This window comes from Stegodyphus dumicola, chromosome 3 (assembly GCF_044657685.1).
Source record: "Stegodyphus dumicola isolate Sdum_Otavi_A_Nest chromosome 3, ASM4465768v1".
Lineage (NCBI taxonomy): Eukaryota > Metazoa > Arthropoda > Arachnida > Araneae > Eresidae > Stegodyphus > Stegodyphus dumicola.
In genome coordinates this window covers 35,192,743-35,336,921 of record NC_140770.1, presented here as the reverse complement: position 1 = coordinate 35,336,921, position 144,179 = coordinate 35,192,743, and the positions used below count along the sequence as shown (strand labels likewise).

Genomic DNA, 144,179 nt, shown 5'->3' with positions numbered 1-144,179 from the left:
TAATACATGTTGTAGTGTTTATGTCTGATACTGCCGAATTGTATGAGCACATTCTTATAGCTAAAGAAGGTAGAAATGCTTCGCAGAACAGAAGCATGGGATCGATTAATCATGGTAACTTATTTCATGCCTCCTTTTCATTTTTGCCAATGATACTTTAAAACAATTGCAGTGAGTGGGGGAAAAAGATTCAGAAGTATGGGATCGATTAATCATGGTAACTTATTTCATGCCTCCTTTTCATTTCTGCCAATGATACTTTGAAACAATTCCAGTGGATGGTGAAAAAGATTCGCCACGCATCAGAGATAATAAGAAATTATTTCTATGCGATGATCTTTTCTTTAGATTGAAAAGCACTGAAAAGGCTTTTGATACTTGTAGGCAGTTTATATATTGGAAGCTACGAAACAGGTGACTAAAGAAATTAAGGAACCAAAGAAGTGGTTTAAACTAAGGAAATGGTGAACCAATTAGCTTTTCCTAAAGCCAATATTTGTTGAACCAGGAAACTGGTTCTCTCAATGTGCAAATTATGCCTAATAAATTGTCTAAATTGTTGAAATTATAATCTGATTCAACATTATTATATAATGGGATTAAGACAGTCTTGGCTGTTGAAGAAAATTACAATTACAATCATCGGAGATTTTTTAACCTTTCAATAGCTGTAAAAGCGATGGAGATTACGTATCGACATCTTTGGATTTCCAATAGTGATTGGTATGATCTGGTTCCTAATAGTATTAATGAAAAATGGATAAAGTTTCAGTATATTAAAATTCCTAGATGCATTCACTTCCAGACAATGCAGTTGAGATACATTTCGTAATGCATCAGATTTTGCATACCAAAAAGTGATTAATTATAACAGCAAGAACTTAATATTACAATAGCTGTCATAACTACAGTTATTCTTCTTTTCCTAGATTAGAACTGAATGCTTTCAAAGTTTGTTGGTTCCATTCAAAATATTCTGAGTTACTATAAGTTTCAAATCTTTGCATGGTATGTTGTTGCACTAATAAGGTTATCATCACCTTGTCGCAGATGGAAAACATTTACTGTTAACTGAAGTACGGAAATCTCGGAGTTTTACTGAGGTCTCGATCAGAATTACATTCCATCAAAATTATACCCAACAGACCTTGCTTCCTGGGGAGTCTGTTAGAAAAGCTCAAAATAAACTGACTGTGGTGGTAAAAGAGGCCCCTTGAATTTGACTGAGTTTTGAATTCTGTAACATCACTGAGGATCAGATGCATTGATTGAAAAGAGAACTAATACCATACTTTCATGACACAGTTTAAAAATTGAAACTTTAAGTACTTTCTTAAATAGCACAGCTCCCTTATCGAAAAGATACAAAACTGTTTGCCAAATTTCAAGGGTGAACATTTCCCTATAACTCTTTGGAATGTAGAAAAGCATCAAGGCATTATTTAGTATTGTGGGTATAGTAAGTGCATTTTAAAGATGGCATACAATTATTAAGTTGCAAGAAACCTTTGAAAATTATAGTGTTCGCAGCATCAAATAATTTTTTTGAAGATAGCCTCCTACAAGTGGCAGGTTGTATTCAGCATACTAGAATAAATTATAATGCTAACCATTCATTTATTATTCAGTCTCCTAATAGACTGGATGAACTCTTGATTGAGCTGAATGAAATTCCATATGCAAGTTGTATAGTGGTAAATTCCATTTTAAAACACAACTGTTGTATCAATGGAGCAAAGAAAATTATTAAAAGTTTCAAAGCAAAATGCATAGTTTGCAAATTATAAGGGCCATTTGCTAACTGTAGTATTAATTATACGGTCCCAATGACTTAAAATTTAACTAAGGACATGGTAAATGGACTGATAACAGCTATGCTGTATTACAGTCAAAAGTCGTTAATTCGGACACCCATAATCCGGAATGATCTATAATCCGGACCTCAAAGCTAAAAACTTTCTGCGCATGCGCATAAGCGTTTAAGCGTGCGCGTAAGACCTTTACGACTGCGCATTTGCGTGTGCACAAGCGCAGAATACGTTTTCACTGCGCGTTTAATGTATAACGGACGGTATAAGCTCAAATTATCTAATTGTCTATTTCAGTTAATGTTGATGATTGCGTTGTTCCTTAATCTTCGAATTGGATCCGGCTTATTATTTTTTACAGACTGTAAGAGCAATTTTATAAAAGTAAGCTTGAACTTTCGATTATGTCAAATAGAATTTCCGATGCTGGAGCTCCCAAAGGATCTACGAAAACGAATGTATGTTTCGATGTCCATCAAACAAAAAGTGGAATTGCTCCAAAAAATGGATAAAGGCATATCCTTTGTTTATTTAACCGTTCGGAAATCTGTTTATCAATTTCACGCTGCTCTGCGCGGGGGGGGGGGGAAGGGGGAACGTGGCGGCACGCAATGAACTGGAAGTTGATATGTCAACATTATCGTTATCTTCAGGGCAGATGTTTTTATTTTATTCGGCTTATAATTCCTTATTAAATGTAGTATTTCATCTCAATGTACTTCATCTTTGATATGATTTAAATCAAATTCCTGGTCATTACAAATATCACGAATACAAATTAAATAGTTTTCTGGTTGCAATTTTCTAATTTCGGCTATGCATAATGTATGCTTTACGCATGCGCGCGTTGAAAGAAATGTTTAATAAAGTAAACAAATAAATATTAAGCTTTTTTTTTTTTGTAAATTTTGATACCCTTTAGATCATAATTGCTCATTATTTTATAAATTACTGTTTTATATTTTTAATTTTATAATTTCTGCATGCCATCTTACCAGATTTAAACTGATGATCTATAATCCGGAATCACCGAAGTCCCGACGAGTCCGGATTAAAGACTTTTGACTGTATTCGTTTGCATGGCAACAACAGCTAGCTAACAACAGCTCACCAAGAAGCTGTCTGAGATTTAACAATTGACTGTTGCATTCAAGAGGTTTGCTGCAAGCCAAGGCATACCTGACACATTTAATGTGATAAGGAAGTAACTTTATTGCAGCAAAGAGAAAACTGAATGAACTTTGAAAGAATTACGAGAAACTACTACAAGTGTTTCTGAATGTGATTTTATCAGGCCTCACACCTTCATTCCAAGAAGTTTCTGTTGCAGAAAATAAAGCTCTGGAAGAGATGCTTGCAAATGCTGCAATCCAGATGAGTATGGTCAATCTTGGAAATTGGGGATATCATTCTGCTAAAAGGTGACACTTTCCCAGCTACACAGCCATTACAAAGAATAGTAGAGGTTTATCCAGCACAACATGGACTTGTTTGTGTTTGTAACAATTACTGCTCATGTTTTATTTCAAGCAAGTTAATTCTCCTGCCTACATTCACATTTCCTGTGATAAGGAAGTAACTTTATTGCAGCAAAGAGAAAACTGAGTGAACTTTGAAAGAATTATGAGAAACTACTACAAGTGTTCCTGAATGTGATTGTATCAGGCCTCCCCTTCATTCCATGAGGTTTCTGTAGCAGAAAATAAAGAAGATGAAGAAGAGAGATGGCACAGTGAATGCTTGCATATGCTGAAATCCAGATGAGAATGGTCATTCCTGGAAATTGGTGGTATTATTCTGCTAAAAGGTGACATTTTCCCAGCTACATGGCCATTAAAAAGAATAGTAGAGATATATCCAGCACAACATGGACTTGCTCTTGTAAGCTCAAGTTTTATTTCAAGCAAGTTAATTAAGAATCCACTTCTTCAGGACAGGTGTGATGGCTGTGTGCCACATGGGATCTGTGTTTTTACCCACATTTGCAGCATATTACAAGTGATGAAGATGGCTCATTACTGCCACGTCAAATAGCCACGTCATCATAGCAGTGCTGCTGTATTCTCCGGACTGATTTACACTTTCGGTCATGCAGTGCTGCTGACTGTCCATTTATTCCTCTTTACATTGTGTTAATAAATGTTCTTTTTTATTTTATAGCATTTCGTAACCTGGTTTATATTTCAAAAATTCTACATCCATCATAATTATTACATTCAGATACCAAAACATTGCAATAAACTCTCAAGATAATTGGTAAACTGGTGATTGGTAAACAAGATATGTAGATAATTGGACATCATTAGCTATCATGAATATTTATATATTCAGTGAAGAGATGTTGTTGAAAAGGTGAAACAAATTATGAATTCCTGTATTTCTTTTATGACAGCAGCAAAATAAATTTTTACATTTTTATTTAATTTAATTTTATAATTACATATTTCAAAATATCAACTATTTAATAGACAAATCTTTTCCTTTAATGCATATTAAGCAGTTTAAAATGATTGTCGTCTCGGAATTTCATATTTATGCTTAATCTCATATTATTTTAATTGAAAAAAGAATTAAAAATTTGTTAAAAGACTATTCATTATTAAAGTCTCTCAACAATAAAATTCCAAAACTTGTCTCAAGACAGAACTAACAATATTTTATTCTACTAGATATGCAGTCCTCTGTCCATGAGGTTGCCTTTGATGTATTAAATTTTATTGTCATTTTGATTATTTAAAATTGTCATTAGTATTTCATGTACAAAATAACATACGCATTGAAGCATAGTTCATTCCAATAAGTATCAATTTTTAAATGTTCAATTATATTCTGCCTATTTTCTATTCTTATTACTGAATTAATAATATTTATCCCTCCTTATTTAAGCCTTCTGCTCAAAATGTATAAATTTATGCAAATATGATACATTTTGGTATAATTAACATATGAAACCCAAAATATGTTCTATTTTTAGCAGCTATATTATTAATTCTGACATTAAATGGCAAGTAATGTATTTCTACACAGTACATAACATATATTTCAGCGTATAACATGCACTTTTGCCAAAAATATGATTGAAATTTACGAGTGCATGTTATACGAGTGCACGACGGATATAAAAATAATAAATTAAAAATATGGAAAAAAATCGGCATACATAAGTTACATTTTTGTGTTTACTTATACTGTTTTAAAAGAAATGACATACCTCTTAAATTTAAAATCTTTTCATTATCGGATAGCATAAAATGTTCAACATGCTGGTATTCCGTTATATCCTCAGGCACATCATCGATTTCTGTTTTATCTTCACCGTCACTGCAAATCTGGTACATAAACAAACATCATTGTTGGTGAATCATTATCATTCACCAACACCAAACACCCTTGCTGCAGCACAATTTCCATTTTCTTTCACAAACTGAATGACTTTGCATTTAAAACTAGCAGTGTGTTTTTTGCAGGAACCATATTTACTACTAAAATTAACACAAGATCAACTGTATTTCAACTAAAACCTTCGATGTTCACTTGAAAATCACAGCTTCACAGAAAGAGAAAACATCTGAAATCTAATTCCATGACTTCTTTCGTGTTGGAAGTGCATTCTTTCTCCAGATTATATCCACCTTCTCTCGAAACCCTACCATAGCATTCTTTTGGACATTTGCATTGAATCCATCCTCTTTGCAGGAATATTTACTCCCTCAAGCATTTAACCCACACACATATTGTTCCTCTTAAGACTTGTCAATGCAGTACATTATTGTTCGAATGGCGCGTTATACAGATATACAAACAAAAATTTAAAAATCTAGCGTAAAATTATAGATGCACATTATACACTGGTGGGCGTCCCACGCCGAAAAATACGGTAATTAATATGCAGTAATCTTTGACTTAAATCAGCAACCATAGAGAGCAAATATTTTTTATTTATAATTTAGAAAAAGTCATTTTAAAAGTTTATTCATTTTGTTTACTTATTTATATTTTAACTATATAATTTTTCAGCGGACATTTAAATATTTTCAACAATATAAATTTCAAACATAGCTTTTTATTAGAAAAGGTGTTATTCCTGTGAAAGCCAGAAACAAAAACACATAATAACTAAAGTTATTAAATATATAACTGTTGATTTGCCTTGAGGGGTTGTAGGATGAAATATTCATATCAGAACATTTATTCATATATATTAGAACAGAGCTGCATATCAGGTCTATGCATAGAAAAATAAGTTGTTCAAAAATGTCTGCTAAAATCATAGACTTATTTTCATTTTGCAAAATAAACAGTATCACTCACATTAAATATGGGGTGGGGGGAATACATTAAAAATCAAAATAAGAAGAAAAGACTAAAAATAAAAATCATTTAAGGCTATCTGTACAATTTCCTGAGATTTTATACACAGAATATAAAAGCTTTCACTTACGAATCTGTGATTTTAGAACCTCTCCCTATCATAGAAATACTGATATAACTGCATGCTCTGTTATCTTCAACTATTATGAACTTCATATTCACATGTACTGTAAATAATTTTTAAGATTACTGAACAGTAAGGACAAAGCTAATCATAATAAAGTAACTTGCTATAGTACACAGACAGTAGCTCAGCAAAATGAAAATGATGAATGCAGAAAAAAAGTGTAGAAATTTAAAGTGGGGTAATTCTCATAAGCATAAATATAAAACACAATTTAAAAGCAGAAATTCTCAGAGTACTTTTCTTTCAAATAGTTCAAATATAGATCTAAAGTGAAAAAGTCGGATTTTTCATTCACTTCATTGCAACAGAGATATTAAGCTATCAATTTTTTAAAAAAATTACGTAAGAAGGGTTCGGAATGAATGCAACTATTATTTAATAATTAAAATCATTTAAGATTTAATTCTTAAATATCTCATGATTATTCATGCCTCACATGCTATGTGTAAGCCTGGGTAAATGATAACACATGTGAAAACTCAAGCCTAGTTTTAAGTATTTGGTGGAGAAATTAGAAAACTGCTTTAAATTAAATTTATTCTAAAACAAAAATCAACATTTTCTATTAGCAAGTGAATGGATGCAATCCTTCCATAAAATTATTTGTAAAGAAATTTTACAACTTACCAAAATAAATGTTTTAGAAATTTTATAAATTATTCTCCCTATATAAATTAAAAACTGTTGTTTTGAGTTTTATTTCAATAACACCTGCACAATGTTCAATTAAATTATTCCTTCTCCTTGCAAATTCAATTCACAGAATGCCTTTTCATTAGTTAAGCAAAAACGCACATTTTTAAATCTTTATTAAGGCTTATCATTTGTGCCCCAAAATGTTAAATAAAAACAATATGCACATGGAGAGGTAGAAATGATTTGTTTAAGACTAAACTAATAAATTATTCCCTTGAAATGATTTATCTGGTATCTCAGTAATATAGTTACACAATTAAAATATATATGAACTAAAAATTAATTCTCTACATCTTAATTCTCGTAATTAATAAACTTAATTCTCTTAATTCTCTAAGCTAAAGGGTATTTTTATGTTTCAGACATTCAAGTTTTAAAACTTTCAATCTAGTTCCTCATGAATATTAGACAAAATATTCGATAACAACATGCAAATAAATTATTTAAAAAGGACAGGATACAGTCCTTCTATAATTAATTTGTTTTTTCATCTAAATTTGTTTGACTTGTCCTTTTCTTGATACATGACACTGACATGATACATGATATTGACTGATGAAAAGGACTGCCTTCATGAAGAAATTTCCAATGCAAAATTGATCAAATTCACAGTACATATCTATGAAGGGAAAAAAGTGATTCCCCTCCTTTCTCACAATTATTTTTTTTTAATAAAATATCATTTTATGACTAGTTTTTCACAAAAACGTATTTTACAACAATTCTTTTACCTTAACTAACCATTTTAAAAAACTTGGATAAAATTATTTTGAAGCATTATTTTCCCCCCTCTCCTGTAGTGAAAATTGCATTTCATCAATTTTATTGTATGAATCGTGCTGATTAAAAAAAAAAAAAAAAAAAAAAAAAAAAAACATGAAAGATGTTTAGGAACAAAGGAATTGAAGGAAGAAAATTACTTCATGTCTCCCTTTCACCAGGTGCATTATCCTCTGAAGAGAGTTTGATGCACATGCATACTACTCCTCAAAGATTAGCTTTGCCTCCTTACAAAATACTTATTTATAATTAAAATAATATATTTTTATTATTTAATATATATTTATTATTTAATATATTATTAATATTAAAATAATATACTGTTTTACAATTAAAAAGTATATGCAGAATGTTTCAAAGCATAATTTGTTTAAAGCTAAACGTTAAGGCACGTAAGAATAAAAAATTATATTTTTCCTTAACACTTAGCTGTGAACTCTACAGATTTCACAGCTAAATGAAGTATTTCAGAATGAAAGACAACAGAAAAGTTTTAAAAAATTCCACATGGTCTTATATTTAAAGGAAAAAATTAACAAAAAAAGTGGATTTCTTTTATCCTGTGCTTTGATTTATCCTGCATAAAAATTCATGGGTTTTAACAAAAAACAATTAATTATAGGTTGAAACACTAATATTAAAATCCTCTTAGACTTCATTTTTTAGCCTAAGATCTTATTTAAAAAAAAATTAAATACAAGACCTGAAATACTTCTTGAATGCTAAAAATTAGCCCAGCTTTAAAATGCAAAACTGTCATTTCCCATTTGAAATTTTCAGAGAAATGTAGTATTTAATACTATGTAAATTTAAATTTCACAAATATATAATTACAACAAAAAATATCAAATATATTTCTTATGAAATATGAAATAGATGCAAAGTTTTTCTACGTAATTCTTAGGTAATACATGCATTTCCATAGTAACACAAGGTACCAGGGTTTGGTTTACATAATAACAGACAATTTTGCCAGCCTCCTTAATTTTTTTTCCACAACATATAAAATTTATTTCTGAAGCAATATTTTGTTGTAATAATTTTCAGATATATAAAATAAAATGTTGAGGTAATAAATTTAATTCATATTAACAATTACTGAATATTAGTTATTAATGAGAAATTTTCAAGACAGAAGCAATTCTATGATTAGAAAAAAAAATAATAAATTGAGAAAAATGTTCCCACACTTCCTGCTTTTTTTTAATAAAACTCTTGGAAATATGAAAAAAACCTTTATTTTGTTAAATAATGTTTACAGATTTAGAAAATAAAAATATATTAATAACTTCTGAATTAATATTAGGAATTAACGTTTCTCAGTAACAGAGAAAATTATAATTAGAAATAATTTTTTTCCACAAGAAATGCTTCTTCTTTCTTTCTTTTTTTTTAAATAGCTGTCATTGTCATACCTACTGTTTAGTGCAAGATATCTTGCATTAAATATATTGAACAACATAAAGCAATTAATAAAATTCAGAATAAATCTAATAATAGCTCTTCGAAAACAGACTGTAATTGTCAAAAAGAATAAATTTTAAAATCTTAAAAATATGTCTTGTGACATACTTTTTTGCATCCATTTTTTTTTTCACAGAAAACAAAAAATTCAGATATCAAATTCAAAAATATCTTCTTTTAACAACTAATTAACATTAGATATTAATTGGAAAATTTCAAGGAGGAGGCAAAAAATATAAATGTAAGAAATATAAAGTATTGAAAAGATTTTTCTCCTTTTTCAAAATATTTGTAAAATAATGCTTCCAAATTAAGAAAATTAAACATTTCATGGCACAATTCTGAAATATTGAATTTTAGGAATTATTCATTCTGAATAATAATTCATTTCTCAATATTGAAATTACAAAGCATTATGTTGTTATTTAGTGCTTCTAATTTACACAGAAATGCCAAATGAAGTTGCACTTTTGCAAGCAGAAAAACATGATCAGATATAACAACAAATATCAATAACAAAGACAACATATATCTTGGAGATTTTTTTTTTTTTTTTTGTGACAAATTTCATCTTTATCTCCCGATTTCTTAGTTTTCTAAATCAAAATAATTCTAAAAATAAAAGAATTATATATAATTTCATATAATATAAATTTTTAAAATGTTAAAAATAGAAAGTTATTTTAAATATGAATGTTCAGAGCATTAAATGTTTATCAACAGCAGAAAAAGTTAATAAAAATTAATTTCAATATTTAAATTGAAAATTAATCAAGATAAATAAACTTTAAAAAATTGGTTATTTATTAAATACACAAAATTATTTGCCTTCTAAAACATGTTCATCTATTCACATTTCTTTTTTTTAATTCATTTACATAAATTTTCTGTACATGTTTAAACAATACAGATCACTGGGGAGTGATGAATTTGTCACAAACATCAGTTATTTAACACAATACAAAAAGATAATAGATGCAAAAACTCATTGCCATCATGTACCTGTATCAATAAGTATTAAACAAATACTATGGGAGCTCGAAATACATACAGTTTCTCCCACTTAAATACTACGGAATCTCGAAACACAGTTTCTCCTGCTTAAGTAATGTTAGAAATACATTGTGAGTATTTCTGTCAGCAGGAGCAAGGAAACATACATTTGAACAATGCAGACTGCAAGTCCTGAGTTAAATAACAAATAAGTGTTCTCTTTCATAATAAGTGTCCTTGCCTTTCAGGTAGTTAACCTAGAAAGGAACTGCTATGAAAACACACAGTGAACTTACAAACTTAGGCAAATCACAGCTGCAGTGATACTTTGCAGACATTCAGAGTGTTTCTTACGGAGTCTGGCAGTAAAATGTACCTGATTTGATTCCTCTGTTGGGGGGGGTATGAAAAATCAATACAGATAGGCACTTCTTGCCTGTTTGCTCAGGAACTGTCCAGGCGAATCATTATTATGGAAATTGTCAACACCTTTACAGTTTTTTCTCGAAACAATTCGCCAAACATAAGTGAACACAATTTTACAGTCTCTAAAATTTTGCACAGAAAGTCCTAAATCGTGGAGGACCTTAAAACCGAAATTTTGGTCAAATTCCTTATTTTCAAATTGTTCGACAAAGTTTGCCTCGATTTTCGGGAGTCGTTTCGATAAAGTCCAAAACTCTAGGCTTTCAGTTGAAGCTGGAATTTTCCCAGCTATGGCTGTGATGGAAAGGACATTTTGTAAAAGTCACCAAATTTGTATGAGTTACATTTTATGCAGGTATTTTGCATCTCCTGGGAACTTGCAGGTACATGATAAGCAGTAAAGACATCCAGAATGGTTAGGACATCCAGTTTGCATATGCCCAAAGTGCTGACACCTGAAACAGCTGCTGGTTGTTTGCTTCCCTGATCTGTATTTTGCTTCTGGTGGAGTCAGAGTTTTCATCCACTGATTAAGCCACATACGACAACCTTAAGTGGAAGTTGTTCTTTTGCACCGAAAGGCACTGACAGCCCGTTCTCTGCTGTGCCAGTCATGGAACATTCAGGAACATTCTCCTAAACATTTACGATTTTGTAGAGTCTCACCTTCTTTGGGAACATATAAAGGTGACACTGCAGAGGAATGGGGGCATCGATATTATTTTTGCCGAAAACAGATTTCTTTCCACATGACTTGAGGTCGCAGGCACATTACGGGAAGCAGACAACATTTCTTTTCCACGGGAGGTGGGACGCTGTATCCAATAAATCCATCTGCCCTAGGCAACAAAAAGAGTTCATAGAAATGTTGAAAGCTCTCATGTCGGAATTGATGCAGTCAAGAAAGAATGCATGATGAAGGCAACAGATTTTACTGTGGTTAAGAAGTTCATTTTTGATTTACAAAAGATCTCTTTTGAAAAGAGAAGCTTTAAAATCATATCACACAGTGTTGGCGCTCAATAACTCTCATCCAGTTTTCCAGACGATGTTGAAGTAGCAAATTCAGTCATAATTAGTAAACTGCTGGAGCTGGCAGTCCTGTGAGGTTGATGATTTCTAACATCAGAAAAAAAAAGTCAAAGAGAGACAAGAATTGGTGACTTAATTTTAATGCACCAGTAATATCTCTCATTTCTGGCTGAGCATAAAAGTTTTTTTTTTTTCTCCTTGCGGTCCAAACTTGTGTATTACAGCTCAGCTGATGAGTGTCTAATGCATATATGTGAGGGAATGAGCAGTGTGCCCTATTCAGTGCCCTCCCCCCACCTACTGGAGATGCATAAGCGAAAAAATGTTTTTCACAAATGGTAGCAAATTTATTCAAAAATATGAATAACATTTCAAGTGCATAGAGGATCATTTAAAAGCAAAATGCTTAGATTTTATCATCAAAATATAACATAAGATGAAACTGCAGAATTAAGCAGAATATACTGAGTTAATGTGTAAAACAAATACACAGAAATATAACCTAACATGATGAAAGTTATAACAGATTATGCCAGAATGGGTCAACATAGCCAAGAACTGTGTATAATTTATTCTAAATTACAAATGTTCAATAAAATGAGAAAAATGTATTAAAATACATAAAACAAAATATTTTTGCATGCAAATGTAGTTTGGCTCATCAATATATAAAGAAAAAACAATTAAAAAAAATACTCAGTTCTAATAAAATAGAACTTTTATGGAAAGTTAGCATTTCTGATAAAATATTTTTAGTTGTAAGAGATACACAAAAAATAAAGATGGACATAATTATCTCAATAAAAAGTAAATTTGTTTTTTTATATAAATATAATACAAATGCATGTTAAAATTTCATTCAAAAATTGTATTTATGCATCTTCATAATACAATAATTTCACTAATTATTTCAAACAATAAAATCTGTTAAATTCACAAATTTTTATAAAACAACCGATTTCCTTAAACAGTCATGTTTCAACTAAGTGCAGTCATGTTTTTATATTTTACAGAATTAGTACATACTGCACATAAAAATAAGAAAATGCACAAATTAAAGCATACAATTTTATTATTTCCACTCCTCATAATAAAATGACATTTTTTTTTTTTCAACAAACATTGATATTATTAAATTGATTAAAATTTCCCCAGAAAAGATTTACACATTTCTATATATTGTGCCACGCAAATTTTCTTCCTCTAATAACCTAATAACTGACTTTTCATAAACTACTTTGCATCTATTTAATAATTTTTTAAACATGACGATTTTTTAAAACAAAAATATTTACTTAGAAATTATATGCATAAAGGAAAAGATTTTTACTAAAAAATTATTGTATAGATTTTCAATAGCCTTAACACAATAAACTTTTTCTTTAAAAATTTTTCTATGATGAATTGTATTTAAATATAGTGTCAAGAATTATAACAGTGTGCTTTGACAACTGTTTTAATGCACACACAAATTTAAAATGCCTAAAATGTTGAAATTATATAATTACAGTTTAAGCTTTACACAAAAGACATGCCAACATTTAAAATTTAAATTAATTAAGGATAAAAGGAGTAATTTATAAGTGACTGAATAGTATAAGAGGCTTTCGAATTAAAGTATTAGCTCAATACTCTGAGGTCAGCAAAACCATAGAGAAGGTAGTTTAATAATGTCATGAATAATATGAAATTTTTGTTCCACTTCATGTTTAAAAAAGTGAAATAAAATATTTGAAATAAAAATATATCATCAACCTTCATAAAATTTGTAATAAATTCTCAGATGAATACTTTACTGGAGTAAAACTCAGACAGTCTTGCATATTACAGTCAAAAGTCGTTAATCCGGACTCGTCGGGACTTCAGCGATTCCGGATTATAGATCATCAGTTTAAATCTGGTAAAATGGCATGCAGAAATTATAAAATTAAAAATATGAAACCGTAATTTACGAAATAAAGAACAATTATGATCTAAAGGGTATCAAAATTTACAAAAAAAAAAAAAAAAAAGCTTAATATTTATTTGTTTACTTTATTAAATATTTCTTTCAGTGTAAGTTGTTTAAGTTGCTTCGTTTTTTATGTGATAATACATTCTCTTTAATTCCATAAACAGACATAATTTCTTGTTCAGTTACAAAGTTCCGCTGTTCAAGTCCTATAATTGCTGTGTCGAGAATACCGACTAATTTGTCAATCGAAATTTTTTCGTTTTCAATAACCTCTGTCACTTTCTTCGCTATTGGAAGCGAATTATAATGACGAGGCATTTGATTTAAATCATATCAAAGCCGGAGTACATCGAGAGGAAATACCACATTTAGTAAGCAATTATGAGCCAAATAAAATAAAAACATCTGCCCTTAAGATAAGGATAGTGTTGACAGATCAACTTCCAATTCATTGCGCTCCGCGGCGTTAAAGATAAACAAAGTTTAGGTAAACAAACGTTAAAGTTTAGATAAAAGAAGGATATGCCTTTATCCAAAGGATATGCCACGTTCCCCCCCCCACACACGCAGAGCAGCGTGAAATTGATAAACAGATTTCTGAATGGTTAGATAAACAAATCCTTTATCCATTTTTTGCAGCAATTCCACTTTTTGTTTAATGGACTCCGAAAGATACTTTCCCTTTGTATATCCTTTACATATTAGTAAATATATATCAGAAATTATGTTTGACATAATCAAAAGTTCAAGCTTACTTTTATAAAATTGCTCCAATTCGAAGATTAAGGAACAACGCAATCTGCAACATTAACTAAAATAGATAATTAGATAATTTTAGCTTAGCTTATCCCGTCCGTTATACATTAAACGCGCATTCGTAAACGTATTTTGGGCACGCGCACACGCAAATTCGCAGCCGTAAAGGTCTTACGCGCATGCGCAGAAAGTTTGTAGCTTTGAGGTCCGGATTATAGATCATTCCGGATTACGGGTGTCCGAATTAACGACTTTTGACTGTACTATATTATATTAGCTTTTATAATATTAAAAATTATATAAGAATGCAATTCATGCATAATAAATTACTTAACCCTTTGCGGCATGGTGGGTCAATATATGTCCCACCTAATTAATATTTATTTTCTCAGTTAGCAATTTCCGTTAGAAATTTTCTAATCTTTTAAAAATAATCTATTTTAGTTATTATTTTTCTCAGTAGATGTTACTACTATACCAGGGCTTAAGTTTATAAGCAAAAAATATTCAAAATAGGATCACAAGAGTGATATCCCTGTATCTCGCATTTTTCAATATTTTAAAAATTTTGGTATACAGTTTATGATATGTATGATACTTTTTAATATTCAAAAGTACTTTATTTTCAAAAATCTTAATTGTATTCAATATTTTATAACATTAATTTTGCAGTTGAAATAAGTGGGTTAAAATTTGTCCCACCACACACTTGAATTTCCGCTCAATAGATGGCAGCACTCACGATTATTTTTTCTTTTCTTTTTGGCATCTACTTTTTTCGTGATTGCGCGCGCTTTTACATCCGTTGTATGCTCTGATGTGCTAAAATGTCTAGGAAAAAATTAACAACTCAGGAAGCTTTGGATCTTTTTGCTGAATTGCCATCTGATTGTGACTCAAATGCTTCAGATGTCAGTTTCTGATTCAGATGAAATTGAAATCCAGGAGAGAATAACTGAGGTTGAAGTTATTGCTGAAGAAGAAAGGGAAGTAGTCATAATTTGTTTCGCTTTTTAAAGACACAGATGCATCTATGCATGTGGCACTGTAAATATGAATCGGAAGTATCTACCCACAAATTTATGTCAAGAGGATATATAGACTTTTCAGTTAGCGATGATTCAATTTATTGCATAAAATGGAAGGATAAAAGATCCGTTTCTATCCTGTCTTGCCTGGAAAAGGCAACTGAAATGAAAGAAATTAATAGAAAGGAACGAGATGGAAAGACAAAAAAAAAAAAAGTACTGTGCCCAAACAGCATTATTTCATACAATAAGAATATGGGATATGTCGACTGATTGATCAACTGAAAGGACTATATGAAATAGACCGCAAAAGCAAGAAATGGTGGCACATGATTTTTTTTTTTTTTTTTTTTTTTTTTTTTTTTTTTTACTTTTTAGATGCGAGTATAGTAAACACATTTATTCAAGTTTGTTCGCGAACCTGATCATGATGTAAAAACAATGAAAGGTTTTCTTCTCTCAGTTACAGAAGGTCTAATGGCACTTGCAGGCAAGAAAGAGCTGAAAAGAAAACTGAAATCCCCAGTTCAAATAAAACTAAAAACCCGTTCGTACAACCAGAAAAGACACTAAAAAATGTAAGTAAAACGCCAAAGAGAACGAGCAGGAGAAGATGTGCATATTGCAGCATATCGAAAGAATAACGACGAACATTTTGCATGTGTGAAACATGTGAAGTGCCTCTATGCTTACAAAAGAATGAAATAACATGTTTTTCAAAGTTTCATGAAAGTGACTTTTTTTTCAATTTTAGTCATATATAAATGTTTTTGAATCAAGTGCCAATTTTAATATTTTATTTAGTATCATATGTACGAGTATCAAATTTTAATCTTAAAATAATATTCAAGAAAATATTTTCTTTTGTTCCTAAAATTTAAAAATATTAAATATATACTACATGCAAAATGTGCATATGCAAAATTTTACAAGTCATGCATATATGCAATAAGTACAAAATGCATTTTAGTGTGTTTATTATGAATATTTTAGAATGCACGCTTTATTTTGTTTATTCATTCCACATATAATTTTTTTTCCCTGCTATACACTATTATGCTATAAGACATGTGCTAGTTGCATGGTGGGACAAATGGTATCCCACCTTCCACCGTAAAAAATAAAAGCGCAGACTTTTTTTCAAGCCTTAAAGGCACTTAAGTAAGTCCATCTGACTTATTCTAAGGCATTTTTTTAAAGATTAAAATATATTTTAAATATGCGTGTCGCAAAGGGTTAAACCAGACTTAAAAAATTTGACAGAAAGGTATTTTTTTATAAATTTTGTCAGTGTTTTAAAAGAAAGGCAAAGATTTCCTACACAGAATTAAAAGCGTTCTGTTGCAAAGAAATCAGAACTTAGTATTAGTTCTGGTGAATTGGGGGAGGGGGGGGAGAGAGTTTAAACATAATTTTGTCTGTATTTTGAATGACAATAATTTTGTCTCGGTCTTTTAGATGGTTTAGTGAAGCATGTGAATCTGAAATTTATGAAAAACTGGTTACACAATTATAATATTTTATTACAAAAAAATAATAGTAGGACTGGAAGGGAATTAACTTTTTTCCTTTCCTAGGTATGTAGTGTGAATATGATCTGATTTGCATAATATATTTAGCCACTGAGTGAATAAATTCCTACTAGTGCCAGACCTGGTCAAAAGACATGTTGCCATTCATACATTACTGCATTCATTGCACTGTTTTTTAAATGATTTGTTTATTTTCTTTACAACAACTATGTAATTCTGCAAAACTCAGGAATCATGCAAACATGTGCCACAGAAAGTGGCCTAAAATGCTTGGTATAAGGATGAAGTAACTTCTTTTAGATATGTTGTGGTTTATCTTATTTGGAAAAGTCTAAAAAAATATCATACCAATTTAATCCCAGAACAGCCGAGAGATGGCAGCACATGATTACAGACCACAAAATTCTATCCCAAGATTCTCAAGGAGAGAGTCAGTCGTCGAACGCGCGCGATGGTGCACGTGTGTAGTTTGGAGGTGAAGATGAAATAAAAATTGTTAAGTTTGAAATGTTGAATCTAATTTGATCTTCCTAAATAATTATCATAGATTCTTAACAATGGTGACCCGGCCTTGCAGCAACCAAGCGTTATTGTTTTAAACTAATATTTGCACGGAAAAAAAAAAAAAAAAAAATTCTCTTTTTTTTACATATTACTTGGGACTTAGCCACGTGACTGGAAATGACTGAAGGAACAGCAATAATCGGAGCAGTAAAGATACCTGTGTACAACTTCGCCGATCCTTCACTATGGTTCACTATGTGCGAAGCAACATTTGAATTGGGAACACCGAAAGCGATATCGGAGTCTCGCACGAAGTATAATTACATTGTTTCGCACCTGCCCGCCGAAGCCGCATCAATTGTGAGAGATGTAATCAAAGCCCCCAACTCCACGGATCCTTACAATCACATTAAAACTGAGCTAATCAAGCGGTGCGGAGAATCGACGCATCAAGAAATGAAAAAACTCCTCGGCGGCGAACAGTTGGGAGATCGCCGGCCAAGTGAACTCTTACGCATAATGCGACGACGCGCTGAGTCATACAGCATTTCCGATGAACTAATGCTAACTGTTTTTACAGCATATCCCGAGTTTCGTACAGGTCGATACTCGCAGCGAACACGCCTTTAACCTTGGATAAAGCTGCGGAAGTTGCGGATCGTGTCATCGATGTATCACCATCTCCTGTAGCGGTAAGTGCCACAAATATTTGTTCTGCTAATATTTCAGATTCCATTGAAGAACGTTTACTCGCAGAGATAAAAAAATTGCACGTAAGAATCGATAATATCTCGCGTGATCGTCGCCGCACTCGTAGTCAGAATAAATATCGCGGCTAAAGAGAACGCAGCCCCTCTCAAAATAAAAACAAGTTTGATACCTGTTGGTACCACCTTAAATTTGGTGAGAGAGCTATAAAGTGTACCCCGCCCTGTAAATTTTCAAAAAACGGCCCAGGCGAGGCATAGCGGCGACTACAGCCTTGCCCTCCAATTCTCGTCGCCTTTTTGTTAGAGATGCGCGCACAAATGTCAACTTCCTCATCGACACGGGTTCTGACGTATCTATAATTCCAGCAACAGCATTGCAAAGGCGAAATCGCATCCAAATGACCCTTTCAGCAGCAAACACTACACCAATTTCCGTCTACACTAGCCAAAATCTCTCCTTAGACTTAGGTTTAAGACGCATATTTAGATGGACCTTTCTTGTCGGCAGTGTTTCAACCCCTATTATTGGTGCAGATTTTTTGTATAATTTCAACTTGATGCCTAACCTCCACACAAAAAGATTAATCGACGGTAACACTAATATTGGCTCTAAATGCAGTTTACGAGTTAGTGCAATACATTCAATAAAGACAGTATCTGGCGACAGTATATACCATAAATTATTATTAGAATTTCCAGAAATCACAAAACCACCCCGTGCTGACCAAGAAATTAAGCACACAGTAGTGCATCACATCCAAACCACAGGACCTCCCGTCACTGCTAAAGCACGACGTCTTGCCCCAGACCGCCTACGAATCGCCAAAGAAGAATTCCAAAATATGATAGAATTAGGCCACATTCGTCCTTCAAAAAGTAACTACGCATCACCTTTGCATATGGTCCCTAAAAAGGACAGCACGGAATGGCGTCCTGTAGGAGATTACAGAGCCCTCAATGCACAAACAATAAAAGATAATTATAACATTCCTAATATCTTAGATTTTACTTCTGAACTACATGGCTGCAAAATTTTCTCGCACCTTGATTTAATTAAAGCCTATCATCAAATCCCTATACATCCTGATGATATCCACAAAAGTGCTATAATCACCCCCTTCGGCTTATTTGAAAGCTGTCGCATGCAATTTGGCCTATGTAACGCTGCAGCCACATTCCAAAGATTCATCGATGAAGTTACTCGAGATTTAAAATTTGTTTATGCATTCGTAGACGATATATTAGTAGCATCTAAATCTGAGGAAGAGCATATCTCGCATCTAAGAATACTTTTTGAAAGATTGCAAAATTATGGCCTTAGCCTTAAACCTTCTAAGTGTGTTTTTGGTGTTTCCTCAATAAATTTCTTAGGTGTCAAAGTATCTGAAGAAGGAACAGAACCCCTGAAAGATAGAGTAGACTGTATTTTGAATTTTCCTAAACCTACTACCATAATTCAATTAAGACGCTTCTTAGGTCTATTCAATTCCTATAGACGTTTCGTTCCTAGAGCAGCACACATATTAGCACCCTTAAATAAATTTTCAGAAGGTATCAAAAATAATAAAAAGAGCAGAAAACCTAAACAAAACGATCCCAAAGAAACACTTCAATGGTCTGAGGCTAGCGAACAGGCATTTACAGATGCCAAAAATTCACTAGCTACCGCAACTCTTCTTCGTCACCCAATTCCAGGAGCCAAACTTAGTGTTTGGGTTGATGCCAGTGACCTGGCAGTTGATGGTTCCTTGATGCAACTCAACACAACCAACTGGGAACCGATTGCATTCTTCTCTGTTAAGCTCACCAACAGTCAACAAAAATTCTCCACCTATGATCGAGAACTATTGGCCATTTACACTGCGGTGAAGAGATTCCGGCACATGCTCGAAGGTCGGAACTTTATCATTTTCACTGATCAAAAGCCTCTTATCTACGCCTTTAAGCAAAATTCAGAGAAGTGCAGTCTGCGCCAATGGCGTCGACTTGATTTCATTTCTCAGTTTAGCACTGACATTCGTCATACCAGTGGTGTTAATAATAGCGTTGCAGATGCATTATCCAGAATTGAGATAAACAACATCTCAAATTCCTCATTTCTTGATTTTGAAGCCTTTAGTCACGCTCAGAAAGCTGATGATTTACAAAATCTGCAAAACAGCAATCATTCACTAGAAATAAAGTCCATGCCCAGCCCAGTGTCAGCAACAGAACTCATCTGTGATGTATCAACCGGAATTCCAAGACCTATTGTGCCAGCATCTTTTCGTAAAATAGTGTTTGACCATTTTCAGAACCTCTCGCATCCAGGAACAACAGGATCTTGCAAATTAATTTCTGCTCGCTATGTTTGGCCCAATATGAAAAAGAATATTAAAGACTGGGTAAAAAGTTGTGATGCATGCCAGCGATCCAAAGTTCACAAACACACAAAAACACCTCTGGGTACATTTGCTACACCAGACGCATGATTTTCTCATCTGCATGTGGATTTAATCAGACCCTTGCCTCCTTCAGAGGGCAAAATGTACTGCCTCACCATCATCGACAGGTTCACCAGATGGCCTGAAGTGATACCCATCGCTGATATGACAGCAGCAACAGCATGCAGAGCCTTGTTCGAAGGATGGATATCCCGCTTTTGATGCCCATCTACCATCACCACAGATCAGGGTCGCCAGTTTGAGTCACCTCTGTTCAGTGAGCTCACACAAATTATGGGAACAACAAGAATTCGTACTACAGCCTTTCATCCCCAAGCAAATGGCTTAGTAGAACGTTTTCACAGAGTCTTGAAAAATTCTTTAAAAGCCCATGAAAACCCAAGATGGACGGAATCATTACCAACAGTTCTCCTTGGCATTCGAGCTGCTGTTAAAACAGACATACAAGCATCAAGTGCTGATCTTGTGTATGGAACTTCACTAAGACTTCCAGCAGATTTATTTTCCCAAAGTGCCCAAAATACAACTCCATCTTATGAGTATGTGCAGAAACTCCAGGCACAAATGCAGCAGTTAAAGCCATTTCCCAACCAAAATCACCAAACAAGAATCTTTGTGCACCCAGAATTGCAAAAGTGTACACATGTTTTCCTTCGTGTGGACAAAATAACACCACCGCTCACTCAACCATATACAGGTCCCCACAAAGTCATAAGTCGAAGCGACAAAGTTATAAAAATATCCATAAATGTCAGGCAAAGCAATGTTTCCCTAGACAGAGTGAAACCTGCATTCATATATAATGATGAAATACAACAAATTCCTCACGAGCATGAACCTAAAGTCCCAGGAAATACTACTGGAAACTCTGTCAACAATTCCAAAACCACAAAATCTGGATGAATTGTGAAATTTAGCAAGAGACTCATCACAGAAATTGGTTAACTTGATCATAATTACTCTTGAGTTACTCGATTTTCAATGTTCATCATATCACAATTATTCTCTACAAATTTCAGAACTGAAAAACCTTTATTTTCATTTATTCATGTCAATTAGATTTAACCTGTATTACTTTATTTTGTTTTCTACTTTTATTTAATTTCATGTATGTAAGTGATTTCAGCAACTGACACAACCCAGCATCCCAATTCCCTTTTGTTTATGCTATGTATGTGTAAATACTGTCGTTCTCTCACTTCGCTTGTTCACTGGGGGGATACTCTTGTTGTGGTTTATCTTATTTGAAAAAGTCTAAAAAAATATCATACCAATTTAACCCCAGAACAGCTGAGAGATGGCAGCATATAATTACAGACCACAAAATTCTATCCCAAGATTCTCAAGGAGAGAGTCAGTCGTCGAACGCGCGCGATGGTGCACGTGTGTAGTTTGGAGGTGAAGATGAAATAAAAATTGTTAGGTTTGAAATGTTGAATCTAATTTGATCTTCCTAAATAATTATCATAGATTCTTAACAGATATTTCACTTGTCACACAGAAAAAGAAAACTCAAAATAATTTTCAATTTTTTTCTTAAAATTATCCATTTGCCTTATAAAATAAATATTTAATTAAACTAAATTTTAAAATTTACATTTCCATGTGCATATTATGAAGATTATTATTATTTTATATATACATACTGTATATATAAAATATGTAGACCCAGATTTAGACTAAGCCTCATATACATTTACTTCTCCCCCCCCCATTTCTTCTTTCTTGGTCTTGGTTCAATCCACAGTAAAACTGGCATAAATTTTTTTTTATGCCAGTTTTACTGCATCCTTTCCTTTAAAAGTACATCCTTTCCTCGAGTTTCTAACGACGTTTTGTTCCTAATGACCATTTCCTTGTTGCCCTAAAAATATGCTCATTTTGCTAAATGGTTTATCCAGTTCTAACTGTTTGCATGTATCATATAATAACAGAGCTGTGACAGACACATATACTAGTGTTAAAATATTTTGTTCTTGATGTGAAATGCCATTCATGTTACAATACTGAGGATAATAATAAAATTTACATGTCTTTTTTTTTTATTATATGCTTGCCTACCTACTGAATTTAATTTTATATTATTTTTATTTTTCAAAATTGTATTTTAGAACGCCCCTCTCATTCTTTAACTTCATTTTTCTTTACTTTGAAATTCTTCATTTGAGACATATACAATTTCCTCCAATTTTAGTACAAAATCGAGGGGAAAAAAAAAGTACCTGGAAAATCTCAGTAACGATGGTGAGGTCCAAATTAAGTTAGAAATTAAGCAATTCATTTCACAGCTGCATTTTCAGCAGTGAAATTTCTTTTAAGGGTCAAAAATGTTACAACTATTAGGTGTTTTGTTAGAAAAATTCTGTGTTTTAATAAATAAATGCATTATTTTCTTGACGAAAAGGAATTTCTTATAATGCTTTGTATCCATATTGTTAATTACTGGACATGCATTTGTTTTTTTATTTAATTCAGTTGGGGAAATATTCAACCACATTTTTCTGTATATCTTGCATAGAGATTGCTCATATTTAGGGTTTTCATAGATGCTAACTCTACTGGTTTTCAATCACGTTACAAAAATCTCCAGTTTTTGAGATTTCATTGTTGACAGCTGTGGATTTTCTTCAGATGAAAAATAGACATTTTTATGACTTTATTGTTTATCAATTATTTTTGTATGCTTTTGTAATTTTTTTATTATTAAAATATTTTCCCTTTTACAAAGTTCTAAACTTTTTCTTTTTTCAGATTCACCTCACCGATGATATCGGAACAACATTATTGATGTTTGTTGTATTCAGATCTGCTTTCGACGAAATAAATTCAGGTAATGAAAAATATTCATATGCAGATTTATTTACGCTCTTCATAGAACGGGGATGTGACGTTAATGCCACTAGGTTGGGTAGTACTGTTCTTCACTTGGCAGTTATCAAAAAACAAGAAATTTTAGTGCGAAAATTGCTCATTTCTGGAGCTGAAATCGACAGGCATGATGAGTATGGTTTTACCCCATTGTTCTATGCATGTAGAAGAGGTAGCCAGAGATTTGTGGATTTACTTATAATTGCTGGTGCTAAATTATGCACACAGAATTGGAGAAATAATTTGATAATCTCTGGAAATGAAGAAAGCATTAAGATGCTTATATATATAAATGATAAATCCAAGCAGTGTCATACGCTGGAAAACTTGTGTTACATTAGTATCAGGAAAAGACTTCAGAATGTAGAAAGAGATGCCTTTCAACTGGGTTTACCTCCATTATTAATAAGACGCTTACAACTCAAAGACTGTTCTAATTATGTACGATGATTATTCTAATTATGTATGATGTACTGAGTTGTAAAGTTTAATAAAGGGTAAAATATTGCTAAGTATGCATTTTCCTTTTTTGAGGGGGCTGAAATAACACTTCTTTTATTATTTTACATTCTTACAATATTTGCTGTCATAATTTATAAAAGTTGCGCTATATCTATAGTATAAACAAGCAAGAAGAAAGGTGTGCATATATCATATGTTAACAACAAAACAATGCACAAATGGAAAAGTTTGTAACCCAATAAAAGCACTTTTGTTATAAATAACACCAAGCAAGAAATAACATTTGCATGGAAGGAAAGCTTTTTTAGAATTATATTTAAATTATCTGCGACAATAAAAGCATGATCAAGTTTTCTTGCCAATTAACAGAACCAGTCCAGTCCTCCTGTATACAGATTTGGGAGATATTTTAAAATTTTATTGCCTTTTAGTCCACTTTCACATTACTTTGATTACCATTAAAAATTAACATGAGTCCGGCCTCTGAAAATTTACATCTTATTCAAAAATTACAAATCTTTGGATAAGATTACAATCACAGATACAAATCTTGTTCAAAGAGTTGAAGTTATATATTTAATTATTTATATGACTTATCGTTATTATCGTTGCTAGAATATTTTATTTTGATAATTATATTTTACTTTTATTGGAGCTGGAATAATGATTGCAATTTGTGTTTTCCAGCAGTTAATTAATTAAACTAAAAAAGTATTGCTTCTTATCATCTTTCGTTTTTTAATATAACCGTTACATGAAATTAATTCAGTTTCAGAATCCTTACTTCTTCAGAAATATTTGCAAGAAATTTCTGAAACAAAGTATACAAATGATTTCAAATGCTAAAAACTGAAAAATTCGAATAACTAGATAAATAATTATAAAATAATACAGCAAACAATTTTTAATGCCTAATCTTTTATACCTAATTCATTTTTAAAGCATCAACAGTCCAAGTCTTCTCAATTTTACTCACAAGATAAATATGCATTACTATTATTTTGGCGTGTGTTTTGGGGTTTGGCTGTATTATGAAACGCTAATACCACACAACGTAAATTGTTGGTACATCACATGATATTCTTCCGAGATGTGAAGAACACAAGTCCGGCCCACTCAGTCTCTTTCGTGCAAGGTCTAAAGAAGCCACTATTGAGATTGATGGAAGAAATTTTTTTTTTGTTAAAGTATATTTTGCCAAACAGATCTCTTCTAAATATCTGATATCACGTAATAGAAAATAAGGTAGAAAAGAAATCTCATAGTTTTCTGAATAGAAGCTCAACGTTAAGATAGGATAATCATTCTTTTTATAAATAACAGAGGTCGCTTTCAACACAAGTGCCTCAACAAATCACTTTGCTGTTAGTTTTCTATCGCTGATATCTGTCACCGTTTTTCCTTTATACAGAACAACATGTCTCAGGTATTATAATTATGATACTAAAAAGATTTTTTAGAAAGTTTTAGCATTCATCCAATAATCATGTAAATCACAGCTCAAAATAGCTCTTTAAGCTAAATCATTTAATAACAGGTAGCACATTGAAATTCGGACTGTCTCGTTTAACTAACCAAAACCCTCAAGTAACTCGAAACTCTCCTTCCCTCCGAAAAAGCCAACAGTAGAAACATTTCTAAGAAAACGACTCATGTTCCATATACAGAAATTTTGCCTGGGACCTAATAATAATTTAGAGTTGCTCTCTGAGTGTCATGTTTGTTTATACTCTTTTAAATTTTGTTCCACATAAATGTTTCCTCAGAATTGTTACAACATTAAGCATTTCCCCCCCTAACTCTTATTCAGGTTCACTTGGCTCTAGAACTCAACAGCAGAAACTCAGTATAATCACGTATGTGTCAAAGTACTAATTACATCTCACTTGATATGAGCTGGTAAAGCACGTGGAATGAAACGATATTTAAGATAGTAGGTGCTTGGAAATTTATATCGTTGGTCCTTTGGTATTTAATTAGGAAAATTCTCAAAGATCCATTGTGGAAGTATTTCAGATTACTGAGAATTACCTGCTATGTGCAGTATCCTTATATCTGCATCAAGGTATAAAACAGGCCCTTTAATTTCTCTTTCAAAGTTTCCATGTAAACGTGGATTGCAGATAAAATTCAACTAGTTTCAAAAGAATAAAACTTGCAAATTTATTTTGAGACTAGCGGAAGTACAAGTTGGATTGAGAGCAATGCATCTAACAGCACAGATCTGTAATACCGCTATAATCCTTCTCTAAAAACGATAAAAAAAAGTACAATTCACATTCATACATTTTTCAGTCTGATGCGATATGGAACCCACATAAAAATTTTCGATAGAAAAATAAGCTAATTCTGTTTCATTATATCAGCAACAATGGCACGCAGTTTTGAATGATTTTTGTTTTTCTTATCAAATAGTCCTAAAAGCTTAATTTCCATTCAATATTTCACCTATAATTAATTTTAGTTGATTAAATGTGGCAAAATCTTGACCTTTATTCATCAGAAATTAATAACATGAACAAACAAACATACATTCTTCTTTATATGTATAGATTTTGTAAAACTTACAAATTTTTATTAAAAAACTCCATGATTTGAAAGCGAGCGGTAGCAACACTTCGAAATAAAGCATTTTTATCTCCAAAGCTCGAGACTGTTGGCCACTCGGAAAAATGTGTGCGAAAATCAGCGCTTTCAGAGTTTCTAATTAGTATGTCAGCTGATTAAATTCGAAAGAAGATGGGACCAGTCGAAATGGCTTACCACGGATTTTTGGAATCGGGAATAATGTATTTAATGTTTGGCAATTCTATTTTTATTTCATTGTCAAACTTAGAAATTTTTTATTAATAATCTCTAGGATTTGATTGCGAGAGGGTTGCCACTCGGAAATATTAGGGCGAAAATTATCATTTTCCCAAGTTTTTAATTAATATCTCTGATTTTAGCTACTTCATTTTGGAAAAAAGTGGTGGTCGACCTTTGCAAGACCCAGAAAACAATTGTAGAAAGTTTGGTGAGAAACGCACAAATTTTCTTCTTTATATATATAGATGGTGTGAAAACAGAGTTGTTGTGTTATCCAGCTACATTGACCTATGAGCAGCCGTGCAATAATGATGCTGAACACTGGTACTTCGACCTGAGCTCGATTCTAGACAGACGGGCTGATTGCATCGGCGTTTTCATGATTTGTCTACTGTTTAAGGAATATACTAGCTAGTTTCCCTTAAAACTCCTTCCAAGAAGACATTTCCCCTTAGGCAGACAACCCATGCATGCTTTGTCGTAATCAAATAATATACATATTATGTTACACAAATCATTTTGCCAGTGGGTATATTTTTGTCTTAAAGATATAAATTGAACGAATAGAAAACCTCATTACTTGCAACCGTAATGTATAATCAATACATTGTAAATAAAGGTTTCTCTTTGACAGACTTTCTTCAACTACATATAATTAAGTAAATATTTATTTGCTTGTATAATACACTGCTGACAAAAAATTGACAAGAAATGCAATTTTGAACGTTAAATAAGTACTTGAATTTCATTGCCATTGCAGAAAGGAATACTGAAGTATCATACAATATTATCAACGCAACTGGATATTCTTCACAACTACACATCAACAGCATTCAGGGCAGAGATACTTTCTTGATTTGAAAAGATGTGTCAAATAATGTTGCATCTTGAAATTTTCCAAAACAGATAAATACGTCATCTTGAAAGACCCAAATAGAATAAAAGTATTGTTTTAAAGCTGAGAAATGTAAACTTAAAGTACATGGGCATTCGGCGTTACAAACTATAAACGGCGAATCACTTTTCAAATTGTTCCCACCCAATATTATCGCCCTATATTATATTTAAAGAAATTAAATAGTGAAGAATCTGCATAAATGTATGTATATTCCTCGCACTGTAAAATAGCGTAACCTAAAGCCATTGAAATTTGGAATAACGTAATCTTCCATAGAATATGGGCATGTGGAAGCCCTAGTTTGAATTTGAAATTTGTTTTATTATCAATTTCTTGTTCAGAAACACTTCAACGTGTTATTGACCAAAACACTAAATGATTTGAAGCAAGTAGTGGCAACACTGTGCGAAAGAAAAACATTTTTATCTCCAGGGCACGAGACTCTGTATCGGAATTTCTAAAGATATACTCATTTAAAAATTATTTTGTGATATTGCTGTTGAACTGAGTTTCATGGTTTGAATACAAAGAACATGATATTTAAAAAATAAGGAAAACGTTAAAAAAGTAATTTAACGCAATTAAATTTTTAATTAATTTAAAATCTGAAACCTTTGAATTTTTTTTCTTACTGCTTTTAACCTTTTTTCCACTTTTCACTTCACCATATTTCTTCATTCGCCTCATATACTGGTGATTATTTTATTGTCGGCACACATATGCAGTTTCCAGTGACATAATAATTGTTACTAACGCTGAATACTGTAATTTTTTTATTTCATTTTACGTAATATTGACTTTCATAGACTAATATGGTCTTTCGTTGTGTTTTGCATCGGAACGCATATATATTATACGTATCACAGCCAACTTATAAGGAGATTTTGAAGTATAGAAGATATTCCTTGTTGAAATCGTCTCTGTTAAAGACAAGTCTGAAAATGCGAATGTCGTCCGTTTTCAGACATACAAAGATAAATTTTGAAACATTTTAGAAAATTATCGAACAGTTTTGAATCGAGCATGAATAGTTATTCCTATAAGTTATTGTACAAAACTAAGCGGAGAGATTCCAGATGAACGTTAAAATAACCAAAGAAATAGTAGAGCAGGTATTAGTGCAATCGCGATGCACGTGTGAAGGGTCACAGAAATATGGCTCCACACTTAACCATTGCGGTCGCAGTTCAAAGCTGGCTTTCAGCATAATAAACCTCATACAAATGGCAACCACTTCAATCGAAATGAACATTAATTCATTATTTTCTCAAACTTCGAAAGTAACTCAAATTTTATGGGGTCTAATCATTGCCGCTGAATTTATTATAATATTTTATGTGTAAAATGTCAAACAAGTCAGCAAATTAACTCGATGTTGCTGCCATTACTTTAATGTAGGGTTCTTCAACCCGTAGCCCGCTGAAGGTGTTTTAGTGGCCCCACATTTGAATTTGAAGAAACATTGAAGAATTTTTGATTTCAAGAAAACTTGCCTTGTCAGCTTTTTCTCGTAAAAAAAAATCCCTCCTATTCTTGATATTTAAAACATTTTATTGACATGCCTCATATTATTTGAGGTAAAATTTTCTGAAAATGACGAATTTTAGGCAGTTTGCCTTATTTGCAACGGCAGTGTATCTGTGATGAAGGAATACAACATTAAGAGATATGATACTAAGCACAGTGAGACACATTCTGCACTGGAAGGTCATTTTCGAAGTGATAAGGTGAGTGAATTAAAATCAAAACTAAATTTTCAGCAGTCTTTCTTCACCACAGCGAATAAAGAATATGAAAATAGTGTTCGTGTTAGTTACGTAATAGCAGAAAAATTGCTAAGGGTGGAAAACCATTTTCTTATGGAGAATTTCAAAAGAATGTCTTCAGAGTGCAGTTGATGTACTTTGGCTTTCGAGTCATATCGAATATTAGCTTGTCTGGTGTGACAGTAGCCAAGCGCATATAGGATCTCGCAAGAGATATATTCAGAAAATTAAAATGTAAATGCAAAAAAATTGAGTCTTATTCTGTAGCGATAGATGAATCGACAGATGCAACAATTTAGATATTGCACAAGTAACCATTTTTATTCGTTGCGTTGATAGAGACTTCACAATAGTAGAGGAATAAGCCAGAGTTGTTGCACTTAAAAGTACAATACGAGGAATGGATTTATATTCCAGTCTGACACAAACTTGGGATAAATGTAATGTTGACTTCGGTAATATATCTGCTATAACCACGGATGGTGCTACATCTATGACTGGAGACAAAATGAAATTAAGAACATTACTCATATCTCATATGAAGGCTAGTGGAAATAATACTATGATGATTTTCCACTGCATCATTCTTCAAGAAAATTTGTGCAAGAAGTTATTCTCAAACTTTGAACAATGTGATGAGTGTTGTTGTAAAAGTGGTTAATTTCATTCGGTCTAGAGGACTTAATCACAGGTAATTTGAACAGTTCTTGATTGATTTGGAAGCTGAATATGGTGATGTTGTGTATTATGTGGAAGTACCTTGGTTGAGGCCACTCTTGTTTGATCTTGTCCACTCTTGAAGAAAGATGCTTCAGCGTCTGTTTTGTTTGAAGAGCGAAATTCAACAATTCATGGAATCTAAAGGAAACTCTATTCACGAGTTCAGTGATGAGATATGGTTGAGAGACTTTGCATTTCTTGCAGACATTGCAGGTCATCTCAATGATATGAACTACCGCTTACAGGGAAAAGATCTACCTATATTAATTTAGAAGTCAAACAACGAAAATCAGCGTTATATTTTCAAATATCGCAGGACTAGTTTCGATGGTTTTACCGAACCATCATATTCAGCTGCAAAAGAGCAAATGAACGAGATAAGATATAATGACAACATAAGACAAGAAAAGCCAGGACAAGAAACAAGCTACTGGCGCCATCTGTTGAAGAAACCAGAACTAAAACATAATTTCTTTAAAGGCTGAAGGCAAGTGGATTGGAATCAGGGTCATTAACTAGAACAGAAAGATTTTTTTAATGTGAAATGCCTCTAGAAAATCCAGTTCACCAATGGAAGATGCTTTTTGAATAATTTTGGCAGCAGAAACATTTAAATTGTGATTTTCATACCAACAATGTTGGGCAACAGAAGACTTCTGTGTTTCCTTTTTCCTAACATATGCCTCATGTTCTTTAACGCGAAATTTTAAGGCTCTCTTAGTTTGGGCGATGTAATTTAAACCAAACTGGCAAGGAATCCTATAAATACCCCAGGAATTCATATCCGGAATGGGGTCCTTGAGTATAGAACTCGGAATTTTATTGATCGGAGAATAAATGACCCGAAAGTCAATTTTCTGCAAAATACGTGCAACCTTATAGCCAATTGATGGAAAGAAGGGAATGGCAACGGAATTTTTATAATCTCCTAAAACAAGAGTGGGCTTTTTTGTGTGTTGAGATGAGAAGTTTTTAACTGCTTCATTAATAATGTTGGGTGAAAAGCCCCTGTCAATAGCTATCGCTTTTAAATAATTTAGTTCTTCATCAAAGGATAGTTTGGAGGAGCAAACTTGAAGAGCCCGGAAAACATAGGAATAAAATGAAGCTAACTTTTGTTTAGTCGGATGACATGATTTGAAGTGAGGTGGAAGGCTTCAGTAAACCGTAGTACTGAAGATGGATGTGTTTTGCGTGACTAGAGTGTCGAGAAACGGAAGAGATTTTCAAGTCTCAAGTTCAAAAGTGAATTGAATAGCAGGATCAATGGAATTCATTGTTGAAAGAACTTTATTTAAATCATCTTTATTACCTTCAAACAGGGTAAAAGTATCGTCTACTATATTTGTTCGACGTTTTATTGCGTCTTAATTAAAAGATCTACTTGTTCATAATCTTTGTTATATTGTAAAAAGCTTTTAATACAAAATTAATCCTCTGGGAAAGTCAATAGTTAAATAAGAATCCCACTCACTTTTCTAAAATTGGTGGAGTGTGCAAAGAACTCTACAGCGTGGAATACAAATAATTATGTACAATGCATTTCAAATTTCAATTCAAAAGCAGATTTTGTGATTTTCGTAAAAATGAAATTAGATTGTTCTCCTTACCATTTTCAGTAGACGTTGCAAGTGTTTCACCTGAACTTCAATTAGAATTTATAGATTTAGAGTGTGACTGCAGTAAAACACAAGTTTCTTGAAAATCCTACACTAATTAATTTTTATTCGAAGTACGTGACCGAAGACAAGTATCCAGGGAATTCGTAAACATACACACTTCTTGTCTTCTTTCTTTGGCAGTACCTACATATGTGAACAGCTCTGTAGTAAAATTAAAATCCTAAAATCGAAAACAAGAACACGGCTGACAAACAGACATTTGGAGGAAACTCAGCAAGACAGATTAAACCGGATATTGAAGCTCTAATCAAGCAAAAACAACGTCAAATTTTACTTTAAAACTAAAGTATCTACCATATCCCGCCAGTAATGTAATTTTTCTTTTCTTTTTTTATTGTAAATGCATTTTGTAACATCGTTCCGTACAATCATCTTTACGCTTTTTTTTTCATAGTTAAAAAAAAGTTCCAAAACGTTTTAATTCAATTTCCATTTGATGTTTTGGTTCCAAAAAGTCATATATATATATATATATATATATGCAAATCTGTAACACTATATCTTTGGCTAGAATGAGTTATAGTCTTACAAAACAAAGCTCCCTTTTTTATAAATTTTCAGACTACACTATTTTTTTGTCAGACACGTGGCCCGCGGATCTTTATGAATTTATCCATGTGGCTCTCAGGCGTGAAACGTTGAAAACCCCTACTTTAATGGAAACATGAAATAATACAAAATTTTAATTTCTTAAATAAATGTTTGATTTTTCTTATCAGATATCGTAAGTGACAGGCAGTGGCGGCTTGCCATATGGATCAGGCAAATGACTGATTTGCAAGTTCATCATTAGATGTGGGAATTAAAGCAAATATGTGGAAATATATTAGTAATTAATTTATCTAGCTTAATGAGCTGCATGAGGTCTTCAGGTGGAGAGGTAAAGTGTGATATTCTTTGGGGAGGAAATCCCATCAGTCATGAAGTTCGTAATTTCTTGATCCAGAGGGTTGTTAGCTGGAAAAACGTTTGGCTTGAACTGATTTTTGAGAGAGTTGGCAAAAAGCTCTGCTTTTTCTTAATCAGTGCAAGCAGTATTCTTGTTTCTGGCAAATATTTTAAAATTTAATGGGGACAGCTAAAGGTTTTTCTTTGAAAGGAAATATAAGCAGTATTGATATTTGAAATCACTTTCAAACTTCTATACAGTTAAATGTTTGATATAAACACTCTATTCACTTCTCAACCCGTAGTAAACATGTTTCAGTCAAAGAAAAATAATCTGCAAAATTATTTTAATTGTAGATATTGGAAAAAGTAATTCTTCCATAAAACAAAAAATATTTTAGATTCCCATTTTTAATGACTTTACATGGAAAAGAACATTACCATCTTATAAAAGCATGTCATATATCAGTATAATATAAAAATTCACTTTCCTAGAAGGACATAAAATCTGCAAAAATTTCCAATGCTGTTATTTTATTTATTTTAGATATCATAGACCAAGAAGAAATTGCAGCATCTCAGATGCTCATTTAAATCGTCAAATCGTTTTTCCTAGAGAACTACAGTAGTCCCTGAATACAGTTGCAATACATTTTGCAACTGTATTAAAAAAAAATGGCACTCAAAAGTCAAATTTAGCATCATGTAAAACAAAAAAGTCTGTTTTTAGCATGCAAAAATTCCACAAAAATTCATAAATTCAATTCAACTCAATAGAAAAAGACTTTCATAAAGGATTTAAGAAAAATGTCTTATTTATGCAGTTAGGAAGCATCTTGTGTCAAATCATAGTCCTTTCTCAGCACAAGGGACAAAATTAATTTAATAACAAAGGAATTCTGGAATGCTTGTTGCTAGTTTATGAAAGATTCCCTATTAACGCAATTTGAAATTAACCAGGCCTTTTCTAAAAAGAGTTTGTTATTGAGAAAAGATGGAAAAATTACTATTCCAAACGTTTAGCTTATAAAAGAAAGCTGTTCATGAAAAGTACAAAAAGAAAAAGTTAAAATAAAGTATTAATTTTACCCAGGTCGCTCCTTGGAGGCACATTTTGTGTCTCAGTCCCAACTCGAGGGGACATCGGTGGTGTCTCCTCTGGATCCTCACATCACCTCCTACGCCACCAGGCTTTGAAACGACAGGGAGTCTAACATCCTGCCTGGCCTAAATTACACAGTATTATATTATAATTCGTTTAAACAGAAGAATTTGTAAAGAATACTGTTCAGCAATTGTAAAAACTACAATATGAATTATAATAACATTAATACATACTCTTTTCTTACAGAAATACTCAATGGATCAAGAAAATAGTTAGCATCATAGAAATTAGAGATGAATTTATTAGCCCAAATGGGCCAATAGTCTTGAAATGCAATTTTTATGTTATTTTACTTTAACACATTTACTAACCTATGGCCATTCGAAAAAATACAAGATAATTATGTTTTAAAGTTATTTGGTCTCCTACTGATGAATAAACTAAGACATTAAGAAACAGATTAATAATATTAATAACAAAGCAATAGATTAATTTTTTTAACTTTTGAATATAATTCAGTTAAATAAAAATTCACAATATAGCTAATTTAAAACATTTAATTCATGCAGAATTATTTATAATATATATTTTCTCCCTTTTTAGGTATAACCATTGTTCCCATGTTAGTCTAAACGCATATTCATCTAGCTGCTAGCACAGACTCTTCATCTAGTAATGCTACCGAATGCCAAAGATTCATGTTACAATCTCGAAGCATAGGTCACTTCCATAACGTTCAATGAATGGTTTCTAAACATATTTGTCCCAGATGTCAAAAATTATTTAAGTAAAAAGGGATTGCCTTTTAAGACTCTTCTTTTAATTGAAAATGCGACTATTCATCTTCAAGATTTACAACACAAAAAATAGAAATTGTCTTTTTACCCAAAAAATACAACTTCCTTATTACAGCCATTGAATCAAGTAATAATTCCGACTTTTATGACATTGTATATCAAACAAACCTTTGGGTATATTTGAGAAAAAATGGAGAATGATGAATCTCTTACACTTATGGATGGCTTGGAAGAAATTTACAATCTTACATTGTGTTAAGCATGTTGGACTGCCATATACTGAGATTAAACAATCAATGCTCAACACATGCTAGAAAGCAATATGGCTGGATGCTGCTAAAGATGAGAATGATAGATTTCCATTAGAGTATGAATATTCTCAGATCACTAAATTGGCAGAAACTATAGGAGGAGAAGGTTTTTGAGGATTTAGCTCAAGCACATATTGAAGAAAAAATGGTTGACGAAGAACTAAATGAGGATGAGTTAACATGATTCCCGAAACAAATAAACATGACGAAGACCAATTCGTACCAGCTGCATTCACAGCTAGAGTCATCAGCGTAGGACTTGAATTGGGAAGAAAATTAGGTATCATTTTTTGCAATATGACGCAAATGTTGAACGAGCTCTTCGATTCCAATAGCAGCTTAGTAAGAGTTTAAATCAATATGAGGATGTTTACAAAGATTTAGGGGAAAAAATGATAGTATTTGTTTATAAAGCATAATTTTAAGTTTTAATATTTTGGCAACATTGATAGTAAATTGTAAAATGAATAAGTTAAAAATGTATCTGGAAGACGGAGAGTTTCATTATAACTTTCAGAACATTAATGTTGTTTAGGCTTAACAAAATCGCCAATTTCTCTAAGAGAAAAATTAGACTTGTATTATAATTAGTGAATATAAATCAGAAAATATGGCATATAATATGATAAATTTGAGTCATACAGAAAAATTAAGTGATGATAATTATTTTATTTGGGCCAACAGAATTGAAAGTGAATTAAAAAGTTTAAAAATATGGAGAAGTATGATAGAAGCTGATGAACCACCAAAACCATATAAAAAGGATGATGTTAATTTCGAAAATGAAATAAAAACTTGGGAAATATGGGATGATAATAACGCGATAGCAAGAAATATAATGAATCAAACTATGACAGCTCCACAAGCGTTAAAACATGCGAATGAAAAGAACGCAAAGAAGTTATGGGAGAAAATCAAAAATGAAATGGCGGCAAGAACAGACATTTCATTCATTTGGTGTATTTAATTATGGCAAAGCACACTAGGGCTATCTACCTAAGAGGAGGGATGCCTTCGTGGAGAACTTTCTAAGGGAAACTGGCTCGTATACATGTTACACATGGGGAAAACCACGAAAACGCCCATGCAGCCAGCCCGTTCGCGGGATTCGAACCTCGGACCGAACTACCAGTGTTCAGCGACTTTACTGCTCGGCTGCTGGTGGGCCCACAGCAAGAACAGAAGATATTCAAATCAAATGTAGAATAGAATTAGCTCAACTGAAAATGACTCAAAATGAATCAGTAGATGATTATATGAATAGAGCTGTAATTCTAAAGTAAAAGTATTCAAGTTGGAGATGAAATAAGAGATAAAGAATTAATTTACTTCATACTAGAAGGACTTAGAAAGGAATTTGATGTTAAAATTATTAAAAGCAATAAAGAGAAAGATCTAGCTTCAATTAGACAAGCTTTAAAAGAAACAGAAGGAAAAAATAAACAAAGAGGAAAAGAAATAGAAGTAAGTTCTAAGGCAAAAGAAAACTGGATAAAATCGAAATATGAAAGAAGATGCTTTAATTGTGGAAAATTAGGACAATTAATAAAAGAATGTCGAAATAATAATAATATTATAAAATGCTTTTGCTGTGGAAAATTCGGCCACAAATCAACTGAATGTAAAATGAAAACTAAACAAGAACACCGACAGCAGAGAAATGTAACAAATAAAACTTATAGAATGTCAAGGAAAGAGAATATGAATCAGCTACATGCTTATTTGAAGTACCTAAGAAAATAGAAAGCACATATCTTAATCAAGATAGAAATGATGGAAAGAATAAAATAAATGAACAACAGAATAGAAAAATTAAATGGATTATTGATTCAGGAGCCACATCTCACATGGCAACTAATAAAGAAATATTTACTCATTTTAAAGATGAAGAACGACAAATAATGACGGCTGAAAAAGGGGCCATGATCAAATAGAGTTGTATTGGTAACATTAAAATGCAAACTGATAGAAAATGTTCTGCAAGTACCGAATTTAAGGGAAAATCTGCTGTCAGTATCAAAAATTGTAGATCATGATTTAAAAGTAATTTTTATCAAGAATAAAGCAGAAGTGATCATAAACAGGGAAACATTCTATATATAGCTAACAGAAATGGAAATAAATTTGAAGTTGAAGGAAATATTGTTGAAGAAGCTAAAATTAGTTATGTTAATGATGTACTATGGCATCAGAGACTAGGTCATATAAATTATCAAAGACTGATAGAAATGAAAAAACACTCATCGGTCATTGGGTTAGAAAATGTAAAAATTTCTGAAAACAATTGTCAACCTTATACATTAGGTAAAATAACACAAACATCTTATAAAAGTGTGAAATTTAAGCAATCTGAAGATATTTTAGAATTATGGCACATAGATTTAGTTGGACCAATTAAGAAATCAATAGATGGAAGCTGTTACTTTTTAACAGTGGTAGATGATTACAGTAATTTCATATTTGTGATAACAATTGAGAAGAAGAGTGAAACTTGAGAAGCTCTAATCAAACTTATCATTCAAGTAGAAAGACATACAGGAAACAAACTAAAAAGAATTCGTAGTGATAATGGTAGTGAGTTTTTAGCTAAAAATATAAGTTGTTTTTTTTTTTTTTTTTTTTGAAAAAATGGGAATTAAACATGAACTTACAACGCCTTATACTCTGGAAAGTAACGAAAAAGCTGAAGGTTTTAATCGTACTATAATTGAATCTGCTAGAACTATGTTAATTGATGCAGAATTACCGATAAAATTTTGGTCTGAAAGCGTTAAGGTAGCTGTACATGTGAATAACAGGAGTCACAAAAATGATAAAAGGTTTACACCATATGAACTATATAAAGAACGCAAGCCTAACATTACTTATCTTACAAGATTTGGATGTGAAGCATATGTTCATATAAGACGAGAGAAACATAGAAAGATGGATCTAAAAGCTAAAAAAGGAATTATGATAGGCTATAGCATGAAGAGAAAAGCATACAAAATTTATAGCCCTGAACTAAATAAAATTCAAGAAGTGAGGGATGTAAAATTTGATGAACAGAAACATAGATCACCTTTACTAAAAGAAAATTATTTAAAATTCGATAAAAATCAAATATTAGAAGAACTTATTATTTTTTATAAGGAACAAACTAATGGAAATGTAAATAATTCAGAAATAACTGACAGATACTATAGAGAAGATAATACAACAGATGAAGAAGCTGAGAAAATTTTGCCATCCAACAGTGATGATGAACACGATGATAACAATTCATTGGAAAAGCCAACCGAGTATCCACAAATAAATGAAGAACCTGGAAATGATAGTCATGGAAATTCTGTACAGAAAAGACCAGCACGAACTATGAAGCCCCCAGAAAAATTAAAAGATTCGTGAGAAAAAGTCGGGAGAAATATATTGTAAATCGGATTGGCGGGAGAGCGGTCGAAAATCGGGAGTCTCCCGCCTAAATCGGGAGAGTTGGCAACTCTGCATTTCACAAGTGATTTCAATATACACATTCCAAAATTTTCCAAAAAGTTAATGTGCATTGGATGTACACGTATTATGGTGTGTATTTTATAAACTATTTGTTATTCTTACTTATTCATTGCATTAAACAACAGTCTGTTTCTTATTCTATCTTACTGACACACACAGTTATACTTTATATTAGATAATTTTTATTTTTTGCCATTTACTGTTATGTTTAATGTTTATCAAAAGAAGCTTTAATGATATGCATGGACTGGTTAACAGACAAAAGCCCACAAAAAAAAAGGCCCACTATGATAATTGACCATGCGACAAATACCCACAGCGATGAAAGCGCACATTGATAAAAGTCCACACAGATATAAGCACACGCCGATAAAAGGGGCTTATTTTTTTATTACTAAATCGTGTATTTATAATTTTAATTATAATAAATGGAGTACTCAAATCTGAATTTCAATGTTTCAAATATATGTCTAGTTTGTATTTTATCATTTCTTTATTTGTTTAATTTATTACATTGAAAGCAAACTTTATACTCTCTGATTAAGTGATTAGCTATAACGTTTGGATGATAAATCTGAAATTGCATTTTATTATTTATTTACTTATTTAACTTTGGTATGAGTATGTGAAAATGAAAAATATCATTGCGGAGTTTCTCACATGCCATTTTTAAGGTAATATGACTGAGATTAAATATAATTATGTTTCATTATTAAAACCATTAACTTTTTAATTAAAAACACTTGAATTTTATTTTTAGTCCAAAGGGATTTGAATCCCGAAGGACTATTAGTTTCGTTTTGGCATTTTGCGTCGGACTCATAAACGTCGGTTCACTTTTCAAACTGTTGCCACAAAATGTTAGAGTCCTGCATTATATTTGAAGAAATTAAATAATGAAAAATCTGCATAAATGTATGTATATTTCTCGTATTGTGATAAAACAATGGTACATAGAGTCATCGAATTTTGAATAACGTAATCCTCCAACGAATATGAGCATGTGGAAGACCAAATTTGAAATTTGAAATTTGTTTTATGATCGATTTCCTATTTTTTAAAACTTTGACGAATTTTTGATTAACAAACTCAAGGATTTCAAAGCGAGCAATGGCAACGTTGTGCAGAAAAAACATTTTTATCTCCAGCGCGTGAGTCTCTGTATAGGAAATTCTAAAGATATGCTCGTTTTAAAACTACGAGTATTTTGCGATATTGCTGTTGCACTGGATCTTATGGTTTAAGTGCGAGGAACATGATATTTGATAAAGAAAGGTAACACACAAAATGTTAAAAAACGCCCCTTTGGACGTAATTTAAAATCTGAAACATTTCAGATTTTTTTTTTTTTTTTTAATTTCTTTTTAGTTTTTCCTTTAGTTCATTTTAGTTCCTTTTTAGTTTAGGAATATTAAAACAGTTAAGCACAATGAAAACTTGGCTAAGAGATACTTTATTCTTTACTTTAGACTGAGCTTATTATCAAAGTTTAAACATATTTCTCACTGAAAGCTTTTTTGAATGTAACAATTATAATTTGGTGATTTTCTAGAAATAGTTTCTTTTGGACTTCAGAATAAATTAAAATTGTCAGCTGACACCCTGTCAAAAAAATGAATTCCAAATGTAACCTCTTAATCTTTAAACTACAGCAATTCGGAATAGTGTTTTTAATTTTTATTTTATTTATTTATTTATTTTGGGTGGGGATGGAACAACTCTCAGAAGTCAGCATATCTACAAATTTAAGTAAAATCATCTCAAACTGTAGTAATAAATATGTAACATTTCATTAGAGATTGGGAAGATTATAAAGAACTATGCATATAATAACATCTAATAAAATTTTGTAACTACATAAATATATATTTATAGAGTCATCAAAGTTCATCGCTTTTAGATTCTAAGTATACATATTATATAAATTCATCATTCATTAATAGTATTATATATAGTAATAGAAAAATAGTATTAATGTTTCAAATTGTAATTTTTTAATAATTTCTCTTGCATTTGCTGTATATTTGTTCAAGATTTATGGATATCAGTTACATAACATGAAAAATACACAGAAACCAGCTAATCTTATATTACAGCTGATTGTGAAGGAACAATTACAGTGCTCTTAATTACAGTTATAGTGCTTTTAAATCTCCCTACGGTAAATAGCTGTTTTCTAGACATTAGATTAAATTAATTCCATTATCCATTAGAAAATAATTACAGTGAATTATATCTATTGACGACATTTCTAAGAGGTCACCTTTTGAAAGAAACCTGTATTTTTTGTGAACATAAACAAACATTGCCAGTGAATATCACATTTCTAAGATCACCATATCTACAACCAAAATCCTTTAAAACCATGAACGGTTGCGTTATAGAGGGCTCGCTATATTTTTAATAAAACATGTACATCTTCGTTATACACTTGCTACATTTTGATTTTCTGTCAAAGCAGAGGAACAGGCGTTCTATTTTTATTTAGAAGTATGTGAAATTGAAAAAAAAGACACTATATGACAAAAATGGAATTACATTCAAACACACACCTCTTGAACATGTCTGAAATTCATTATTCTGCTCAGAATAAATTTATCTAAAGAAAATGTTTAATAAATATTAGAACACAAAGGCTAACTTAGGTCAAAGTAGTAAGGGTCAGTTCGTTTGAATAATATCTTTTCTTAATCATAATGTGACTTTTCGAACATCGAATGAAATGGGAAAGACAGAATAAGTGCGAATGGCAGCAGACGAACGACACTATTTCAAACTCGGCATGAAAAGAGAACGGACGAAATGACACTAAGCCAAGGGAAGGCATGCCTTCGTGGAGGACATTTTAAAGGAAACTCGCTCGTATACATGTTACGCAAGGGGAAAACCACGAAAGTGCCCATGCTGTCAGCCTTTCCATCGGAATTTAAACCCCGGACCGAGCTACCAGTGTTCAGCGTTTTTTAGCATGGAGGTAGGAAAGGGAGGAGGGGCCATTCCGCGGTAGAAGTGAAGCACTGCTTTGAAGCTTGGGTCACCAGACGGGGTGTTCTTTGTTTACATTCAGAAGCTCGCTTGACAAGATTCTGATAGTATTTCGACACACGACAGTTCCATAGAAATCGAAAAAGGGACACTTTCGCATGAAAGAAACATTCATAGTGTGATGGATAATAGCAATTTGTATAGTTTACTGACATTTACGCAAAAATCGCATCTTGGTTATTTTTCGATAACTAACAACAGCGATTTTGATTATGAATTTGTTTTATAAAATTCTAAGCTGTTGCACTACAAAAATATAGATTTTAAGAAAATTGCTAAAAGAGATCTGCCAAAATTTATTTTCTAGAAGATTTGAAAAGTTTGAAACTTGATGGCTAAATGTAAATATAAAATTATGTATGTTAAAATATTTGTAATTAGGCACATAGGTCAGATTAAGTTTTTATTAAATAGAGTAACGCATGCAAGGGCTATCTGCCTAAAGAGATAGATGCCATCGTGGAGGAATTTTGAAGAAAAACTGACCTTTGAGTGGGTATTAAAAATAATACTTATAATTTTCATTCAAATTATATTCATATATATTTTTTATGTAAAACTTTCGGGTGTATGCTAAATTAGTGTAAATTACTTAACACGAAAAATATAGTGAATGCACAGAAATTAAAGATTTGCACATGCCGGAAATGATAAATAGGAAATATGTATGGGTATTTATGCACGTGCTTGCAAAAAGCATATATCTGCCTTTGACAAAATACTTAAATATTCATTAAATTATTTATAAATGTATTTGAAATGAAGAATTTATTCACTTATAAACAACTGTGAAAGTACTGTGAAGAAATCTAATGATTAAATGTATCTAATTTATAATGATTATAAATGTTATCTAAATATATAATAACTTTAATATTGAATTGTAAACATAAATTGAAATCCTGTTGACAAATATGTTATAAAACTATTTAAGCAAGAATTGTTCGTATTGGAAAGCAATCTGCTAAAAGGTATTGTAAAGCAAATGCTATGAGATGTGCACTTAAGAATGTAATAAAGAGTTTTTGAATATGTATTGTTGAAATGAAGGGTAAAAAAAAAAAAAAAAAAAATCTGATAAGTATAATTAAAAGAATTATTCCCTTTTCGCTAATTCCTAATAATTCTCTAATTTAAAATGAACCGAATAGAGCATTAATTATAAATTGACTTACATTTTTCGATTTAAAAGAAGCCAAAAAACCATGTCATATTTAAGAAAGAATTTTAGGAAGAAGCTCTATAAATAGAAAAGAAATAATGCATAATTTTAATATTAATAATACAATAAACTTTGATCTTAATTTTTGTACCTTAACCGAATAAAATCGAATTACCTTAATTTTTTTTCCTAATGTAATTAACGAAAACTTGTGAAAATATTTCATTCTAATTAAACCGTCCTGTGAAAAGTATAGCATTTAATTCAGTTCAGAATGAAATGCTGTTTAAAAATATGTTGTTTTCACATACTTAGGACTCTGAAGTGTTGTAGAAAAAGAAAATATATACATTTATATGTATATTTGCGACGTAATTACAAAATATTTACACCAGAACGCGTCAAATCCCATAGAACTCAATGGTAAATGACCCAATTTTTTGGTCACCACGTAGGGATCGCCGGTGCTTCAGAGCAGGGTACGGAGAAACTTGTTTAGGGCGACTCCATCTTACTTCCTACCTCCATGTTTTTTACCGCTCAGCCGCTGTTGAGTCTTGTGCCTACATGAAAAGCTTGAGAATTGGATGACTGACGCTTGCTTAATGTACAGCTTTTACTCCATTATTTATTAATTTTTATTTGTCTAACTAATTATTTATTTTTTCTGATATTTGAACTTTTTCTCAGATTTATTTTCAAAGGAACAATGTCTAGAAAGTTTTGCGAATCCAAAATAAATGATTAAGTCTTAGATGAGATACGTTCTACCAATCAAAAAATTTTTTTTCACGTTTAGAATGTAACATATGTAAGTTGTTATGCATACTGCTTATCTCAACTATTCTTATCTCAAAAAATGCTCAATTTTTTTTTCTCTTTTGAAATCAATAGAAATTTTTTTTATGAAACTAACCCCAGTAAAACATAGAATTTTATGTTTGAATGTTAGCTTCAAGAATGGAGCTAACAAACAAGTTATAATCCTTCACAGGAGCATGCAAACTGTCAATGACCTTCTGTAAGATTGCTGGTGACTTCTCACTAGTCAAAAGAGTCCGCCAAGCGGTAAAGTCGTGGAACACTGGAAGTTCAGTCAGAGTTTCCAATCCCGCAGACGGGCTGACTGCATGGGCCTTTTCGTAGTTTTCCCCATGTGTAATTTGTACATGAGCCAGTATCTCTTAGAAAGACTTCCACGAAGGCATCCCTCTACTCAGGCAGATAGCCCTCGAGGCTTTGCTGTGCTCACATACACTAAACCAAACCAAACTCACTAATCAACTTGATGTTCAGTAACAATAGAATAAGGTTAAAGGTTGAAACCTTTTATCCAAGAGTACACCTTGTGCTTAACATATAGACTACTGCTTGTGATGTTATGTTACGTAGAAGTAAAGGAGCCACCTAATATTTACCTGAAGTAAGTACACATTAGCTCTAAACACAAACTAGAAAAACAACAACATTCCGGTGTCTTCGAGTCACAATTTCATTGTGACTCGAAGCCAACACCGCAAGTTCTGCACCGTCGGGCGTTAAATTAAAATGCATTACATTACATGATATATATAGCGATACATAGTTGTACATGTATATGTTTTATGGCATTATTTATTGTAATGGTACAGGCATCATCTTTCAGGACATTGCATATTGCAGTAGATAAAGGCATGATGTAGATGATGTTCTTTTAGGGCGTGTTTGCAAACATGATCTGTTTACATGAGTGTTTGCTATCAAAATTAAGTTAGCTATAAAATTGTTTACAAAGCTTACTTCATTCTGCATATTTATGCTTACTGCTTACATTTAAATATTGTTGTACAGATGTGCTGATACTTTAGCTACTCAGTATTGACGAATGAGTTGCTAAAGTTTCAGCACAACCATACAACAATACTTAAATTGTTGTGTTGATATTTTAACAACTCAATCGACAAAATATTGAGTTGCTAAAGCATCAGCACAACCAATAAACCTAAATTTTCAAGGTAATAAATAGAGGATTTCAAGATTAGCCTAACAGGCCTTTTCAGAAAATTAACTTACTGGTGCACTTAATGCAACGGCTAAACCCTGACAGCAAAAGTTGACATAGCCAATTCTCGCAATTCCTTTCAATCGCAAAAGCTTCGCCATAAATACTCTTCACTCATTTGCATTCTAAACATGTTTACTTACTAACTTATTTACATCCGGGTGAGGAAGCGGAAAGTAGAATTGACAGTACACGCTGAAATAATACATAACAGGATAGTATTTTCTCCCTCCTTCCAGCATGCCTTCGCGGTGTAATGGTTAGCACACTCGGCGCGTATTCGAGAGGTTCAAGTTAAGAGTCCAGACAAGCACATTGCTAAATTTTCATATCTCCTGCATGATGCCTGAACTAAAAAAAAGGTGGTGGATGATGATTCTTCTCCACCAAGATTTGACGACTGGGTCCCCTAATACCCAGTGGCCTTTAAAAGGGGGAGTAAATAAGGTATTTTCTCCCTCCTTCTAGAATGCCTTCATGGTGTAACGGTTAGTACAATTGGCTCGTATTCGAAAGATCCAGGCTCGAGTCTCGAAGAGGGCATTGCTTATTTTTCCTTTCTCCCGCATATATATATATATATATATATATATATATATATATATATATTTATTTCCTAAACAGTATTGATTAATTGATTATATTATCTCCTAAGTTTAATTAAAGTAGAATTATTTTAAAAGCGTGCATCCATACTGGTAAGTTATATTTTGAAAGATGTTTTGAAGTAATTTGAAAGCAAAATGTTAATAATGTTTTAACGGGGACTGGAGTTAAATCATCATGAAGAATAAAATTTCAATTGTAAAAGGAAAAATTAAAACATGTAATCATTGTCATTGATCGGAAATTAGTTGACTTTTCAAGGGGAACAAACCAACTCCCGTTCAATGAACAATAATTGATAAAAATACGTAAATACGAAAGTGTTTCGTCTTTACTCGAGTTATAAGTTAAAGCCAAACCGGCAATTCTAGTCAGGCCAAATATTTCCGCGAATAGAAGGAATTATGAACCAATGCTGATATTCAAAGAACTTATTCTTATGAAGCATTTTAGTCAATTCAATTTGGAGTAAAAATCAATTACTGTAGAGAAATCCTATTTAACTCGAGTAATCGTCCCCGACACTTTCATGTTTATGCATTTGAGTACCATATTATTTGTAGAAATTAAACATTGGAAATTGTCATTATGAAATCGAATTCAAAGTAAAGTTGAAATAAACATAGAAGATTATAAAAAAAGATAAATAATGCAAAATTTGTAAAAACAAATCAAAGACAATATAAAAATAATATAAAAAATAATATAGAAAATAATATATAATAAGAACAGTGAATGTACAGGAAGATATAAAGGCCAGAAAAGGTATTAAGTAACTTACATTCTTTCTAGTGGGGGAGTTGGCAAAGTGTTCTCTTCGTGTCTGACTCAGAAGTGTAGGGTGTCCGAAAATTCTTAACGGCAGTAGGGGCTTTGAATAATATCAGTCGGTAAAACTTGAAGCAATTTATGGTAGTGGGTGGGACTTGGAATTCTTGAGGGATGTATTTTGTGGAGTTCTTATCTGAGAGACACCATCTGTTAAGATTTTTTTGAAAATACTAGTGAATGGAAATTAATTAATTTCTGGCTAATTGTCGTGTCGCAATGATTAAGAATTTAAGAAAGGAAAAAAGCATTTTCACTGTCCAAGAGCTAATAGACAGTTACTTAATACCTTTTCTGGCCTTTATATCTTCATGTACATTCACTGATCTTATTTATATTATTTTCTATATTATTTTTTATATTATTTTTATATTGTCTTTGATTTGTTTTTACAAATTTTGCATTATTTATCTTTTTTTATAATCTTCTATGTTTATTTCAACTTTACTTTGAATTCGATTTCATAATGACAATTTCCAATGTTTAATTTCTACAAATAATATAGTACTCAAATGCATAAACATCAAAGTGTCGGGGACGATTACTCGAGTTAAATAGGATTTCTCTACAGTAATTGATTTTTACTCTAAAATTGAATTGACTAAAATGCTTCATAAGAATAAGTTCTTTCAATATCAGCATTGGTTCATAATTCCTTCTATTCGCGGAAATATTTGGCCTGACTAGAATTGCCGGTTTGGCTTTAACTTATAACTCGAGTAAAGACGAAACGGTTACAGCCGAAAACATCGCGGCAAAAACATCGCGGACGAAAACATCGCGGAGAAAACAACGCAAGGCGAAAACATCGGGGGAGAAAACATCGCAGTTCTAAAACATCGTGGTACAAAACATCGTCGTCGAAAATAAAGCGGTTCAAAAACTTCGCAGTTTAAAAATATCGCCGTCGAAAATATCGTGGTAAAAAATAAAGTATCTATTAATCATCGCATGACGATAACATCGCAGACATGCTTTTTTCAGGCTTTAATAACTGTAAATGGATATTCCCATAATGATTTGTGAGCGCAAGTGATGTAAGGAAGGATAATTTTTACTTTCACATTTTTTTATTAACTACTAAATTTTTGCTGAAAAAATAAGAAGGAAACTTAAGCATAGAAAATTAAATGCAACTTAATAGATTATACTTTTTATGAAAAATTACCTGTAAAATCTTTATTAAAAATAATTTATTATGGTCTTTGTTAGTTAACTATGTCGATTTAAAATTCTATTAAGTGCTATAAGTTGCATTAATTTTCTATGCTTAAGTTTCCTTTTTATTTTCTCAGCAAAAATGTATTAATAAAAAATATGAAAGTAAAAATTATCCTTCTTACCCTCTTGCGCTCACGAATCATTATGGGAATATCCATTTACAGTTATTAAAGCATGTCTGAAAAAAGCATATCTGCGATGTTATCGTCATGCGATGATTTGTAGATACTTTATTTTTTATCACGATATTTTCGACGACTATGTTTTTAAATTGCGAAGTTTTTGAACCGCTTTATTTTCGACGACGATATTTTGTACCACGATGTTTTAGAACTGCGATGTTTTTCTCTTTGCGATGTGTTCTCCCACGATGTTTTGTAGCACGACGTTTTCGCCTTGTGTTGTTTTCTCTGCGACGTTTTCCTCCGCGATGTTGTCGGCGGACACCAGACGAAACACTTTCGTATTTACGTATTTTTATCAATTATTGTTCATTGAACGGGAGTTGGTTTGATTCCCTTGAAAAGTCAACTAATTTTCGATCAATGACAATGATTACATGTTTTAATTTTCCTTTTACAATTGAAATTTTATTCTTCGTGATGATTTAACTCCAGTCCCCGTTAAAACATTATTAACATTTTGCTTTCAAATTACTTCAAAACATCTTTCAAAATATAACTTACCAGTATTAACCAGTAACTTACCAGTTATAACTTACCAGTTTTTAGAATTAAAATAAGCAGTGTGGCCAGTATTCCCTTTCACCTCCCTTTGTCACACTGATACAAAGGCACTTCCATTTCTTGCGTAAATATAAAAACAAAGATACACATACATGTATATGTATGTGTATCTTTGTATACCTATATACAGTATAGATTCACACTTTTAAAATAATTCTACTTTAATTAAACTCGGGAGATAATATAATCAATTAATCAATACTGTTTAGGAAATAAATTATTATTAACTAACTTTGCAGCAATTGCGCAAGTAATAATAACTTGTATTCGCACTAAATGGATTTAAGATCATACATCATTATATATATATATATAAAACCTAATGACTCTACAGTAAGAACTAAAGATTCGTATAAAATTCTATATAGAGTATAAAATTCTATATTTAAATCAAGTTGGCTCAGTCTAGACCAGTGATTCTCACCAGCTTTTTCCCCATATACCCTTTCCACCATTGCTAAATGATCATTCAACCTCTCCTTCCCAAAACTTGAAAAGTAGATATGTGTTTGTTTAAATACGGATTATTTTTTAAGTAAATTAAACAAGTATCAAACATGTTGGTAAATACCAAAATTTGAATAAATGTTCTTTTTTGTATTCATAAACTAAATCTAAATACTTAATACGTAAAGAAAAGGTGGACTAAATTACTCTCTGAAACTTTGAAATTCCCCTTAGGGCTATTCCTCCTGATTGAGGACCCATAGTCTAGCCAGAATTCGTTTTTAATAGTGACTAAATATACAGATAATTTAATTTGTCCCACTTTTCTTATACTAATTTTTGTTACAGAAACTTCGGATTACGTGCATGTTTTTTGAAAATAAAAGACACAAATTTAAAAAAAAATATATGTTTAAAATTTGATGTTGAATTCAAAAACAGTTATTTGGTAGCCAGACCTAATAAACCTAAGAGATCAAATTTGAAGTACACCTTACTTGTTCTTACTAACTTCTGCTTAATGAATTAGAATTATTCTTAGAAAAGAACCTTAAAAACTGGTGAAACATTTCATGCTAGAAAACAAGATATTAGAAACTTTGAACTCATTCAATAGAAGAAAAAAGTTATTCAAAACGTAACTCCATAACAAAACATTTTTTTTCTACTTGATCGTCAACACATGAGGCTTTTAAGAAATACCTCCTACAAGATATGTGGCCACTATTTCTGTGCTGTCAGAATATGAAATTCGTATAAGGAAATCAATGCACTTCGAGGAGAAGAAAATGACCTTAATTTGATAGTTTTTCTACCTAATAAATTTTTACATGTTATGAGTTTCTTTTTCTTAATCTAGGCGAAATAATATTCAACACGTAATAACAGCATAAAACCCACAAAAGAAGTGTTCCAGTGAATTTTCAGTTTCTAAATGCTGTTTAAATTTGCTTCAATCAAAGTTTTTGTATATAAATAATTACGGTAAATTGAAATGAACTGTTTTTTAAGCGTTTACAGTTAATCGAGTAATATAATATTTTTATTGAAATAAAAATTATTTTTAATGTGCAAGATTACTTTTCTTACAACGCTGGGCTCATGGTTCTTAAATCCTCTTGTTGCTAAGTTCAGAAACCTGTGTTATTAAAATTATTCGAATAGTTTAACTTTTATTACGGTTTCATATTTTTCATTTTAACTTTCACATGGTTGCGTTTTCAACCATATGAAAGTTAAAATGAAAAATATTACTTGTACGTAAATTTTAATATATGTAATAATTTAATGTTTTTAGAAATAGTTCAGTAGTTTTACTTTTAAACAATGGCTTTGATATAACAAGCATGTTTAATTAGTTCATCAAAAAGTTGTTAGAGACACTATCAAATCAGGAACTAGCATATTTTTCCACTCTGCAGTTTTACTGCAAAAACAGTGAATTATCCCTTTAATAATGGTTAAAAAATATTTAATTCCTTTCATTTTCCAATTATTGAAATTTTTAAAATAATTGAAATTCTAACTAAATCCTTAGACAAAAGGTTATTCAAGAACTATACTAAAGAAATGTAAGAAAGGGGTTAACTTCAGTTACAAGCGGAATTTCAGATAATGTTATTTTCTAGTAGGTAACTAACAAAAAACATTTAAAATCCTCTTTAATTGTTCTCCTGCCACACCCTCCCTTCTGAGGCCTTCTTTGGCGCCCCAGGTTCCATAGGGAATAAAGCAATTAAGCAAGGCTCTCCTCTCTTTAACTGCTTTTTCACACAGCTGGGGGCAAAAGAAAAGGAAGGCAATGCTGCATAAATGTACTAGACCGTTTGGCAGATGAAGCTACTATGTATTTTTCTGCATTGCATGGAAAATAGAGGTGTGTTCTTATACCTGTTACCCATCATCTGGCTCGTAAGTATGAATAAAATATTAAGATACTTATTTATTGATCTATTATTTATTGAAAAATATTTTTATGATATAAATAATTTCTAACTGGCCCTGAATAGCCAGCGGCCAGTTAGAAAACTACATGACAAAAGCCCACAAGACGAATGCCCACTTAAAACCAGCACACATTTTCAGGAAATCCAAAATAACTATGACTTCCTGAAAAATTTTACGAGTAATTATTATGATTAAAAAAATTAAATTTCAAGTGGGAATGAAATTAATTTATGTAAAATCCAAGTTGTCAAAATTTAACTGGATTATTTGAAACCATGCTTTTTATTCACCATTAAAACGGTGTTTGCGCTTAATCATAATAGAATACTGTACTTTTATTTTTTTTCGTTAAAATGAAAGTTCGGCTTTAATTCTCCATATTAAATTCATATAATGCAAAATTTTCTGTAGTGTTAAATTATTCATAAATTATTCTCTGTATATGATGAAAATTTACATACATATTATACTCCTTATAATTTTGTAGAATTAAAATAAGCAGTGTGGCCAGTATTCCCTTTCACCTCCCTTTGTCACACTTATACAAAGGCACTTCCATTTCTTGCGTAAATATAAAAACAAAGATACATACATGTATATGTTTTTAATTATATTATTTTGATTGACTCTCTGTACTATATATATATATAGGAATTTAATTCAGGCGGAGACGAAGATGAAATGTGTTCCGCTACTTAAATTTATTGTTCAATTATTTCTTATTCATTTATTTTTTATTTTATCTCTATTCATGACGTATATATCGGTGTGGGTTTTTGTTAGTGTGGACTTTTATCAGCGTGCCCTTCTATCTATGTGGGCTTTTATCTGTGTGGGCTTTCATCAATGTGCGCTTTCATCGGTGTGGGTATTAGTCGCGTGGGCAATTATCCCAGTGGGGTCATTTTTGTGGGCTTTTGTCGTGTGCACTTTCGTCCTTTTGTCTGGTCACCGCATGGACTTTATGTATTTCCTTCACAATGCATTTTGCTGTGAAATGACAAACATTGTACAGTTAATAATTAAAAATAAAAGTATGTTTTGACTAACAAAACTAAAGAAAGGAATATTTATACATGATTAATAAAAATTAATTATTCATGTAATATTATATCTAGAGTAAGGTACCATCCTTATACTCATTATTGGAATTGTCGTATATTGATACTTTGATACCCCCCTTACTTTGTTTAAAAATTTGAAATTAGATTCCATTTACTCAAAAACCAGTATTATATTTATTTGTTCCATCTGCTTAGTTACACTTAAGTGCTTAAAGTTCTAGTCATTGTACAAGGCATATATAATAAATATGTTTTTCTCCTATCTAAAATATCTATTTGTAAAATATCTTTTGAAGTAAATCTTTTAATTATAATAATGATTAATCTTTTATGTGGTAAGATTATGTAAATTATGTATGGATATTAGATTTAAGTGACTGAAATTTAAAAATTTCAATGGGAAAGTGGTGTTTACTTGGAATATTCCCATGATTCTCGAGTTACCTGGAGTCTTGTTAGACAACAATGCTGCATAAATGTACTAGACCGTTTGGCAGATGAAGCTACTATGTATTTTTCTGCATTGCATGGAAAATAGAGGTGTGTTCTTATACCTGTTACCCATCATCTGGCTCGTAAGTATGAATAAAATATTAAGATACTTATTTATTGATCTATTATTTATTGAAAAATATTTTTATGATATAAATCCAGATGTATTGCATAGTTACAAGAACTATCTATTAGTTTTCATGTTAGTTCTAAGCTTTATTGTAAATTTTATTTTTTTACTTTGAAAAAGAATAATTGTGATGAAATATTATATTCTGGACGATTATATATCTCTAAACCACAGAATTTCTAGCAGCAATTTGCCATCAGTGTCAACATTAAAAAATCATTATACTGAATAATTCACCTTATAGCTGTAAACTGCTAATATTTTGATACAATTGGACATATTATTTTAGGATATGTCTCTTAATCTTCTCTTAACTCGTTCCATACTCAAATCATCCCCTTAGAAGCTAAGATTGAGAATACTCGTCTCCTCAAGCAACAATTGGATGCTGTACGAGTCGCATCGGACATGGACCAGCATACACCTCTTACGGCAAAAGCAAACTGTGATACATTGAAAGTACTGGAGCCCCTTAAGGGTAAGTGTGTTTTTAAATATCTCAGTATGCTAAAAAAAACCCTTAGATAGCCTTGCTAATGCTTTTAATGATAATTTTAAGTTAAATATAAAAAGAAAACAACATGAAATCTCGGATAATTCAAACGCTAATTCTAACCACGAGGATGGTAAGCCTATAAGGCATACATACGTATAGTATATTTTTCAGTTGCAATACCTTATTACCACTGAGAATTTTTTGCGATTCCCAGGACGCCATAATACAGTCAAAAAGTCATTAATTCAGACACCCATAATCCGGAATGATCTATAATCCGGACCTCAAAGCTACAAACTTTCTGCGCATGCGTCGCGTTTACGTGTGCTCGTAAGACCTTTACGGCTGTGACTTTGCCTGTGCACATGCGCATAATACGTTTACGCATGCGCGTTTAACGTATAACGGACGGTATAAGCTGAGCTAAAATTATCTAATTCAGTTAATGTTGCAGATTGCGTTGTTCCTTAATCTTCGAATTGGATCAGGCTTATTATTTTTTGCAGACTGTTAGAGCAATTTTATAAAAGTAAGCTTGAACTTTCGATTATGTCAAACAGAATTTCCGATATATATTTACTAATATGTACAGGATCTACAAAGCAAAAGTATGTTTCGAAGTCCATTAAACAAAAAGTGGAATTGCTGCAAAAAATGGAAAAAGGCATATCCTTTGTTTCTTAACCATTCCGAAATCTGTTTATCAATTTCATGCTGCTCTGCGGGGGGGACATCGCAGCGCGCAATGAACTGGAAGTTGATTTGTCAGCACTATCCTTATCTTCAGGGCAAATGTTTTTATTTTATTCGGCTTATAATTCCTTACTAAATGTAGTATTTCATCTCGATGTATTCCGTCTTTGATATGATTTAAATCAAATTCCTTGTCATTATAAATATCACAAGTACACATCAAATAGTTTTCTGGTTGCAATTTTCTAATTTCGACTATGCTTAACGTATGCTTTACGCATGTGCTTGTTGAAAGAAATGTTTAATAAAGTAAACAAATAAATATTAAGCTTTTTTTGTAAATTTTGATACCCTTTAGATCATAATTGTTCTTTATTTCATAAATAACGGTTTCATATTTTTAATTGTATAATTTCTGCATGCCATCTTACCAGATTTAAACTGATGATCTATAATCCGGAATCGCCAAAGTCCCGACGAGTCCGGATTAACTACTTTTGACTGTATTTACAAAAATTCTGTGGAACCCAATAAGTACTGCGCAAATCCGACACATGCGTGAGTGAAACTGTCAATTTTTTCTTTTGTACACTTGCAGTTTTAGGTCACTACATTTAATTTCTAATTTTAAGACATAGAACAATGTGAACATTTTAAATAAGTAACAGATGAAATGACAGCGTCACGTGCAAAGCAAGAAAAATGAACGTTTCTATTATAAAATGAAGGCGTCGAAACGGATTCATTTTTTTTTTCTTTGTCTGTATTGCCATATCTATTTTAAGATGTATTGTATTATGTAAAAATATTTGGTAATTGTAAAAGTATTATAATAAATTAAAGAAATATCAAAACTGCTAAAATTCTAGGCAACCCCCTGCTGCAAGTCCAGCGACTCCAGTTTAAGAAACCCTGGTATAGACAGACAACCCGGCGAAATTACGCCCTAATTGAGATACAGACATAAAACTTATATCAAAATGATGGGGCATGCATTTGCAGTTGAAAGCAGCAAAACGCATCAAAATGGATCATTAACTTTCGAGTCGTGTGATTTTGATGCGGCTTGCTGCTTTCAAAAGCATTTTCCTACAACTTGCATCCTATTTGAGATGCAGATATAAAATTTGTGGAGCATGAAATTGCTATTGAATGCAGGAAACCGCATCAAAATCGGACAATCGGTTCCCGTGTAAAACAGATTTTAAAAAACTGTAGTTCTTAGAGATCCATCAAATTTCATTGCCATGAAAAATATATTTCGTCCTCTGGACCCTGAAAACGATACTAATTATGTCCAGAATGCAGTTAACACTGTAAATCAACGAAGCACTTCAAGTCAAAATTTACCTACACCACCACAACCAAAAGTTGTTCCTCCAGTCAAAAATTCTACAATGATATAACCAGGGCAAACAAGTCCACAATACCAATTTTAAATCATATCAAATCCGAAGAACACAGGAAAAGGCCTAAAACCATCCTCAGAGACATACAATAAAGGTTTTTGATAAACGTTTAATTACTGTAAAGGCCCTTATTTTTGCAGGCCGTAATTTTCACAAAAATGAATATATCGGTGATTTCGCGAGTTGAAAATTTCACGAATTTTATATGAACAGAACAGAAAGTTGAAAAATTTTAAAAGTACTTAAGTAAAGTTGGGGGGAAAAAAAAGTATTTCGCAAAGCTTTGATTTTTGCGATTACGACGGGCTCACGAAAATAAGGGCCTTTACACCAGTTTAAAAAAGACCCAAAAAACTAATTAATTATTCTTTAACTAATTATTGTAATATACCTAATTGCCTAGCTTAGCACCAAAAATTGGGAAAATTAAAATTTTTATTCCTATCGGATCACTAATTAATATTGAAGCAGGCTTAATTTAATTTTTCCATCATGTCCTCTACCCCCTCATTCACTCAGCCATCCCTTTAAATTAGTATGGATTGAAGACAAGAAAGAATTTCAACCAATCACAAAAATGCTGGTGGAAAAAATTGAAATAAGTGAGAGATGGAGCGCTTAACGAGGATCCTTAAGCGCTCCATCTCTCACTTTGTAATCACAGTTCAACAGCTTTCGGCCATGAAGGCGGTAGCTATCATAATCATACCACACACTCTACAACCAATCACGTTCGTCTCGATCTAGTTACTCAACCGTAAACCACAGAAGGATTTTTCGCCGATTTAATGGCTATATCCAAACTAAACAATAAAATTATCATAGGTAGAGACTTTAACTCACACCACAAAAATCGGAACTGCAGAAATGATAATTCAAATGGTCACATTGTTAATCAATTTGCCTCAACGGCCAACTTTACTGTTGTAGCTTCCTCCTACCCAACATGCTATAGATCTGCAAGCATTATTGAATTTTTCCTGCTAAAAAATATTTATCAACCATCAAGGATAGAAAGATTACGTGAACTATTCTCTGATTATAACCCTGTTTTAATGGAGGTGAATATCAGTAGCTATAGTACATCACACAAAAGAGCCTTTATTATGAACTGGGTAGCTCTAAACAACACTCAGTACCCATTACCCGCGATACACAGTGAAGACGAGTTAGACGCAGTTATCGAAGATTTTACTAGCACACTTAACCGTGCTCTGAAAAATAGCAAGGCGGTCCCGTTGACTGGTAGGGCCAGAGATCCTGCTATTAGAGAACTTTTAGCTAACAGAAAGAGAGCTAGAAAAATATGGCAGAGGACCAGATGCCCAGAAGTTAAGAGAATTTTAAATCGGCTGAATCAGGAAGTCAGTACACGCACAAAACAAATGGTCTAGATATTTAGAATCACTCTCTACTGATGATCATGTATATGGAAAGCTGCTTCTAGATATAATAGATGCTACACAAATATTCTGCCCCTTAATGGCCCCTCTGGGATCACATACACAGAAACTGAGAAAGCTGAGTCACTAGCTGATCACTACGCTACTCAGTTTTACATTAACATCTCACACCCAGACACAGAACGCACAGTTAGTTACACTAACAATTTATACTTTTCATAACCAAAAACAGACAACATCCGTCTTGCTAAACCGTCGGAAGTTAACACCGCCACCTCCATACCTGTCCCTTTCAATGATGTTCGATCGATTATTGCGGCTTCCCCGCTCTCTCCAGAAGAGTATGCGATGAGAATCGCTACTCAGACTGAATCTGCTCTCATCTGTAAAGAGTACTCGTCCCCATTCATTGTCTCTCCAATTCCGGTGTTCCCGGCACCACAGAGAACGCCTTCTCCGATGGGCAGGCGTTAGAGGTACACACCGTACAGGGCGTCGTGCAAACAGACCACCACCCTGCAGTCTTCTGGCCACGGTAAAACGCGATATCTGTCGTCCAGTCGCCTGCGTCGTGTGTCTAGCGATTTCTCCCGCTGTCTGCCGCCTGTTTCTTCTGGCCTGTAAGGCAATATACCGGTCATCTGCAGGTGTGGTTCCTCATGAACGACCACTACTAAACCCCCGGATAGCTGTTCCTGTAGTTTTAAATTGTCTCCAAAGTCGTGAAACGATGCTGTGAGCAATTCCGATCTCTGCAGCCACACTTGTCACACGGCGGCCTTCCTCCAACTTCCCAATGACCTCGGGTAAAAGCATCCAGATGTCATCTAACAGATTGATTATTCGCCATTTCTCGCCGAGGCAGCAACTCAGTGTGATTTTAACTGCTATACGGTGTGCAATCTCTTTGCCAGAAATACTGATCTTTCACCGACAACATGCTTTATACAACTCAGACACTCCCCCATTATGTCTACCTGCATATCTGCGCAAGTGCTACCGTAGATCACCTTACTTAATCTCGGGATTGGTCTTTCTGTCCGCTCTGCCTCTTCGTTCAGCTGATATGCTAATTTTTCGACTTCGTCCTTAATTTTTGCAGCCTGAGTCAAATCTTAATTATTCAAAAAATCGAATAAAATAAGACCAGACTTCCATGAATAGTGCATAGTGCTACTAAATGCATATGTGACCATCCCAGAAGAAATAAAGCAGGTAGATATTAGCATCTGGAAAGATATCTCAATGCATGAAGGAAGAGTAATATATTTAGTGTATGAACCTGTTATGTCAAGAAGACTTTAAATGAATTAGAAGACAACATAAAATAGCAGTTTTATCTGATCGCAAATGTTTAAAATGTTATTTAAATGTCTAACTTTTTTTTATTCTTAAAATGATGTTTAATCCTCATTTGTTCTGCTATTTAATTTTTATGATGTATTGTTACTTAGTTTGTTATCTATCCATTTGTCAGTAATTGAGCTGAATTAAGTAAAGCTTTGTTCTTTTACATTATATTTTACCGCTCGATCAGGCCGACTGCCGTACCAAAGCACTCGGGTTCGAATCTCGAAAAAGGTTCGGGGGTTGTAAATGCATAGTGTCTGTGCATCATGGGGCACCCAAAATATGCTGCAAGCCGAAAAGTTCTTTCAAGAAGCTGATCGTAGGGAAAGAGAACTTGAAAATCCTTGGACTCGTCCTCCGTGTGATAGTTGCATCGCAAAAATGTTATGGTTTTTAATTAATTGACTTTCTGTTTAAATATGCAGTAATTATAATTAAAAATTCACAAGTAAATTTTCCATTTAATGTATTTTTTAGAGATAGTGCAAACTCATCTCCCTGCAACAATTGAAAAGAAAGATGCTACTATAACAGTTAATCTCAAAAAGGTTGGTGGGTGGTAAATGTATAGTGTCTGTGCAGCATGGGGGCACCCAAAATATGCTGCAACAAAGTTGCTACTACACTCATGTCCATAAATTAAGGATAATTCGGAGTCACGCGGAAATCGAACTCTAAAATATACTAAAATATCACCTGTAACATCACTACACACATCTTCAAGAATCATATGCAAATTTTAGGAAGTAACCAGATGACACCGATGGTACTTCACAATGATGAGAATGTAAGAAAGTGATATATAACGAATACAGGCAAAGAAGTAAAATTGTTCGCAGGCACTTTATAAGCATTTCAGTGCAATAACCAAATAGTTCGCAGGGGCTTTATAAGCATTTCAGTGCAATAACCGACAAAGGACGCATTTGGATGATTTTTTACGTGGTAGAATTATCGGCCGTCTGGAATGTGGGCGTACCCAACTGGAAGTATCAGACAAACTTGGAATTGCCCAGAGTGTCATCTCCAGGCTTTGGCAACGATTCCCAGATGATGGTAATGTGAGTAGACGTTACAGCACAGGTCGCCCCAGAGTTACAGCGCCAAATAAGGACCGGTATTTGGCAGTTACTGCCAAAACAAACAGGTGGAGCACAGCCTGAGACCTGCCTCGTCAGCTCTCTTCAGCCACTGGTACGACAATTTCAAGGCAGACCGTGTACAGACGCTTAGGGCAGATTGGTTTATATGTTCGTAGACCTGTCAGATGCGTTCCACTTACTGCAACTCACTGTCGCCTGCGGTTAGCCTGGAGTAGAGAGCATGCACTGTGGACACCGCAACAGTGGGCTTGTGTGATGTTTTCCGACGAGTCCAGGTTTAGCAGTCTGATTCTCGCCGGACTTTCATATGGAGAGCTCCAGGTATTCGTTACCACCAAGAAAGCATCATTGAACGACACCGTTACGGTGGTGTAGGAGTGCTCGTTTGGGGTGGAATTATTCTGGGTTCCAGAACTGACCTTCATGTTCAAATTGGAATCATGACAAGCCATATCTATCGGGACGTCATTCTGGAACAACATGTACATTTGTTTCGGGGTGCCATGGGCACACAATTTGTTTATGGATGACAACGCCAGTCCTCACCGTGCAAATATCGTAAGCGAATGCCTTCAATCGGAGGATATCACCCGTACAGACTGGCCAGCATTCTCACCAGACTTGAACCAGTAGAACACGTGTGGGACATGCTTGGCCGACGAGTTGCAGCCCGTCAACCTCCTTCTACATGTCTACCGGAACTTCGGAGTGCATTGCTTTTTGAGTGATGTAATATCCCCCAAGATCAGATCGATAATTTGATACTCAGATGCCTAGGCGTTGTACGGACTGTATTGCATCGTCTGGGAGACATACAATGTATTAACAATCAAACCAACCATGTAATATTGGTTTTTTGTAAATAAGTTTTTTTTTTTTTTTTTTTTTTGGTAATTTGCTCCAGGGTGAAAAAAAATCGCTAATTTTTTTAATAATATCAAACATATAGCAGCTGTTTTTGCTCTTTACCTTTTGTTTAATAAATAAGCTTTACAAATAAGTCAAATTTGTTTTGCTTCTAACTTTTCCTTTGCCTGATTTTGCATTATCCTTAATTTATGGACATGAGTGTATAACAGCGAGTACTTTTGTGTACAGAAGCTGTCTTGAAAGCTTAGAATCTAAAATTTTAAGTTTGTATTTGTTTTTACTGAATTGTAAGTATTATAAATTCATATGTTTGGAAGCGTCCGAGTTTCAAAAATAATAAAAGTATAAATGATAAATAATAAAGCTTCAAAATAGTAAATCAAACAATCATCAAAATGTTTAGTACCTATTTAAAAATTTGGAGCTTTCTTTCAATTTTAAAGTAATTTAAAATTTAATAAATAGCTTTAAAACTCTTGCCAGTCACTGCTCATCTCAATGCATATAATAGCATTATAATTTTTTATAATAATAATGCATATTTTGTTTAATTTCATGAGGCTGAAGGAGACATTGTAAACTTATATTATGAATACGAGTCATATTTTGTAAAATTCGATGAAAGGCCATTCGAAAAACATGTATACATTGACAGAATTGCCGATATAAATAAAATATGTTATTAACAATATTAACTTCTTATTAATTAAGAAAAGGCTGCATTAAATATATTAAAAGGATCTTTTAAAATTTTTGCAGGAAATGAATTTAAGTTTCTCTTAAGTGAATGGATATTTTTATATCTTTATTACCGTATTTGCAGGCGCATAAGGCACATCCCCCTTTTTTTATACACATTTCATTATAATGAATTTACAGTATTTTAAATATAAATACAAAGTAATACTTTATACCCACAATTCATCTGGGGAAGAGCTTTTAATTTTCTTCATCAAAACCTAAACACTCATCACCATAGCTAAATGAAAAGTCACTTGAAACCTCTCCTAAATCAGCATTCGAGTCCTCATACAACAGATTGTCCTCTGTACCATCCAGTGTATTAATAATGCCACACTTCATACATGATTTAACCTCTGCCTCTGTTTTCACAGCATCCCAAGATGCTTTGACCCATTCACAAACTTTCCAAATGTTAGGCCTTCCCCTTCTTCTTGATGGTGTAACCTCAAAATTTGAAGCCTGCATCCAGCTTGCATGCTTTGTTACAGCAATTTCAACGTTGTTTTTGAACCATAATTTGCCAACAAACTTAAGAAACACCAAACAGTTGAAATTTCCCACACTTAAAAATCGTTCACAAAAATTGCAGTTTTCATGCCAGATGCACATTTACTAAGCTCTCCGTAACTGTAATATTCCCACACATCGCAAGGAAACAAGAAAAAAATCACACAACTCCAAAAAAAGAGGAAATTTCCAGAAATTAATGCAATCAAAAACTGAGTATCGACATACAAGATGCACCTCCTTTTTTTCCCGACTTATTTTCAAAGAAAAAAAGTGCGTCTTATACACTAGAAAATTTGCTATTTAAAACTTTCTTACATTTATTGGAAAACAAATTGTTTTATATGCTTAATTTCATTCACATAACTATGCTCACTGTAGTTATTGGCTATACTAAATATTTGAATGAAGAAATGTAAGTTTTATTTGCACAAAAACTATTAGCATATGTTTTATAGCAATACACGCAAGTACACAAAAGTGATACACAAAAACTATGAGCATATAGTTTTATAGCAATTTATGAGAGCAAAGTTTTACATAAAAATGTAAATTAATCATAAACGCATGTTATATAATTTCAATACAATGAGATATAACAATAATCACTGAGGAAATCTGATATGATTGTGATGACTATATTCAATAATTAAAAAATTCCAAAGATTCCAGTAAGATTTTAATAACTGGAAGAGTAACTTCTTACTGGATCAATAAAACGCTTTTCTGCTGTTATCAGTTTTACTGGAGGAGATGTCTGAAATACTGCTATTGCGACATTATACTGATTAAACTAATGTAACACTGTGCGACACCCACACAGATCTTTAAAGCAGCAATTCTCAACAGGTGGTACACAAGATAAAAAATAGGTGGTAGGCAAAGAAACAAAGTTCAAAAATTCTATGAAGAAAAAAAGAACAATTGTTAGAAAATTCCTGTGATTGCACTTCCACTGAAGATTTCATAAATAACAACTTTTGGCTACACCGAAAAAAAGAATTTAAAGGCATTTCAAATAAAGCTAAATTTTTATTGCCTTTTCGCACAACCTATTTGTGTGAACAAGGATTTTCTTCCATGTTTTATTTGAAAAATAAATACAGAATAAAATTAAAAGTGGATCACACTTAAAGCTAAGTGAAATAAGGCCAGACAAAGAAATTGATCTCTCTTAAACAGGCCCAAATTTTACACTAAATTTAAGTATATAACTTAAATTTTGATAATTAAAATGGTAACCAATTCTTAATTAATATTTTTTATGTGTGCCTATTTAATACAGATAGCCAATAGCTTGTGCAAATGGCAAAACGTTTATTTTTTCTATTTATATTGAGAAATTGAATAAGTATTATAAAATGTACAATAATTATACTGGTTGTACTAAGGTTTTTAAATTTTTGTTTAGATGGTATGTGTTAGTCAAAAGGTTGAGAACCGCTGCTTTAAAGCAATTAAATTTATGTCACTTTGTGAAGTTATACAAAAGTCGCAGTGTGACATTAACATCATTATCGCAGCATGACTTTACTACCATACTCAAAGACAAAGAAGCAACAATAACAAAAAAAAGAAGCCAAGAGAAAAAATTGGTATCTTACCTCTCAGCCTCCACATCCACAGGGCTTGTTTGCTCACATCCTCTTCTTGGGCGCTTCGCATTCCTATAATAAACAAAAATAGGTACAATTTTATTACCGAGACCATAATAAACCACAGTGACAGTACATGCATAAAAGCACCAAACTTGGCACACACATCCATTTAAATCATAAATTGACATCACATAAATTTAGATACTTCTAAATGCAAGTGAATTATGACTGCACATAAATTTAGATAGCTCTAAATTTTAATTTACCACTGAAATACTGGTATACTTTTTAAACTTTTTAAAAGTGCATCGAATCTATCTATTTAGAAATTGCCAGAGATGAAAAATTTGCAATAAAATTTTGACAAAGAAAAAGGCATCATTCATGATTGTGTGTGATTATGACAAAGCCTCAAGGGCTATCTGCCTGTGCCTTTGTGGAGCACTTTCTAAGGGAAACTGGCTCGTATACACGTTACACATGGGGAAAACCACGAAAACGCCCAGCCCGTTCCTGGGATTCGAACCTCGGACCGACTACCAGCGTTCGGCGACTCCACCGCTCGGCCGCTGGTGGGCCTCATTCGTGATAGAAAATTAGGCTTAAACTATAGTCCAAGAACCATGAAATGAAACCATTTCATCGATAACTCAACAACTAAATGGCACCTTTAATCTTCTAGGTGTATCTACGGATTATTTCGTATTGAAAGATGGCTTTCCAAATCACGACACGCAGAATATTCTTGTCAGATTTTGATAAATACGAAATGGTTTCGAATGAATGCGGCAACTGGCAGTAGGGAAATAGCAATCAATAGAGAAAGATGTTACAGCGCGAGGTTCATAAATAAAAACCTCGTATCCAGCCACACTATCTGCCGACCTGTAGGCGATTTTCGTGCCGAAACCGAAAAATACTAAGAAGCCTTCGACCGAAAGCTTTGTGTATGCAAAAAGTTTGTGAAACAAAATTTCTTCTATAAAATAAAATGCAATTTGCACTGAACCCATGAATTACTTTTAAAGAAATTAATATCACCTAATTTACAAATAATTTCTTTTAGCATGGAATAAATACTTAAACAGGTATCTTACAATTACATGAAATAACGTAATCTTTAAAGGCATTGATGTATACAATATAAATATTTGCTTGTTATTTTATGAAATAACAGTGTCTGGGAAGCCCACTCAAATATCCTGTAGAATTTTAACAAATTATTTTATAGGATACAAATATGCATCTGTTTTTTTATGAAATATGTGAAATTCATGCAAATAAAATTAAGGATTATGAAATTTATTTTAATATAAATAACTCTGCAAAAAGAAATATTCAGGAGACTTTATTCCCCTTATTTTCCTATTATTGTCATCATAAAAAAATAATAGCATTTATCTTAAAGATAATTAGCTTATTTAAAAAATACAATCTGTAAGCACTTTCTTTAACTCGATATAAGATCCATTTATTTTAAATACTTTTCTAAAACTTTTTATAAAAAATAAGAAAATAATGTAAGCACAAACCTTGTGGTTGAAAAGTTATGCAAACCTTGGGTTCAGTACCCCTCAAATAAATAATGAAAAATTTCTCAGATTTTATAGGATAAAATTTAGGTCCAAACGGGCAATTTTTTTCATTTACAGACAATCATTAGATGTTTGGGCTAATGCTACTTTGGACTAAAAGTATTTAAAAGCTACAATTTCAGACAGACTGTCTTGCACAATTAAAATACAAATGTTTTATTAATTACACTGCTTGCCTTAAAAATATGTTTCTTAATCAAAAATTTGCTAAATTTTTATAAAACATAAACTAATACTTATAAAAGAGCCTGGGGCAATTTGTTACAATTAATTAAATTGTTCAACGTTGTTTAATTAATTGTTTAGGCGGTCAGAGCTGGAACAGCTAATGAAGTTTATGACACTGTGATATTACTTTCGGTTTTGTGAAATGAAGAATTACATAGGATACTTTCAGATTGAAGTTCTGTAGAAACAAAAAAGTAAGTACCATCCCTCTTTCTGAAGCTCTTTATTTGTTTATTGACTTTTGGTAATTAAAAGGTCACTAAAGGAGATATCAGCGAAAAAACATACATTGAAAACAAAGTTAAAACAAAACGTTGCTGACAAAAATATCCAAAGAAGTGATTTGGAAGTGCTGAAGAATAAGTTTAAAGTGTTCGAGACAAAGATAAATTCCAATTTCGATTCTTTGTTCGGGTTATGTATTGAAGAAAGTGCAGTCAAAAGTCTTTAATCCGGACATCCATAATCCGGAATGATCTATAATCCGGACCTCAAAGCTACAAATTTTCCGCGCATGCGTTTACGCATATGCATAATACGTTTACGCATGCGCGTTTAATGTATAACGGACGGTATAAGCTAAGCTAAAATAATCTATTTCAGTTAATGTTGCACATTGTGTTGTTCCTTAATCTTCTAATTGGATACGGCTTATTATTTTCTTTTAGACTATTAGAGCAATTTAATAAAAGTAAGTTGGAACTTTCGATTATGTCAAACACAATTTCCGATACTGGAGCTGCAAAGAATCTACAAAGGGAAAGCATGTTTCGATGTCCATCAAACAAAAAGTGGAATTGCTGCAAAAAATGGATAAAGGCATATCCTTTGTTTCTCTAACCATTCCAAAATCTGTTTATCAATTTCAAGCTGCTCTGCGGGGGGGGGGGGACGTCACGGCGTGCAATGAACTGGAAATTGATCTCTCAGCACTATCCTCATCTTCATGGCAGATGTTTTTATTTTAATCGGCTTATAATTCCTTATTAAATGTAGTATTTCATCTCGATTTGCTCCCTCTTTGATATGATTTAAATCAAATTCCTCGTCATTATAAATATCACGAATACACATCAAATAGTTTTCTGGTTGCAATTTTCTAATTTCTATGCATAATGTATGCTTTACGCATGCGCGGGTTGAAAGAAATGTTTAATAAAGTAAACAAATAAATATTAAGATTTTTTTGTAAATTTTGATACCCTTTAGATCATAATTGCTCTTTATTTCATAAATTACGGTTTTATATTTTTAATTTTATAATTTATGCATGCCATTTTACCAGATTTAAACTGATGATCTATAATCCGGGAAAACCGATAATCTGGAATCGCTGAAGTCCTGACAAGTCCGGATTAAAGACTTTTGATTGTATTGATGCTTATGTAAAAGAGAAAGAAGAGATTGACGATATTGTCTTAGATGTAGAAGTCGAATTAAATCGTAAATTAGCTAAGCTTTCCAAAGAAATTGAATGGGAACCTTTGGTTTTCACGAATGCTTAGGTCAATGTTAAATTATCCAAAATTATTTTGCCAACGTTTTCGGGTAACTTACACGAGTAGCTTTCACTTAAAGATATTTTTTAGCCAGTGTTGATTCAAATCCTAATTTAACAGATGTGGTCAAATTACAGTACTTAAAATCTGCGCTAAGAGGAGATGCTAATCGTATTGTTCAGTCAATATCCATAGTTGACTCTAATTATAAATTAGCCTTTTCATTACTAGAAGAAAGGTTCTCTAATCACCACGAACAAGTGTATGTTCATCTGAAACGATTTATGAATATGCATCCTACGCAAAATGAGTCTGCGTCAGCAACATTAAATGTAATTGACATTTAGAGACTCTTTCACTGAACTGTGTTATCTTCAGTACAGTGGCTTTGTTTTGTATTAGCTGAGAAATACTTGGCGACAGAGCAGAATCTTGTCTAATAGCGCATGCGCCACTAGAATCGCCGCTGAAATATATTTTCGATAAACTTGATTCTTGTTGTACACATTAGGAGTTGCGAATGATATGTTACTCTGTAAGAAAGAAAGCTAGCGCTAGACTGTCGCCATGGAAAATAAATGTATTGAAAGTAAAAGTGTTATTTTCTGTAATGTGTGTGTGGTGTTATTTTATTGCGATATATAGCTATTGACGAGAAATAGAATAATTCAATTCACCAAACACACTTGAATTGAATTATTCTATTTCTCATGAATAGCTATATATCACAATAAAATAACACCACACACATTACAGAAAATAACACTTTTACTTTCAATACATTTATTTACCATAGTGACACTCTGGCACTACGTTTCTTTCTTACAGCGTAACATACGAATCACAACTCCGAATGTACGTTTTTCTGCTCATATCTCCTTTAGTGACATTTTAATAAGCAAAAGTCAATAAACAAATAAAGAGCTTCAGAAAGGGGGAGGGTACTTAAACTTTTGTTTCTACAGAACTTCAATCTGAAAGTATCCTAGTAATCCTTTGTTTCACAAAACCAAAAGTAATATCACAGTCTCATAACCTTCATTAGCTGTTCCGGCTCTGACTTACTGAGTTGGATCTTTTAATTTCTTATTTAACTACTTTTATTAAATTTCAGTTTACAATATAAAATTAGTTAAATTTTTACAAAATGTAAAATAATTACACTGCTCACTTTAAAACTATGATTTTTAATCAAAAATTTGTTAAATTTCTACAAAGTATAAAATAGATAATAAAAATATGTTAATTCCAAATTCAGGCTTCCAAGTGCCTATATGTTCGGGTGGAGGACTATGTTATCCAAAATTTAATGACTATAGGCAACATTGTTTTTCAACAATGCGTAAACATACATATGTTCATGCAAATTATCATTATTTAGTTTCATGAAATATGATACAGGGTGATAATATTTGGTGACAACAATTAGAAAAGTGCTTCGGACATTTAAAGTGATTTGACACAAAATGCCATTTTGAAACTAATAGCCCTTCTGGGGTAATTCACATTTGTGCTTTAGAAAAAAATATAAAATTAAAAATATTAAAATAAAAGCTGAAAGATTTCAAATTTTATATTACACCCAAAGGGAATTCTTTTAATGTTTTGTGTGTTACCTTTAATTCTCAAATAGCCTGTTCTTCGTACATAAATCACATAAAATTCAAGTTAACAGCTATATAAAAAAAATATTTAAAAAAGGCCTATCTTCAAAATTTCCAATAGCCTTGCGTGCTAGAGGTAAAGAAATTTTTTTCCCATACAGCAATACCATTGCTCACTTTTATTCCATTATAACTGATGAAGTCACTTCAAATAATAAGGAAACTTTATGATGGTGTACAAGATGATTTGTGAACAGTCAAAAAATATTAGATAAGAAAGACATCCTACATTTTCTCAGACTAGCTAAGATTACAGGTCCACTCAATAATAATTCTATAATCTCAATAATTTCAAAATCCGGGTTAGATGGTAGCAACATTAGCTATGAGTTATGATGGAGCAGGTAACGTGATAAAAAAGGGAATTGGAGCTCAGATTAAATCTTTTGCTCCAAAAGCAATCCATATGCACTGCACTTCTCATTACATGAATCTTGTGTTCATATACTCATCACTGTAAAAAAAAAGTTCGCTCTTTACAGGCAAAAGTTTTGTAAAGTTACAGAAATCAAAAAGTTACAGAAGAATTTCCTGTAATGGTAACAGGTTGAAAGCAAACTGTAGCGGTAACATCTGATTTGCTTGTAACATTACAGATAATGTTTCAGTAGCCGCGCGGAAGAATCACGTGACTGACTGGAAATTAGCCAATCAGGAGAAAAGTGTTTGAAAGCTAGTTGCAGAAAAAAACATGGCTGAATGCAATTTGGTTGCATAGCGCAGGTAAGTAAGAAAATGTTAACAATTACTACTTGAAATATTTATTGTTCATTTTATGCAGATTATTCTCATGCACTTTGCACTGTTATATGTAGTGAGTAAGTATTTAAACGTTTAAGCTTTGCGATTAATTAATATCAGTGTTCGTAATGTCTAATGAGTTGAAAGAGTGCAAAATATTTATTCCAAATGCAGATCTAATAGTAGTATTTTGTCATTGTGCATCCGATAAATTACGCCTTAAATTGCCCGTATTATTATTTAAAACTAATTATTCCAAAATTTAATCACTGCTTGTGGTATATAATTGAAATGGTAATGTGGTTGTTGAAAACAAAACTAATCATTTTAGCGTTCTTTTCCAATCGTCTGACCAAAGAACATTTGACATCTTTTTCCCGGCAGGCCTTGCGAGAAACGTTTATATAAACATTTAGAATTCTGAATGTAATGTATATATTTTTTTGCTTACAAGGTTTAATTTATTCTTTTTCTAGGATTATCTGATTAGTTATACTTGGTTTATAATTCAGTCTAATATGTTTATGTACGAGTGTGTTATGAAGTAAAATTACAAAAACTTGAACAACGCGGTCGAGAATCTCGTTTATTCCTTTAGTGTAATAATATTTTTTTCAGTGGTATTAATTTCTTACGAAAATATTATAACTCCAAAATGAAGTAATTATATTGATTAAAAATATGCCGTATCATACTTTTCGTAATGTTTTGTTGTACTAACTAGATGCAACTTAATTATTCCATATATTTTAATATACCAATATCAACAGGGGAAAAATGGAAATGACCTAAAATATTTTTCTAACAATTCGTTAAACTAATTATAAAACAAAACTAAAATTTTGTGCATTATTTCCAAAAATATCATTTCATTAATATTTTATAAATGACAACATATATTATATTGTATATATAACTACCATTGCATACTTATAAGTTTTTAAACATTTAATGTAGAATTTATGTTGATTTTATTTTGCCCGGTTTTAATACAGTTTTGAAGTATGATAATCTTGTTACTAGGATAGCATGAATCTGCTAATACAAGTTTAATACATTTCTTTATAAATATTTCTCTTATTCATGTAATATAATATATAAATCATAAAATAAGTTTTCTTAAAAATAAATTATTATTGTTTATTGGAATTTAAAACAATTCTGTATCTGTATGTTGTATTAAAATTAAATAATAATGAATTTTTAATGAAGCATTGATTTTAGCATTAACAATGTAAATATATATATATATATATATACACACATGAATAAATGGAAATGCAAGCTACTTTTCCTTACAAAACCGCCCATGAATATATACTTCAAGTGCTTCCATACTTCCCTTTAGGCTGATAGCCTTTGCATGCTTTGCCATATTCTATCAATCCAAATGATGCAAATATGCAGAAAATTTTACCTTCTTTGAAAGTTAATACCGGAAAAAAATTCAGTCCATTTGTAAACTACATTAGTTTTCTTATAGCTTGGCATTTAATTGCTCAATGATTTACTAGTCCAAACTAAGGCAGAATTCAGATATCGTTCAAATAAAAGAAAATTAATAAGGTCTGATTTTTAGACGTATATATGAAGATTTATTTTTTTAAATATTATTCAATTAGTCAACCAAATTAATTTCAAATTTAAGCAAGTATTCATGCCTTTCAGTAGCATTATTTTTGATATCTTAAATTAAATAACTGAATGCAATATTTCTTGTTAATAAAAGAAAAGCAATGTTATGAAAGACTAGCGAAGTGGATTTGCAAGTTCTAATTACGAAAGGTCCCATGCTTTAAGGGGTCATTTTTAAAAATACTTAATTAAAAAAAATTATTTAACGTAAAACTTCCAAACTTCACACATGTGGAATATTAATTCTATATATTTTATCTCATTCTTATTTTATTAATTTCATAGCATTTCGTGTGACACTAGTAGTAATTATTAATTAAATTTTATGCAGTTTCTGATCTATGTTTTGATTTTGTTATTAATTACGTTAGTTTACATAAGATTTAAAATTATGTAAGGTACAAAAACCTTCTGCATCTATTAATATATGCTGAAGTGAATGAAATTATGCCAGTGAAATTTTTTTAAATCAAAAACAAATTTCTGTGGAAAATTAAAGTTATAAATTCTAAATGCAAACAAAGGAGTGAATTTGAAAGTTATCAAATAAGCCAAAGTGTTGGTCATTTTTTCAGTTTTGCAGAAGAATTTTTATACTTTGCAGAATGGGAATATGATATTTGGTTTTGTTAGTATTAATTATTACATACATTATTGAATTATTGCAACTTACATTGCAACACATAATTTAGCTTAAAATTTATTTGAACTTAATTTTCTTATTTATTTTGATCATGTATATTTCATGTGTCATAAGTCTTTGAAATGAACTTAATTCAATTTATTTACACAATTTTTTTAAAGAAGAAAAAGTCACATTTGTTTTGCTTAGTTGCACACGAAGATACATGTCTATATATAGAGAGAGAAAGAGGAGTTATGTTTACTTCCAGACTATTTTCCTCCTTTTATATTATAGTATGAAAATCAAGGGGGAAATTAAGCAATCAATTTAATTTTGAAGGATGTGATTACAATAAGATCATAACCAATCAAAAATATTCATGAATGAACTACTGGTAACTATCATAGTATTATTATTTAAAAGAAACCTACATTCCAATAAGAACGCTTAGTAACATAACCATTTAAGTTATCTAATAAAAGTAATTTTCATTCCTACTTCCCTATACATTGAATTTCACTCTTAGTATCGCCCACTGCTACTCCCTAGACCTCAAAGCATTTAATGCATCTGGAATTGCAATTTGTGTCTTTTTCTACAGCATGCAAGTTATCACCGTTTAGTTTGTACTGCCACGAGCAATGATCTTCAGAATTATCGTATTGCGTTGCATATTCCACCTCACCCAGCTTTAGAACCAGATTCTGAAAATTAAAAAAATATTTACATAATTTTCTCCCTTTTAATGCATTCAGAAAATGAATATTCCAAAATTTTAAAATGGATTTATCAACATAATGATTGTTTTCGTCATACTAACAAAGGCAAACTTTTGCACACTTAAGGCCCCGTTGAATCTTTCTCTTCTAACTGTTGAATATTACGTCAGCCTAATACAAACAATGATCTATGATAGTGAAAGCAAATACCAACTGCCATTCACTGTGCAATTTTGCCATATCAGCTGAATGATCACCCTAGCAAGCATCGGACCACAACCTTCTCTAATTATTTATGTATGATCTGAGGCCTAAGGATTTGCAAGAACAACAATGAGAATGACAGAAGTTCAAATTATAAAGAAGAAATGAGATAACTTATTAGATGTTGCAATTATGTGTATTCTTATTGAAATAGAGGTTTCTTTTAAATAAATAATATTGTGATAGTAGTAGTTTATCCATGATTACTTTTCATTTGTTATATTCCTACTGTGACTGTCCTTTGGAAATTAAATTATTCGTTTAATTTCTCCCTCTTAATTTTCGGAAGATAAAATTAGTAAAAATAAGTGGGAATATGGCATCAAGAGCATTAGATATCCCCATTTTCTTGAAGCTGTTCACTATTATTGTTTCATCAATGATAGGCAATGCATCCAAAATCCACTAGCAAATCAGTTAGTAAGATGAAAATGACCACTATGCAGACAAAACATTTAGGGTAACTTGTTTTGTGAGCGCCTTAAGGAAGACAAACATTACCTAAATCTTTAAAACATATTCAGAATCCTGTGCTAAAAGAAAGCTAGGGGGAAAATGTTGTCCGAGTCCCAGTGATTCCTTTGGACGAATATGTAATATTGTTTTAGAAATTTAAGGTAATAAATATAATATTTTTCGAATGCTAAAATAGTTCGAGAAATTTATTCAAGTTCTGAATTCTGAATATAAGTATACTGTATGTTATATTTAATAACTATGGTGGCTTCATTTATGAAAATATTTGAATATTGGCTGTTTTTGTACAATGAACCTTCTCTAAGCTACGTGATTCCTGAAAATTTTGATCTTTAAATGATAGTGGGCATCCTAGCGAAGTTATGTTTACTAATTAGTTATTTTATGAGGGATGCTGATTAAATTTAAAAAGTGATTGACTGAGGTAGCTTGTCGTAATGAGACGGTTCACTGTAATCCAATTTTTTAAAGAATTTAAGCTGTTCTTAATTAATTAAGATATTATAAAGAAATATGATTAAAAGTGTTATATAAGCACATGTTTAAAACATCTATTAAAATAATTTTTATAAGCTTTTTAAGAGCATGATTATGATTTTAAAAGAAATGTTTTTTTCTTTATTTAGGAGACATGGTTTACAAAGAGGAGAAAAACCATTCATTTTTTCCAAGCAGTCGAAACGAGTTTTTATGAAATGTTTATTAAATTATGTTATTTTTTAATTAATTCTTTTTTTCAGGTTTTATGTAAAGTTTATGAATTAAGTAATAAATTATTTTTACTTCTGTATTTTAATTAGCATATTATTTGCTTCATAGTGTTTCACAATAAAATTATAAATTCAATAAACTTCTTAATTAACATGCTGTAATATAAAGAGAGCATAAAGTTTGTTTTCTGTTGTCACATGTTTATTTCACAATTTTGTATGCGAATCTCGAAATTTATAATATCTAGGAATACTTTTTTAGTATCACTTTCGAAATGGTAAATATTAAGCTTAGATTTATTACATATTATGTTTGTAAAAAAATATAGGTAAAATTAAAATGCATTAAATTTTAAGCTAAACTGAAGTATTAATTTTAGAAATAAATTTCTTAAAGGCATAATTGTATTAAGAATTTTAAGGGAAACAAGGCTTTAAAAATTAAGGTCAGTTGGCAAAGTTTTATGCTTATTCAAAAAGCATGACATTAGGTTTTTAATGAAAGACTTCTATCTGTTAATGCAAAGGAAATTATTTGAAGGTAAGTAAAAAAGTTATGCATTATTTCAAACAATAGCAGACTGTTGACAAACAGAGTGCAGATAAGAATAAAAAAATTAGTTAGACGTTGTAATTCAAACGTATGAACAAAATTTGAATTCCTTGTAGTAAGAAAATGAAGTTCATTGCTATGTTGAATTCTTTAATTTACTGAAAATGTCATTTTTTAGAAGGAGAGAATATATTTTTGAAATATGAAGAACAGCTGTTCTGAGTTCTTCATAGAAATATTTCACAAAATGTCTTTTACTGTAATAATATGATCATATCAACATGCAACACGTTTACTCATATAAGTTAAATCTAAAGCAACATATGTCTATTTTAGCTAAAATTACTAAAAAGAAAGTTCTAGAACATATCTTATTAACTGACACTAAAACATGCAAATAAAACATACTATTTTTTTCAGCTATTTTACAGGGCAAATATAAGGAGTAGCATATCAATTTGAACTTTTAAATTAATCAAAATGATAATATGAAAGGCCTTTCAATAATATCAGACATAAGTTTCTCTTCATAAAACAAAAATACTCTGCAACAGACTAATGTTACTTTTTGAAAAAAGAACATTGCTGTTGAAAGCACATCTTTTAAATTAATGCTATTCTGAGGTCAAATTGACTAATTTAAAAAGCCAAACTATTATGCTTCACTTGCATATATCTGTATAATGATATACACATGAAGATATTGTTTTACTCAAAATATCTTGATTTCAATATATTTTATTATAATAAGCATCATTTTAGACAAAAAAAAATCTACTACTTTTATAAACATATCCTTTAGTATTATCTATGAAAAATATATTCTACACACATAATTACTTAATGGGATATTAGAAGGAAATAATCTGAAACCTTTACAGATACAACCATTGGAATTTTACGTAAGAAAAGTATCTTCTACTCACATAATAACTTGCTATAATAATACAAGTAAATAACCTGTAACGGTTACAGATATATCTGTTGAGATTTTACATGAGAAAAACATGTTCTTTCTACATAATTATTTGCTGTAATATTACACGCAAATAATCTGTAACCATTACAGATATATCGTTTGGGATTTTACATGAGAAAAACATGTTCTTTTTACATAATTATTTGCTGTAATATTGCACGCAAATAATCTGTAATTATTACAGATATATCGTTTGGGAATTTACATGAGAAAAATATGTTCTACTTACATAACTATATGCTGTGATATTACAAGAAAAAGATCTGTAACCATTACAGGCAAAACTCTTGTAATGTTACAAAGAAAACACCTGTTTCTGTTACTCAAATAACCCATGGCATCCCAGTTTCCATGAGTTTTCTTAGTAACTTTACAGATTTTTTTTTACAGTGTACAGTTTAAGAAACCCTGTTCTAGGTAAAATCCTAGTATACGGAACAGCATTTGACGCGACTTTAAAAATCGTCGCCAACACCAAAATGACACGTTTACTGCTCATCATAATGCCGCCGAATCCCGTATGTACTGCAAACTAGAATTAAAACGTGTTCTCTCTCTCTCACACACACATACCATATCCATATATATATGTATAATTTATTTACTAAATAATATTGATTATATTTATCTTCTAAGATTAATTATAGTAGATTTATCTGAAAAGAGTGAATCCATACTTAGTAAGTTCTATTTCGAAAGATGTTTTTAAGCAACTTGAATGAAAATTGTTAAAAATGTTTAACGGGGACTGGAATTAAATCATGAATAACAAAATTTCAATTGTAAAAGGAATAAATTAAAAGCAAGAATTAAATTAGATACAAATATACATATAAATTATATGCGTTGCTCTAGTTACTTCGTGCACTATTTAGGAATTTTTTACTTGTTGTAGAAGGGTTAAGGCGACTGTGCCTGGGCACCCTGTTGTGTCCAAACACCGTTCCATCGTGATACACCAAGACTCCATTAAATGTGATCACATTTTTCCAACCGGGATAGTGATTAGTGACTCTGAGTACCGTACCGAAAGACTCGCGCTCGAATCCCGGAGACTGCATGGATGTTTGTAAATGTATAGTGTCTGTGCGGCATGGGGGGCACTCTAAATACGCGGCGGGCCGAAAGTCTTTTTTCGTTTTGGAATATATGAAAGATGTTATATTATATGTTAGTCTAAACGCATATTCATCTAATATCCTGTAGAATGTGTCGCTATTCCACTTGACCCATGTCCATCCATAAACTCTATTGATATACCATATTAAAATTTAAAAGAAACCTTGTTTAAAAAAATGTATTTGTAATATTTGGATCGTATTAACCGAACTGTTGATCACAATAAGCGATGTATTTTCCATGTTTTCGTATACAAACTGAAGGGCGTTCTGCAATTCGATAACAATATCCAAATGATAACATTATTTTTCACATTGGACAGCTGATGTTTATCCATTTTCACAGTCGCACTTTCCCGTAATTCTAATAATACTCTGTTACATGCAGTTGAAAACAAGTCTGAAATCATTTTTTCCAAATGCAATTGAAAAATAGATCACTTGTACTGTTTCTGACAGAATTTAAACCACTTCAGAATTAATCAGGTTTACATGAATACAAAGCGTTATTATGGCAATGGTACGCAAGTCGCGAAGAAATTTTGGGGGGTCGCTAAATTCAAAAAAAATTTATTTGACAACAAAAAATATAACGGCATTTGAAAAGAATTTTGGATGTTTAACATTTACTAGGAATTTTAAATTAATCATTTCCATATATTAATTTTGATTGTATTGTTTTCCCCTTGATTCAGGCGTTATGCTTGAACAATTCGAGAATCGAATTTCAAAGCGCGCAGCGATAATTGTAATATGCATAGTTTACACACTTGTGTTCCCTATTTCTAACCAAATTTGTTGTCAAGCAAGCATATAACATTTTCGAAGTATTGGAAAATTCGATTGCGTGCTTGAAGGATGATAATAATAATAATAAATAAAAAAAAAAAAAAAAAAAAATCAGTTTTGTTCGATGGATAAATGGCTACACAAAGAGGGTACAATCCTAGAACGCGGTATGGTCTTGGCGCGAGTTTGAAAATTTTCGCCAACACCAAAATGACCCGTTTACTGCTTATAATAATGTCGCAAAATTCACCCAATCCCGTGTGTAACGTATACTGGGATTAAATCGGCAAGAGTGAAAATGGGAATGATGGCCAGACATCTAATAAACATTTTTCTTTCTACTTCTAATAAAAAATCAAGTAAATATCAAGAAGAGTTTATTAGATACTGTTTTACATGTTGCATTATCAGTGGAAAATGAATATCCGTTGTGTGTTAAATGCAATGAAAAATCAATGCATGAAACCTGTTAAATTAAAACTATATTTGGAAACTAAACATAACGATTTAGTAAATAAATCTGATTAATTTTTAAGAAATTAACTAACAGCGTGAAATATCAAAATGTATTTTTGAGAAAATATACAACAGTTCCTGAGGTTTCATCGGCATCCTTACAAATTTCCTATTTAATTACGAAAAATCTAAAACCTCATACAATTGGAGAATCGCTCAATCTTCCTTTTCGGCAATAAAAATGACATCAATTATCCATGGAGAAAAATACAATAACGACTTAAATGATACGAAACAGTCACGATTTTATTTGAATTCGAAAAGGGGGTGGGATAGAATTCGGAAATATGCAACCGGGAAAAACCGGCAACTATGAAAAAACGAAATAAATAGGCGTAAAATGGACGAAATACGTTAGTCTAAACGCATAATTCATCTAATATCCTGTAAAATGTGTCGCTATTCCACTTGAGCCATGTTTATACATAAACTCAAACTGATAAACCATATTAAACTTTAAAAGAAACCTTTGTTTAAAAAATGTATTTGTAATATTTGGATCGTATTAACCGAACTGTTAATCGCAATGAGTGATGTATTTTTCATGTTTTCATATACAAATTAGAGGAATTTCTGCAGTTCGATAACAATATCCAAATGATAACATTAAGGGGCATTTACTGTATTTTACAATTTCTGATTAACAGGGGGGGGATTCAAACTCTTGGTTGACAGAATGACAGTTTGCATGATTTTCCTTTCAAGAAAATATGATTTTTTTTTTTCATCTGGAATTGGATCATTATCCATTTTTTGGCGCATGGCTGTAATATTCTGTCACTAAATTCCAAATTCTTTAGAAGCAAATCTGGCTCCACTGTACCCGAGTAGTTAAAACTGTTGACTACTGCGTTGGCTTTTGTGATTTTTACTATGCAATCAGTTTTCCTTAGAAATTACTCCACGAAATCAAACCTACGTTATTTGGCCAATGTGCTTGGCCAAATAACCTAACCTAACATTTGAAGGAAATCAGCGTGAAACCAATTTTGAAAAATACATAAACAAATAAGTAAGTAAAATTTTAAAAAAATTCTGAAAGTTTTCAGATTTTATATGACATTCAAAACTGCGTCTTTTAACGTTTTGTGTGTTCACACTCAGGCCACATAATATTCAATTCAACAGCAATATCGCAAAATGTTTAAAAACAGAACATCTGTAGACAGTGTCGCGCGCAGGAGATAAAAACACTTTTTTTCTGTACGGTGTTGCCACTACTGGCTTTAAAATCGTTGAGTTTGTTAATCAAAAATTCCTTAAAATTTTCCAAAATATGGAAAAAATTCGAAATTCAAAATTCGGGGGTCCAGGTGCTCATGTTCGGGTGGAGGATTACGTTATTAAAAATTGGATGACTGTAGGTACCGTACTTTCTTCACAGTGCTAGAAACATGCATACATTCATGCAGCTTCTTCATTATTTAATTTCTTTAAATATAATACAGGTCGGTAATATTTGGTGGCAACAATTTAAAGAGTGATTCGCCGTTTATAGTGAAACGCCATAAAATGCCGTTTTGAGACTAATAGCCCTTCTGGCTCACCGCCCGCTCGGGTTAAAAAATTAGGTTATGTTAACTGAATACACACAGTACTGTAGGGGTATCACCTTCAGGGATGGGACGCCTTTGTGGAGGTCTTTCTCAGGAAACTAGATTATACTCATGTTACAGACAAGTGAAAAACCAAGAGAAGTACTCATGTAGCCCACTAGTTCGAAGAGGTTTGCAATTTTAGTCGAACTACCGGTATTGAGTGGTCACTCGTGGGGTTTTGGAAAAGCTCAGATTGATTTTTTAAAAAAAAATATTTTTATTTATTTATTTAACCAAGATTAAACTAAATGTGTTCCACATTTTCAAAGCAACTGAATATGATTCTTACTTCGTTACTTGTAGGGATAAAAACTAAAGATAACTAAAGACAGCTTTAGTTTAGAAACTAAAGATAACTTCAGTAACTAATTAAAATACAGATTTCTAAACTAAACTTTAGTTTAGTTAACCTTGATCGAAACTTAGTCTAGAGAAAATTGTTTGGCGCGTGTTGTCTTGCCTCTGTCGTCCCCCCCCCCCGCTTGAAACAAGATTTTTCGTTGTTTCACTTTTCATGCGAGTCAGTTGCCTTTCGGAAAAACGGAAGATATAATTCTTTCGTTTGTCCAGTATTAACAACTAAGCTATTTAAAAGAAATAGATGCAATTCTAAAGAATATTATCTATTTACATTTTAATATGTTTAAGTAAAAATGCACTTAATTCATGATACATCTAATTATATAGAATTGCATTTTATATTTCCTTCAGTTTTTAAGTACACAAGAGATACAGAACATTCCTGTGTTACCCTAAATGTATTATGTACCTGTATTATCCTTTAAAATATTCCGTTATTCCACCTGGGACGTCTCTGCCCATAATCTCCACTTTCAAAGGGAAAAAAAGGCCCTTCTGGACGATCGGTAAAATCAACCCTTTCAGATTTTTCATTATTATTTTTTAAATTGGCAATATTGGCGACATAAACAATTTCGAAAAAAATTAAAAACTGAAGACCATTTTGACACTAAATCCAGGTAGTCGTAAATTCTAATAAAAACTAGCTGAAGTGGACTGAAGTTTAGCTTTCCTATTTTTTTTAGCCCAAAGGGCGTTGGCTCAGCAGGGCTATTAATTTCGTTTTGGCATTTTGCGTGGATTCACTATAAACAGCGAATCACTTTTTAAATTGTTGCCCCCAAATATTAGAGCCTGTATTATATTTAAAGAAATTAAATAATGCAGAATCTGCATGAATGCATGTATGGTTCTCGCATCGTGCGGGAAAAAAAAAGGGGGGGGTTACTTAGAGACGTTAAACTCTGAATATCGTAGTTCTCTACCCGAATATGGATACCCGGAAACCCGAATTTAGAATTTCTTTTATTGTCTATTTCATATTTTGTAAAACTTGTCAAAACGAATTTTTGATTAGCAAACTCAACGATTTCAAATCAAGTAACGGTAACATTGTATTGAAAAAACACTTTTATCTCCAGCGCGCAAGACTATCTGTCGGAAATTCTAAAGATATGCTGTTTTTAAATATTTTTAGCCCAAATGCTCTCGAAATGTGTATGTGTAACGTAATGTAATATATACGAGTGTACTGCAACCCTCCTGGCCGATAATAATAGGCCTCATGGTTAACGCAGCACAACCAACACAAACGTGTATATGTACGTAATTAAAAAAAAAAAAAAAAAAAAAAAAAAAAGCCCCTTTGAGAGTAATATAACACGTGAAAGCCTTTCTATTTTATTTTATTTATTTATTTATTTTTTAAATTATGGCGGGCACTAACCGATTATAGGCGTTGCCCCCTACTAAGGTCAGAAAAGGAGGTCGTTTTATTATGGGGCCGGCGGCCACCGTTACGTCCTATGAAGGCACAGACAATTTACATACATGCCTTCTCCGGGATTCGAAATCAGGCTCTTCGGTTACGGTTACGTTCCCGTCTGGACGGCAGGTTTCCTAAATTAATGTTTTGTTAAATTACTGCAAAGTACACGAGGACTATCTGCCTGAGAGAAGGGATGCCTTCGTGGAGGAGTTCCTAAGTGAAATTGGCTCAAACTGGGGAAAACTAAGAAAACACCCATGCCAGCCCGTTAGCCAGGACTCGAACTACCAGTGTTCAGCGACTTTAGCGCTCGGCAGCTGGTGGACCTCCTACGTTAAAATTTAACTGCTATGAATAGGAATGGCATAACTGTTAAGCATTGATAGGGGATGTTTACAGGCTACATTTAAAATGGTTTATTTTACTCTGACAAAAAATGAATAAAGTTTTTGGAACCTAAACAATGAGTAATAAAAAAGATGTAAAACCAATCCTTTTTATGCCAGTCATATTTTATGTTGATTTTACTTTCTTATTTATATCATTTTCTTCTTTCACATAATTTCAAAATTGAGCGTGAGTCATTGTAATGACAAATCAGAATTGCTTCAACTGCCTCCACTGCAAACTTGTTACTTTTATCCGATTCCTGAGGACCATTAATGAAAATATTCTCTGGAAATTTGCATCGTGGGCTAGAATGACAATTAGCTTAGCTTTCTTGGATATGATTTCCGATCAGTATGCTTTGTATCTGTAAGAAATTTAGCCATTTTCAAAGTAATCACACAGTTTTAAATAGTATTCTTTTTTTTTTTTTTTTTTTCCTAATTAATCTTAGTTACCTTATGGCAACCCTAGCTACTATACGAAAACGTTGGAAACGAAAAGGTAGATGTAAGGAAATTCATGAATCACGAAGTTAGTTCACTTCAACTGCAGTGTTTTAAAAGGCAGATGCAAAGCTCATAAACAGTATCTATTTTTCCGCTTTGGCGCGTATCGAAAGATGCAAAGTCAACAGAATTTTATTCGTATTTTCTGTTATTATATTCAGACATGTCCTTTAGTTACTCGCTGGGAATTTAACTTTGCTCTTGCTGTTGCCTTTCACCCTAAAGAACTCGGATATATCTCTAACGAAATGAAAGAACTTTGTTTCTTTCTTCTTTTTTCCGGTTGGCTAGGTACAGTGGCTCCCAAAAGTGTTGGAACACTTATGATTTTCATTGAAATAGGGCTCTATCCATTAATCAAAAGTAAACTTTTTCAATGAGATTTTAATAATAAGATCTATAACATATTCATAACAAAATTACATGATTTTTAAAATATAACGAAACTTTATTTTTAAGAAATTAATAATAAAAAAATGACAAACATTTTATCTCACAAAAGTCTTTGTACACTGAAATATTTTTAGATAAAATCAAAATTAGAATTACAGTTCGCCGCTTTTTTTAACTTTTGCAATGTGGTGACATTTAAAAAATCGCTTGCTTTAATTTTTTATTGTTTACTTCATAATATTCTATTTATTATTGAAAAATGGGTTGCAGTCGTAAAGAAATTACAAACAGCATTCGAATATTGATAATTTGTCACCACAGTAGAGTTAAATCAATTCGAAATATCGCTAAATTAGTTAACGTATCACATTCTACAGTGCAGTATGTGATAAAACGCTTTAAAGAAGAAAATCGGATTGAAAACAAGGTAAAAAAAGGTCGACCGAGAAAGTTAACTAAACGTGATGAGACTATTTAAACGTGATATACGAACTATTTAAACGTGATGAGAGATTTATTATTAGAAAATTTGTGAAAAACCCACATTTGAGTGCTGTAAAAGTTTCTGCAGAAATTAATGCAAAGTTTTCTACTTCAATTTCACCTTAAACTGTTCGACAAGTTCTCAGAGAAGCTGGATTACATGGGCGTTCACCCCGTAAAAAAATTTTGTTAGTGAGAAAAACAAAAAGCTTAGGCATTCATTCGCAAAATCAGAGATAAATACACCCGAAACGTACTGGAATAATGTCCTATTCGCTGAGGAAAGCAAATTTAACATTTTTGGTTCCGATGGTCGAATAACTGTATGGAGAAGAAAAAATGAGGAACTTTATTCTAAGAACTTAGTTGGAACAGTTAAGCAAAGCGGTGGAGGTGTACTTGTGTGGAGGGAGGGCATAACAGCATCAGGACTAGGTAATTTGGTATTAATTGATGCATAATGAATCATTCTCTTTATTTAAATATTTTAAGAGACAATTTAAAATTATCAGCCCAAAATTTGGGTATTGGAAACAACTTTATTTTTATTCATGATAACGATTCTAAGTTCTCTCAACGTTCGCCTGTAGTGTCTCTACAATTGTCCACAGGTTTTGAAAACACCAACTCAGTCGCCAGGTTTAAACCTCATAGAACACATTTGGAAAGAGCTAGAGGTTAAAGTACAAAAACACGACATCAAAACGAAAAGCGAACTCAAAACAGCCATGATGGAAGAATGGATGAACATTGATACAGAAATTACAAAAAAAATTAAAATCTATTCCCAGACATTTAAAAGCTGTTGTGGATGCTAAAGGATATCCTACTAATATTAATTGAACGAAAAATGAAAATATTTAATAATATGTCAAGATTTTTTTGAAGTGTACGAAGACTTTTGTGAGATAAAATGTTTGTCATTTTTTGATTATTATTTCCTTAAAAATAAAGTTTCGCTTATTTTAAATATATTACATGTCATTTTGTTACGAATAGATTATAGTTTCTTATTATTAAAATCTGATTCAGAAAGTTTACTTTTAATTAATGGATAGGGGCCCACCAGCGGCCGAGCGGTAAAGACGCTGAACACTGGTAGTTCGGTCTGAGGTTCGAATCCCGCGAACGGGATGGCTGCATGGGCGTTTTCGTGGTTTTCCCCATGTGTAACGTGTATACGAGCCAGTTTCCCTTAGAAAGTCCTCCACGAAAGGCATCCCTCCCCTTAGGCAGATAGCCCTCGTGTGCTTTGCCATAACTGAATAATCCAAATCCTAATTAATGGATAGAGCCCTATTTCAATGAAAATCATAAGTGTAAGAACACTTTTGGGAGCCACTTTTGGGATCAAGAGAAACAAAGTATTTTTAAATATTAAATTCAAAAATCTCGTTGTGATAGCCCTCGAGGCTTTGCCATAATCACACAACCACACAAAAATCTCGTGAAGAAAACTGGCTAACTAGCGGCTCAACCGGGGAAAAAAATTAAAGGCATTTCAAATAAAGTTATTAAAATTTTATTGCCTTTTTGCAAAACCTATTTGTGTGAATAAGGATTTTCTTCCATGCTGTATTTTAAAAATAAATACAGAACTAAATTAAAAGTGGATCCTAATTTACGGTTAAAACTAAGTGAAATAAAACCAGAAATAATGAAAATTATCTCTCTTAAATGGGCCCCAATTTCGCACTCAATTTTAGAATTTAATTATTATAACTTAAATTTTGATAATTAAAATGGAAACCCATTTTTAATCGAATATTTTTTATGCGTGCATATTTAATGCAAATAGCCAACAGGTTGTGCAAATGGCAAACTTTTTTTTCCTCCATTTGAGAAATTGAAAAATAATCAATGTAAAATGTAGTGGTGGAACTAAAGTTTTTCAATTTTTGTTTAGGGCCTACCAGCGGCCGAGCGGTAAAGACGCTGAACACTGGTAGTTCGGTCCGAGATTCGAATCCCACGAACGGGCTGGCTGCATAGGCGTTTTCGTGGTTTTCCCCATGTGTAACGTGTATACGAGCCAGTTTCCCTTAAGTCCTCCACAAAGGCATCCCTACCTTTAGGCAGATAGCCCTCGTGTGCTTTGTCATAATTAAATAATCCAATCCAATCAATTTTTGTTTAGATGGCACGCGTTAGACAAAAGGTTGAAAACTGCTGTTCTAACGTTTCACACAGGGCTTAATTTCTAAGATTAGGAGAGCCGAAGCCCTACCGTAGACCCTCAGGAAAGAGGAACAAGAAGAAATAAATAAATAAAATAATTAATAAAATTGTTAATCATTAAAATAATTAATGATCAAAGTGATAAATAATAAAAGAAATATATTAAAATTTATTTCTTTGGTGATTTTAAATATAACTTAATCTAATAACGTTATTATTAGATAATAATTTAATCTAATAATTTATTATTCGATTAAATATACGAGGGCTATCCAGAAAGTAGATTACGTTTTGGAATAAAAAAATAAACAAAGTATAGGAAACAAATTTTATTATATACAGATGAAAGCCACACTCAAATACTACTTTTCTACATAGTCACCATACAAATTAAGGCATTTATCGTAGCGATGTACGAGCTTGGAAATTCCTTCGTCGAAAAATTCGGCCGCCTGCGCCTTCAACCACTTCGTTACCTCTTCTTGCAGCTGTGCGTCGTCATCAAAACGCTGCATAGCCAGCCACTTCTTCATTGCTGGGAATAGGTGGAAGTCGCTCGGTGCCAGGTCGGGACTGTACGGCGGATGAGGAAACAACTCCCACTTAAAAGATTCAAGAACTTTACGAGTGACATTTGCCGTGTGGGGCCGGGCGTTGTCGTGAATCAACAAGATCTTAGAGCTCAACATTCCTCTGCGCTTGTTTTGAATTGCTCTTCTGAGTTTTTGGAGAGTTTGGCAATACCTTTGAGAGTTTATTGTAGTGCCTCTTTCCAGGAAGTCCACCAAAATTACACCTTTTCTGTCCCAAAAAACAGTCGCCATCATCTTCCTTGCCGACATTGTTTGCATGCATTTCTTGGGTTTTTGGGGAGAACTTGTGTGCCCCCACTGCATTGATTGCAATTTCGTTTCACAGTTCACATGTTTCACCCATGTTTCGTCACCAGTAACGATGCGATCGAGTAAAGAGTCACCATCCTTATGGTAAGCGTCCAAAAAGTTCAACGCTGCAGCCATTCGCTGATTTTTGTGGTCCTAAGACTTTTGGAATCCATCTTGCACAAAACTTGTGGTAACCAAGCTTTTCGCTGATGATTTCGTGCAACAAACTTCGCGAAATTTGTGGAAAACTCAAAGAAAGTTCCGTTATTGTGAAATTTCGATTTTCACGGACTTTAGCATCGACTTTTTCGAGAAGTTCGGCGGTCACTATGCTGGGTCTCCCACTTCGATCTTCGTCGTGAACATTGGTTCGGCCATTTTGAAACCTTATGACCCACTGACGCACTCCACCTTCAGTGATAATGTTGTCCCCATACACTTCACGAAGCTGCCGATAGATTTCTATCGGTTTACAGTTTTTTGCAGTCAGAAACCTTATTACTGAGCGCACCTCGCAGGATTTTCAATTAACGCAGACATTTCAAACCGTCACAGTATCTGAACGGAGCACAGCACGAACCTCTCACTAGCACGGCTAGACGCAGACTGAGCTGCGCAACGCTCTGACCCCAAGATGGCCGCGCTAGCCCCGCCCCTAGCGGACACAGACGGAAACGTAATCTACTTCCTGGATGGCCCTCGTACTATATATTAGATTATTAGTCCAAAGGGGCTTTGTCTCTGAAAGACTATTGTTTTCGTTTGCGATTTTGTGTCGAATCACTCTGAATGCCCGCTTCACTTTTCAAACTGTAGTCACTTAATATTATCGCCCTGTATTATATTTGAAGAAATTAAATAATGAAGAATCTGCATAAATGTAAGTATGTGTTTCGCATTGTGATAAAAGAACGATACCTAGAGCCATCCAATTTTGAATGACGTAATCCTACTGCAAATATGGGCATCTGAAAGCACAGATTTGAAATTTGTTTCATTATCGATTTCATATTTTGTAAAACTTTAACGAATTTTTGATTTACAAACTCTACGATTTCAAAGCGAGCTATGGCAACGTTGTACAGAAAAAACATTTTTATCTCCAGCGCGTGAGACTGTGTCTCGGAAACAAAGATATGTTCAATTTAAAATTATTTTGCGATATTTATCTTGAACTGAATTTTATGGTTTAAGTGCAAAGAACAGGATATTAAATAAGTAAAGGTAACACACAAAATGTTTAAAAAAACGCCTCTTTGGACGTACTTTAGAATCTGAAACCTTTCAGATATTCTTTTTTGTCTTTTTTTTTAAATTTATCTCTAATTTTAATAAATCTAATAAGTAATTTTTAATATAATTTTATTGCTTAAAATAAAATTTTCGATATCAAATTTCCACTGAAATTGTTGTTCAGTTCCATAGAAGAAGTACCGAAGCCTTCTTTTTTAGGGCTCCGGCTAGCATTATTATTTATCCTAAAAACTAAGAAGTACCAGAACCCGAGTTAATAGCCGAGTTCCGGTAATTAAGTACCAGAACCCGTGCAATTTAAGCTCTGATTTCGCAACAATATAAAGGTATGTGAGACAGCGACCAGCCGCTACCCGACTTTTTTCGTATCCTCTAAAGAAGCGGCCTACCAGCGGCCGAGCGGTAAAGTCGCTGACACTGGTAGTTCGGTCCGAGGTTCGAATCCCGCGAACGGGCTGGCTGCATGGGTGTTTTCGTGGTTTTTACCAATGTGTAACGTGTATACGAGCCAGTTTTCCTTAGAACGTCCTCCACGAAGGTATCCCTGCCCTTAGGCAGATAGCCCTAGTGTGCTTTGCCATAATTAATTACACCACCACCACCTCTAAAGAAGCAAACAGCGTTGCCATGTATTACAACATACCTTGAAATTTGTTAGACAGTTCCAAGAATTAATGGCAAAATGCAAAAACGGCAAAAATTACGGAAAAAGAACACTCAAATCCTTGAAGAGAACAGGAAAGATAAACGCGTAAACAATAATTATATGTACTGTACGTAATATTTGCTCTGTTTGGCCTAGAAATATCTTAAAAAGGTTGTCGAGTTATACGGAATGTCTGGATATGGGGAGTCATGTTTGCGGGATTCTACTGTATTTAATTTTAATTAGATTTATACGCATTTTCGCAATCCATTTTGTTATCACACATTTAGAACATGGGTGTCTAAAGTACGCAAATTGTGAAAGTATTTAAATTTATACTTTTTTATTAAAAAAATAAATGTTTGAACTCGATTCGTTGGCATTTATTTTAAAATAAAAATTTAAATAAAAACATCTTAGTATGTCATGTTGATATGCAAAGTGACATTCAACTGAAAGAAAAATTTGAAATTTTTTTTTTACTGGAGTTTTATAAAGATTACCTACCCCGCGATAAATATCCTAATTTTAACAATCATGCTTTATTAATGTCTTCACTTATATTCGTGAACAATTATTTTCAAGAATGAAGTATACAAATATAGAACAAAGATCACTGACAAACATCCTGAAAATGCATTAAGAATTGCTATCTCGTCTATTGAACCCGATATCGATTTGCTTGTTCAACAAAAGCAAATTCAACCATCTTCATTAATTCGAACTTTTTCCATTTGTATGAAATCCGAACTAAATGAAATGAAACTTTTACTAATTAATAATAACATACATATCTAATTCAAATATTAATAAATTAATAATAAAAAGAAATTAATTTATTTTAATAAAACAACATAGAGCTAATTTTTATTTCAATTTGTTAAAAATATTGTACGTGTGGCCCAGCAAATTTTTCTTTCTTTGCAATGCGGCCTCGCAAATTTTTATCCTTTACAAAGTGGCCCTCAAACGGTCCTAGTTTAGATACCCATGATTTAGAACAAGGAAGAGAAATTGAGCCATGTGGATTTATGTGTCGTCGACATCGTACCAAAAATCAAGAATATTTAAAAATGTTTGCTTCAAGAGACTGAAAACCGAACAAGTTATCGTTCCTAGAAAAAATATCTCTTCTAATACTATCACAAAATATGCGTGTTCCCTTCTGATACAATGCGAAGCATTGAAAATAATACAAGAAATGCGTTTAAGTGAAAATAGTAAAAGTACAGATTAGGCGACTTTGGCGTGATGTTGGCGAAGTACACTGCGCAAAAACACAAAATGGGACACTTCCCGTATCTGCCGTTCTACTGAGCCGATTAACAAAATTCAAATTGCGTTTTTCATGTCTCGAAAGCGCGACTTAGGATACGTACAGTGGGTACAAAAAGTATTTGCACACATACATTTTTGTTCACAATTTATAAGAAAATGCATTAAGAAATACAAAAATTGGCATTTAAAAATAGAATAAGCTTATTTATATAAATTAATTAAAAAATACAATAATATTAATAAAAAAAACATTTTTTGCAACAATATTAAAATAGCTTATGTCAAAAAAGTATTTGCACACTCAACTCAACTTTAGCAAATTTGCATTTTTATGCTATTATTTGACAGTCATCCCGCAGTAAATAACGTACGTAAGACGACTAGGTGTTGTCGAAACGTTATCAGTTGATTGTCGATTCAAATTGTAATGGCACCTAAGAAATCTGAATTGCCGATTTCGTTGCGAGAAAAAATTGTGTCTCTACGTGAAAATGGCCTAAGTTATCGAGAAATAGGTAAAAAAGTAAATGTTTGCTTCTCTACTGTTCGGTATATTATAAAACGTTATAAAGAAAGAGGATCTACATCAAATAACTTGCGCTCTGGACGCCCAAAGAAACTTTCACTGCGAATGAAGCGAAAATTCATAAGAGAAGCATCAAAAAGTCCATTTGTTAGTGCAATTACTTTAGCCAATGATGTCGCTTCAACATCTGGAGTTCAAACCTGTGCCCAAAGTGTTCGAAATGTCCTGCATGAAGCACACATTTATGGGAGATCACCAAGGAAAAAAAACCTCTCATAACTGAACGAAATAGTCTGAAGAGACTTGAATTCGCTAAGGAATATAACAATAAGCCAATTCATTTCTGGAAAAATGTCATATTCTCCGACGAGAGTAAGTTCAATATCTTTAAATCAGATGGCAGGAAAATAATTTGGAGAAAACCTTGTACTGCTTTTCATACCCAAAATGTGTTACCTACAGTTAAACATGGAGGAGGTTATGTTATGATTTGGGGGTGCATGGCTAGCAAAGGAGTTGGTGATTTGTGTTTTATTGATGGGAATATGATAGCTCGAACCTATATTGATGTGTTGCGAGATAATTTGCCACAAAGTGCAATAAAATTGGTATCAGTAATTCGTACTATTTTCAGCAAGACAATGATCCCAAGAACACTGCCGGTATAACACGTATGTGGTTGCTTTATAATGTACCCAGAAAACTTGCCACTTCACCACAATCACCAGACTTAAATCCTTTGGAAAATTTGCGGAATTCTTTGGATTTAAAAATAAGAAAAAGGAAGATTTCAAGCAAATCTGCTCTTAAGCCCTTATTGAAGAGTGGTCGAATACTGACCCTACTGTTACAGAAAATTTAATTAAATCAATGCCAGCAAGATTACAAGCAGTAATAGATGCTAAAGGAATGCATACTAAATATTAGTTATTTGAAATTTGCTTATATATTTTATTTCTTTTGTATTCATGCAGGTGTGCAAATATTTTTTGATATGAGATATTTTAATTTTGTTACAAAAAAGCATTGTTATTTATATTATTGTAATTTTTCTGTTTGTTTCGGATGATTAAACTTATTCTGATTTGGAAATACCAATTTTTTTATTTCTTAATGCTTCTGTTTATGAATTGCAAACAAAAATGTAGGTGTGCAAATACTTTTTTTTACCCACAGTATGTTACTTCTTTCCATATTTCGATTCTACGACTCAAATGATGCCAGATTGCCAAGTTTTGTAAAAACTCGCACGGGAATTTTTAAAAAATTCGCTCTCAAAATTTTAGCTCCTCCATGTTAATTGAATTTAATATATATATTTATTAATATCTCTTTTTTATTAAACTTTTTGTATTTTTCCTTCCACATTTCGAAATTTAAGTTCATTCCAAATCAAATTCACCCATTTTTTATGATTTATTTGTTAATTTGTATTTTTAAACAAATTTTATCAATTTTTCGAAACAAATTTTGAATTCTGACCTATAAAATTTTTACCATCATCTTAAAGTAGTTGTATTTCTAAGCATATCTACGAAAATTCGAGTTTTTTTTATCCAGAATTTCCTAAGATATACGTGAATTTACACATTGGGGCGTTTTGAAATTTGGCATATTTGCTATAAGCGATAATAACGCCAAATCTCATTTACGCACTTTGTTAAAATTAGTTGAAAGTAAGAACGATGACTTTTTCCCGCTCCTGTATAATTAAAAAAAAAAAGGAACGGAAAATAGATTGCAATAAATTAAGAGGTACTTACGTATTATCGCAACCAGGCCAAAATTCGCATAAATTGCCAAATTTGGCTACCCTACTTACGGCACCCCTACGTGTTATACGTAGTTTTGTAAAAAGAGCATGTGGAAATTCACAAAATTTTCCTGCATTTTCGTGCAAATTTTTGTAATTTATGAGAAAATAGCAGTGTACATGGATAAAGTCAACAGTGTGCGCAGTGCCATTTTTGTGCAATTCTGGGATGTTTTTTTAAGTAAAAATAAGTCGACGTGTACATGGTTATGGCGAATACGGTTTTCAATCAGTGCTAAAAGCAATAGCCAAAAGATTTCCGCCGAAAAAATAATTCTGCAACTTATTCAAATTGGAAACCGGAAGGGTTTAATTGCTATTTTATATTTTAAAACAAAATAATATAAAAAACTGTATTAAAAATTATCTGTAATTAATAAATGTACATTTTCTTTCTATTCATACTTTTTTACTCAAACTTACAAATAGCGCCAACCTGGTTGCGATAATACGTAAGTACCAATTAAGAAGTTCGCTGAGTGAATTAATCTTGGCTCAAACTGGGAAACAAAAAAAAAAAAAAAAAAAAAAAAAAAAAAAAAAAAAATGCTCCAAGGTGGATTTTTGAAATTTCTCCATAAATTTTTCACCAAAAATTAGAAAATTTAATATTAACTCGTAGAATAAATTAGAAAATTTAATATTAACTCGTAGAATCGAAATATAGAGGGGAAAAAAATTGGTACGTTATTTCAGAAAAAGTCCGATTTTGTGTCAAAATGCCTATGTTAGAGCAATGCTATATATAACTCTAATACATATCCTAAGTCGCGCTTTCGAGACATGAAAAACGCAAGTTGAATTTTGTCAATCGGCCCAGTAGAACAAGGTATAAAGAACTCCCCTCCCCCCGCTTTTCGCGCAGTGTAAAAACGTATGCATGTCTGTGTATGCACGCACACATACAGGCACCTACATACAGTTAGTCACGAAAGTCTGCATACAGACTAAATTTTAAATTAAAAAAACACTTAAAGCATAGAAAAATGTATTTTAATCATTGCATTTTTTTTCTTCTATTATCTAAAATTGTAAGCTTAAATAAAAAGTAAATAATATCAGTGTAATACTTTTTACATTTTTTCAAAAATATATTTTGTCAAAAAAACTCAGAAATTCCCTCCAGTTAAGTCTGCGTACACTTTAAAAAAAAAGCAAAATATAAGTTTTTTACATTACTTCAATACTTTGTACGATATCCTTTATTCTTCAAAACAGCTTGCAGACGTCTGGGCATTGACTGAACTAGTTTTTCAGTGTCATCCGACGTAAATTTCGCCCATTCTTCCTGCAATTTACTAATTAGCTTATTTCGCGACGTAATATTGTGTTTTCGAATTCATTTCTCCAATTTTGCCCACAAATATTCGATTGGATTGAGGTCTGGTGACTGTGGTGGAGTACGCAACTGTTTTGGAGTGTGATAGAGGAGATATTCCTTCACAATTTTAGCTGTATGTTTCGGGTCGTTGTCTTGTTGGAAAATAAAGGTATTAGAAAGGTTTAAATTTCGGGCACTGTCTCGTAGATTTTTCTTCAGAATATCCAGATAAACATACTTATCCATGACTTCATCAATAATGTGAAAATTTCCTACTCCTTTCGACGACATACACCACCATACTACCACACCGCCAACTCCATGTTTGACAGTTGGATTTAAATTTCTCAGATTCAGTTCTGTTCCTGGTTTTCTCCATACAATAGGGTGGTCATTAACTTTAAATATTGTACATTTACTTTCATCTGACCAAATTACATTGTTCCAGAAGTCCTGCGAAGAGTTTAAATATGTTTTGGCAAAAGCAATTCTTTTCTTTCTATTTGTCTCGGAAATGTATGGCTTAGACCTAGGTTTGCGTCTATGATATTTGGACTTTCGCAGCACTTTTCGTACAGTTTCAGTAGAAATTTCCTTGTTGCTAGTTAAAAAAATGTCTTTTGCAATGCTTGCAGAAGAAAGTTTAGGATTTTGTTTAATTCGTAAAAGAATTTTTCTTTCTTCTCTCTGCGTTAGCTTCTTCGGTCTCCCACATCTTGGTTTTACAGCAAGACTACCAGTGTCAAGATAGTTTTGAATAACTCTTTGCACACTAGAAAATGGTTTTCTAATGGTTTTACCAATATAACGAAGAGGTTTACCTTCATCTCTCAATTTGATAATTAGTTGTCTCGTAACTAAAGGAATTTCTTTATTGGTTGTCATTTTCGTCAAAGAAAATAGAAATAGCAACTTCCAATCAACGTGAAATTTGCTTCGGAAGTCAATGACCTTCAAAGTGTAACCTTCTTTGCATTCTCAAGTTTGAAGTTTAAAAGTTAGATAAGAAATCCCCTGCCTCCTTCGCGTTGTACGCAAACTTTATAGGCTTTAATTTCTGGCCACTTATCTTTTAAAAATTAGTGTGCATAAATTATTAGATATGAAAATATTACAGTTAAATAATTTCAAAGTCCCTTATTGAAACTAAATATTTAAAAAATAAAACTTTAAGAAACTACCCTTTTCGCACCTTAAAATTTGGATTTGATACTACTTTTCTTGATGTACGCAGACTTTATTGACTAACTGTAAGTCCGCACATACATATACACATATAAGCACATACATAGTATGTATGCCTCTTAAAGAGGAGAATGAAATTCCGACTTTTCCAGATTTTCCAGGTGTGTTTTGAGAAAACTCCAGTCTATTCGCATAGTGCGTGTTGGCTGCGCTGAGAAGTAAATTAATTATAGTACCATTTGTAAACACAAAAGTTTGTCAATTGCATCAGAGGCATTATATAATAAAATCCTGAAAGAATTACTATTATAGCTATAATAGGAGCTGTTTTCTCCACTGAAGATTGAGATTAGAATCTGCCCGATCTGGATTAAAAAACGAGTTTTTTTGCAGACATTTTGCAGCTAAACGAAATAAATAAATCTATTTAATGATATTTTAAAATAAATTCAGGTATTTTATATTTATTTAGCAGCATACATAAACAAAAATATGTGCATTAAATTTCGTGATAGTATGTCATCATACTGCTAGATTTAGTTTCAGAATTATGCCAGAGAAATTTGCCTAAATTTGAAAGTATTGTTAACTAATAATAAATAAATTTAGAGGATTTAAACATTAAATGCTATAAATAACATTAAAATGAAGTTAATTACTTAAAAATTGAATTACCATAATCAATGATATTTTGGCGAATATAGTCAGATTAAACGATTACTATTTTTACTGACTGATTACGATTTTTTATTTTACTGCAAAATGAAAAATAAGGCATTTATTAAAATGAAAAAAAAAAAGTTCAAAAGATTTTGCGATAAAATCCTAGTCTTTGCTACGGCCTTGGTAGAATTTTGAAAACTGCCGCCAACACCAAAATGACCGGTTTACTGCCCAACATCTTCTTAAACAGAGACTAAGAGACAGAAAAAGGTAACTGTTGTTACTGCTCATCATAATATCACCAAATCCTGCGTGTACCGTACATGGAGGTTAGAATAAACTAAATATGTATTGTTAAGATAAAAAAAACTTCTCTGCAACAGAAATGGCTCCGTCTCAACGTTGAGGGAAACAGCTCCGTATGCGCGAAATATCTGTCGCCGGAGCTCGCGAAATTCAAAGGTCAAGTTTATCAAGAGTACATAAAACGAATATCGTTTTAAATTTCCTTTAAAGGAAAAGAAAATAATTTTTGTGCGAGTAAATTAATTAATAGATTAGCTATTTTGAGCAAAAAAAAGTACGAAAATCCGAGTATAAATTATCACGAAAGTCTAAGAACATCGCGGAAAGGGAAATTCTGGCCGTCAGGTTCCGTCGCCAAATCCCCTTGGCATTCTTTTCCCTTGGCGAGTTTTTCCCTCCGCTTTCTACCGACACTCTAGCAAACTGATTTACATTACGTCTATGGAACCTTTCTTTCTTTACATAGACATTCTTACATTAGATCAGAGTCCATGGTACCGTATATTAGGATTAAACCGATTTTGTTGCATACGAGAATGGAAAAGTATTTTCTTCAGTTCAACATAATCTGCACAAGCGAGTCTTTAGGATTCTCGCGGTTCGAAAACTTGCTTTGCCTTTCTAAAAGACAATGCGAAAATTGGCTCTACGCCAGCTGGCCGAATGACACTCATCCGATACATAAGTCGCCAACAAAGTGATCGTTTCCAACATTGGCGCAAAACTCGCTTTTTGGAGGATCACCGTATGACATAGCAAGCCCCGGCACTGCGACCTGCATCACAGCCAGCACCACCGGCCCAGGCTCTAGCCCCAACTCCTGAGGACTGCAGCTGTACCGACACTCTCCGTTGAGTATTCCAGATCTCATCTGAGTTCGGAATCGACCACAAAACCTTACTACAAGCCTTCAGAAATGCCCTGCCTCAGCTACGGACAGTCTCCACCGGACCTGAGCGAGCATTTTTTATCTACGAGGCCTACGTTGGACTCCTCAACTAAACCAGCACGTTCAACGATCCAAATAGAGATGAAGAGCTACTGATTTCGTTCTGGAATGCCAACGGAATAAAGAACAAGATCCACGAAGTCCGGGATTTTATTAATGAGCACCACATGGACCTCTTCCTCGTACAGGATTGTACATCTGGTTGAGGGACTTAGCGCGAACATCGCGAATTATGTTATGCTACCGAAATGATAGAGAGGTATGCATCAGTGACACTGTTCGTGCTAGTGGCGGTAGTAGCATATATGTAAAACGCTCATTAAAGCATTCTAGAATACCCACGCCACCACTGGAGGCCCTAGAAGCGACAATTATTCAAATTCATATTCAAAATTCCCCCCCCCAATAGCAGTAGCGTCCTGCTATATGCCTCCGAGACAGGGACCTGCCTTTCTCTCTGATCTCAGAAAATTAAGTGGTGTAGCAAATAACCTGATTATCGCAGGAGACTTAAATGCCCGTCATAGAAGTTGGGATTGTGTCAATGCCAACAACTATGGCGATAAACTCAAAATTTGGGCTCAGGACGCCCGTACCCAAATTATAGCGCCGAACTCACCTACCCATTACCAGTTTCCTGGGGGGTTAGGTGCTCCTTCCATTATTGATTTGGCTTTATTTAAAAATATTCCATTAGATTATTCGATCAAAGTGATTCCGGAATTGTCCTCTGACCATTATCCGGTTCACCTCACCCTTAAAACTACCAAAATCAATCAAAATTTACCGGCGCAAGTCTCGACTAACTGGGACAACTTTCGGTATGTTTTGGAAAATAGTATTCTCCCCCCTATCAAAATTAACGATAATCAGGAGGTTGACTTAACCATTGACAGGCTCAACCAAACCCTGGGAAGTGCGTTCACGGCTGCTTCCAAACCCAAATTCAGGCCTAATCACTATAAATTACCTGACTTCATTAAGGATAAAATCAAAATTAAAAACCGTCTTCGCAGAGATTGGCAAAACACACTTTTAGAATCCTTTCGAGTACAACTGCGAAGAATCCAGAATGAGATCAAGTCTGACATTAAAAAGTACGCAGATGATAAATACTCAAATTATCTTAAGTCCTTAAAGACTTCTGACAATAGCCTTTGGGTTGCTAGCGCACGGCTTCGCAAACCTAAACATGACATTCCCCCCCTAATGAGCACGGTCAATGACCGGATGGCATTAACAGATACTGAGAAGGCTGAACGCATAGAGGACAGTCTTCAAACACAATTCTCATTAAACACTGGACTCATGTTCGATACCTGTGCAACGCACACGCATGAAGTCCAACACCAAGTTGAAGAATTTCTCTCCTCAGATACACATTCTGAGGAACCCATTACCACAACCATGACTGAGATTTCTGCAATTGTCAAAAATCTCACCCCTGCAAAAGCACCTGGCCTTGATAGGATTTCTAATCGCATGATTAAAAATTTGCCTATTAAATTCATATTTTACCTAGCAGTTTTGATTAACTCAATGCTAAGGTTAAAATATTATCCTAATAGCTGGAAGAATGCTTTAGTCATTCCTATTCTAAAACCTGGTATGGACCCAAAGTCCCTCAAAATTACAGACCGATCAGCCTCCTGTCTTCACTTAGTAAAATCTACGAAGCTATACTGCTTAGATACCTGAATGATTTCTGCCGAAACCGAAATATTATTATTCCTCAACAATTCGGTTTTCGCGCAAAACACTCAACTCAGACCCAGCTACTGAGGGTAGTAGAAATCATTCACACAGGATCTCGCAGTGGAAAGCCTACAACTATAGTCTATTTAGACGTAGCAAAGGCTTTCGACAGGTGTTGGCATATCGGAATTTTATTCAAGCTCATGCGACTTGAAATTTCGGCTAATTTCGTGCACATAATGCACTCTTACCTCAATAATCGTACCTTTTCTGTCAAAGTTAAATATTCTGTTTCTTCTCCTCGGCCTATCCTGGCGGGGGTGCCTCAGGGAGGAATTCTTAGCGCTACGCTCTTCAACTTGTATGTAAATGACATACCACAATCACCAAGTGTCGATCTAGCCCTTTGTGCGGACGACACAGCCATCATTTCTCAGCAGCCAACACTTAACGCCACTCTCAATCACCTTCAACTTTATTTAACAGACTTGGAGTCCTGGCTCATTACCTGGAAAATCAAAATTAACGTCGCAAAAAGTGCCGCCACCGTTTTCTTTTCCAGAAAGAGGAACGTCCATAGTCAACTCCAACCACTCAGGTTATTTGAAGAGGAGATACCCTGGGTGGATTCCTATAAATATCTGGGAGTTTATCTAGATGCGAAGCTGCTCTGGAGTACCCATATCAACTATACAATAGCCAAAGCAAGAACTGTCAGAACCCAACTAATGTCACTTATCAACCGAACCAGCAACCTCTCTCTCAGCAACAAGATCCTCCTTTATCGCAGTACCATCCTTCCCATCCTCACCTATGCAGCTATCATCTGGTCAACCGCAGCCAACAGCCACCTAAAGAAACTCCAAGTATTCCAGAGCGTCACGCTTCGCATACTCACCAATGCTCATTATTTCGTCCGGAATGAAGTGCTCCATAACGATCTCAAAATTTTACCCCTAGATGCCTTTTTTCGGCAAAATTCGGCCAAGTTTTTCAATAGACTTTCTCAGATTGAAAACCCAGTCTTGCATTCACTTCCTGCCTATAATCCAGCAGAGCCCAGCTCTGCTAAGCGACCTAAGAGCGTTCTTGATAGAACATTTAACATCTTTCCTAGGAAGCCAAAGCGGAGGTGCTTGCTTGACTAGGAATTCTTTCTAATCTTAAACTTTAAACTTTAACCAGCACTTCACGGGCCTAACCCGGCGACCCTTAACTAACTCTCCTTTTTACATCACTGCCCGCCGGATCTAATCTGGCCTCGTTCATCGCGACCTACACCTGTACCACTAAACATGACCTCCCCCCATTTATCAGGACCTCACCTTTTCATTTTTCACGGACCAGACTTATAGCATTAAAGTTAACTTTAAAAATAAGCAATATTAAACATCAACTTATTAAACTAATTTAACTTCTAGTAAAATTTCGTTAAATTTGAGACTTAAATAATCCTGCAATAAATTATCTTTAATTTAATCATTCCTGCAGACCACCTTTTACTTAAATTTAAGTTCCAATTCCTTATTTTTTCACAGGTATTACAAGCTTGCATTTCATCACTTCACGACCCTTTTCCATAATTAAATTTAATATAATTTCTCTTTTTAATCCTTCCTTTATTTTCCCTGCTTTCCTTCTTTTGCTCAATACCAGTCCCTTTAAATCCTCTTCTAAAAATTTCTCCGTCTTTTTCGCAGTTAACTTTCTTCACGGTTCTCTTCCGCTCGAAAAGTTGCTCCCATTCTCTACTCGCCACGGGCGGTCGGAGAACTTTTCGCCTTCCTGAATAGGCTATCCCCTCCCTCCTCTTCGCATGGAGGTAGGAAGTTCCTTTCCTACCTCCATGCCTCTTCGCTCCTTCTTCCCTGGATTCCAGTTTAGTCGCAAGACTCTTCCCCCCCCCGTTCATCCCCAAGGCATCAGCCATCACTGCGGCTGTCCGTATTACCTAATATTACCTTTCCCAAGCCCTGGAACAACATGTTTCCCGGCTGTTCTCTTCCAACCTTTCCGATTCCATTAATGCAATGCGTTCTGGAATTCGCCTCAATCAACACCTCTCTCTCTTTCAATCTTGGATTACAAGTTGAAAGCAGAGAGAATTACTCGTCCCTTGCGCGGACTCCTTATTCATTTCTTTCATAGTAAACCCTTAACGGTTTGTTCATTTTTCTTTAGCCATTGCTTTTTCTTATTCAACTCAGTTTTCCTTATCGAAGTTGTGGAGGTAATTGCATTAAGTTGCGAAGGTACTCCGGAAGTCAAACGCCTTGGGCCTTGGGCCGTATGACATTCCCTGACTTTTCCCGATTTTGACTAAAATATTTAAATTCCCTGACTTTTCCCCGACTTTTTTGGTCAATTTTCGAATGCCCTGACTTTTTCCGGTTTTCCCGATTTTGCAGGTAGCGTGGCAACTCTAACATATATACGTCCATACATACATACATACATAGTATGTATGGACGTATATATGTTACATACACACACATACATTTCTTACATGCATACATACACACACATACATACATTTCTGAATCCAGTCCCGATAACAGAAGAGTGCCGTTATTGTTTGATATTTTAACACTTTTATCAGTATTTTTAATTAATATTCCTGTACACCTGAAAAAAAAAATTCTCAGAATTTAAAATTTGAGTTTCCCTTGAAGATTTACTACGCTGGAAGAGCATAATCTGCAGAAAACTCTGGTCAGTGATGGTATCAGCGGAAAACTAGTGATGCACCTCCTTTTACGTCAGAAGCAGCGAATCTTCTGTAAAAACTAACTACGTCGGGAAAAACAAAGCTTATGTGGGTCCAAGCTTTGTGTTTCCCAACCTCGGAAGTGAATAATTTATGAGGTGGGGTGAATTTCTCTTTCGGTCAAGAAGAGCAATTTTAACTAAGGATAAGAAACAACTGCAGGATAAAAAATACAGTAAGACCCCGCTTAACGCGGGGGATACGTTCCATCAAAGTAGAGCGTAATGCGAAACAACGCTAAACGAGGCTATCTTTACATGTAAATATTGGGGTTAGGGGAAGATGGCTAGGAAATTGGTTAGGTATTAAATTTAAAAAGTATGTTTTTTTTAATAAAAATAAAACCAAACATTTATTTCTTAAAGCCCAAATTAATACCACATTATTATTTCTTGCAAAAATAAAAACAAAATATAAATAACAAAACGAATATTCTTAAAAAAAAACAAATAAAATTCTCAGTCAGTCATATTTAGTTAGCCTTCCGCGTTTTCAGTGTTCTGCCTTTTTGTGACAAAAGCATCTAATGTTGTTTGCTTTTTTCTTTTGCGTTGTTCTCTTAAAAGTTCTTCATAAACGGATAGAGCATCTCTAACACCACGCCTTACTTTTGAGCTCCTGTCAAAATTCGGATCATTTTCAATGAATTGATCCATTATTTCAGTTATGGTAGACAAACTCCTTTTTACAAACGCCATCGAAAGTTCTTTTTGCTCTTCTTCTGAATCACTGCTGTCAACATTTTTGTTTTCTTCTTGTTCAGTTAATTCCTTGAGCTCATCATTAGAAAGACTAGCCGCTGCTTCTTGAATTATTTCTACGACATCTTCCACATTTACCCTTTCAAAACCGGTTTGCTTCGTTAATTTCACTATCTCTTCCACTATTTCATCCACATCGACAGAGTGTCCAACGTCATCGCTCTTACTTAAATCCGGCCAAATATTCTTCCATACTCCTTTCAAAGATCTTTCTGTTACCTCATTCCAAGAAAGGCCTATGTTTTCTACAGCATCCACGATGTTGTAGTTTTTCCAAAATTCTCTTATGGACTGGTTCTCTTCTCCGTCTGTTTTTTCAAACATTTGCTTAAAGGTTCGCCGCAAGTAATAAGCCTTAAAATTTGATATAACGCCTTGGTCCATTGGTTGAATTAAGGCAGTTGTGTTAGGCGGCAAGAAAACCACTTCGACTGGAATGCATGTTGTTAAGTCTGATAAATTTGTTGGGTGGCTTGGAGCATTATCAATTAACAGAAGTGCTTTTTGTTCAAGTTTTTTAATTTTGCAATAACGTTTAACAGACGGGCAGAAATGTTCAGTGAACCAATCCTGGAAAATTTTCGCAGTTATCCATGATTTTTTATTAGACTCCCAAATTACAAGGAAAGTTGATTTAGATATGCCTTTCATCGCTCTTGGGTTTTTGGAATGGTAAATTAGTAATGGTTTTAATTTAAAATCTCCGCTTGCGTTACCACCTAGTAGAAGGGTTAAGCGATCTTTTGCAGCTTTAAATCCTGGTGCCCGTTTCTCTTCACGGGATAGAAATGTTCGTTTCGGCATTCTTTTCCAAAACAAGCCTGTTTCATCAACATTAAAAACCAATTCTGGAGGATAGTTTCCTTCTTCAATTATTATTTTTTTTTTTTAATATCGCTGGAAATTCAGCCGCCGCTTTTGTATCACCACTTGCTGCTTCTCCTGTAATCTTTATGTTGTGAAGGTTATTTCGATGTTTAAATCTATTAAACCATCTTCGACTAGCAACGAAAGTTTCACTTTTGTCAATTGTCTCAGCCTGAATGTAATAAAAAATTCTTCTAGCTTTTTCCATTATGATAGATTGGCTTAATGGCATATTGCGGTCAATTTCGTCGTCAATCCATATAGACAGTCGTTTTTCCATTTCCTCTATGATATTATTTCTAGAACGGGTAATTTTAGTTGCAGAGCTTGACGTAGTTGCAGTTGCCGATGACAGTATTTTTTCTTTATTCTTCATGATGGTCCTTATTGTTGAAGTTGGCAAATTCAATGAAGCACTAATTAGAGTTTGACGTTCACCAGAATCTAATCTTCTAATCACTTCCATTTTAGTTTTGAGTGAAATGCTTTTTCTGGTTGCTTTCTTTTCTTTTTCATTATCACCCATAGTAAAAAACTAAAGATCAAAATATTTGACACTGTAATATAGTATTAAATATGTAAATTAATACTTACAATAATGTCAACAAATGTTTTCAATAATAAAAATATGTCTGTACAATACCGCACCAAACAAGAAATACAAGTACACTCTTTCGGATATGTATTTGAAACCTATCGCTGCATAATATTTCGGGGAATCCCCTTATGCTGCGAGCGATTTCGTGGAATCCCCGGGTTGAAATAAAAGAGCGCTAAACCGAAACAGCGCTAAACGAAACAGCGTTAAGCGGGGTCTTACTGTGTATATATATATATATATATATATATATATATATATATGTATATATATTTTTCTTTCCCTGTACAACGTTGCCATTGCTCGCTTTCAAATCGTAGAGTTTGTTAATCAAATTCGTAAAAGTTTTACAAAATATGAAATCGATAATGAAACAAATTTCAAATCTGGGCTTTCAGATGTCCATATTCGCAGTAGGATTACGTCATTCAAAACTGGATGGCCCTAGGTCTCGTTGTTTTATCACAATGCGAAAAACATACTTATATTTATGCAGATTCTTCATTATTTAATTTCTTCAAATATAATGCAGGTCTCTAACATTTGGTGGCAACAGTTTGAAAAGTGAAACGGACATTTATAGTGATCCAACGCAAAATCGCAAAGCGAAAACAACAGTTCTTCAGGGACAAAGCCCCTATGGGCTAATTGTCTCCAGCGCGCGAGACTGTATATCGGAAATTCTAAAGATAGGCTCATTTTAAAAATTATTTTGCGATAGTGCCGTTGAATTGAATTTTATGGTTAAGTGCGAAGAATATGATATTTAATAAATAAAGGTAACACACAAAACGTTAAAAAAAAACGGCTGTGTGGCCGTAATGTAAAATCTGAATTTTTTATTACAGTCTCTCTTTCTTACGGAATTAAAAATCTGATGTGTACACCATGACTTCCTTGTATTGGAATATTAAATTATACGCATTTTTTCTTGCATTTCATTTAAACTTATTGGATTGAATTAAATCTACTTCGCCGACAGCGCATAAACCACAATAGAATAAATGCATTCTTTAAAATTAACTCTAGTATTTGTTTACCATAGCGACACTCTGGCGCTAGGTTCACTTAACAGTATTAATAATTATATAACAGTTAACTTATATAATAATTTTATAACGGAAACTAAGTTAACTGTTATATAATCCAATAATTATATAACAGTTAACTCATATATTTCGTTCATATTATAACTCATAATGCACAAAATTTATATCATTTAAAGAATAGAATTATCTAATCGTTGCCACATGTTCTATTCAAATACTATAATAAAGCTAGAATGATGTATAAAAGAAATTAAGCAAAAAAAAAAAAAAAAAAAGAAATAGTTTTTCACAGACGATTGAGTGTTTCTCATTTAATTAATTCAGTTCTCACTTCGCGAGAAGGCAAAAATACATAAAAACTCAAAATATCTATATTAAAAATTACGAAGTAAATTTTAAACGCTTATTTCCTCGAAAAAATTCCAGAAAGGATTAAGCATGATTTAAATAATAAATGAAGGCGTTATCTTTGTTGTTGCGAAGCTAAGTTTCTCTAGATTGGCAACAAATCCACTAGTCTCCTGTTTCAAATGTAAACATCAAATGGCCGCCATTAAAAAAAGCTTAGCGGCAATTAAATAACTTTAAAATTGCTGATAATTCTAAAAATATTGCACACAGATTTACTAAAGGCATAAAATCCTTAACCGGAAGATAAAAACAACATAATTCAATTATTTTTAAAGCAAAAAATGTACAATTTACAAACATATAAGAGTAAAGAAACTGAGATTACTGAGCCGGGTAACATAGTGGATATATATATAAATATACGTTTGGTGCGGCCGATTGCACCAAAATACGAGGTGCACATCTAAATGTTATAGCAGTCCTATATACAAGATTTCAACGTTCTGAGGCTACTCGTTTTTGAGTTATGCGAGATACGTACGTACGCATGCACGTACGTACATACGTTCGTACAGACGCGACGAAAAATTCTCTTCAGAATTAATTTTAAAGCAGTTTTATAATTTTTTTGAAGGAAAAGAGTATTTTATTCTGTCCTCACGTACAGATATCGCGCAAAAACATCGTTAAATTGCATTCGATAGCGGTCAAAATGGATATTTTCGTTGAAATATGCTGCCTGAAACTTTTCGCGATTACAATACTTCCTTTTTACTTCGTACAAGGAAGTAAAAAGGGCTTGCAAAAAATTCTTACACAGTATTTTATTATTAATACTCTAACATGTTTTACTTCATCAGAAGCATTTAAGCCTTATACATTGACGAGAGAATATAGCCTCTGAACATAAACAACGTGTTCCAAAATTGTATTTCTAGAACTTTTTTTTGTTTTTCACTCCAGTCTGATTTGGCAATTTGTTATCATTATATTCCTAAAATATTTTCTAAATTTATTAGTTCTTGAGAATAAATAACGCTAAGTGCGGTGATTTTAATGAACTAAACAATTACATTCTGCTTGACATCATCCTTTTTAACGGAGCTTTTACCTTATAAAACTATTTGAAAATCTGTAGCATCAATAACGTTTAACTTTTTAAATTACAATTTATTGTTTTTAGATAAGATAAATGTAAACGATTTCGTAAAAGGAAAACAGAATTTCCAAGTAAGAGTGATTATTACTCCTGATTTTATTTCTAGGAATCAGGCAAACAAAAATATTTATGGGAAAAAAGATGTTTTTTTTAATTACAAATCTGAAAGTTTTTAGATTTTACATTACGCCCTAAGGTGCGCTTTTTTAAAGTTTTGTGTGTCACCGTTATTTATTAAATAAATTTTCTTCGCACTTAAACCATAAATTCAACAACAATAACGCAAAATAATTTTAAAATGAGCATATCTTTAGAATTTCCGATACACAGTCTCGCGCGCTGGAGATGAAAGTGCTCCCCCCTCTCTCTCCCTATAGTGTTGCCATTGCTCGCTTTGAAATCGTTCAGTTATTAATCAAAAATTCGTTAAAGTGTTGTAAAATATGAAATCGATAATAAAATGAATTTTAAATCCCAAATTAGGGCTTCTAGATGCCCATATTCGAGGGAGGATTACGTTATTCAAAATTAGATGGCTCTAGGTACCGTTGTTTGAAGACAGAGCGAGAAACATACACACATTTATGTAAATTCTTTATTATATAATTTATTTAAATGTAACGCAGGGTGATAATATTTGGTGCCAAAAATTTGAAAAGTCAAACGAACATTTAAAGTTTTCGACGCAAAATGCCAAACGAAATTAATAGCCCTTCTGGGCTAACGCCCTTTGGGCTCAAAAAAAAAAAAAAAAAAAAAAAAAAAAAAAAAAAAAAAAAAAAACAGATTTTTATATTACGTCCAGAGGGGCGTTTTTTAACGTTTTGTGTGTTACCTTTATTCTTTATTAAATATCATGTTCTTACTTAAACCATAAAAATCTGTTCAATAGCAGTATCACAAAATGTTTTAAAGAGCATATTGTTGGAATTTCCGATAGACAGTCTCGTGCGCTGGAATTTTTTTTTTTTTTTTTTTTTTTTTTTTTTTTTTTTTTTTTTTTTGTAATAGTTTTCAGTTATGTGATTATAGTTTAGATTTCTATCATAAATTATTTGAGATAGACCGAGTTCTTCTCTTAAAAAATTAACTTTTCTAAAATGCGAATTAAATGAAAAAAAAAATCATCTGAATTGTAAAGAGCGATTAACGATTTTCAAGAAGTAAAGCTGGGATATTACAGCCACAAACACTTGTATGAATATAATAAACATGATCTTAATGCAAATTTTTGCAGAAAATTTCGCTGAATAAAATTTGTTTAAAGACATATACCATTAATTTCATGTTCAATAGACTAGCCTGTTCAAATTCATCGAATTTCTAAACCTAATTTACGTAGAAGGAAAGATTTATTTGCAGAAGTAAAAAGATAATAAAAATAATATCTATCTGTAGTTTAGAACAGTGTTTCTCTACTAGATTTACTCCAAAGACCGGTAAAATATTTCGGTACGTTCTAGCGGACCGGTAAGTTTAATAATTTGACCCATTGGCTCAATTTGTGGACACATAGCTGGATATTTCGCGGACGGCAAATATTTTTTTGCGGACCGGCGGTTGAGAAACATTGGTTTAGAACACATTTTGTGTCTTGTGCTAATTAACATACGATGTCATTTTTTTTTTTCCTTTTGTAGTATGAAGTATATTAGCAACTGGGTGCGTAATCTAGAGGTCCAGGTTCGAGTCCCGGCGACGGCAGTGGCGGGAGACATCTGTCACCGGGCGCAGCAACGAGGGAGCGCCAAATTGATGTTACCGAATTTTAAAATGAAATGTTTTCCATTCTTGCACACAGAAATGGGCGCAAAATCTTCAGTTGTCCCCGAGCGCTCAAAACCTTAGCTACGTCTCCGGGAGAGGGCACTGCTCATTTTTCATGTCTCCTTCAAAAATCCCAAGAACTCTACACCGTTATGCAGCGAATATACCTAAAAATTAAAAAATGCAATTTGAAATTAAAGGTGCCTGTTATGCGCGGGAATATGGTATGTATTCCTGGTAAAAAGGGAGTAAAATAAATATGTACACTGGGAAAAAAAAAAGAGACAGTTCTAAAGCTCCCATTTCTATCTAATATATATCATAAGTCGCACTTTCGAGACATGAAAAATACAGTTTGAATTTCGTCAATAGGCCCAGTAGAATGGGAGATTTAGAATTGTCCTTGTATTTTTATTTATTTATTTATTTGCGCAGTGTACAAAGGGACCAAAATAAGCAAATTTTATAATAGAATACGCTCGCGGAAATCGCGCGCTAAGGTGGTACAGGACTCTTTTTAATCGGTAGATAGAGCATTTTGCTGGCGTAAATCCTGAACTCCATGCGCATATCGAGCCAGTTTACCTTACAATATCCTCAATGAAGGCATCTCTCCCCTTGGACAAGTGCGCTTTACCATATTTATAACCTAACCTGTAGAGACATTAGGTATTTCTTGGAAGCCGGAGAGATAAAAAATGAGCAATCGCCTTCGCCGGGAATCAAACCAGGACCTCTGGAATACCGGCCCAGCGTGCAGAACCACTACACCACGAAGGCAAGCTAGGAAGCTGGGAGAAATACCTTATACACTCCCTTTTTAAGGGCGACTGGGGTTTTTGGAGGGCCCAATCGCCAAATCCTGGGTGTGGAGAATCCTCATCCAACACCCTTTTAGTTCCGGCGCCACTGTAGAAACATTAGGCATTTTTGGAAGCAGGCAAGATGAAAAATGAGCAATGCCTTCGCCGGGAATCGAACCACAGACGTCTGGAATACCGGCCCAGCGTGCAGAACCACTACACCACGAAGGCACGCTAGGAAGGCAGGAGAAATACCTTATAAATGTAAAATTTTCATTTGAAGTTCAATATGGGGTTTTTTTTCCATACCTCACACCATTCGATTTCTATCACTCCCAAAAATGCTGACTTCATTTTTACCTACAAATATCATAGGGTTTTACTTACATAGAAGCTTATGTTAACTCAATGTGAAAAGCTTCACTTGTAAGACAATAACAAACTTGTAAGACCTATCCCAGATCCTATTATAATGACAATAAGTTATCGCTCCAGCTTGAATTCAAATGACAGAAATTTTTTTAAGGTTTCTTAAAAAGGTCTTTTTTAAAGTTTTTTTTTTTTTTTTTTTTTTTTTTTTTTTTTTTTAAGGCAATAACGTTTTTATTGAACTGTTGAAATTAACAGGAGGCACTGCTTGTGTACAGATGAAACTCTACCACCTCCGGTACTTAAAATAACATAGAACTGAGCGTTTAAATTCAAGTAAAGAAGGCTGATACTACATACAAAATAGTTTACTTAAGTAAATAACGGCGCGCTTTTTCAAAAGTCGGCTAGCAAAATATCTAAATATAAATAAAATATAAATAAAAGCCGGATTAAATTCTGGCAGAGCTGGCGATAATATGTAACTGTAAGCGAGCTCTAATTCTGAAACATTCAAAACATCAACTTAAATAATCATCAAGTTTCATTTTGATAAAGATTAATAGTAAAATTTCAAATCATAACCGGTTAATTTTACCATAAAATCCTACAATTTGACTGAATACGAAGAACCTTGAAGGTTTTCAAAACATCTTAACGAAGTGTAAATTTGCCTTTCAATTCGCTTCAACGAGAAATGGTTGTTTCAAGTTATTTGGTCATGAAAATTATTTTTTCTTAAAATAGGCCCAACGGTTTCTTAATTAGCGGATTTTCTAAATATTCGTTCAGTTTAACTGCTATCGTTTTAAAAGATTACTAATATTATTTTTAATGATCCAGCTTCCACGGCTATTGAAATGCCTTAGACGCTTTGTTCGCAATTTATTTTTTTTAAAAAAATTTCTGCTGTATTTCGAAGTAAATATTTTGAATTAGTAGATTTCATGCACGCTTACTTTACACTTATTTTTCTCTTCAATTTTCCACGATTATAAAAAGCAAGTTGTATATTTTCTCTCGTCAAAAAAATATCTCAGAATTTTTTCGACGCATTTTAACAAAGAAAAACTAGAACCTTATATTTTCAAAAGTTTAAAATTCTTCCAGCTGTTTTACAAGAAAAGCCTATCAGAACTGGTTCTTTCTCATACCTATTACCGCAATGTTCCAAGACATTTTTAACTTTAATTTTCCAACGATAAAATAAATAAAATAAACAAAATACTTAAATACACAAAATAACTAATTCCTTTATTAGTTTTATTTAATTTCATCCTTTATTAGTTTTATCAATTTCATCGTAAAAGATTTAATACAGTATTACCTACAAAAAACATTTTTTTTAATAATAGTTGAATTTTTAATTACTAAATGTCCTGTACCCAGTTACCTTTCTCTTTTTTTACTTAAAAGGGCTATTGGTCTCGAAAAGAGATTTTGCGTCGTTTCTATTTATTTCGAGTCTGTTCCCGTTCGCAAACGTGACATTCTTATTTCATATTTAATCTATCTATTATTCATGAACAAACTAAACTGTTTAAGAGAAATATTATTTTCCTCCCTTTTTAATCCGACTTATTTAAAAAAATAAGCATATTTCGTTCATGATATATATAATAAAAAACATTCAGTACTTTTATAGAATTACTTTCCACACCTTGTCATTTTTTAAATATAGAGAAGATACATAACGTCCCCATGTTATCCATGGACATCTCGATCGATAATTCCTACTGTTAAAAAATATTAACTTTAAAATAGTTCATCTGGGCAATCATTAAAATCTGAACTTTTTTTTTATTTTTTTTTTTACTTACTCTATTCAAACGCGCTTATTCCTACAGATAAACACATTTTTAGCCCAAAGGGCGTTAGCCAAGAAGGGTTGTTAGTTTCGTTTTTATATTTTGCGTTTATTCACTATAAACGGCGAATCACTTTTTATATTGTTCCCACCAAATATTAGAGCCCTGTATTATATTTAAAGAAATTAAATAGTGAAGAATCTGCATAAATGTATGCTTGTTTCTCGCATTGTGATAAAACAACGGTACGTAGTGCCATCCAATTTTGAATAACGCACGTCTCCATCCGAATATAGGCAACTGGAAGCCCAAATTGGGAATCTGGAATTTGCTTTATTATCTGTTTCATATTTTGTAAAACATTTATGAGTTTTTTGATTAAGAAACTCAACGATTTCAAAGCGAGAATTGGCAACAACAACAAAACAAAAAAAAAAAAAAAAAAAAAAAAGAAAGAAACACTCCAGCACACGAGACTGTGTTTTGGAAATTCTAAAAATATGCTGATTTTAAAATTATTTTGGATATTGCTGTTGAACTGAATTTTATGGTTTAAGTGCGAAGAACACGATATTTAATAAATAAAGGCAACACACAAAATGTTAAAAAAACGCCCCTTAAATTACTTAAAAGTTGCATCTGCATGTGTGGAAGAGTGAATCATGAGAAAAGAAGTGAAATATTTGTTTATATTTGGTGAAAAATCGTCCACTGCAGCAACTATGCTTTAAATCAGAAGAGTGAAAACGCGAAAAATTATCACTATGATTGTATCGTTGACAGTTGTACCGCTGGGTAGGCCCAGGTTTAGATTTGTATTTAATAAAGCGGACCCATAGTCCTCGAAAAAATCATAAGACTATGGGTCCGCATTATTAAATACAAATCTAAACCTGGGCCTACCCAGTGTTATAACTGTCAACGATACAATCATACACAGCGAGCGTGTCATAATACACCTCGCTGTGTTCAGGCGCGGCAGGAATCATATGGTACTATAGTGTCTGTTCTTGGTAAGATGTGCTGAAAATCACAGATCCCATCTCTGCTCTTTTAAGGGCACCCAAAATTATAATGCAAAGTGTATCCTATGCCTGGGACCGCACCTAGCATCCTCTATCTCTTGCCCACGCAGACCAGGAAATCTAAATAGTAACGATAACCACAATGAAGAAATAAAAAAATATTAAATATTCTGAAATGGAAAATATTCAAAGCAATGCTACCTCAGAAAACTCTCAAAAAAGTTATGACAGGTCACGTGATACTGCTAACCAATCTGAAAACACTAACTCATATGCAACTGAAGTTTAAAATAAAATAAATCCCATCAAAAATTCCAATTCTAATGCCAAAAAGGAACAATCCCGAGAAAAAATATAAATAACAGGCATGAACGTACAGGGGAAAACCTAGACAAATTCATAGCTTTCATGGCTTCAATATATGATCTTTATGATGACTTCTGTAATGCTAAATTTGTCACTGACAAAATGACTGTAGGATTTGAAGCACTCAGGATCTACAAAAATATCAATAATGACTAATACAAACAATTTCCAAAATTATTCAAATTTTAATAGACTAAACTACACCAAGATAATTTTCTACAATTGTGATGGTTTACTAAGGCAGCATTTACAAAATACTAAATTTTTGTTTGAAAACAACCTAGATATGATGTTACTCAATGAAACATCTCAAGCCCAATAAAAAATTCAAAGTTGCAAATTATGGAGTCTATAGAAATGATAAAATGCACAAAAGTGGAGGAGGTACAGCTATCATTGTAAAAAATTCTGTCAAACATACTGAATATCTTCTGCCAAATTTTTCTACAATAGAAGCTTGTGCCTGCCTAATCTAAAGCAATAATTATACTCCATATCTAATTGTTTCAGTGCACAAACCACCTCAAAAAATTATCAATACTGCCGAAATTGACTATATCTCCAACTTGGGATACCCTATCATCATTGCAGGTGATCTAAATTGCAAACACCCAGCATGGCACTCCAGACTTACTAACAGTAATGGAGTTAGATTGTATAATTATATGCAAAACTCTCCTATCAATATTCTAGCTACCACAGAGCCAACACACATTTCGGCTAATAATAACCACATCTCTTATGTTATAGACATACTTATTACCTGCAATATCCCTCAAATTCCAGACCTTATCAATATCACAGACCTGGACTCTGATCATAATCCCATTATGTTCATTTTGAATAATATTAAGCATTATATGCCCCCACAGCCTACTCAAGTAAACTCGACTGACTTTAAATATACTAGTTTAATATCTTATACAACAATATCTCTGCTGCAGCTAAAATGACTACTCCAGACTTAATAGAAGAAGCAACTACTAAATTTAACAATAAAATTCTGGATGCCATCAATAAAGCAACTAGAAATTCATCCAAAAAAGACTACTCCCTTCCTATCAATATTGTAGAAGAAATTAGAAACAAGAACAGATTAAGGAAGATCTGGCAGAGAACTAGAGACCAGAGAGATCATAATAATTATAAAAGATGTGACTACACAGTCAAAAAATTATGCTTTGAATTTAAAAAAGACAGCTGGAACGACTCTGTAGAAAACTTATCTCATACAGATCATTCTATCTTTGAATTTAAAAAAGACAGCTGGAACGACTCTGTAGAAAACTTATCTCATACAGATCATTCTGTTTGAAAATTAGCCAGAAAACTAAGAAATACCAACCAGAAAATTGGACCTATTGAGAACAACAACACAGTTATTTATCATCCTGTAGATATTGCCAATGAATTTGCAGATGTCTATGAAGAACAATTCAAAAATAACTTTTCGCATCCGGAAGACAACAACATTAAAGAACAAGTTCATAACTTTATTAATTCCAATAGGAGCACAGCTAATCCTCCTAACACTCCCTCTGAAGTATTCTATCTGATTAAGCATTTAAATCCTAAAAAAGCCAGCGGTTATGACAAAATTTCAAATACTGCCATACAGAATCTTCCTAAAAAAGCTATGATCTTTCTTGTCAACTTATTCAATGACAGCCTGAGGAATAATTACATCCCTAATGTCTGGAAAATTGCTACTATTATTGTCATTAAAAAACCTGGAAAGGACAAAAAATTAACCACAAGTTACACCATTTTCTCTTTTACCTACTATTTCCAAATTATTTGAAAAAATCATTCAAAAAAGATTGCAACAATATGCTCAAGATAATAGCATAATTTCTCCTTATCAGTTTGGCTTCAGGAAAAATTACTCCACCACTCACCAAGTCTCCCGCATCGTTGAAAAGATCGGTGAAGCCTTTAATAAAAAGGAAACAGTAGCTGCTCTTTTCCTCGATGTGGAAAAAGCATTTGACAAAGTTTGGCATACTGGCCTTATATTCAAACTTATTACCTACAATTTCCCTCCTGCTCTAATCATCATTATCTTCAATTATCTGCAAAACAGATACTTCCAAGTTAGAATCAACTCTGACTACTCAAACAAAAGAAAAATTAATGCTGGCGTCCCTCAGGGAGCAAATTTGGCTCCTTATCTCTACATTATTTATATAAATGATTTCCCAAATTATCCAGGTACTGAGTTAGCTCAGTATGCTGATAGTACTGCTATCTTTTCTACATCCATCAACCTTACCTATGCTCAACACAAATTGCAAAATGCTGTTAATAATATCCAAGATTGACTCCAAAAATGGAAGATTAAAATTAATTCACAGGAAAGTACTAATATCATCTTCAAACGCACTAATAGAAGACCTGTATGCGATCATCTGTACATTAATAATCAACCGGTCAATACAGATAACTCAGTCAAATATCTTGGCATTAACCTAGATTCCAAACTTAATTTTAAAATTCATCCACAAGCTACCAAAGCCAAAACTATGCAAGCTTTTATGAGTGTATATTCAATAATCAATAAACACTCGAAACTGAGCATAAATACAAAAAAAATTATCTATTTACAACTCATAAGTCCTGTAATGCTTTACGGTTCGCCAGTGGGCAGCAGCAGCACGCACGAACAGAAAGCCTCTGCAAACATTGCAAAATAAAATCATAAGAACCATGCTGGGTGCTCCGTGGTTCGTAAGAAATGAAGTCCTACATAGACATATGAAAATTAACACAACTAACAAAGAAATACTAAAGACCGCCTATAAATTCTACAATAAAATCGAAAATCATCCCTCAAATCTCGTCAAAAACATGGGCAATTACGATTACATTATAGAACAGCCGTACAAAAGACCAAGGACAATTCATCACAATGTTCGTTGGTAACATATGTATATACTCATCATCGTATTTTATTATTTTATTATTCAGTATTTACTCAAGATTTTTGCTATACTTCAATTCTTTTGAACCTTGAATGAATTTTTATTGAAGGAATTACCTTATTTATCTGCAACTGTATTGGCCGATTAGCAGCTACACCTCTATACTCAAGTTATATTTTTCTTTAATCATCATGCATCAGCATCATCATACTGATATTTTTCTAAGTTTACTGATAATGTTAGAATACAATTCTATTCATCAGATTTGTAAATAGTCTATTATTTATTTTAATATAGAGCAAAATATGTCATCTTGAGCATCTCTCGACTCTGCCAATCAACATCACGGAAATAGCACACGTGACCAGCACCTCTGACTTACGTTAGTAAATTGAAATTACATCCCTGGCATAGATGTCACTTTTGTAATCAACATCTCGAATTAACACTGTGATTCAGGAATCTATTTTACTACTTACATGCATCCCTATGAGACAAGCACCAATACATTTCTAAGGCCTTTAATGGATAATATAACAGGTCAAGTAATGTACTTTTATTAGTACAAAACTTGAAGTATAACGTTATGACCTGACCTGACCTGAAAGGTCAGATCCCACTCCAACATTCAGAATAATCAATTCGGCTTTCGTCAAGGACATTCAACAACTAATTCTCAATTTTAGCAGAAAAAAATTGCAGAAGCTTTTAATAATAAATCTTGTTTCGTTGCCTGCTTCCTGGACATCGCATTTGACAAAATTTGGCCTAATGGTTTACTCTACAAAATCATCTAAATTAAAAGCGACATTAATAAAGCATGTAGAATCATTAGGATTTTTTGGAAGCCAGAGAGATGAAAAATTAACAACCGCCTTCGCCGGGAATCGAACCACGGACCTCTGGAATACCGGCCCAACGTGCAGAACCACTACACCCGAAGAACGCTAGGAAAGTGGGAGAAATACATTATATACTCCCCTTTTTGAAAGGGTGACTAGGGTTTTAGGGGACCTAGTCGCCAAATCCTGGGTGTGGAGAATCTTCATCCACAACCCTTTTAATTTGGGTGTCACTTGTAGAGTCATTAGGTTAATTAGAAGCAGAAAAGATGAAAAATATGCAACCGCCTTCACTTGGAATCGAACCACGGACCTCTGGAATACCGGCCCAGCGTACTACCATTACACCACGAAGGCACGCTAGGGAAGTGGGAGAAATACCTTATAAGCATTTCTGAATAAATTAATGTCCCAATATTACGCTTTTCGTTCCCATCATTGTAATAAATTGTATTTTTATTTTTCCAAAGAGGCGATTTGCCCAGAAGGACTATTAATTTCGTTTCAGCATTCTACGTTGGCTCACTATAAATGTCGGTTCACTTTTTAAATTGTTGCCGCCGAATATTAGAGCCCCGTTGTGTTATATTTAATGAAGAGTCTGCATGAATGTTATGTACAGTGGATGGACAAAAATATGGAAACACCTTGTGAAATGCACGTTTGAAAAGAAAGATTGATTTTAATGAAATATGTAGGTGGCGCTGGCATTTTTGACTACTGACGCCACCTATACAACTTCGTAAATGTGGTAAACAGTTCAGTTGTTGTCGGAGTACAGTTATGTGAGGTTGTCATTGCATTATGTCAGAGTTAAGAGACTTCGAACGTGGGCAAAGTGTTGGAGCACGTATGGTAGGTGCTTCCGTAAGCAAGGTAGCCGAGGTGTTTAGTGTTTCAAGAGGTACTGTATCAAAGATTTATTCCGCATATTTGAAAAGCGGAAAAACATCATCTGCTAAATCACAGCGCGGACGAAAGTGTGTCCTGAGTGATCGTGACAGACGATCATTAAGGGCAATTGTGACGAAAAATAAGAAGACCACAGCTGCAAAAGTTACTGCCTGAATGAATGTTGTGTTATTAAACCCTGTGAGTACCAAAACAATTAGAAGGGAGCTTCATAAACAGGGAATTGCTGACCGTGCTGCAATTGAGAAGCCACTCATCAGTGATGCTAATGCCCGTAACAGGAAAAGGTGGTGTTTAAGTCATAAAGCCTGGACTACAGAGCAGTGGAAGCGAGTAATATGGTCTGACGAGTCTTCTTTCACATTGTTTCCCACTTCTGGCCGAGTTTACGTCTGAAGAACGCCATCTCAAGCCTATAATACAGACTGCTTGTTGCCAAGAGTGAAACATGGCAGGGGTTCTGTTATGGTTTGGGCAGCCATATCGTGGTTCTCTGCTAGCCCCATGATAACTGTGTCAGAGCACATGACTGCCAAGACTTATGTGAACATTTTGGCCGATCAAGTTCATCCCATGGTACAAACTTTGTTCCCCGATGGTGATGGTGTCTTCCAAGATGACAAAGCCCCTGTTCACACAGCTCACATTGTCCAGGACTGGTTTTCTGAGCACGAGGATGAGTTGTCCCATCTCCCCTGGCCACCACAGTCACCAGACCTGAATATTATCGAACCTTTGTGGTCTACATTGGAACGGAAAGTGCGTTCTCGTTATCCACCGCCAACATCGTTATCTGAACTTGCCACCGTTTTGCAGGAAGAATGGTATAATATTCCCTTGGCAAACAAACAGGAACTGTATTTATCCATTCCGAGAAGACTGCAAGCTGTTTTGGATGCCAACGGGTTTCCTACCTCATATTAAGCAAAGAAACATGTTTTTTTAAAGGTGTTTCCATATTTTTGTCCAACCCCTGTATGTTTCTCGCATTGTGATAAAACAACAATACCTAGAGTCATCAAACTTTGAATACTGAACATTTCCACCCAAATATGGGCATTTGGAAGCCGAAATTTAGAATTTGTTTAATTCTCGATTTTATATTTTGTAAAACTTTAACAAATTTTTTATTAACAAACTCCACGATTTCAAAGCGAACAACGGCAAGACTGTAAGGAAAAATCATTTTTATTTCCAGAGCGCGAGACTGTGTATTGGAAATTCTAAAGCTATGCCCCGTTTAACATTATTTTGCAATATTGCTGACGAACTGAATTTTATGGTTTAAATGCGAAGAACATGATATTTAATAAGTAAAGGTAACATACAAAATGTTAAAAAAGCGCCCCTTTGGGCGTAATGTAAAATCTGAATGCTTTCAAAATTTTTTTTATTTATATTTATTTGATTTTTTCCCTCACAATTATTATTTGAAAATAATGCTACTACTTAGTAATTTTCTTTCAAATAATAAACAAAAGCAAAAGATCAGATTTTCACTTTGAAGGTAGGCAGTTAAAAATACGACACAAATTTTGCAATCGACTTTTTTTACAACTTGCTAGAAAGAAACCTTCCTTATGGGTGATACTCGTAGGATAAAATAACACTCACTGTAAAAGTTAAATGATACTACCAGATAAAATGAATTTTAAACCATCAATTTACACTGTATTAAGACACACACTTCTTTAATAGCATATATAAGTAAAAGATATTTTTTTGCCCTTATAACACAGAAAAGAGACTTTTCTTCGCGACTTTTTAACCTTTTTCCAATTTGATTCTTTATAGTGAAAGCATATAAACCGTATCCCAAATGATCTAGTTTTCGAAATATTTCTGTTAATTCCCAACAAAAAGTGAATGGTTAATTAAGTGTAATCGCCTTGAATGAGAAGAAATTAATACATTCCAATCAAACATTTTTTAATGCAGTATTTTATCTGGTCTTTAAAAAATTCTGTATTAAAATGCTGCACAATTAGCTTTCTCTCACACAGAATTTCCCTTTGTTCGCTCTAAGCTTGATCTTTCGACCTGCGAGGAGAGGCCCACTAGCGGCCGAGCGGTAAAAGTTGCTGAACACTGGCAGTTCGGGCGAGGTTCGAATCCTCTAGCTGCATGCACATTCTCGTGGTTTTCCGCACGTGTAATGTGTATATGAGCCAGTTTCCCTTAGAAAGACCTCCACAAAGGCATCCCTTTCCTTAGGCAGATAGCTCTAGTGTGCTTTACCGTAATCTCAATACATCAATCAAAATCAACACCCTGCGGGAAGAAAGACTTCTGTCTGTCTTAGGTTGAAGCATAAACAGAAAACTTGCTGCTTAATATGTTGTGCGACTTTTAAAAAGTTCATACATGGACGATTAAATAATTATAATTTCTGTCTAATCACTTATTTAAGTAAATTACTAATCGAACGTAATCAACTTTTAGCTAACAGTTTATAATTTAATATTTCAAAGACCTTAGCGGGGACAAAGAGCTCTTTACGTTCAAACATAAAGAAAAGGTTTGCTTGTTACGACATGAACCTTTAAAAAGTCTAAACGTAATTTAGTTCTTAATTCTACAAACTGGAAAGGAACTAGATCGAAAGAAAACGCAGCCGATTTTTGTTTTATTCAGGGAGAATTGTTTATTTTTATTGCTTACAAATCTTGAGATATATCATATAAAGTCAAATAATTTCTTACATGGCTTTACCGCTTCTATCATGTTTAGCAACATTCAGTCATATAATCTTAAAAGTCTTCAATTCTGCCAGTTCCTTAATACAATTCATTTCAAATTGTATTTAGCTCACCAGAGGCAAAGCGGAAAAATAGGTGAAAACAGGTAGTTCGAACAGGGTTCATATCCTAGCTGCATCGCAGTTTCGTCGTTTTCTTCACATTTTTGGCTTGGTTTATTTGATTACGGCATAGCACACTACCTCAGTAAGGGCAGTGATACTTTCCTGGAGAAATGTCTAAGGAAAACTGACTCATACCCACGTTATGTATGGGGGAAAAGACGATAACGCCGATGCAGCCAGCCCGTTCGCCCAAAATTGAGTCCAGGTCAAACTACCAGCGTTCAGCGACTTTACTGCTGTACTGCTATGACCCGTTTTTCTCAACTATAAAGTGGCCGGGAGCCAGGAAAGGGGTATTGTCGTGACTTGCGATGTGGCGAATTTTGGTACTTAGTTATTACTTTTGTAACAGACAGCGCCACCACTTTTTCAAGTCATTTCATCACACAGTTGCCATTCGCCAATGTAACAGCCAATTAAAAAATATTCAGAACTACCTTTCAAATTTGCATAATAAGATTTATTCTTATTAAATATTAATATATATATATATATATATATATATATATTTTGTCTGTTTTGCAAAATATTTATTTCTTGTGCTGTGTTTTATATTACGGATAAGAAAATTTTCAGTGTACGAAAATACAAGTGTGAATTTTTTTTATTAAATTAGCTGGTTTAAGTATTTCACTGAATTATTTGGTATTAATATAACTGAAAGTGAGCTCCTAAATGTGATGGATATAGATAATATCAAGAACTTTACGCATATAGTGAATGAAACACACCCAATTTTGTACTGCTATATTTACTTGTCAAAATCTATTTCACTTCTTGTTGTAAGCACAGCATTAAAAAGTCTGATATGTAGACCACGACTTCCCTTGCGCGGAATATTAAATTATACGCACATTTTTTTTCTGCATTTCATTGAAACTTATTTCCTCTCTCATTAGAGATAGTTTTCTCTTTCAATTAATTCAATTCTCACTTTGCGACAAGACAAAAATACATAAAACCTCAAAATAGCTTTATTAAAAATTGCAAAATATAGAGACTTGAAACACCAAATACAATTAAAACAATTAAAAAAAAACAATTTTTACAATTAAAATTATTGTTTCTACGCAAAAACAAGTAGTTATGCCAGCGACAAGAAGGCAGATTTTTCGGTGCACAAAACTTTTACTTTGGGTCCCACTTGGCAAAAAGACACTAAAAGTGCAGAAACTGAATTCACTATTTCGCTAAGTTTCAAATGCAAACAAATATGGCAGCTATAGTAAAAAAAAATTAGGCTTAGCCGCACTTAAAAAACTTTTAAATAGCTAATAATTCTACAACTATTGCATGCAGATTAACTAAAGGCATAAGAACTTTAACTGGGAGATAAGAACAACATAATTCAATCATTTTTAAAGCAAAACATGCACAATTTACCAATATATAAAAATTATTTTTAAAAAAAACTGAGCTCACGCAGCTGAGTTACAAAGTGGGTATATTTGCTTATTTATACACTTTTGGTGCAGCCGAATCCAACCAAAAAGGTAGGTGCACAACTACATGTTATATCATATACAAAATTTCAACGTTTTGAGTCTACTCGTTTTTGATTTATGCGAGCTACATACTTACATACGTACATCTAGACATCACAAAAAAATCTGTCCTGAATCCATTTTAAATCCTTTTTGCAAACCGTTTTGGGAAAAAGAGTCCTTTATTCTGTTCTTACCTACAGATGTCATGCAAAAACATCGTTCATTGTATCTGATAGCAGTTAATATATGGGTATTTTCATTGAAATATGATACCCGAAAATTTTCATGGCTGCGACACTTCTTACAAAAGTACAACTTACTTCGTTTGATTTACTTACAACTTACTTCGTTCACTGTCTGTCTCATTATTTACAACTTACTTCGTACAAGGAAGTAAAAAAGTGAGTTCTCAAATATCAGTAAATAATTAATTTTATTCCTTTTGTTCTTTCATATTATAATAGTTTATCATTTATCAGTACAAAAACTGAGGTAATTAAAAAATTAACTTTTTAGATATTTTTAGTATTTTTTCATTAACGTTATAAGGTATTTTCTCCCTCCTTTCTGCATGCCTTCGTGGTGTAACCGTAGCACACTCGGCGCGTATTCGAGAGGTGCAGGTTCAAGTTCCGGCGACTCCTTTGCACATTTTTCACAGCTCCTTTAAAATAACCTAATGACTCTACAGTGGCGCTCGAACTAAAATGTTGTGAACGATGATTCTTCACAACCAGGATTTAACGATCGGGTTTCCTAATTTCCATTTGCCCTTTAAAAGGGATAATGTATTTTCTCTCTCCTTCCAGTATGCCTTTGTGGTGTGACGGTTAGCACACTAGGCGCGTATTCGAGAGGTTCAGGTTCGAGTCCTGGCAAAAGGCATTGCTCATTTTCAAAAATACCTCTCGGCGTATTATAAAAAAATAACCTAATAGATTCTAAAACGTAATTAATGAAAATCATTTCAACCCAAAATAGGATTTGTGTTAGTGAATTTTAGTTAAGAATAGTGGCTCCCCACTATTCTGAATATTATTGGAATAATTTAAAGATTAAATCCGATAGTATCTTAAGATGGTTTTGCAATCAGAAAACAAACTCATATTGATTCATCCTTATTTTCTTTACAAATGCCGAATATCTGTTTGCAAGTCTAATCTGTTTTCAAATCAAATGCCGAATATCTGTTTTCTATTTGAACTTGATCAAATAGTGTGTTAGTGTTTAATTCAAAAGATAATATTATGCATTGATTAACATTTCCTCTAACTTCTTTTTAACTAAGGTTGCCTATGAGCAACCCCTTTAATTCTGACTCGCAGCTTTTATTTTTAGGTCAGGATATGAATGTAATGTTAAGGCCAGGATATGAACGTCGGAAGGTTAAGGATATGAACCTTTAAACAATAGGATTTCTTTTGAAGCACAGCGGCATGACAATGATCAATAATCTTAGCATCACTAAGAATAATTTTCTGGGTTCTCATACTGAAATTTTCCCAGAGTATTAAAAGTTGTAAATGAAAACGTAAGCATATTATAAAGGAAAATGTAGCCGAAAAATGCTGTGACTGCTATTTAACTCTAAAGAGGGGTTATCAAAGAGAAAATGAGAATTAATATTGATTAAAATTGCATTTTAGGTAATTATTACTGATTATAATAGACTGCAATGTTTGAATATGAATTCTTTGAATATTTTTTTAAAAAATTATGATTGCGAAAATAGAAAAATAGTTTCTTGGATTGATTCCTTTCTCACAGAAGCCAGATGAATTCTGTTTTACTTAATGAAAACTAAAATTTATTTGCATATTAATCTGTCCTCTATGAGCACTTTATTTCAGTGATCTCTATTAATCTGCCATTTGTTTTTCTTAATTTAAATGCTTCAAGAATAATTAGAAAAGGACCTAATTCTCTTCTTGCCTTTAAATTCTTCATTTGTAAAACTGCATTTTCAGCTATAATCATGTGAAATAATTCTCTAAATATAATTCAGTGCAGAAAAAATAAGATATATAAACAGCTTGCAAATGGGATCACCACTTAGATTCTGTTTTAGAAATATGATGAAGCTTACGAAAAATCTAGGAAGCGAAGTAATTCCGTACAATATTTTATAATTTTTTATCAATGATCAACCTGTAAATATAATTTATCGACATGCAAATATAATTTAATAATTTAATGTGTACGTATATGTTACCGTGAAACACCGAAATTGGAGAATATCGACTTTCACCGGAGAATGACAACATTTACCACATACATCGGTGAAAGATCGAATATTGCATTACATTCTTGTACATTCGGACCCTCACCGGTGTTATGTCGACAATCACAGATATGCTCTGGTGTAGGTCGAAAAGAGAGTTCATAAGAAGTCATAATAGTTTAAGTTGTTGCAATAAATAAGATTTGAGTCACATAATTTAGTAAGCTTTTTATTACTATTATTTTATTTTCTCATTTAGAACGCACTGTATAATTAAGTAAGTTTTTAACTTCTATTATTTTCCTTTCTCATTTTCAATGTACTGTGTGTTTTAAGTTCTTATTTTAAGTCTCAAGTGCTTTTTTTCGTGACTGAATTACGGAGAAGAAATATATTCTTATATGTTCAACATTCACCGGTGAAAGTCGACATTCTCCAGATTTCGGTATTTCACCATAACATATGTTCTACATGTAAATATTATAATATATATATGCATGTATATGCGAGGAGAAGGTTCATTAGCGTCTGAGTGGTAAAGCCGCTAAACAGTGATAGTTCGGTCCGGAGTTCGCATTCCAGTGAACGGAATGGCTGTATGGGCGTTTACGCTCCCCGGGGAAAGCGATTAGAAATACGATTTGTATGCGATTGAAATGCGATATTAATGTGCAAAATTGATATAATTTTGAATATTTGTTTCACCTGTTCATTCGTGCTTTCCCAGTGCTCGGGTACCTTGGCAAGGTCGGGGGGCTCCCTCTCCAAGGAGGGTCGAAAGCCTGAGCAAAAGTGCCTACTACTTACTGACTTGGTGTGAACCCCAGGGTACCAGGTCGGTCTACAGACCCAGTGCATCTTATTTAGTTAAGCGTTGAATAACTCTACCTACATCAAAATGAGTTCTAAAGACATTCTCAAAGAAGGACAGGCATATATTGCCACCTTAGAGACAATATTGACAAATAAAGCTTCTGGCATAAACAAGGCAGTAGCCGCTGATATTCGACATCAATTTCAATTGATGTTCAACCTTCTAACTGAACAGTGTGTCGAGATGGCACACATGGAAGGACAAATTCATCAAACGCCAAACATTAAAGACTCTTATGCGGACGTACTTAAACGTCCAGCTCGTGACCGATCCAAAACATGGAGAAAACCAGATAAACAACATGTCACTATTTTATACCCCACAAATGAAGGGGATAAACCAGACAACATCAGAAAGAAGCTCTTAAAAACTATTGATCCCACAAAGCTCCACATTGGAGTGAAAAGACTTAAAAATGAGGCAAAAGGTGGTCTCTTAATAGAGACCAATAAAGCGGAAGACATAGAGACGCTAGAAAATGAAATAAATACTGTACCAGAACTTAAAAAGGACCTACAAATTGTTCGTCCTACACGTAGGCTTCCTAAAATTATAATATATGATATTCCAAGGGACTTGACTAAGGAAGAACTTAAGGAAGCCATTTTAGCCCAAAACGAAGGCATCGATGGTGATGGCCTACAGGTTAAATTTCCTATCAAGCATAAGAACGGAAATCATTGGGTTTGTGAAACCTCACCGGAGGTTTTCAAACACTTACTAAGTTACGCAAACTGTGCGTTAATTGGGAACGTTTCAATTTAAGAGAATACATCAGACCAACGCAGTGTTTTAAATGCTGCCAATACCGACATATTTCTAAACAATGCCAAACAGAAGAGGCATGTGGACATTGTGGAGAAGTGGGACATTCCCACAAAAATTGTGACAATAACTACCAAAGATGTATTCATTGTGCAGAAAGAAATGCGAATAGTGATAAGCACCTTGACGAGCAGCACTCAAGTTTCTCAAAAGACTGTCCTAGCAGACAGCTAGAAATTGAAGATCTTCGAAGAAAAATCAATTATGGCTAGAGAACTTATTCAAAATATAAAAGCGTTGCAAATTAATTTAGCGAGATCACATGTCGCAACAGCACAACTAAAGACTTGTATCTTTGAATACGACTTGATTTTTATTCAAGAACCATACTGTATCAATGACAAGCCGTCTGGCTTTCCGACTCAAACATTTTTTCTCCAAATGACCACCCCAAAACAGCCACAGTGGTGGTTAACCCACGACTTACGGTTCTGAATACTTACGCTTCTTCTACTTTAAATGCTATTACATTAAAGATTGAACATAGGACAATAACCATTTTTAACTGTTATACTCAACCTATAACGGACTTAACAGATTTAACTACTCTGTTAAACTTAGCTGAACGTTACTTTGACGATCAACATGATCTTCTTCTCCTTGGCGACTTAAACGCGAAAAGTGTGCTCTGGGGCTCCCCCTTCAAGGATCCCAGAAAACGCACACTCAGAGAATTCTTAACAATGCATAGACTGGCTGTTGAAAACGATCCGGATGGTCCCCCTACCTACAACTGCACAAGGGGAAAGAGCTGGATTGATATTACAGCTTCCAGATCAATCTCTTCCACGTCTTTCATTCATAATTGGAAAGTTATGGACTGTATCACTTTAAGTGATCATTGTTATATCTCTTTTGAAATTACGTATCAACATTCTAGCTCAACTCAAAGAGTCAAATATAAACTTACACAAATGGATTGGCTCTTACTGAAGGCAAAAATTGGTCACTTTTTTGGTTCAATGGAATCTTACTTGCCTAAAGATACAGTTGATCTTAATCAACTTATAATTAAGTGGACTCAGAAAATACAGGAATACTGTGACTTGGCAACCCACGCCAAGGGAAAATATGTTAAAACTCAACACAAAGGTGTCCCTTGGTGGACCCCGGAACTCTCAATATTACGAAAAAGAATCCTCGCTTTGAGAAAGCGTTATCACAAATGTATTCATGATGACGAACTAAGGGCACACTATAAGCAAGTCTATGAAAAAGACCTTGCTCTCTATAAAAGAAAGCTTATGCAAGCCAAAAGAACAACCTGGAAAAGATATCTGGAGCGTCTAAGTCCTAGTTCACCCTTCGGGGTACACTATGACATTGCTAAGGGGACTATGCAATCCCCTCTACAATTAAAAGCGTTACTCAAACCAGATAAAACCAAGACTTCCACAATAGAAGAAACTATACGTTTCCTAATGGATTACCACTTTCCTAAAGATATAATCAGCGAAGACACGGAGTTTCATACGACAATTCGTAACAACTTAAGGAATCCATATAATTCAATAAATGATGTTCCGTTTACGATTCCAGAAGTGGAAAATGCTATCAAATCCCTCAATCCAGGCAAAGCACCTGGAATGGACAATATATCTAAAGAAATTATAGCTGAAGTTTTCTATGCTAACCCACAATTACAAGTAGCGTTACTTAATGAACTCTTCCGTCGAGGAATATTTCCTAACTGCTGGAAGACAGCGAAATTAGTATTATTCTAAAAAGAAGGAAAAAATGGTGAGCTTCCTGATGTTTACCGCCCTATTTGCTTGCTTAACGCATGGAGTAAAGTCTATGATAAATTAATCACTAACAGATTGACTTATTTCTTAGTATCGAATTCCAAATTAAGTGAACAACAATATGGCTTCACGGCGGGAAAATGCTCAGCAGATGCCATCAAGGACAACATAGTCTCACAAATAGAAGCAAACCGACGTAATAATAATTACACCAACGTTATCTCTTTGGATATCAAGAGTGCATTCAACAATATTTGGTGGCCGTTCCTACTACAGGAACTCCGCAATCTGGGATGTCCTCTAAATATTTATAAAGTTATTGAAAGTTTATTGGATAATAGACATATAATCTATGAAATAAATAATGTTCAATACTCCATAAAACAAGAAAAAGGATGTGTACAAGGATCCAACTCTGGACCACTATTCTGGAATATAGTAATGAATATAGCTTTAAAACTCGAATTTGAAGATGGAATCCACATCCAAGCTTATGCGGACGACGTTTCACTCCTAGTAACAGGATCTATGCATATGCAAATTCAAACCAAGGCAAAGTTGGCGCTTCAAAAACTATCAGAATGGGCACTCAAGTGCAAACTTCAATTCTCTCCCGAAAAGTCAAAGTCTATGTTTATAGCAATCAAAAAGCGTGGTGCAGCCTATTCAGCACCGACAATAAAGATGAACGATCATACCATTAAGCAACAAAAATCCATTCAATATCTTGGAATAGTCATAGATGAATGCCTTACCTGGCTACCTCATCTAGATTATATTAAATCTAAAGTTTGTAAAATAATGAACAATCTTCTTAGATTATTTGGGATGCCCAAACCAGTTCTGAAAGAACTTTATAAACGTGCAATAGAGCGTACCATAGTATACACATGTCCTGCCTGGTGGTACCCACCTACGGTAAAAATGCGAAACAAAACAAACTCTATACAACGCATAGCACTTCTTGCAATGACCAAAAGCTATAAGACTGCCCCTACTGCAGCTCTTCAAGTGATTGCTGGAATTATGCCGCTTGATCTTAAATTGGACATGGAAAGCATCATCCAACGTACCAAACGAGGATGGACTGACTTTAAATATGAGGACTTAGAACTTTCACGGGATCAGATTGAATTCCCAGTACCTAAATGGCATTCTCATCCAGCTCATATTCAAGTCTTCGGATGGGACAACAAGCCTCCAATCAATAAAGGTTTAGAAATTTATACAGACGGTTCAAAAAGTGAAGACGGCACTGGAGCTGGCTTCTGTTCCTTCATGAATGGAGTTTGTCACGATCAATTTATGTTTAAACTGGATAAGACTAGTACAGTATATCAAGCTGAAACTTTAGCATTAAAGTCGGCATTACTATGGTTAAAATCACACCCCAGTCCTGCGCATATATATTCGGATAGCCAGGCTGTTTTAAAGTCTATCCATAAATACAATATCTATAATCAGAACATTATCGCCATAAAGAAATTACTGGCTTTTACAAAAGCAAAGCTTCATTGGATAAGAGGACACCAAGGCACTGCCGGCAATGAAAAAGCCGACGAGCTAGCCAAACAAGGGATTTACTCGAACACGTACCTAGACTGCAAGATCCCTATGAGTAATAGCATCAGGACGACAAACGTTCACACTTCTACCGAATGTTTCGGAGAAACGGCATTTCAGTGATTTTTTTTAAATCAAGTTATCACTAATCACGGAGCCTTTCCGATTTATATTAACAGATTCAAACTAAAGGAATCTACATGCAAGTGTCAATGTGGTAGTGAATCCGCAGATGCACTTCATATGATTATAGACTGTTCCAGTGTATCAACAAAACGTAGAGAAATTTTCAAACAAAATATAACTTTAGAAACTCTAAAACAACTAATTAAGAACGACAAGGGACGATCTTTGTTATCAAGTTTTATGGAATACATATACCATAATGAATCAGATCTGTACTTAAAAATTGATTGTATTATATAATATTATTGTACTTATATTGGAATACTCATATCACAATGAATTAGATCTGTACTTGTAAATTCAATCGTATCATGTAATATCTTTGTACTTTTATTTGCCATGTTATTAATCATTTAATTATTGTAATACTTAATATTGATTCTTTACTTTGTTCTTCCTATCATTCTATGTTGCATTGTATAACTCAATTTATGTTCAAAAAATAATTTGTTTTGTAAATATAAAAACATGCTATGTAATGTATTTTTTCAATAAAGACGTTGGCGAGGCCAACACATCTCCTAGTCAGAAGACCTCAAAATTCTAACTAGGTCTTTCAAAAATTCTAATTGGCATTATTTGATCTTTGAGCTCTTGCTCCAAAATTGAAAATTTCCTTAGCCTATTGGCTCTGGTGATACTTCTGCTTAAGAAGTGCGGACCAGACAATCCATTTTCATGTTGTATGGGCGTTTACGTGGTTTTCCCCATGTATAACGCATATACGATCCAGTTTTGCTTAGAAAGTCCTCTACAGAGGCATCCTTACCCTTAGGCAGATAGCCGTCGAGTGCTTTGCTATATTTAAATAAACCACAACAAACCATATAAGTAATTTAAAAATCGCTTTATTTTATATATGCTTATAAAATGTATATATATATGTGTGTGTATGCGTAATTAAAAATTTTCTAATTGCTTCAGAACCTAACATTTATATTGATATTATATACATATACATACATTAATGAACATTGTATATTTAAGATTTTTTTCTTTCATATTTTATACCTGGTAGAGACATTAGGTATTTTTTTCCGGAATCAGGCAAAATGAAAATTAACAGAGCCTTCGCCGGGAATCGAACCACGGACCTCTGACAATACCGGCTCAGCGTGCAGAACCACTACACCATGAAGGGATGCTAGGAAGGCACGAGAAATACCTTACATACTCCCCTTTTGAAAGGGCGACTGAGGTTTTTAGGGGACCCAATCGCCAAATCCTGGGCGCAGAGAATCCTCATGAAACACCCTTTTAGTTCGGGCGCCACTTTAGAGACATTAGGTATTTTTTTCTGGAAGCAGGCAAGATGAAAAATTAACAACGCCTTTGCTGGGAATCGAACCACGGACCTCTGACAATACCGGCTCAGCATGCAGAACCACTATACCACGAAGGGATGCTAGGAAGGCGGGAGAAATACCTTATAACCTTGTTCTTTATTTTGTTGCATTTATTTATGCCTATATACATACATATAAAAAAAAACATAATAATAGGCTAAAAATTAAAAGCAAAATTTTTAAACCCGTCCTGCACTATAGATATGTGTGTATTGGACGGCAGAATTTAGGGAAGTTGAAATTTTTGGAATTTGGGAAAGCACCGAGTGTCAAAATTAAGGGATGAGAAGTATTTATGATTTAGGGAAAGCACTGGGATCCAAAGTTTAGGCATGGTTAAAATTTAGAACTTACAAAAGCGCTTTGCAGCAGAATTTAGGACCTGTAGAGGCGATACCAGGCGGTTTCAAGCGCCAGCCCTAGATAAAGCCTTAAGTATATATGTGGGAGTTTATTTATTCAGGACTCATATTAGTTTGAAGCATGTGCAAGAAATAAACGTAGGTATAGTAAAAAACTAAACTATTACAATTCAGGCTTAATTCAGAACGCTATAGGAGCAAGACAAAATTTAGCGAAACCACTTGGGTTTCGTTGCCAATCTTGTGATACATAGCCAATAACGTATAACACACGCTATTAAGTTAGGCTAAAATTATCATTACTGATTCTAAGGCATTTTAAATTAATGTAGCAGACTGCGCTGCTCCCTGACCTTCTAATTTGACCCAGTTTATTAATTTTCGCAGACTGTTATTATTACAGAAATTTTATAAAAACTAAGCTTGAACTTTCGATTATGTCGAAAAGAGTTTCCAATTCTGGAGTTACAAAAGGGATCTACAAAGCGAAACCATGTTTAGAAGTCCATTAAACAAAATGTGGAATTGCTGCAAAAAATGCATACAGGCATATTCGTCTTAAAATTATGTGAGGAGTATGGCATTGGAAAGTCCACTGTATATGACACAAGAAAAAAGAAAAAGGAACTTTTTGAATTTTTTGTGGGAGCATCTTAAACAACTTGCATTGAACGAAATGTTTAATAAAGTAAACAAATATTAAGCTTTCTTTTGTAAATTTTGATACCCTTTAGATCATAATTGTTCTTTATTTCATAAATTACAATTTCATAATTTTAATTGTATAATTTCTGCATGCCATCTTACCAGATTTAAATTGATGATCTATTATTAGGGGGACCAAAAAGTAATGTCGTTTCTACGCATGTCGACAACAACGATAGACAACAACATGCTAAGGGCAGAAGTGGACGCAAATCAATGTCAAACAATCGAGGAACTGTCAAACACTCTTAACCAACCTTGGTCGACCAAAAACATTTAAAGCAGAATGGAAAAATAAGCAAAGCAGGTGTTTGAGTCCCCCATAATCTGTCCGAAGAGAACAAGGCCAACCTATCCATCACACGCAATGTATTGCTTCAACGGCACCATACAGAACCATTTTTTGATCGCTTGATTAGTGGAGACAGAAAAATAAGTCCTATATGATAATCCAAAACTCAAAAGGCAGTTTTAATAGGGGTTACAAAGGGTTTACATCCCGAAAAGGCACTTCTGGGTATTTGGTGGAGTATTCGTGGAATTGTTCATTTTGAATTGCTGAAATCTGGAAAAACTGTTAATGTAGACCTTTATTCTGAACAATTGGATCTAGTGAACCAATCTTTAATTGGAAAATATCCGGCGATTGTCAACGGAAAAGGCGTCATTCTGCAACACGACTGTGCAAGACGAACACTGGAAAAACATAATGAATTGGGGTGGGAGGTACTGCCTCACCCACCATATTCGCCCGATATCGCACCCTCGGATTTCCATTTATTCCAATCCCTACAACATTTTCTTAGTAACAAAAAATTTCAAAATTTTGATGATGTCCAAAATGCCATCTTGAGATATTTTACTCAAAAACCAATTGATTTTTATTGATCTGGGATTGAAATCTGCATACTAGATGGCAAAAGGTTGCTGATAACGAGGGTGATTATATTATTGCTTAAAAATAAAAACTTGTTACAAATTTATTTGTTTGAATTTAATGTAAGAAAGCAACATTACTTTACAGCCCCCCACAGGATTTGGAAATATCCCAAATCCGGAATCGGCTAGTGCGGATTTCGAACTTTGTACTGTATTTATTAATACTATATGAAGAGATACTTTTTTAAATTATAAAAAATATTGCTTAAATTTTTAATGCATTTTATTCTCACTTTTTTGAAGTGTTTGTAAGAGTAAATTTTTAATTTTGCAATGTTATTGTCTGTTATTTTACTTCAATATTTATAATTAAATTTTATATACAACAAAATTTATTTTGTAGATTTCAAAATTGTGCATCATATACATATTTAATACTTCTAAATATGTCAAACAATACATAAAAAGTATTATAAATTAAACATGCTTATCTTCTACTACAGAAATGTTTAACAGCAACAAAATTTAATTATAAGATTTTTCTTTTCTTTCATGTTTGCAGCAAATGCAAGAAATAAAAATAATTCTGAAGATGTTTTTTATGTTGAAAGGTATCTAGTGGCATTAACTGCATAAGATACTTTTAAGCAAGTTGTAGCTTATATTTAAAAGAGTCGCTGATATTATCATCCAAGACTCATATTTTCAAACTACAGTAAATTTTTTTATAAACATGAGGTTTAGAATAATCACTTTCCTAAAAATCAAATAATGACACAAACATCAAGTTCTTAGGAGCCTGAATTAATCAGAATCACAGAAATTCAGTGGTTATGTAGAAATTATCCACAGCAGGACAACTCAGAAAGTTCTGGGGACAAGTAAAACATGCACCAAAAATTTTGGAATCATTTGCCATGATCTTTATTAAATAAATTTAAGATGATTTCTGAAAATAAAAATTCAACTTTTTTTAAAATTAAATACTGGAAAGCACTTTCCTGTTTTCTCACATGTGCTTAAAATTCTAATTTAGAATGCAGTTGTCAAGAACTGAATTTATTGCCTATGAAAAAATATTTCATTTTCAGATTAGATATAAAAGAATTTTTTTACCTCAGTAGTACATAGAGACTTCAAACTGCAAAATGTCCTGCAAAAAAGAAATAAAAATGCATTTCAATAGTCAGTACATAACAGAATATGCTATACAATATTTACATATAAGTTGCTTCAAAGGACTAAACTGGGAAGTAAATTTCTTCTGAAATTTAAGATGAATATGAAGAAGGTATACAATAAATAATTATGAAACTAAATTGAAGACCTTTAACTAAGAATTTAAACATGCTGCTAATTAATGTATACAGAATCATAGCCTTTAGTGCAGTAATAAGGAATAGCAAATGTAATAAACAGTAACTCTTTAATCAACACTAAGAAAACTGCTGAAACTGAACATAAAACACTAAGTTAATAATTTCAGAAACAGTTACAAAAAAATAATTGTTTAAAATCTTTACATATAACAACATAACACTGTTGGGCATAATAACAATTCAGCCTTTTAGGGCATAGTACATGCAGCAGAAAAGGTTTGAGATGGCACACAATTTGCTCTCAGTTCAGTTTTATATCCCTTTGGCCAGTGAAGGCAAACTCATTAGTCAACAGAGTCAATTATCAACAGTTCAGCACTGTATTTATTAATACTTGTATTCTCTTTTCAAGTATCTTCTTCCATTCATTCTCTGCATATGTCCAAACCATCTTATACCTTTCTCAACACTACATCTTTTTTCGCTCCACAACACTCCCTAAAATTAACTCAATATTTCAGTTTTTAAGTCTTAGTTAAACTATATATATATGTCGAATAAAACTTGATATTATACTTAATAACGATACTATTTTATTGATAAAAGAGAATTGCAATATATTGAAAAACTTGAATCGCAATAATGACTAACAAAACACTAATGTAAACAATGGCCTTGCATCTTCTTGAAAAGTTTGCATTTTGTATGTTGTTTTTCATTTTAAGCCTTATTACAAGTTTTCATGAATAAGATGACTTCTCTATTTACTCTTGACAAAAAGTTCATGCTTGAAAATTATTGATCGTATGAATATGTAGACTCGAATAAGAAAAACATCAAACGTTAGTTTTTTAAGCTGATTACATGAGTCGGGAATAATATTATTCCACATGTTTTCCTTCTCCAGATTACTTGTGCTGTGAACTAAGCACACATTTATTTTTCTCCAATGTTTCTACATCAGCACTTAAAATGTTCAAATTTCAAGTTTCATAATTTTTTTTTTTTTTTTAAATTCAGCAATTGATTTCAGAGTTGCCAATGTGAATATTAAACAGAGAAATGCAATTCCGTTGCACTAGTATTAAGAGGTTTTTTAACAAAGGCTAATGTTGCTTTGCTGATTCAGAATTCCTGAAACCTGCTGAGAAAAACTTCTGTCATAAAACTGTTGTTTTGAAATGGCAAATGTCAATATTAGATCTATTTTCTTGAGAATGTTTCAACAGGCTTGGAAAGTGAATCAAAGTTTCTGTTTCAAAAATCTTGAGCAGAAAGAGATAATTTGCTTTCAAATGAAATAACTTCTTCCAACATCAGAAAAATTGTGTTTCCTCTTCCCTATAGGAGGTTCGAATCCCGCGAACGGGCTGGCTGCATGGGCGTTTTCGTGGTTTTCCCCATGTGTAACGTGTTAAAAATGAGCCAGTTTCCCTTAGAAAGTCCTCCACGAAGGCATCCCTCCTCTTAGGCAGATAGCCCTCGAGGCTTTGCCATAATCACACACACACACACACCTCTTCCCTATAGTTTTTTGATTAAGCTGATTTAGATGAGATGTAACGTCTACCATAAAATAAAATTTTTGGATCTACTGATCATTCATTAGTTCTGGATTATAAACACTCATTTCAAGGAGTAATGCTTTAACTTCTGTTAATAAGGATGCAAAACATTTCAAAACATTTCCTCTTGATAACCAACGCACTTTATTATTCAGCAGAAGATCTGAGTACTCGCTCTCCATTTCAACTAAAAATTCTTTAAACTGGCGATGATTAAAAGCTGTAGTAATAATGAGGTTAACAATAATATAATTATGAATTCCATAACTTTGCAAATTTCTTCTGGAAATGTCGAGCACAAAGCGCTTCTTGATGAATGATACAATGGTAAGTAAGATCTTGTCACTGATTTTTCCTTTCAAAATAATAACAAAAACGTTTCTTACCCCGGTCATTCTTTTCGCCCTGTTTGTTGCAACTGAGACAAGTTTATCGAGATTTGGTGATCTACCAGGAGACCAGAAGAAAAAGCAGAGTTGGCAGCTGTGGTTTATAAATATAAAAAACTATTTTTATTCGAATCCTGGTATATACCAACATTTTCTGTACTTTTTTTGGTTTAATTTATAAAGTAAGTTCAAAAGCAATCTAAATAAATATATATATGCATTTTTCAAGTACTGAAAAGGAAGGGCATGATGGGAATGATCTTCTAGCAATGGTGAAAGGGGTGGAATAGGGCAAAATAGGTTGAGAACCACAATGTTAGATCTTTTAAGTATTAGTTAAAAAAAAAATAAGTTTGAAGCTTTACACGGCATTTAATTATTATTAAATGAAATTTGTTTACATCTAATTAGAATTTCGGAACACTTCCGCAAAGAACCCGGCAAATGTAAACATCGCCAACTTTGGCGATAATAGTTCAAACCTGGTAATCCGGCAGATTCAACCTATTCGCTTGTAAGAAGGTTGCAACCATTCCTCTAACGTTCATTTTGTTGAATTATCACCGTCATTGTTCGCATTTGCCAATTTAAATTATTCTTCACTTATTTATTATTATTTTTTTTGTATTTTCACGTTATTATTTATGAACTTTTAACAAATAGATAGAAATATTTTCATATAATAAAGGAAGTTTTCGGTGACAGATGCTAGTTTGTGGAAGAAAATATGGCGGGAGAGGGGTTAATGATAATTGGTAACATGGCTGTTAACGTAGCGTTAAGCACACAGAATCATGAGGTTTCCAACCGATAAAATATTTTGACTTCATCACCTGCCAAAATATGCATTTTAAATAATTAATTAAGTAATGTTTTTATTATTGGTATGGTCATCTAAAATTATGAGAAAAACAATATTTATGGCTTAAAACTTTAACCAGATAATATATTGTTAATGCTTTTCCAACAATAACATTTGAGAAGATTTCAGGTGTGACACACAAAGAGATGATTAAACTGAAATAAAAAGTATTATTGATTCTCTAAAATGACAGAATAGTTTTATGGATACTCAAAGTCATCAAAATTAGCAAACCACTACTTGTGTAATGAATCCAAGTGCAAATGACTCTTCAAAAGTTTTATTAACAATGCTACTGAATAGAATTTCAATACTGAAAATTATTGGCACTGTCAAATATACTATGAAAGACAGGCAGTTGTTTCAACATAAAATGCTTTAAACTGTTTACAAGTAAATTGATAAAAATAACATTGAAAAACTGTTTATGTAAAATGGATGTATTAAAAGTCATGCATTCATTAATTTATTACAGGCACATGGCTCTTATTGAACTAAGACTGTCACTGAATGATTGTTTGGAATCGACATTTCTTGCTGTCTGAAACCTACTTCACCTATGATGTAAATATGCAGTTGTGGTTCTCACTGACATAAAGTTTAGCCACCCCTGATCGATTATATATGTCTACTGTATTTATACCTATTATACTAATTATCAGATATAATTTTGAGAATATCAACAAGCAAAACACTTAAAAATTTAAAAAAGACACTTGTAGTAGAAATATTAATATTCTATATGAATTATGGAAAGTACATGTAATGAATAATACCATGACCAAACACTTAAAAAAAAGAATAGATTAAGTATTTCCTACCTCGATACTTGAGAAAGCAATCCTGTTACACAACACATAGTTAACTTTTGATTACATGATATTACATATTACATATTTAGTCCTACGAGTGGTTAAGAAGGCTGAATAGTGGTAGTTCAATCTCGGCTCAAATCCTGAAAAACGAGCTGGTTGTGCAGGTTATTTTTTTCGTATGTGTTTTGTGAATTTTGTGACATTTTCGTGGTTTTCCATGAGCCTATTTACCCTAGAAAATATTCACAAAAGCATGCCTTTTTCAGCTAGCTCTCACATGCTTTGTATATTGAATTAAGTACACACAAACCCTTCTTAATTTTAAAATGATAAAGTTATTAAGTTCACATTACATGCAACGAAGCTTTTTACAAGCCAGGATACTTTCTTTAACAATTACAGTGCTAATTAGTGCTGTACTTCTCAGTTATATGTGAAATAACATCTCAGTGTCACTGCTTGTGACACATTTGTTTCACTTAAGTCTTCTTATGCAGTCATAAGCATGAAATAAACAAAACAATAACATTTGAGAAGATTTCAGGTGTGACACACAAAGAGATGATTAAACTGAAATAAAAAGTATTATTGATTCTCTAAAATGACAGAATAGTTTTATGGATACTCAAAAACTCATGGTTATGCATGAAAAACCTAATCCATACATCCTTGGTGACTGATATTAACATAGTTTTTATGCTGCATTTGTGAACTACGCGGTTAAATTGAGTGAAATTGTGACTAAATTTCAGAAGACTTATAAAATTATGGTGTGAAAATTTAAATGTGAAATTAAAATCAAGGATACATTGGACAGAACAATCAAAAAAGAAATGTTGTCCATAAATATATTAATAATAATTAATGATAAAATGGACATTTAAAATATTCATATAATAAATATATACAATTAGTGTAATTAAAATAAATATATGCATTTAAAAATGATCTAACTTGGACCATATTTGCAATTTTTGTAATGTTATTAAATATGGACTTTAAATAAAATTTTTAGCAGCATACATCATTTGGGTTTGTTTAAATTATGGAAAAGCATGGGAGAGATATCTGCCTAAAAGAAAAGATGCCTTCAAGGAGGTCTTTCTGAAGGACACTGGTTTGAATCCACGTTACATATTGGGAATACCATGAAAACAATCATACAACTTGCCCATTAGCTTGGCTAACTAAACTACCAGAGTTCAGTCACTTTACTGTTTAGCTGCTGATGAGCTGTATATCAGTTGCAAAGCAGTGCACAAAAAATGATATATTCCTTGGTTCTCGTTATGAGTTACACAGGGTTCATAGCCACATTTTAGTTAAAAAAATAAGCACTTTTCAAGCACATTTTAAGAAAAAAAATAAGCACCTGTCTAATGACATTATACACAACTGCATAACCTTAATTAGACTTGTAATTTAAAATATGAGAAATGCAGTATTTATTAAGAGAGAATAAGCATTACCTCAACCATGGAAAATAATTACTTTTTTTTTCCCTTTAAATTTTAAATAACAGTTCAATTTACAGAACTAGTTTACAATGAGAGAAAAAAAAAAAAAAACTATGCAGAACTAAACTATATTACAAGATTTAATGATGAAATTTCAGTTCAAAATAGAGAAAATAAATAATAATAAGGCATATTTATTGTATTTGCTTGGAACCTAATAATAAATACAATTTATTTTTCCACTCATATTAATATTTAAATAATTTAAATCTAAATTCTGAATATTTTCTAAATTTTCATTGTATATCAGTTTTCTCTTAACAGATATTGCAAGCAAAGTAATTTAAGTAAAAAAGAGGAACATTTCTGAAATCAGAAGACAGAAATTTGCTTCATGCAGTCATCCTTTAACAGTAAAAGCTTAATTAAGCCGCATACTTGGAAACTGGCGAATATTCGGACAGTTGAGCGTAACTTGAAAAAGAGGAGCGGAGGGGGGGGGTTGACTGTAGCCACTTTTTAGATTTTTCCGCTAAATAAATGCTTTTGACATTTTGATATGTGAATCATATAAAAATAAACCAATGGAACTGAAAAATATTCTGCTTAGCAAGCACAGTAAAACTCTTTTAAGTGTTCATAAACAAATCTCAAACAGAACATCAAAATTAATTAATTAATTATCTCTGCGAAATATCGCAAACGTTATTGCACAATACGTGTGCCATAATTCTTCCCTACGTGATATTACGCAATCGGAATCAACAGCTGCTGAAATTGGGAGAATAAAGAACTAAATATGAGTAACTGGGGTGTTTTTCATTCTAATTTTCAACAGACGGCGTTAAATTTCCGCAATAGAATCATTCTTCGCTTGGGTTGGTAGACCACAGAACTTTTAGTCCTATTCAATCCAGATTGGAAAGTGACAAAAAAAAAAAAAAAAAGTCCGTTGCTTGTTTTGCAGCGAACTTGTAACAGTTTCAATATTTGAGATTTTGCGGAGAAAGGGGAGAACCTCCCAATCTTCGCACTATATAATGTATTGGCCAAAAAAAATTAAATTATTTTGACTATTCGATTACTTTCCCTTTATTTAAGCCATTCCGAGTATTATTCCTAAAACGCTGTGTTAAAATACAACCATTTTTGGAAGTTTACTATACTTCAGCAGTTACTGCAACTGTTATTATAAACATTCATACATATACTCATAATATAAGCATAATGATCATAATAAACACAAATATGAACTGACCAAGCGGAACGAGAATGCAAATTATTAAGATCTGGATAGAAATTTAAACGTGTATAGTATTTGGGTGAGAGGAAAAGAATGCCGAATGTACCGAAATTTTCTACTGCTTTCGCAATTCTTTGACCAATATAACGACGGGCACCTGTCTGTACTCTTTGTGCGCACCAAAGGTTATGTTAATGCAGAGAAAGGGGGAAAAGCTATTTCCGGGAGTATGATTCACCACCTGACATTCAATATTAAGAAAAGTTGTTTATTTAGTTTCGGCTTTGGTAGGGGGAAAATAGCGCGTTCATTAAAAAAAAAGCACTAAAAGCAAAAAATAAGCACTAAAAACAAAAAAATAAGGGCTTTAAAGAAAAAGTAAGCACCTATAAGGGCCTTTATATTTTATTTTCAAATATAAGGACTTATAAGCACTTATAAGGACCGCTATGAACCCTGGTTACATGCAAAAAAGCAAGTCTTAATAAAAATCGATATGCCAAATGTAAAGTTAATATGTTGGTTTTTTCGTGCAATACATGAACATATACATAAAATTTAAAAAAATAAGTCAGAGCAGAATATAATTTATTACTAAAAAAACTTTTATGTAATCAGTTGCAATTAAGTTTCTATTTAAATGAGAATATCTATTCATTTCATTTATGCGATCATGATGGATTTTCAATCGTAGTTTTGGAAGTACTTTAAAATTATGCAATGAAGATATTAATCGTAAATTCACAATTTCTTTAGAAACTGCACTGTTAAAAACATAAATATTTTGGAATTTTATAATACTGAAAGATATTCAAAGACAGATCTCAATTTTCCCAAGAAATTGCCAAGAAAAAGGGTCATTATTACAAAGCTCAATATTACATGATTTTTCTACTTCCATTAAGCTTTACATATTGTTTTCTGTGCTAACTTGAATTAAATACAAATTTATTTTCGTGCATCGTGTTTAACCAGTTAATTTTGAATTTTCACTTTCGTATGCTTAATATATTGTTTTCTCTGCTAACGTGAATTTATGTTACTTATTCTTTAATTACTTTGATTATATTCTTTAAATATCATGTTTACGCGGCTTACTTCCATGTGTTTTAATATCTCATAACCAACGCCCATCAACCATAGGTGAACTTGGCGAGTAAAACAGCAACGGCGCCAACGGGTTCTCTGTGGATGAAAATTCAGAATTTCTAAATCAATCAAACACATTCATGAAAACAAGCAATTTCAAAAGTCATTATAATAACAGTAGTCAAGAAAGCATAAAGTTACCAGCAAGAAATCTCTAACAAAGTTAAAGATCATCCATATAATCCAATTGCTATATTAATCAAAATAAATAAGAAATTCAGTACAAAGTCTGAAATCCAGACGTCCATTATCCGAAATGATCTAAAATCCGGACCTCAAAACCACCAACAACATTTTTCTCCTAGGTTTTACGCATGCACATTTGATTCCACCCCCCTCCGAGCATAATAAAACATCTGGAGTGTGCCAATTCTTAATTTCACTTTGACACTAAATGAAATACATTGTTATTGAAGAAACAAAACTTTTAGCATAAATATGTACGATCAGGATCAGTAACTTGGTTTCATTCCTGCGTATCCGCTTTATGGTACACATCTCAAACTGAAACATTCCACATAGATACATCATTGATCTGACGCCAACCTTGGGAATCATTATTTATTATACTTTCCTTTCATCACCGCATGTTTATCAAAACATGACAACTTCAGTAATGACTCATGTAGCGATGCCTAAACAATTTTTGGTACTTTTCCGTTTTGCCGGCGCAAGCGATAAAGTCGCCAATAATGGTACAATCGATGCCAAAAGGAATATTCTCGCTGGTAACCTTTTACGCCTCATTTTCAAAACAAGTCGCAGCTTTTTCTTATCAGATTGATTGGTTTTTTCAATACTGGCATATAATTACATAGAATTTTTATCAGATAGTTCAGTTTTATGTCTAAGGCCATTTTCAGTAGTTAAGTCAATTAGGATGCAATCACAGCTCTTACCCGAAGCCGAAAATATAGAAAAGGTAAAGTCAAGGGTTAAATTCATCAATTCTAATAAGGATACATTAGCGAAGTAAAGCACTGCAGTTTTACATAATTTCTAAGTAAGCTATTCGTACGAATTGAAATATTTCTTGCATTTAAACTTGTGTTCCAAATTAAGATTTAACTTGAAATTAATGTAGATAATTACTGAGAGCATTAGATTTTTGTAGAGTAGTTTACGTGAGATGAGATAGCTTGGGGTCACGTGATATAAACCGGCGAATTAGGATTTTGAACCATGAAAGCATAGTAAATTCTTAAATTAATGTCTTTTTACAAATTTATTGTCTTTATTTATCGGCTTTTTATAAAGTTTTAAGTGATATTAAAATGTTTATGCCTTCAAAAAATGAATTCTTAGAACTAAGATTTTTTTAATATTTTTTATGTGTATACTGTCTGTTGTCGCCAATAAAGTCTGCTTGGCGAGATTTGCGCCGGCGAAACGGAAAAGTACCCAATTTTTCTTGTTAGTAATTGAATAATAAAGGTGTATGGTAACCTTATATGTTGACATTACGCTTGGCGATGATTACAGATTTAAGTTAAATGTGCTAAAAAAATGTTTACGAGGAAACATTTACCAAACATTTCTTTCCATGTGATAAAAATAGATTTTGTTGATGATACTCATAGACTCAAAGATTAAATTTATGGCTATTTGAATTAAGAATAATTGATTTGTTATTCACATAAACCCAGAACCAGCACCAGGGCTCGTATGGCTGCAGAGACTCGGAGAATTTAGGACCCACAGAGACTGCATCAGGCGGTAAGATATCTAGCGCCGGCCTTCAATAAGGCTGAAATATATGTGGGAATTTATTTATTCAGAACTCTAATAAGCCTTAAGCACGTGAAAGAAATAGACATAAGTATGATAAATAACAAAACTAATATAATTCAGGCATAATTGTCTCAGTGCGTGATAGAAGCAAGATAAAATTTAACAGAACAACTTGTCGTTAGTCGCCAAGCTCATGATGCATAGCCAAATATGTACAGTGAAGGATAGCTAAATTTGATGATGATAGTCACTAATTTTAAAGGTTTTCGGATATAGCAAAACAAAGGCGAAATTTTCCAATTAACGGATTTTGTAAAGAAATGTGGACAAGCTGTAATAAATGAGGATGATATAAAAGAAGTTTTCATTGTGATGACAATCCTTCTCAATCATCAATCAATTAATGAATGGCGAAATCTGTAGTATAGTTCTAGATCCAGAAAATACGCTACTGATAGTGAAGAAAGTGACAGAGAAGTTACTGACAACGAGAAAATTTTGATTGACAAATTAATCGGAATTCTCGAAACAGCAGTTACAGGACTTCAACAATGTAACTAAGCAAAGGATTATGCCTGTCTACAGAATTAAAGAGAATGTATTAGCGCAACAAACGGAGCAACTTAAACAACTTGCATTGAGAGAAATGTTTAATAAGGCAAACAAATCAATATTAAGCTTCTTTTTTTTTTTTTTTTTTTTTTTTTTTTTTTTGTAAATTTTGATACCCTTTAGGTCATAAATACTTCATTATTTCACGAACTTTATCCATGTACACGTCGATCTATTTTCACTTAAAAAAAAAAATCCCCGAATTTCACAAAAATAGCATTGTGCACTCTTTTAACTTTATCCATGTACACGTCGACCTATTTTCACTTAAAAAAAATCCCAGAATTGCACAAACTTGCATTGCACACTCCCTTTACTTTGTCCATGTACACATTGATATATTTACACTTAAAAAGTCAAAGGAGCACCAAATTCTACAATATAGGGGAAAAAAATGCAAAATCTCAATAAAATACATTTTAAACCAAAAAATAAAATAACATAGAAAAGAAAAAACATGTTATATATTTAAGCACTACCAAAAGCAAATATTCACTTACCATGATTTTCGAGTTCGCTTCGTACACCCCGAGCCACGTAAAAATCAAAATATCAATCATACTCAAATGACTTTTTTCAAACCAGGTACTCTTTCTGATCGAACACTTCACATAGTGACCATCTCAACTTTTCTTCCTACAAACCCATTCAAATCCATCTAAACGATTTTTACGTTCGACTAGACGCATATCCTTCCTACATACAAAACACTTATAATGGCTACTAAGTAAACCTACATTTACACACCAGTCAATTAAAGCTCTTTTCCCCTTTTGCTCCAAATTGTACAGAAACTTCAAATTAATCTTACTACATTCGGCCATTCTACTGTCTAAAGAATCAAACCAACACACACCACAAAAACGCTTACAAAACATCCCATGATTCAAAATTTCCCCAGAATCATGCACCTGATTATGTCACAATAGGGTTTCCATAACATTCAACTACTCAGGCTACCATAAATGAAACAACAACTTGGTGATAAATCAAACAACAACTTCACCATAATACAAGGGGTACCTTAAAGTCTACTCTACCCCAATTTTTTTACTTGCTATTTTCAAGTTGGCAATTTTGAGAAACGTGCGGAGCAGTGGGTGATTCTGCACTCTCCCAGTTTGTCGCAAGGGCTCTTATAGGATTTTACCCAAATTTTAATTAACATAATCTAATATTTTAAAGTTGCAATTGCATAACATTATGGGAAGAAACGTATTCATGGAAAGGTTGTTTCACATTACGGAAAGCTTCTATCAATCTACAACTTTTATTTATTTTTAATTAAAACAAATTTTAAGACTATTTAACAGGAAGAAAGAAATAAAATAGAATGGAAATATCCCCATTATAAATAATCAATAAAGATCCTGAATTATTAAAAAAAAGTGTGGAAATTTTTCTCTTCCTAAATATTTAACATTACTGGATAAATAGTAGCATTTAGGCTGATTAGCATATTTCAGCTAAATATCCACTGTATCCTTAATTCTTACTCATCTATTACAATATAAATATACCTAAGTTTGAAAAATAATATTAGGTACTTTTCCGTTTTGCCGGCACAAACGATAAAGTCGCCAATAATGGTACAACTGATGCCAAACGGAATATCTTCGCTGGCAAACTTTTACCCTTCATTTTCAAAACAAGTCGCAGCCATTTCTTATCAGATTGATTGTTTCTTTCAATACTGACATACAATTACATAGAATTTTTACAAGATAGTTAAATTTTTTGCCCTAAGACCATTCGCGGTAATTAATTACGATGCAATCACACCACTCACCTGAACGCAAAGATATAGAAAAGGAAAATCAAGGGTTAAATTCATCAAATCTAATGAGAATGCACTAGTGAAGTAAAGCACTGCGGTTTTACATAATTTCTGAGTAAGCTATTCGTACGAATTAAAATAATTCTTGCATCTGAACTTGTATTCCATAAGATTTAACTTGAAATTAATGTAGATAATTACTGAGAGAATTATATTTTTGTAGTGTAGTTTACATGAGATAAGATCACTTGGGGTCACGTGATATGAACCGGCGAATCAGGATGAAAGCAAAGTAAATTCTTAAATTAATGTCTTTTTACAAATTTATTGTCTTTATTTATTGGTTTTTTACAAAATTTTAAACCATACTAAAATGCTTATGCCTTCAAAATAAAAAATTCTTAAAACTAACATTGGTTAAATTATTTATGTGTATACTGTATGTTGCTGCCAATAAAGTCTGCTTGGCGAGATTTGCGCCGGCGAAATGGAAAAGTACCCAATATTATAATTAAATTGTCTTGGACTAAATATCTCACAAGATTAGTAAAGTTCTGCTTCAAGTAAGAGAAAAGCAGTTATGTAATTAATTGATAATACTGTATTATATTCTACAAGACATCTTTGTGTGTTTTCCAAGAGGTTTCACCTTTCAAATTCTGCCCTGCTTCAGAAAATATGTTATAGTGTCAAAAGCTGTTAAATACATGATTTTAGAAATTTTCAGAAAGATCATTTCAAAAATTTGGTTAATCTTTGGAACATGGTAACAGGTAGTTTGGTGACATTTTGGTAAGGTGATAAAGGTTACTAGCTAGGATTTTAGCAATAATCTGAGAAGTACACAGTTCGAATCACAGATTATTTTGTCTCAGAGAAATGAGAGATCATGAGACATGTCATGTGACATTTTCCGGAAAATTCCAAACAGGATTTTAGCTAATAAGCACTTAGAAACAATTTCGCTGCTAAAGTGCAGAATCGCCCACTTATTTGTTTGGTGCTTTTTACAAGAGTAAGAAGAATTGGATTTTTGTAATTTTTTTTTTTTTAATTTTTATTTTTTAAGTGAAAATAGGTCAATGTGTACATGGATAAAGTCATTTTTGTGTGCGCAATACCAAAGTGTGCACAATGCCATTTTTGTGCAATTCTGGGATTTTTTTTAAGTTATAATAGGTTGATGTGTACATAGATATCGTGTATATGCAATTCTTAAAAATGCAGCAAGCAGTGGGCGATTCTACACTTCCTCCCAATTTCGCACCTAATCTTCGTCATGATTAAGCACTTTTGTTCCATAAAAGTTCTAGCATAAGCGTAATTCGGCTAGCAGATTGTTGGAAAAAATTTTGAGTAAAAAAAAAAAATAAAATAAAACATGGCTTTACTTCGTGAAAACAAAATGGCATCCAAAAAAAAAAAACTAGCAGGTTGCTGTAGCAGGGATGGTCGCCAAAGTTTCGCCAAGTTACCATAATCCGAAGATTCACCAAAAATTTTACTAAAAAATTCCCTTTTTCTACTTGCAAACTAATAACAAATT

At 32.9% G+C, this 144,179-nt stretch overlaps 1 long non-coding RNA gene and 1 pseudogene across 1 annotated transcript; both read left to right on the top strand.

The window, feature by feature from the left end:
- The first annotated feature begins 17,318 nt into the window (after positions 1-17,318).
- LOC146997964 (uncharacterized) lies at positions 17,319-18,654 on the top strand (annotated as a pseudogene).
- Positions 18,655-39,553: 20,899 nt separating this feature from the next.
- Positions 39,554-135,686, top strand: LOC146997963 (uncharacterized). Its single transcript, XR_015040175.1, has 3 exons — positions 39,554-39,697; positions 52,441-52,629; positions 134,325-135,686. It is a non-coding gene; the product is annotated as an uncharacterized LOC146997963 (long non-coding RNA).
- The last annotated feature ends 8,493 nt before the right edge of the window (positions 135,687-144,179 follow it).